Below are 119,750 nucleotides of genomic sequence, written 5' to 3' on the forward strand. Positions count from 1 at the left end.
ATGTAAATTAACCTTGTTACACCCCCTGGCTTTCAATCAGACAGCTGGTCCTGCTACTTCCTCGTTTGGTTTGCTCAGTGGAGCTAAACTTAAGGAGCAGCAATTGCTCAGAGCACCTGCCTTGCAGAGACTTCTCATTGGGCTGCATTGGGAGGACTGTAATTGAACAGCCACAGAAAATCTGGGCAGCGTTAGAGGGTGACTGCTTGTGGAGGCTGCAGACAGGAGATCTGCCACCTTTACAGGGTGATTTTAGATATACCTGCAATAAAACAAAACAAAAATGCATTAAATGCATGCATGTTTTCGTTTGGGGAATATTTAGTAAACATTGTTTTTTATTCTTCTTTGTGTTTGGGCAGTGGATTGTCCCTTTAACTCCCATAAGAGAAATAAACACCTGGCAGCTTATAAAATTAACTAAAAATTTACTCTCACAGAATCATATGGGACAAAAAATACTTCAGGTTCGCCTCTAACATTAGCCCTGGGAAAATGTCTACATAGCTTAAAAAAAAAATATCTCAACTTCAATGTTATTGAAGCCAGTCTAAGCTATCTAGTGTGAGAACAATTATACCCATCAATTGTAGTTTTACTAGATGCCAAAATGTCATCAAGTTCAGTAGTAGCAAAAATTTGGTCTCAAAATATATGTTTTAAACGGAAACTATAGTGCCCCCTCCGTGGTGCTATAGGGATTAAAAACCCTACCGCTCACATACCTTGTTCCAGCGCCGATGTCCCTTGGTGCTGATTTGGGACCGTCTTCGCTTCCCCCCACAACCCCAGCTGGCAGGGAAGACCTAATGCGCATGTGCGGCAATGGCCGCACTCACATTAGTACGGCCGCACAGGAAAGCATTATACATTGCTTTACTGTGGGGCTTTAGGTGACGCTGGATGTCTTCTCGCAAAGTTACCCAAAAGATGCCCAACGACCCGGGAGTCCCTCTTGTGGCTGGTAAACATTATGCTCAAATGCAGACATTTTGTTGCCATTTTTAGTAAGCTGAATCGCTAGTAAACCTTCCAGTGTCCTTAGAAATGCCTACAAGCAAGGTATTTTGCCATTTTTTCCCCCTAGATATTTTTGTCACATCTACTATATGTGAGAAATGTTTTTTGTTTTCATACTAACATTTCATTCCCTGTGTGAACTAATCCAAGATGAAGGACATTGTATACTGTCTGAAACTTTTCATATCCCAAATATATATTTTTAGAAAGGTTAAACGAATGTAAAAAAATAAATAAATTGAAAAACCAGAGCAAATGTACATCATTATATTTTTACAGTTTGCCTGCAAAGCATTCTCCGCATAAAATAGCTGTGTTATGTGTTAGCTAAGCATCCCTTGCTTTAAATAAATGTTTTGGTAAAGTTTTCAGTCAAAAAGTGCTGGTTAGTGAAGGGGTTAATGGACAATATAAGGCTGTGAGTGACCCTGCAAGTCAGAGATTCTGATTGAACTACCACATGCGCTCTATCGCCTTGAATTGTTTTCATATCAGCTACGGACATGAGAATGTGAAAAATTGTGATCAATTCCAAGATGGCCACCTCTAAACAGGGTTATTTACTAATTTAAGTCCGAAGTAGCCAAACCAAAAGTATAGCTGTTGGAGAATTTTTCCAGTTTGGCTATTTTGGCCTTAAAATTCACTTTGAATTCTCACTATAGTGGATAACGGTGTATTAAATAATTTAGTGATCATGATAGCTAAATGTACTCTAGGCTAGTTAGGTGAAAATCTGATAAAAATGTCCAGATTATTATTATTTTAACCAATTTATTATTATTATTATTTTTTTTTTAAGAAAGAACATTTTAGTGACAGGGCCACTCTAAGCATGGAGAATGAGTTACACTGTGGTGAGATTGCATACGTGTTAAAATAAACAAATACTTTTCCAAGTGATGCCACAACTTTTGTTTATCTCTGTTTGAATTCCAATACAATAAACTGTGGACTGTTGCTATAGTGAATGGTAAAATGTGTCCCCATAACAATTATTGTGGCACACAGCAGCAACAAGAATCAAAACAATTATTGTTGAAAAATTGCTATTAATATTTTCCTCTGAAAATAATAAATGCTTGGAAGTAATTGCTATTTTAACAAAATAATGATGCTCTTCAGATGTGCATACTGACTGAAAACAGGACACATGGAGGAATATTTATTAAAATGTGAATTGTGCAGAATGTGATGTTTTAGGAAGTTCACTCAGTCATAGAGGAGTGAGATCTCTTCAAATATAACACGTTATTCCTTTGAACAGATCAGACGGCAATACATCACACATGCCTAACAGACCAACTGTAATGGCCACGCTCGTATATACATTTTAGTTGAGAATATTCAAATCATTTTTCAAACAGAGTATAGAATAGTGAAACAAAATCGTTGATAGTATTCTTGCAGTACAAAATGCAAAAATTTTTAAAAACAAACTTAACTCATACTATTAGAACACAGTTTTATTTTAAACTTAAATTACTGGGAACTTAAATCACTTAATCTCATTGAATTGATTTCTCTTGGTGACATCAGACCATTCATGGTTAAATTGTCCAGGGTCTCCAGGTGGCTACAGGCCAACCACTACTCTGCTGCTTAAATTAATTTATCACTGCTGCCCAGACGGGTAGAGTTACACCCTGCCTTAAAGGGAAACTATAGTGCCAGAAATCCAAAGTTCTTTTCCTCGCACTATAATTCGTTATAGTGCCTCACTCCTTCTGTCACTTACCTAGTTCCAGCACTGATATCCTTCAGCGCTGGCTGGGGGTCCGCCTTTGTTCCTCTCCCGCCGACGGGGAGATCTAATGCGTATATGCGTGCCAATGGCCACACTCGCATTAGAACAAGCCCAAAGGAAAGCATTATACACAACTATGCAATGCTTTCCTATGCAGTTTCGGGTGATGCTGGACATCCTCAGGCATAGTGACCCAAAAGTCCCTCTATTGGCTGTCTGGTAGACAGCAACTAGGAGCTGAAGTTAACCCATTAAGGTAATTATTTCAGGTAATTAAAACTGCAATAATTACCTCTCCAGGGTTAAGGGCCTTGGGACACTGCACCCAGATCACTTCAATGAACTGAAGTGGTCCGGGTGCCCATAGTGTCCCTTTAGTGATACCTCCGGCAGGGGTACCTTAAAATCCCTTACACTTGGAATCTCTATAAACAGTAATGTGCCATTTGTGTCCTCCTGTGAAATCCACCATGATCTTGTTATAGCTGCTTTAGTCTGCACCGTGTAGAAAGAAACATTGCCACACATATTTAAAGATTAAGTGATTTTGTTTTTGTCAGAGAGACTGCACCAGCAGAGTGGGAAGTTTTCTGTATCAGGAGTACCCTGTCTTTTGTTGAGCTGCTCAAGAACATTTTGACAGGCAAACAAAATATGGCACTCAAACACTACTCGCACCATAACCCCTAAAATGAGCTGCACTGGTTATGGAGCTTAGAGTGTCCCTCTCAGTAGAACACAGCAGCACCCTACGATGAGGTGTTTCTTCCATATGAAATGTAGACTCTGTGATCCAGTTACTCCACTAAAAGTGCAGACTGCAACGATCTAAATGTCCTACTGCTGACTTTCCTCTTTTTAAACAGATTCAAGTTTTGCCGGTGTTCATGAGGTGTGAAACACAGCATGTCGTCCAGTGTCAGCACACTTATTTGTCCAGAATTTTGAAGGTCCAAATAAACCTGATTAAATCTTCTTTCAAGTTCAGTATGCTTTAGCTTCTCCTCAATTGCAAACATCTGAAACACAATATTACATATATTAATAAGGCCCACTGGTTTTATTAACTACAGACAAGGGGAAACAAAGATTACATTCCTACTCCTTCACTAACAGGAAGTTCTAAAGGAAAATCCCATGGGAAAAAAAAAAAAAAGTGACTATACTGCCAACTTGCGTCCTGCAATCGTCAGGGAAACGCATCCAAAATGCTCCGGAGTACAGTTAGGATTCTCCCTGGATATTTGTCCATGTCACAGACATGTAATTCCTAAAATCTGCCACTAAACAGACAAATCTAGGACAATAAGGATGCAGTTTGATGCTCAATAAATTCAATACTGTATATAGGTTGCATTTTATTTTTTGCTAGCAGACCTAAAAAGCCTAAAATAAAACAAATGTGTGAATTCGGGATAATACTGGAACGGTTTTTATTGCCTTTAACTCCTTTCATTCCCAATCAACATATATACATGGGCTAGCGAAGAGACTGAAGAAGTGCCCCGTTAGAGTTCTCTAGAAGGTAATGAAAGAAGTTTAGAAGAGGTCACAAAAGTATGCACACAGGGGTGCAAGCGAGGCAAAAGCAAAACACTAAGAACAGAGTTTGTATCTAAAGAACACGTAGGAAGAGTCTCCCTAGGAGATATAGGATATAGAGGGCAGCTAAGTGGCACAAAAAGAACGGTTACTTCTGCATATACAACTATTGTAAGGGTGTCATTCTGGTGACACCCATGGGGTACAAAGAGGAAAAGGTACAACAACAAGTACAGAAGACAATAGAGACTACAAAACGGAGGTGTGTCCAGGCAGAGAAGGGTTAAAAAATTAACAGTACCCATCCTGCATATTGATGCTGTATGTAAGATGGATAGATAGCAAACAGTGTACTCACAACGTCTTCAGAGAATTCAGGCTTCCTGACAAATACAGGGCCAGTGGCAGCCACGGCCACTTCCAGAACGTGTAGAACATCTTCCAGCTCATTATTGTGTAACTTAACAAGAAGCTTTGAGGAAAAAAAAAGTGGATTTTAAGGTGTGAACCATATACAGGGATTTTGTTTGTTGGAAGATCATATTACAGATGGAAAAAGTCTGACATTTACTTTATTTGTCCATCTTTACATTGTAAAAACCTGCAATTTGATAATGGTGTGTGTACTTTTTATACTCTCAGTATGTTTATAAGCTTGTTCGAGCAGGGCCACAACTTTTTGTCTCTGTGAAAACTTGTCTCTTATTTGCCATTTTATCCCCTTTTTAAAATTGCAAAGCGCTACAGAATATATAGACACTATATAAATGCTAATACCGTAATAAATACGTCACATAGCTTTATGTTGTCATGGCAATATTATGGTAAACATACAATAAGCATAGGGATTTGATTGGTTAGTGGTGGTCGTTGGGGGCAGAGCTGCCACATAATATCTCACAATACAGTAGTTTAATTTGCAGAGTATAAAAAAAAAAAAAAAAGGATGCTGGTTTTATTTCTTAATCAAACTGTGCGCCACAAATGTCACCAAACACTTAATTTGTTATTCCTATGCTGCGTAGTGTACGAGAGGAAGCATAAGCCATAAGGAATAAAGCCTTACTATAGCGGTACATTTTTCTCATCATTATTCTAGTAATTATATAGCGCCATCAGATTCCGTAGCGCTGTACAATGGGTGGACTAACAGACATGTAATTCACATATAAACTATGAAAATATTAATACTTGGATCCAAGTGCAAGGCACTTATGCTTCACTGTACATTTTTATTTAAATGGTGGTTGACCTTAAAGTTATGCAGGTAATTGGAGCAGCACTATATTTTATTGCTACTAGTACCTGGAGAACCCTTATTACATGTCACCATGAAGGATTACATCAGAAAGGCTATAGTCACGTACCATTCAGTGCAATGCAATGTCAGTGGAATGAGAGGCAGGACAGAAGTGCCAAAGTATGAAAAATGTGCAAAATGAAAACAGTTTGCTTACATGTAGGTTTTTGCATAGTTTCCCATTAGTATTCCGGATCTGTGAATAAACAGTCTTGGCTGCTCTAAACTGCTTCTGTTGAATAAACACAATAAACAGAGTGTATTTAATGAGAATATTAGCTCCCAAAGCACATTATATGTGATCCTTCTTAACATAAGAAACATAACATTTAACCAGTTCAAATCTTTTATACAACCAACCAAACCTGATTATTTTATATATTTCCTCACTTTTCATTGTCTTTTGCTTGAACTGCCGCAATTGACTTGTTTAAGTCAGGCAGTCACAGCTAGGGTTTTTGTGTGTTTTTTGGTTTAGATCAATAAAGTATCGTTGAGGGGGCTGGGCCTGATTGCCATGCTGGGCAGACGTGTTTCACATGAGCTCCAGATTACTTTGCCCAAAATGAGAATTTTTGCCCCAAAACGCGACGAAAAACCAAACCAAGTTGGCAGATTACCCTCGGTGGCGGTACCGGAGCCCGATACAAGCGACATTACCGACCTGCAAATGGTCACAAACCCGGAGAGCAGGTTGACCGACCTGCGGCCTGGCGAACCCTGGAGAAACGGCCGATCTCATACAGGAGAGCGCCCGGAACGCGGAGGTAGTCACCACGCAGAGCCCCGTAACCCCCCCCCCTATGGACCAGGCGGAGGATATCCCGGTGTCCGGGAGGCAACCTGGCGAAGACAAGCGCAACTACCTTGCAGCCTCCCAAAGCGGGAAACACAGCGCGCCACCCAATATGGCGGACGCCACGCGCACGGCACAACCGAGACCCCAGACCTCGCTCGACAAGATCTTCGAGGAATTCTGGGCAAAACTACACCGAGCATTGCAAGAGCCCTCCTTGCTAACGCCGGGCTCTAACGCACCACATGAGAACCCTCCGAGCACTCAGCCCACCTCAACGGCTAGAGCTCCACGCCGGCGACACTGCCATGACGAAGCAAAAAAGCCTACATACAGTGAAAAGCACCGTAACACATATGTGCAGCCTGCACATACATCCAAGCACCGACCGCACAGGCAAAGGGCATCGTACACCACAATCCTGCCGAGGCTGGAGCAAAAGAAGCGCCGAGCGGCCTCACAGCAGCTGAGTAAAAGCCTACCTTCAAAGCGGATCTTAACCCGACCGCAGAAGCTAACAGCCATGGCTGCGACACAGGCCCCAAAATGGCGGCGCGTGATGCAGCGCCCATCGCCTCGGAAGCAGGCAGCTCTGGTGAGAACGCAGTGGCGCCCCGGTCATCAGTCTGACGCACCACAGGTGGTACTGGAGATCTCGACCCGTAGGAGAGACTCTGCCATCTGGCCCACCTCGATGCTGGGCGATATGCAAACCGCGTCCAAACGGGACTGTGATATGCCTCTGGAAGGTATTGGCTGACCGGGACACTCGAAACGGTGGCGGTATTAATCGTCCCATACCTCATATTGTCTTTACAAATTACAGATGAGAACCCGTTGTTTTTGTGTTACCCGTTTACTTTTATATTATTCTCTATAATCTAATACTCAGAATTATACTAACCAGCGGTCTGCTATAGCGATTGCTTCTGCAGCAAATCATAGGCTGGGCTGGTTAATTTTACGTTATATTCTGGTCTTGTCCACCAACCGTATAAGCCTAGCCTACAAACCTCACCCTAGAAATGCCCATCTAGTATGTTATACATTTTTCTTTTTATTTTCCTTTTTTTTTTATGACAAACAGCCTGACTTAACTCTTAAAGTCCTAAAATGTTAAAAAATTTGCAACTAACGGCCAGCTAATGTTAACCCCTTAAGGAAGCATGACGGAAATTTTCCGTCATGCAGTATTTTTCCAGCAGGGTCTATTACCTTGCTGGTAACTATGAGCCCCAGGTATCATTTGATTCCTGGGGCTCCCCTCTCTCACCTGGGGCCAGAATTAGTGTCCCCAGACTGACTGATGCTCGGTTTGCAGAGCTCAAAGTGAGCGCTGCAAACAAGCATTTAAATGGGGATTTAAATCCCCACTATTACAATTTTGTGTGATCAGGGTTAAATCCCTGCTAACACAAGGGAGTTCCAGGTATCAATGGAAACCTGGGGCTCCCCTCTATCAGCTGGGGACATTTTTAGTGACCCCAGCCTTTTTGATGAGTTACATGCAGTGCTGGAAGTCAGCGAGGCATGTATCTGCTTAAATAGGCATTTAAATGCCTATATCTAGATTGTGGTGTAAGCAGGGTTAAATCACTGCTCACACCAGGAAACCCAGGTATCATTAGAAACCTGGGGGCCCCCTCTGTCAGTTGGGGCCATTTTTAGTGGCCCCAGGTTTTTTGATGAGCTGCATGCAGAGCTCAAAATGAGATCGGCATGCAGCTGTTTAAATGGGGATTTAAATCCCCATAGAGCACAATGCAGTGTGAGCAGGGTTAAATCCCTGCTCACACTAGGAAACCCAGGTATCATTAGAAACCTGGGTGTCCCCTCTGTCAGCTGGGGCCATTTTTAGTGGCCCCAGGTATTTTGATGAGCTGCATGCAGAGCTCAAAGTGAGGTCGGCAAGCAGCTCTTTTAATTTGGATTTAAATCCCCATAGACAGCAATGTAGTGTGAGCAGGGTTAAATCCCTGCTCACACTAGGAAACCCAGGAATCATTAGAAACCTGGGGGTCCCCTCTGTCAGTTGGGGCCATTTTTAGTGACCCCAGACTTTTTGATGAGCTGCATGCAGTGCTGAAAGTTAGCCCTGCATGTAGCCATTTAAATCCACAAAGAACACTGCAGCTGAGCGATCAAGCTCAGCTACAGTCATTCTCTCAAGTGATCTGGTGCTTGGGAGACCCCCAGGGTCTGAACAAACCCTGGAGGATCACCCTCTATGCCCAAATGCCATTCTGATCAGTGCTGGGCATTTTTAGTTGCCCAGCACAGATCGCATTGCATTGGGAATAATGTCTTCAATGTAAGAGATGGGAGACTGCAATACTGAAAATAGCCAGTAGATGGCAGCAACATACCACTGTGTTTTAGTTTAAAATCCCTTTACTAATATCAGCACTGATATTAGTAGAGGGAAACCTTTGGGATTAAGATTAAATTAAGGATTATTATTCGGTTTAGCATAAATACTAGATTTATTATCAGGTTTATTACTGGGTTTATTATTAAGTTTATGTTTGAGATTAGGTTTATAATTAATTTTAGTATTGGGATTATGTTTCAGATTAGGATTCAGATTATGGTTCAGATTAGGATTAGGGTCAGCACGGGCATCCCTTGCTGAATATAGCAATGGAATTCCTCGGCTGACACCAGCAGGGGGAATCATGTTAACACTATTGCTAAAGGTAGGATTGAGATTAGGTTTAAGGTTATAATTAAGGTTACACGTGGGATTACGTTATGGGTTATGATTGTGGTAATGGTTTATTATTAGATTGAGGGTTAGATTTGGGATTAGGATTTGGTTTAGAATTAGGGCTTGGTTTGGGATTAGAGATTTAGATTAATATTAAGATCGCTACTTTCCAAAGATATGCATATGGGGTATATTTGTACTGAGAAGATGTTGCTGAGTACAGCTAAGATAATTTTATGACAGTGGGAAACAGGATATTTAAAAAATAATCATCAGAAATACTATGTGTATGTAAAAATTTTAAAATAAAAATGAATACCACAAACTTTGAAACAAAATGGTAACAAAATGTCACTTCAATAAAGCTTCTAATATTTTATATGAGGGTCCCCATGTTGTCCACTTTTGTAAATGATATGCATTGGTGGCGTTATTTAAATATATGAGCGACTAAAATGCCCCAAAATGAAACAATGACCATTCGTCAATTTGCCATTTAAAAAACCCTGTAATGGGCCGGGTATGATTTTAGCCCTGTATTTTTTCACAAAAACCTGGCTGAGGTGTACAAAGGGGGTAATTTTGTACTCAGGAAATATAGCTGAGAATAATTTCGTGATTTAATTTACAGTAACATATATCAAGTTTCCGAAATTAACTACTAAAATACAACATGTGTGTATAAAAATGCAAAAATAAAACAATATGATAACATTTGAAAGTAATTGGTGCTAACATAACTGTATAATAAAGCTCAAAATATACCATATGACATAGCCCGTGGTGTCTACTTTCACAAATGGTATGCATTTATGGAGTAATTTTAACTGTCAATCTGCTACAATGACCTAAAATGTGATATAGACACACCAAATCCATTTATCAAAATTCTAATTGTAAAAACTGTAATGGTCAGGACTCGTTTAAGGCACTGTAGCTTCACAGGATAGTGTCAAATACATACATTGGGGGTATTGTTTTATTCAGAAGAGTTTGCTGAGCATAATTATGGGGTTTTGATCACAGTGGCACATACCAGACTTGAAAAATGACCCCCAAAAATTTAATGTGTATGTAAAAAATGCAAAAAAAAATATTTTACCACAAAGTTTGACATAAACTGGTGAAAAAATGGCATCACGCTAAGGCACAATATATACCATATGAGATACACTGTAGTGTCTACTTTCACCAATGGTAGGTCATTGAGGGATAAATTCAACAGTTAAACTGCTACAATGCCCCAAAATGATACTTGCTCCATCAAATTCATCTATCAAAATTATCACTGTGAAAACTGAAATGGTCAGGTCTCTTTTATGGCACTATAACTTCACAGGATAGTGGCAAGGACATAGATTGGGGGTATCATTTTACTCTGTTGATATGGCTGAAAACAATATGGGGTTTTCTACAGCAGTAGTATATATCAACTTTATGAAATACACATTAAAAATCCTTGTTTTATGTGTGTATGTTAGAAATCTGAAAAAAACACAATTTTACTACACGATTTAGCAGAGATTGGCAGCGAAATGGCTACGTAAAAAGTGTCAGAATACCCTTTGGTAAATAGCCTGTGATGTGTGCTTTATATAAATATATACTTTTGTGCAGCAATTTTGCTTTCTGTGATGGCTATTAAGCTTACAAGACAAACATGCCAAATTCTAAAATTGCTCCACATTAAAAAAAGTTTTTACTCCTTGTATTTTGTGACCTGTAACTTTCAAAATAAGCTGAAATCCTAGACATATTATGTACTCTGAAAATCAGAACAACTAATTGAATATTTTTTAAATTACTTTCCTTAAGCTGCACTTATTATACACACGTTATTATTGCCTAAACTGTGAAAAAAAAATATTTCATTTTATTTCATTTTTTTGTATTTTTTTTAATAATAAATAAGAATTTATATATGTATATGTCACATCAGATTAAAGCCCTTTTTGTCCTTTAAAAAACGATATATAACATGTGTTGGTGTAATAAATAAGAAAAATGCAAACAGAGGTTGAACACAAACAGCAAAAAATGCAAAAAATGCTTGTGTCCTTAAGGGTAAGTCCAGTTTTTGAAGCTGCGTCCTTAAGGGGTTAATGTATAGCAAACATACATAATACGACTGTTAACACTCTGTTTTAAACATAACACTGGTTGACACTTGTTGATTTACACACTGCAGCGAAATGTTAAACCAACATATTTACTTGTGAATTACTTGAGAAAGCTATAAATAATCATTTACAATCGCTATTGAATCTAGATAGATTTGAATACCCTAAGAATCTATGTAATAATCTCACTTTATAATAGCAATAACAAGCATGTACCTGCTCTTGTCTTTGTAACTTTAAAAAATTGTGCACGTTTTCGCACTGCCTTACTGATTACAAACTGTGTATTTTGTCTCCTGTCACAAGCTGTTGGGGCGTGACAAGTTGTATGTAATTACCTGCACTTCAAAAATAAAGAATTTAAAAAAAAAATAAAGTATCGTTGAGATTTTTATTTTTTACCGCATGTCACACTGGACAGTGGGAGTTAGAACAGATTTGTGCCTCTTTTTTTTGTTACGGATTTATTTTATGCATTATTGACATAATTTGATTTAATTAATTCAAATAATATATTTTCACTGTGAACCATTGGAATAACAAATGGATGTTAGATGTTGCTGTTGTTAGAGAGGTGTTGCTGTGAAATAAACTGACCACGATACCAAGTCAACACTCAGCCCAACTCCATCTTCTTGTTACATATATTGCTTGCTATACAAATTAAGTAATTCAAGAAAAGAAAAACACTATCACACCTGTTTCAAAGCAAATGCAACTGCAAAGCAGGCAGCTTGTGTCGGGAGCCAACTGTCCTTCATCTCGATTTCATCTAGAAGAGTAGAGCAGATTTTACAAGAATCTGAATTATTCTATAACAAAAGAGAGAAAAATAGAATTAGCCACAGCTCTAACAATCCATGCCTACGTGGGTTTTTCTTTAAATGCTAAAAAATAAAAAAATAAAAAGGTTTGCTTTGACATGAGCTCTTGTATCTACAATTATATAGATCAATGCGACAATCCTTGGCTTACCCAAGATGCCAAAGCCACGAGATATTAATACAGGGATAATTGAAAAGCTAGTGAGCAGATGGCTTAAACTAAAATAATTTCACTTTCCTAGATTTGATTACTCATCTCTAAATTTCTGCCAAAGTACAGAACAGAAAAGGAATTAACTTACATCTCAACTGGTTAAAATAAAAACATTTATGCAAAACACATTATACATGGTTATTTATCGACAGACTGCTTGTAAGTATACGTACCCTTGCGGTAAGCCAATCACATGCTGCCCCTACCTCAACTAGGCACCACGTTAGTTTCACACCCTCAGGCACCTCTGCCAGCGTTTTTTGACACTAGATGCTGTAGCTCCGGGTCTGTTTATAACATGAAGACCTACCACCGATGTCACGACATCAATTCAAAATTACATCATTACTGACGTCCACTCATGTGTTGAGGGTGTTGCCATCAAGAGCCCCAGACCTATGAATACTTCAGTTTTCTGTTTTAGTACCCAGTTTGGTTTCCTGGTGATCCCAAAAGCATGTTCTTGATCATCTGTGATTTCTTGGTTATCCATCTTGGCTTGCCTGAATAATCTGATCCCTGAACTCCTTGATCCGGGTTGGCTTTTCGATATTGTGTTTTCTGAAATCCGTGACCTCGGCTTGTCGCCTTGGATATGACATTTCATCTGCTAAAGGCACTGCGTTAAGCCTGGCCTCGCTACGCTCCGTCAATACGCTGCATGTATGGCGTGCCTACTTACCTTGACGCTCCTGAATTAATTGTATAACTTACTCTATAGTGTAGAAGGATACGTGCTGAATATGTCACCAGTGAACTTACATGGCTATAATTTCTTGAAAGCACTTTGTTTTACAAAACAAATGAAATAGCTTTGGCACGAGCAGATAACAGACAATAAATACATTTTGACAGCATTGTGATAAAATTACATTCGCATCACAAACCGGTAATGTCCAATTTCCTCCCCGTGACTTACGAGTTTATAGCAGCTAGCAAACGCCAATATGTAGGTATCTTTGCTGAACTTTATTTTGCGGTTGCGCATTTCCAGTAACACGTCTACGGCTCCTGAAAAAAGAAAATTAACTTAAGAGCTCATCAGCTAAATAAAATGCAAAAAAAAATAAAATGTTTTTTTTATCCCTCATAAATGAAAACAAATAAAAGGAAATTGTTTCAATGTAATTAAAAATAACATTTGTAAGTATCTTTTACAGCTGTAAGAATTAGCTTGGTCAATTCTTTTTTTTTTTAAAACACGGCATATTGTGTAATATGCTTGCCAATGTCTACATATAACCATCTCTAAACTAATTAAAGCATTGATAGAATTTAAGTGACATTTGACCCATTGTTTTATGAGAAGCCTTGCGATCATTTCTTATGGTTCCAGCTGTGAGGGTTCCTCTTTTTAACTAAAAACCCAAAACAAGATATCTAAAACAATCAAGAATTAAAGCAATACAGAAAGAAAAAAAATAAACATGTAACTTGAAGAAAAAAGTCGATTTCAGAAGTCAGAGTCAAGACAGCCGTTTACTCACTTTCATACTGTCCTTTGGTAAACAGCATATCCATTAATATATTGAATGATGTACAGTCGTGGAAGAAATGGCCGAGTGACTGGAAACAAAATAGAATACAGAAGGGAAGATTTATAATTTTAGATGTTAAATTGTAAAATAAACGAAATTCAAGGAATCAGAGTTGTGTGCGCTATGCATGCATACACTATGTGTCTGCATTACACATAAACGTATAAATATAAAAAAAAAATACATAGCAAGATGGCAATTACAATATGCTGACTATATTCAAACCCCACAATGCACATGGATGATGTCGTTACTGTGGATTATTTCACACACGTTTTATAGATGACACTAAACTATGAACTTTAAAACAAACCAAAACTGGCAACAATATATTTGGGGAAAATGATGTAATTTGGGGTTCTGGAGAAACCATAAATCCATTGACCTGAAATCTTGTTCAGCTATATAGAAACCCTTGACATCATTATTTTCCCACAACACAAGGTTCACCGTTATTCTTCCATTATTCTGTACTTGTCACTCTATTCCTGATTGGGCCGTTTGCCATATCTGTGTACCGGACTAAGTTTCAATACCATTGCCCTATGATCTAAAGAGGAATTGTTATATATCGATTTTTCATAGTATTCTACAGAGCTCCAGCACCACATGTCCATTGCAAACATAAGTTGGCCATGGAACCCATAGAAGAAAATGTATTTATCTTCACAAAGTGATCTAATGGAATGATGTGAAACAATATTTTATAAAGTATTTTAGAATCTTCTAAAACTGGCTGAGCCTTTTTCAACACAAGCTGGATATAATATGACATTAACAGATTCAGTAGGTGCATGTTTGTCAATAACATTTGTTAAATGGTGTTCATTGCTGAACACATTTATTACGGTAATTACCTGGTCCTTCACAAGTTCCAATGCAGCATCTTCAAGATCAAGGTCATAACACAACCTGATAAAAATAGGTCCAAATCGAAATTCTCCAAATATCACATTTTTATTTTCTTCATGGTATCTGGAATGGGAATTTAAATCATATGTAATAGTTATAGCATATGGTGTCTGGTATTGAATCCAACTTAACCCCTTCAGGACCGGCCTGTTTTTGCGATGTTTGTACGTTAAGGACCAGAGCAGTTTTAACACTTTTGTGGTGTTTGTGTTTAGCTGTCATTTTCCGCTCTCTCATTTACGGTTCCCATACAAGTTATATATTGTTTTTTTCACGACAAGAAGGGCTTTCTTTACATACCAGTATTTATATTATGTCATATATTGTATTTAAAAAAAATAATAAAATATGGTGAGAAAAAAAAAAAAAAAACATGTTTTTGGACTTTTACTTGAAAAATCTTTTACTTATCTACAAAAGCTAATGAAAAAAACTGCTAAATAGATTCAAAATTTTGTCCCGAGTTTTAAAACACCCAGTGTTTACATGCTTTATTGCTTTTTTTTGCAAGTTATAGGCCTATAAATACAAGTAGGAAATTGCTGTTTCAATATATATATATTTTAAATGTATCAATAGTGACATTGTTACACCGTTTCTGTCATAAATCCCCGAAACACACCTAACATGTACATATTTTTTAAAGTAGACAACCCAGGGTATTTAAAATGGGGTATGTCCAGTCTTTTTTAGTAGCCACCTAGTCACAAACACTGGCCAAAGTTAGCATTTATATTTGTTTGTGTGTTAAAAATGCAAAAAAAGCTAACTTTGGCCGGTGTTTGTGACTAAGTGGCTACTAAAAAAGGCTGAACATACCCCATTTGCAATACCTTGGGTTGTCTTCTTTTGCAAATGGTATGCCATCATGGGGCTAATTCTCATTCCTTGGCTACCATACGCTCTCAAAGGCAACCTAACCAATCTGACAAATTTCAATAAAAAAAAAAAAGTAAAATCAAGCCTTATATTTGACCCTGTAACTTTCACAAACACTATAAAACCTCTACATGTGGGGTACTGTTATACTCAGGAGACTTCGCTGAACACAAATATTAGTGTATCAGAACAGTAAAATATATCTCAGCAATAATATCCTCAGTGAAAGAGCTGTTTGTGTGTGAAAAATGCAAAAAACTTCACTTTCACTGACAATATCATCGCTGTGATATGTTTTACTGTTTTGAAACACTAATATTTGTGTTCAGCGAAGTCTCCCGAGTAAAACAGTACCCCCATGTACAGGATTTAGGGTGTCATAGAAAGTTACAGGGTTAAGCACAGTGCTAGCAAATTAAATTATCTGGACTTTTGGCCTGGGTTGGCAGGCAGGTCCCTCAAATTGCAATCATTAAAATTACTTAATTAGGTAAAAATATTACATAAATATGCACGTAGAATTTTAATATATATACATATTTATATATTTGACGTCTACGTGTATATTTATGAAATTATTAATGTAATTTTGTATGTGGACATATGTATATTTCGTATTATTTTTATTTATTTATTTATACATAGATATATATATATCATTACATTCTAAGTGTATTTTGATATAAATATATATATATCAATATCAAAATACTGTTAGAATAAAATTGAATATATATATAATTTTTTTTTAATTATTAAAAATTATTTTTATTTTTTTGTTATTTATTTTTATTAACATATTATTTGTATTTTATAATAATATATATATACCATATATATAGTTATTATATATATTGTATATATTCGTGTGTAATTTAAATATAAGTGTATTTTTATATTAATATACGTATATATAAATATAAAAATACACTTAGTGTGACATTATATATATTATATATATACATATATTATATATAGGTATATATAGATATAATACATGTATATATATATCATATATATATACACATATTTATTTATTTTTTACACTGATTTCTTTTTTTTTACACTTTATTTTATGATTTTTTACTTGCAGGGAGACTGCCTGTCAGCACAGACAGTCCCCCTGCTGGCAGACGCAAAGACCCCTATTGCGGTCATGTGATCGAGTGATCACATGGCCGTGGGGTCCTGATCTGCCGAGGGGGGACTGCCCGGGCAGACAGGCAGTCCCCCTGGACCGGGAGGAGAGGTGATCGCCGCCGTGGGACCGACGGCGATCAGGTAAGTTGCCCAAAACCGTTATGACGGTTCAGGACCGTCAGCGGTCCAAACGCACGTTTTACCGCTGACGGTCCTGAACCATCAGCGGTCCTTAAGGGGTTAAGCAACCAGTAATCTCGAAATAAATAATGTAAATCATTCATTTCTTGCCCAGCAGATAAGGCACGAGTGACCTTCTGCGTTAGATAGACCTTGACCACAGACAGTCTTCTAGATTGTCATTCAGTGCTTTACCAATAACAAACCCACTTTCAAAGAAATTCACAATGTGAAAGCTAGTTAACGTGGGCTGGCCACTACTAAACTCTTCTTTAGGAAACAAACCGTATAAACAAAGTAAGGGATATTTTTTTTCAGGTCAATATATTTTATTATTAAAAGAATGACTTCAGTAGATTTTGTTTTCAATGATTATTAAAGAGATAGATCCTAAATTAATGTCAGGTAGCCTGTATTTTAGAATATGAGGGAAAGTTTGGGTAGGTGTCATTGGGTGGACATTTGTCCTAGATGCCACTAAAACAATGACGGTAAGGCATTAAAGTGAGAATTCAAAGTGAATGTCATATATAAATCCAATATAGCTGAATTGGAAACATATTCTACGTTAGCTATGCTTCCGCTCGGCTACTTTGGCCAAAATCTTTAAATTCACTTCGAAGTTACACATTAGTGAATAACCCTGTATATGTAATTTTCATAGATTCCCAAGGGTCAGTTGTCTGTTATATGTTTATTTTTATGGTAACCTGCAAATGTACAAAGCAACATGCACACCACATGTTATAAGCAACCCAGAAGCCCCTCAATGTCCCTTAAATCAGCAATAATCATATAATACAGATATGCGGTACCCTAGCAATATGAGTTAAAGGAACAATATAGGAGTTGGAACACAAACATGTATTCCTAACACTATAGTGTGCTAATACCCAATTAGTTTATTGCCCTCCCCCTTTTCTCCATCGCTGTGCTGATCTTCACCCTGCTACGCCGCTTCCATGGCCGAGATCATCAGTCTTAATGATCTGAGCCAATTCAATGCTTCCCCGCAGAGAAGCAGTGAGAGGCTATTGCCCATGTACGGCATGCATCAATCAGCATCTCCTTATAGAGATGCATTGAATCACTGCATCTTTATGGGGGGAGCATACAGGGTGTCCATGCACAGCTCCATGGAAACACTGAATACAAGTCCTGCAAAGATTACAGAACCTCTTCCAGGAAGTCCCTCTAGTGGCTGTCCAAGTGAAAGCTTCTAAATGTGGACTTTGGCAGCAGTGTAAATAGACAGGCTATAATGTTCCTTTAAAATAATCATATTACAAATGTGTTCATAAAAACTTATATATTATAACATTTAATGAACTACAAGATACAGATTAAATAAACCAACACACAATGTAGCAAATACATTAACATAATACACTGGAAAGTATTGTGACAAAATATTACCTTTTTCAAGGGGAGCTGTCACTTTTAAATATTTTTTATATTATGTTTGCATATCCTCTTTATTAAAGAAAGAATTATAAATATATATATATATAGCTTGAAAAATAAAAATAAATTTAAATTCCTCGCGTTTGTATCCTGCAAATGGGAGTTTATAAGTACTCTGAGTTATCAAAGTGTCACAGATGGTTTTGTGTCTTTTTTTGCTGTATTTTCAGCACAATCTATTAAATATATTGTCTGTTGCTCTTTAACCACCATTTTTAAATGTACACCATTTTTTTTTCTAATAATGCCATTTATTGAGGTTTCCGACACTCAGTAAAGTTTTCTGATTCACTTCTCTTTTTATTCCTCCTCTAAATGTGGCAGTCTTTTCTGAAATGGATAACTCTGTAAAAAATGTTGGAATTTAGGCAGAAAAATGCAGATACTTTTAGACCATTTTAAAAACAAGTTAATAAACAGAAATGACACACTGATAATGTTTCTATTTCCCCTCCTCGTTTGAAGTGTGTGCCTAGACTGAACTGTGACGTAATTTGCTGAATTTAATATTAAATTTTAAAGAATATGGAGTATCATAGGCAAAAAGTGTATAACAAAAGCTGCAGGTGATTTTTTATTTTTTTATGTTTTATTCAAAAGTGATAGTTACGTCTAAGCACGCAAATATCAGAACAGCTCTGGAATCTTAACTTTGTCAAAAGTGTCCCTTAAGTCCTCTGCAAATTATGAAAGAAGTAATGAAAAGAACACTTTTTACCTATAAATAACTTGTTTTGCAAATTCTACATCGGCTGGTGTTTCGCATAGATGAAGGAGCGTCTGCAATTCGCTACGAAGGATTATTCGGTTTTTCTGTAGTTTATCATTAACCGACTGGAAATACAAATCTAAAAAAAGGTAGATTATTCAGTTCAGATTTTATACAGCACAGAAGAAATCCAAAAGTAATGAAACCACACACCATATAATTAAATATGAAAGGACCTTTCCAGGCGTCACCAGCAACCATAACTCTATGAAGCTGTAACGGTGGCTGGGATCTCTTATTGCCCTCATACCTTACTGGATTAAATGGTTTTCAAAAGTTTAACCCCAAAGCCTACTTAGTCCATCTCAAGGTTTCTTCACTGATCTGGATAGGATCCCTGTGATAGAACATCAGCTGAACCTATCATACTATCAGTGATTCTCATTAACCGTTTGTACCTCTACTCACAATGGGCACACAATGCTTTCCTGAAGTTCTGTTCATTCCATTTAAAAAAAAAAATGCATTATCTATTTTTTTATTTTTTATTATTCTTTATTTTATTGTGCATGGCAAGAAAAATACAGTGGTGCAGGTAAAGCCACAACAGCAACCAGTGCCTTATCTGTCAACATATATGAACAATATCGTGGCAAGTCGGAACATAGCACATTTTGTAATTTTATGTAATGTAGTTTCCTCAAGTTATAGATCAACTTGTCAGTTATGAGTGAATATTCATTAGGTACTAGGGATCGACCGATATTGATTTTTTTTTAGAGCCGATACCTGATAAACTTTCAGGTCGATAGCCGATAACTTGCCGATATTCTGTACATTTACCATTTTGAAAAAATAAACAATTTCTAACGGTAAATGCACAAAATATACATGCCACATGTAGTGGATGAAGTGTATTTAGACAGGGGAGCTGTGTGTGTTGTGGATGCAGTGTGTATTTGTGTAGTGTGTATAGTGAATGCAGTGTGTTTGTGTAGTGTGTATAGTGAATGCAGAGTGTGTGTTTGTATAGTGCATGCAGTGTTTGTATAGTGTGTGTATAGTGAATGCAGTGTGTTTGTGTAGCGTGTGTATATAATGCAGTGTGTTTGTGTAGTGTGTGTATATAATGCAGTGTGTTTGTGTAGTGTGTGTATATAATGCAGTGTGTTTGTGTAGTGTGTATATATAGTGAATGCAGTGAGTGTGTAGTGTGTATAGTGAATGCAGAGTGTGTGTTTGTGTAGTGTGTATAGTGAATGCAGAGTGTGTGTAGTGTGTATAGTGAATGCAGAGTGTGTGTTTGTGTAGTGTGTATAGTGAATGCAGTGTGTGTGTAGTGTGTATAGTGAATGCAGAGTGTGTGTTTGTGTAGTGTGTATAGTGAATGCAGAGTGTGTGTCTGTGTAGTGTGTATAGTGAATGCAGAGTGTGTGTCTGTGTAGTGTGTATAGTGAATGCAGAGTGTGTGTCTGTGTAGTGTGTATAGTGAATGCAGAGTGTGTGTCTGTGTAGTGTGTATAGTGAATGCAGAGTGTGTGTCTGTGTAGTGTGTATAGTGAATGCAGAGTGTGTGTCTGTGTAGTGTGTATAGTGAATGCAGAGTGTGTGTCTGTGTAGTGTGTATAGTGAATGCAGAGTGTGTGTCTGTGTAGTGTGTATAGTGAATGCAGAGTGTGTGTCTGTGTAGCGTGTGTATATAATGCAGTGTGTGTCTGTGTAGCGTGTGTATATAATGCAGTGTGTGTTTGTGTAGAGTGTGTATATAATGCAGTGTGTGTGTTTGTGTAGCGTGTGTATATAATGCAGTGTGTGTGTTTGTGTAGTGTGTGTATATAATGCAGTGTGTTTGTGTAGTGTGTGTATATAATGCAGTGTGTTTGTGTAGTGTGTGTATATAATGCAGTGTGTTTGTGTAGTGTGTGTATATAATGCAGTGTGTTTGTGTAGTGTGTGTATATAATGCAGTGTGTTTGTGTAGTGTGTGTATATAATGCAGTGTGTATGTGTAGTGTGTGTATATAATGCAGTGTGTATGTGTAGTGTGTGTATATCATGCAGTATGTTTGTGTAGTGTGTGTATATATAATGCAGTCTGTTTGTGTAGTGTGAGTATGTAATGCAGTGCGTGTGTGTGTATGTATGTAATGCAGTTTGTGTAGTGTGTATGTATGTAATGCAGTTTGTGTAGTGTGTAGGTGTAGTGTGTATGTATGTAATGCAGTTTGTGTAGTGTGTATGCATGTAATGCAGTTTGTGTAGTGTGTATGTGTAGTGTGTATGTATGTAATGCAGTTTGTGTAGTGTGTATGTGTAGTGTGTATGTATGTAATGCAGTTTGTGTAGTGTGTAGGTGTAGTGTGTATGTATGTAATGCAGTTTGTGTAGTGTGTATGTACGTAATGCAGTTTGTGTAGTGTGTATGTATGTAATGCAGTTTGTGTAGTGTGTAGGTGTAGTGTGTATGTATGTAATGCAGTTTGTGTAGTGTGTAGGTGTAGTGTGTATGTTTGTAATGCAGTTTGTGTAGTGTGTATGTTTGTAATGCAGTTTGTGTGGTGTGTAGGTGTAGTGTGTATGTATGTAATGCAGTTTGTGTAGTGTGTAGGTGTAGTGTGTATGTATGTAATGCAGTTTGTGTAGTGTGTAGGTGTAGTGTGTATGTATGTAATGCAGTTTGTGTAGTGTGTAGGTGTAGTGTGTATGTTTGTAATGCAGTTTGTGTAGTGTGTATGTATGTAATGCAGTTTGTGTAGTGTGTAGGTGTAGTGTGTATGTATGTAATGCAGTTTGTGTAGTGTGTAGGTGTAGTGTGTATGTATGTAATGCAGTTTGTGTAGTGTGTAGGTGTAGTGTGTATGTATGTAATGCAGTTTGTGTAGTGTGTATGTATGTAATGCAGTTTGTGTAGTGTGTATGTATGTAATGCAGTTTGTGTAGTGTGTATGTATGTAATGCAGTTTGTGTAGTGTGTATGTATGTAATGCAGTTTGTGTAGTGTGTATGTTTGTAATGCAGTTTGTGTAGTGTGTATGTTTGTAATGCAGTTTGTGTAGTGTGTATGTTTGTAATGCAGTTTGTGTAGTGTGTATGTTTGTAATGCAGTTTGTGTAGTGTGTATGTGTGTAATGCAGTGTGTGTGTGTGTTTGTGTAGTGATGTAATTTGTGTAAAATGGGGGGGATTTTTTATGTTAATTATTTTTATTTTAATATTTAAATGGTGTTTTTTTTGTTTCTTTTAGTCCCCCCTTCCTGCTTCTTACCAGGGAGGGGGGATATAGTATTCCCTGGTGGTCCGGTGGCTTGTTAAGTCCTGAGGGGTCCACCAGCAAGCGCTGGCTTACCTTGCCAGCAGCTCCTTCAGCTCCCCAGTGTAAATCTCGCGGCCCTTAGTGCCGCGCGGAGCGTTGCAATGGTAACCCGTGGCAACGCTCTGCGGCCGCGGGTCTCGCGAGATTTAGACATGGAGCTGCAGGCAAGGTAAGCCAGCGCTTGCTGCCGGACCCCCCAGGACCGCCAGGCTTGTAATGAACCTGGCGGTCCTAGGAGGTATTATCGGCAATATCGGTAACTCTATTGGCCGATACCGATATTGCCGAAAATACCGAATATCGGCCGATAATATCGGTAAAACCGATACTCGGTCGATCCCTATTAGGTACACACTGTGATTGTCTGACTGACTATGGGATTACATTTGTAAGTTACAAGCTTGTTAGAGTAGGTTTGAGTTTCCACCAGGCATAGCGCGCCATCGTCATCTTAATGCAAGAAATCAGCACCAAAGTGGCGTTAATCTTTAACATCAGCTTAAACATTAAAATTAGCTTTAATATTAGCTTCAACATTAGCTTTAACTGTAGTTCTATCAGAGAGGGTGCGTGCGTGTCGATGTCTACCACCACCGCGACACCAGGTGGGGTTAGCTAAGGTGTATGTAAACTGTGTGTGCCTTAATAATGTCATAGCCTCACAGGCCGGGGTCACTGCCAGCTCCGGCCATTACCCAGACAATGAAAAGTTAGCTTTTCCCCATGCGTGGGGATAGTCCCTGTGCACTACCTAAGATGGCTACAGAGTCCCAAACTCCCGCTGCTGGATGCATCAATTGAGGTCTGCTCCCATTATTTCTCCTGGTTGTTGGGGGAGTATGGGTATGGTACCTGTTGTGCCTCCGTACCAGGGTGCGATCTGCCGCGTTGTGGAGTTGGGGTATAGTGGTGGTGTTACTGGGTGTCCTCCAGGTACAGGTCCTTGGTGCAGGCTTCAAGTTAGTTGGTGGGTCATACTCGGCTGGAGTGCGTCTTGCGCCTGTTTCCTGGGAGTGCCACAGCTGTGCGGGTATGCGTGAATATGCAGGCTTTTGTGGTGCTTGTGTGTCTTGGGGTCTCTACCAAGGGTGATTAGTGTGGAGGTCGAGAGCCTTTGTGGGATCCCCCACCGTGGCGGCTGGGTGAGTCTTACACACCACCTTGTTCTCTGGAACTGCCGCACTGCCGTCGGCCATCTTAGTGTGGCCGCGTGGGAGCTGTCTGCCTTTGGTGCGCAGCTGCACAAGAGAGCTGTAGGCTGTTAAAGTGCAGGCCTGCCTGGTGGGGACCGGGATAACCCCCACCGGTCCCAAGGGGGGGTGGGTAACGGGGCTTTAGCAGGCTTCAGCACGAGTCCAGGACCCTCTAGATTGGGAGAGCGGCCGTCCCTCCTGCTCCACGGGTCGACTAGGCCGCACCGTCCCCTCCGGTTCTTTCTGCCTCAAACTCGGCCCCCAGCCGCTGCCACACGAGCCTGCCACGTCGTAGCTCCAGTATGTATTCACTGGGAGGCGAAATGTGGCCAGAATCCATGCTAGATCGTCTGATCGCCATGAGTGTCAGGCCCCGCCCCCCCACATTATCTACTTTATGCATTAAAAATAATGTGCCATTTTTTACCATTGTATCATTTTAAGAAAAACAATTAAATAAAAAAATTCAAATAATATTTATTAGGGATGCACCGAAATTTTGGCTGCCAAAATTTTCAGCCTGAAAATGAGTCTATCCCGTTTCGGCCAAAAAACGGCTCAAATTTGCTGAAATTAAAAAAAATATATAATTTTTTAAAAATATTTTTTATTTTTGTAGTGCATAGTTTAACAGACATGCTTGTATTAACAATTCAGATGATTATATATCACAAAGATTGTAATGATAACATGAAAAGTCAAGAATACTGCACTTGACGTGTGGGGGGAGAACACTATGGGACAGAGGAGGGGGGGATAAAAGAACACTATGAGACAGGGGAGGTAGGGGAAGAACACTATGGGAGATGGGATGGGGGAAAGAACACTATGGGACAGGGGAGTGGAAGAACACTATGGGAGATGGGATGGGGGAAAGAACACTATGGGACAGGGGAGGGAGGGGAAGAACACTATGGGAGATGGGATGGGGGAAAGAACACTATGGGACAGGGGAGTGGAAGAACACTATGGGAGATGGGATGGGGGAAAGAACACTATGGGACAGGGGAGGGAGGGGAAGAACACTATGGGACTGGGGAAAGGGGGAAATGAACACTATGGGACAGGGGAGGGAGGGGAAGAACACTATGGGAGATGGGATGGGGGGCAACACTATGGGACTGGGGTGGAGGGGGGAAAGAACACTATGGGACCGGGAAGGAGGGGGGAAAGAACACTATGGGACCGGGAAGGAGGGGGGAAAGAACACTATGGGACCGGGAAGGAGGGGGGAAAGAACACTATGGGACCGGGAAGGAGGGGGGAAAGAACACTATGGGCCCGGGAAGGAGGGGGGAAAGAACACTATGGGCCCGGGAAGGAGGGGGGAAAGAACACTATGGGACCGGGAAGGAGGGGGGAAAGAACACTATGGGACCGGGAAGGAGGGGGGAAAGAACACTATGGGACCGGGGAGGAGGGGGGAAAGAACACTATGGGACCGGGGAGGAGGGGGGAAAGAACACTATGGGACCGGGGAGGAGGGGGGAAAGAACACTATGGAACCGGGGAGGAGGGGGGAAAGAACACTATGGGACCGGGGAGGAGGGGGGAAAGAACACTATGGGACCGGGGAGGAGGGGGGAAAGAACACTATGGGACCGGGGAGGAGGGGGGAAAGAACACTATGGGACCGGGGAGGAGGGGGGAAAGAACACTATGGGACCGGGGAGGAGGGGGGAAAGAACACTATGGGACCGGGGAGGAGGGGGGAAAGAACACTATGGGACCGGGGAGGAGGGGGGAAAGAACACTATGGGACCGGGGAGGAGGGGGGGAAAGAACACTATGGGACCGGGGAGGAGGGGGGGAAAGAACACTATGGGACCGGGGAGGAGGGGGGAAAGAACACTATGGGACCGGGGAGGAGGGGGGAAAGAACACTATGGGACCGGGGAGGAGGGGGGAAAGAACACTATGGGACCGGGGAGGAGGGGGGAAAGAACACTATGGGACCGGGGAGGAGGGGGGAAAGAACACTATGGGACTGGGGAGGAGGGGGGAAAGAACACTATGGGACCGGGGAGGAGGGGAAAAAGAACACTATGGGACCGGGGAGGAGGGGGAAAAAGAACACTATGGGACCGGGGAGGAGGGGGAAAAAGAACACTATGGGACCGGGGAGGAGGGGGAAAAAGAACACTATGGGACTGGGGAGGAGGGGGGAAAAGAACACTATGGGACTGGGGAGGAGGGGGGAAAAGAACACTATGGGACTGGGGAGGAGGGGGGAAAAGAACACTATGGGACTGGGGAGGAGGGGGGAAAAGAACACTATGGGACTGGGGAGGAGGGGGGGAAAGCACACTATGGGACTGGGGAGGATGGGGGAAAAGCACACTATGGGACTGGGGAGGAGGGGGAAAAAGAACACTATGGGACTGGGGAGGAGGGGGGAAATGAACACTATGGGACTGGGGAGGAGGGGGGAAAGAACACTAAAAAAGAGGGAGGGGAACACTAGAGAGGGGAGATAGGAACATTAAACAGGGGGGGCACTAAAAGAGAAGGGAAGTTTTTCATATTAGATTAATTAAATTCATTAAAAAGTCTGATATTAATAAACTTATAGGGAAAAAAAACACTTTTTTTAAATCATTTGGGGAAAAAAAATAAAGTCCTTTTTTAGTTTTCGGCCAAAGGCATCCTGAATTTTTGTTTTCGGTCCAGAATTTTCATTTTGGTGGATCCCTAATACTCATATCTTCTTAGCATATTTGTCTGGCTCCCAAATGTAACACTTCAAGGATCATATCCAGCTATGCATTACGCATGGATTATGGAACAATAATTTTTCTGTCATGTAAGTTTGGTGACAACATGAACTTTCTAGAGCTTTTACTCGTGTCTTTTCATGAGAGAAGTTTTTTGTGGAATATTCACAACTATCCCATTAAAAAAAAACAAAAAAAAAACACAAACAGACGAACAATAAAACAACAACAACAAAAAATCTGACACATCAGTGTCTCAGAAAAGCTGCAGATTTGTAGCAAATGAGGAAATCCAGAGTGCATTATCTTTTCAATCAGAATAATTTTAAAGGAGAAATGCCATTAGTTTCCCAATTTGTTTTACAGTTTAGAGTAGTCATTTTTTTTCCCCAAACCCAGAGTGTTCCTTTAATTCTGACAGATTCATTTCAAGAACACAAAAGTGTGTTACAAATCAACAAAGTAAGGTTTCATAATAGATTATGGTTACCTTTTTTCCCGTAGACATGATATACCGTAGCTAGTTTCTTCTTCTGAAAATCACGGAGTTTAAGAATTTCTTCGGTTAACAGGTATCTTTTTGCTAAACAGATAAAAATAAGGTTAGTATATATCAAATTCCATTTCTATTATGTATAGACTATGAATTTGTGTATAAAGAAAAAAAATGCATCTGGGACTATGTAATAAAAATGCAGTGAGTATGCATGTCCACAGGGCACAGTTTACCTCAGCGTACCTTGCTCTGTGTGCGTGCACATCCAAATGTATATGCACATGTCCGAGCACAGCTACCTCCTGTAGACTGTAAGTTTGTTTGAGCAGGGTCCTCATCTACCCATTGTTTCTGCGTCATTGTGTAATTGTCTCATTTATTGTAAATCTTCCCCCCTTTCATAATATTGCAAAGCGCTGCGGAGTGATTTAAAAAATTATAATAATTCCACAGAATGTTCCTTTAATGATGGAGAGTTGCAATGCATATTTAGATTTCAAGCCTTCCCTGTTCTTAAAGTAAATCAGCTACTCCCCTGATCCAGCAATACAACGGTCTTCTCACCACAGCTCCACTCTGCCCAACAGAGAAGCACTGAAATTCTACAGGGCATTCAAACAGAATGCAGTTTACGAAGCATTACCTTCCGATTTGAGCAATCGTTCAAAGCAAGTAAAGAAGCGCACCTTTCCAAATGATTTATTTTTAAATCGGCACTTGTATAATGTAGGGCAAAGGACACATTCATGTTGTGCTTTATGGGTTTGGAATGCTCCTTAAAAACCAACTAAGAATACAGGATCATTTTGTAAAATGGGAACAGTCAGGTGACTTTTTTGACTTCCGGGAAAATTACACTTCAAAGAATTAAAAACTGAATAGCAAAATGCAGGCTAAACAGCCAGGAAGGGACTATAACAGAGTCAGCTATTCTTTCAGTATGGTTATTCTAGCCTTTTGGGGACTTTGCCAAATTTGCTAATTCTTCTGACAGTGACGTCGTCACTGGTGGTCCGGTGGCAAGGAAGTGATGGGGTGCAGGTTGAGGTGAGGTTACTTATCTAAACCTGTCCCTCGCAGGCGTCGCCATCTTGGTCGGTAGCCAATTACAATTGATTCTTAGATTCCGTCTTGTGTCAAAGAAAGTCAGGCGTAGGAGTTCGTACTTTGTCTCCGCTTATCTCTCGACAGGGTTGGAATTTCAGAGAAAAATTATGAAATACTAGTTTTTCAGGGGGTTTGACTGTGCCACTTCAACTTTTATTTGAATTTTCCCTTTAGTAAATAACCCTATGAGATATTCAATACCCTGTGTGAATGAAAGCTTTCCCCAATTCCATTTTTGCAAAGTGGTTATTTTGATCAAAATGATTCCTCTGTCAATTCTCAAGAAATCTTAGTTTGGTGAATACACATCAGGAATTCCTACATGATATTTACTGCACAAATGTCACATCTCTGGAAGTGACAGCTACCTGTTCCCTCAACAAATTAAATGCTATTGAATATTGCACCGGCTTCCGTATTCATGACTTAACAACTCCATAATGCCTATATGATTGGGACTTGGGTGCCTACAGAGAAACGCTGTACTGGCATCTGTGTGCACACGCATTCTCCAAGTAGTGCTATATGCAGGTACAAGCTGTGCGTGATACTGCAGGTGTTCATTTGTCCGTGGTGCCTGATGTGCCCTGTAGAGCTTGTAAAATGAAAATATATATATTTTTTAAATTAGTAACGACACAACCAATAGTTATTAGTTAGCTGTTCTGCAAAATTCTCACGTGTGACAGCTCCACTTTGAACGTTATGGTGGCAAATATGCAACACTTGGCCATATGACTGACATGTAGTTATTCTAACCTCAGCAATAAAATGATTTAAAATGATTACTGTAATCCAAACTGCAAAAGGTAGGCAAACCATAGAAACATCTGTAAATTGTCTAGCGGTTTTAGATGATCATTTTTTTTGCCTTAATATTGTCATTTGGATTTCAATCCTTTACAATTCATGGTTTAATGAATACAATATAATGTGTCAACGGGCATACATTTTAGGCCCCGGACTTGATTGGAAAACTTGCCAAGTCTGCTATCTTTTCACCTTGACTACTGTGACCCCAATATGTCAAATTCAATTCAAATTCCCAAGAATTCAAACTTAAAAAAAAAAAAAAAAAAATGTATTCCCAAAATGTAGAATAGCAGCAAATTGAAATCTTGGGGTTTGTTTTTTTCTTTGCTTGGTGGCATATGGGGGGGGGGGGGGGGGGGTGTTACCTTGGTGGAACACTGTCTGGGGGGGTTACCTTGGTGGCACACTGGGGGGGGGTGTTACCTTGGTGGCACACTGGGGGGGGGGGGGTGTTACCTTGGTGGCACACTGGGGGGGGGGGGGTGTTACCTTGGTGGCACACTGGGTGGGGGGGTGTTACCTTGGTGGCACACTGTCTGGGGGGGTTACCTTGGTGGCACACTGGGGGGGGTGTTACCTTGGTGGCACACTGGGGGGGGGTGTTACCTTGGTGGCACACTGGGGGGGGTGTTACCTTGGTGGCACACTGGGGGGGGGGGGTTACCTTGGTGGCACACTGGGGGGGGTTACCTTGGTGGCACACTGGGGGGGTTACCTTGGTGGCACACTGGGGGGGTTACCTTGGTGGCACACTGGGGGGGGGTTACCTTGGTGGCACACTGGGGGGGGGGTTACCTTGGTGGCACACTGGGGGGGTTACCTTGGTGGCACACTGCCGGTGGTGGGCTCACAGCCCTGAGCACCCAGCGCCCTGCTCCCAGCACCGCCATTCTGTCCCCGGACCGCACCAAGTCCGGCCGAGTAGCAGCAGCCTGTCTCCGGGCATAGGCCCCCCCTCCGCTCCTCGTGCTGTCAGGGACCTGACCCGGGGGGAAGGTGTCAGAGCAGCCTGGATGGTGGTTGGTCAAACCCTCCTCCTCGCCTTCTCGCTCCCCCTCCCCACAGAGCGGCTTGGTATATTCCAAGATGGCGGCCTCCATGGGATGTCGGTATGCGCTGTATGCCAGGTGCCGCACACCTTCACTAGGGGTCGCATTCACAGGTATGGGGGGGATTAACGGACTATCAGCTCGATATCGGCCCGGGGGGGGGGGGGGGGATTTATCGCCATGACATGCAGACTAAGCCTGTGTCTGGGGCTGCAGGAATGACATGACTGGCACTATGGCTTTACCTCTTATCCTTCATTTTATTTTATTCTCATTTCTACTGATATCCCCATTAATAACATTCCTTATTCATATAATGAAAGTTATCCATTAGAGCTGACAGGTCCAAGGGGGGTTACTGGGTGTCTAGTTATCATTGTAGTAAGTGACATTCAGATATTGAGCTAGACCAATTTCCTGTAGCAATTTATGGAGAAGGATGCGTGCACTTTGGATAACTTCAGCATTGCTTTGCAGCATTTTGATATTTCCCCCTTCCCCAATATTGTAAAGTGCTGTGGAATAAGCTAGCTCTATATGAATAGCAATAATAATGATAATAGTAAGCTTGGAGCTAGTGATACCGGAGAAACTGACGGAAGCCAAGCACAGAGAGATGGACACAGGTTTCTTCAGGAAGGAAGAGATTCTTTATTGGATCACCGATCGGGACTCAGAGGGACTAGCGTCACCAAAATACAGCAAAGTCTGAGTACTGAATACATAGAGTACATTCCTTATATAGCACTGTAGCTCCTCCCACAATTAACTACACCCACACATACCCTTAACCTATTTAATAAATAGAGTCTAAACTCATCCATCCGGTCTAACCACGTGGCTCATCTGATACAAAGGAGAGGGACGCGTAATTCCAGTTCTTACATTCCTGCACCTGGTCAGTACAGTGATAACAGTATCTTAGCTACGTGTAATTAACTAACTGATACTACAAACACATATACATACATATGCCTTGTGGCAATCTTAGCCTGCTAAACTTGTATTTTACTGGAATTACATCACATTCCCCCCTTTGATGCCTCTGATATTTCACAATTACTTGAGGCATCACTTAACCTTGGTTTGCATATACCTCAGGTTACCATGAACCAGACCAGACTTATCTTATGATGTGAATCTTTTAACACTCATCTTCCTGCATTGGTTCTCCTTGATCTAGAGCCTTATACTTATATATCGCCATTATCTGTGCAGCAGCCTTCCTCTCTGCTATACTTCCTATCAGGCTTTGCACAGACCTAACTACTAAGGGTATAAGACACGGTAGGAGTAGACACAACAGTAAAATCAGTAGGACTCCACCTACCACTGCCTTAAGCCCTCCAAACCACTCATACCAGCTACCAAACCAACTACTTGGATTGTACCCTTTCCATACCTGAGTAGGCACATGCACTAGTTTAACCATATGGCTAGTAAGCTCAGCTATTGCTTGCCCTTCGTCATCTATTTGAAGACAGCAATTGCTCAGGTTAAACTTCCCACATACACCTCCCTCTACTGCCAAAAGGTAATCCAAGGCTAATCTATTTTGGTACACTGCTGTCCTCATCCTGGTATTATGCTTCGCTAGAAGATTGAGTGCTTGTGAGGTCTCATTAGTAATAATCTCAACCACCGCCTGTAATCTTATAATACGGTTGAGCATATAAATTGGGGTTCTATAACCAAAGGTACCATCTTCTGCCCACGTGGCTGGCCCATAATAATCTATGATACGCTGGGGAGGCCATTCATTATCTTCCCAGGTGCCTATCTCTAAGGGTCCCCTTTTCTTCCTATGATTCACATCATACACTTTAACACCTAAAGTCTCACCTGTTTCAATCGGTAACAAGAAGAAGGATGGTTTGAGCATACCCAACACACATGCCCCTTCCCAGTCCTGTGGCAACTCCGAATAGGCTTTCTTACCACAGATCCAGTACAAATTTGCTGGGGCTCTCCAGGTAGATGTGATGGATAAATCAAACCACACATCCTTTAAACTGGCATATCTAGCAAACGGGTTAGATGGTTCTGAGACATTTGAAGCCGACCACCAAGTTGTATTTTTAGTATCATCATCATAAGCTTTTTGCCCTAGACAAGTTAATTCTCCTACAGAAGTATTATACATTATTCCTTTCCTTGCTATGCAAACATAACCTATGATGGAGGTCTTTAATCTCCACTCAGATTTACCTCTAACACTCAAATGATAATCGGCTTGTGTAGATATTAGTTGGTCAACTGCCTCAGAACCGGACATTACCTCCTTTGCTTCCCAAGGCCATTGGTCTCCCATGTTAGTACCTCCACACACATAGCAGTTGGTAACATTAAGACTACCGGCAATACTTTCAGCTAGGTCAATGAACAGGTTTTTAGCGTTATGGGGGATCTTATTATCTATACTCATCTCTTCATAAAAGGAATGGTATACTTGATGAGTCTGGGAGGATACCGTATCAGTCTCTATTCCTATAAACAATAATGTCCCAGGATCTAAACCCGTCCCGTATATCTGAAACCCAAATAAATTTCCATACTTATCTAGGAACTTGTCGGGGTTATTAATAAGTATATGGACTGGGTTGCATTCCATAGACTTACAATAAGGGCTAGTCGGCAACTTAGTCACTATCATGTCTTTATCTACTGTCTGTCCCCAAGTCGCCCACCCCACACAAGACCAATATGGACAAAAGTTATAGTCTTTATTTGGGCATCTAGGACTCACATATTTATTTTTACTACTGGGACAAATATATTTATCATTAGACCCATACGTCCTCTCCCATCTAAGATCCCCACATACATTCCACGGTTTTCTACCACTTGATATCGCCTTACATGCATCAAATAGCAGAACACCCGAAGAATGTACGGATTCTAACACCGTCTTATTAATTAGGGTCCCCTGAGGATCTCCATTCCTGAGAGTCAACCAAATTGTACGAGGTTGATACTCTGGACTGAAGCACTTAGGTTCTCCTACTCCTAAATGGCACACACTATAGTCTATATTTAGGTATCTACATCTTGATACCTCTCCTTTACATTCGTATTGTGAATGCCAAATTAGGGTTTGGGAAATATGGTTACCTGTTCTCGTAGTCTTAATGCATACCTCACAGCTAGGAGTGTCGGTACCTCTACCTTCCTGAATATAAAAACACATATAAATAAACACAATCAAAAGCACATCTTTCGCCGTCATCCTCAGTCTTCGTCCGTGCGATGGAACCTCAGCTTCCAGGATGTGAGGGCTGCAGGGAATGGAGTTCTGCTCGTCTTCACAGGTGTCCCTTCGAGACTTTCCTGGCTTATACACTATGTGTTGGTAAGCGGACAGGCTTTATTATGGCCTTCTCACTCACACCTGTAACAATAAAATTTGTAATCCACAATAATTCCTCGTTACTCCGACTGAGTAGTGCGTTTCAACCGGATCTTGCAGGGATTCTCTGGATCTGCTGTAATTTGCCAAGAATCGACTGCTGCTGGTTTAACCCTGGAGTGATGTATCCACGGAGTTACTTCGGCTACTTTTATCGCTGTAGGGGTAGACAAAAGAACAACATAAGGACCTCTCCACTTGGGCCCTAACGGTACATTATTCCACTCTTTAATCCACACTTGGTCTCCTGGATGATAACTATGAACAGGGGGATAAATATTCACAGGTAATCTATCTTGTACCCATTTCTGTACCTCCTCCATAGTCTTACCCAACTCTACAACCTGCTGCCGGGTAATTCCTTCTCCCAACTGACTCAAGTCCCCCCTTAAGTTACCAAGTACGGGAGGTGGTCGCCCATACATGATTTCAAAAGGAGAGAGGCCCATCCTTCTGGTAGGGGTACTGCGGATTCGCAATAAAGCTATGGGTAAGAGAACGTTCCACTTAAGTTGGGTTTCCTGACACATTTTAGCCAACTGGTTCTTTATAGTTCTATTCATTCTCTCTACCTTACCAGAACTCTGGGGTCTATATGCAGTATGAAGCCTCCACTTTATACCAAGCATATGAGTCAGTTGTTGTAGGCACTGATGAACAAAAGCTGGACCATTGTCCGATCCTATAGAACAGGGTAGTCCATATCGGGGTATTATTTCTCGTAGCAGGAATCTTACAACTTCTCCTGCTTTCTCTGTACGAGTAGGACATGCTTCTACCCAGCCTGAATAGGTGCACACAATTACCAACAGGTAACGATGTCCACCCGATTTAGGCATTACTGTAAAGTCTATTTGTAGATCGGACATGGGGAGTCCCCCCATAAACTGGACTCCTGGTGGCTTTACTGGTCCTTGTCTTGCATTATTCTTAGCACACGTTACACATCTGCGTACAATGGCCTGAGTCAAGTTGGACAATCTTGGTATGTAGAAATGTTTCCTGAGAGATTCTTCAGTACTGTCTCTCCCAGAATGTGTCCCGTTGTGATAATTTTGGACAATTTCTACCGCTAGTGATGCTGGTATGACTATTCTTCCATCTTCTAGCTGATACCACTTGTTCTCCAAATACTTTCCCGGTTCAGTCTTTAACCACTCCTCTTCTTGAGCTGTATAAACTGGAGTCCATTGGGACAGTGGAGTTGGTATAAGAGCAGCTATATGCCCCACATACTCCTGTCTTCCTGATTCAGCAGCACGCTTAGCTGCACTATCTGCCATCCGATTTCCCTTGGTTACATCACCATCTCCTCTCAGATGCGCTCGACAATGTATGATACCGACTTCTTTCGGCTCCCACACTGCTTCCAATAGTTGTAGGATTTCAGCTGCGTACTTGATTTCTTTGCCTTCTGAATTCAGTAGTCCTCTTTCTTTATACAAAGCTCCGTGGGCATGAGTGGTTAAAAACGCATACTTAGAGTCCGTATAGATATTTACTCTTAAACCTTCAGCCAATTGTAACGCTCGTGTTAGTGCTATTAATTCTGCCTTTTGTGCTGATGTTCCTTTCGCCAGTGGCCGAGCTTCTATCACCTTGTCTATTGTTGTCACTGCATATCCTGCATAGCGGATCCCTTCTTTCACATAACTACTGCCGTCGGTGTAATATTGAACATCGGGGTTCTGGATGGGAAAATCACGAAGATCTGGTCTACTTGAAAATACTTCATCCATTACTTCCAAACAATCATGTTGACTTTCAGTAGGTTGCGGCAAAAGGGTAGCTGGATTTAAGGTGTTTACAGTCTCTAAATGCACTCTTGGGTTTTCACACAACATTGCTTGATACTTGGTCATACGGCTGTTACTAAACCAATGATTTCCTTTGTAATCCAACAACGTCTGTACTGCATGTGGGACTCGTACATAAAGTTCTTGACCCAGAGTGAGTTTATCGGCTTCAGCTACTAGCAGGGCGGCTGCAGCTACGGCTCTTAGACAAGGTGGAAGTCCGCTGGCCACTGCATCCAGTTGCTTAGACATGTAGGCAACAGGTCTTTGCCATGATCCCAAGTACTGTGTCAATACTCCCACAGCCATTCTTCTTTGCTCGTGTACATATAAGTAGAATGGTCGTGTGTGATCAGGTAGACCTAATGCTGGGGCACTCATCAAAGCCTTCTTCACATCTTCAAATGCCGTTTGCTGTTCTTGGGTCCATAAGAAGGGGTCGTGCTCTGTACCTTTGATGGCTGCGTACAGAGGTTTTGCCAGTATCGCATAGCTGGGAATCCATATCCTACAGAAGCCTGCTGCCCCCAAGAATTCTCGCACTTGTCTTCTATTCTTGGGTATTGGTATTTGGCAGACAGCTTCTTTTCTCTCTGGCCCCATAATCCTTTGACCTTCAGAGATATGGAATCCCAGATACTTGACAGTTGGCAAACACAACTGAGCCTTCTTCCTGGACACCTTGTATCCTGCCTTCCAGAGAATATGTAGTAGATCGTGCGTTGCTTGCTGACATTTTTCTTTTGTAACTGCTGCTATCAACAAGTCATCTACATATTGTAACAATACACATTCTCCTGGGATAGACTCGAAATCCAGTAGATCTTGACTTAGAGCTGAACCAAATAGGGTAGGTGAATTTTTAAACCCTTGGGGCAGTCTTGTCCAAGTCATTTGGCGTTTTGAGCCCGTTACAGCGTTCTCCCATTGGAAAGCGAAAATACATTGGCTTTCTGCGGCAATTCGGAGGCAAAAGAAGGCATCTTTGAGATCTAAGACTGTGAAGTAAGTAGCCCCGCCCGGAATTAAAGCAAGCAGGTTATATGGATTGGGTACAACTGGATGTATGCTAACAACCGCATCATTGACTGCTCTTAAGTCCTGTACAGGTCGATACTCATCTGTACCGGGCTTTTGAACAGGCAGCAATGGGGTGTTCCAGGGGGAAGTACAGAATTTTAGGATACCATACCGTATGAACTTATCCAGATAGGATTGGATGTTCTTCTTAGCCTTCTGCGGAATGTGATATTGTCTTAGGCTCACTGGATAAACCCCATGTTTCAGTTCAATTTTTATTGGTGGAATATTGCGGGCCAGTCCTGGTGGGTTGTTCTCTGCCCAAACTCCTGGTATGTTAAACAATGTCTCATCACTCCTAGGGTTTTGGCTAGTCAACACTGTATAAAGTCGCCACTCTTCTTCCTTTGGTACGGATAAAGTCATAATACCTGAAGGTCCATTAAACTTTAAGGATGTTGTTCCATTTGGTAGGAACGTAATCTGCGCTTGTAATTTTGATAGCATATCACGTCCCAGCAATTGGACTGGACATTCAGGCATATAAAGGAATTGGTGTTTTACTACGTGGCCTCCCAATGTACAGAGTCGACTTTTAAGAACCGGTTTTTCAGCACTTCTTCCAGTTGCTCCTATCACAGTAATAGTCCTTCCAGATGGAGGAGCAACTAGATTAGTCACCACTGAATGTTCAGCACCAGTGTCGATCATGAACGCACTCCTTTTCCCCCCTATTGATACATCGACCATAGGCTCCGCTCGACCAAGGGGGATGGAGCCCGGTCGGTATCAATAGTCCTCCATGACAGTGTCAGCCAATCCTACAAAGTCCCTACCTTCTCTATCGCGGGACCTTTGCGCTGCTGGAATATACCTGTCTTCCCTAACACTTCCTCTGTTCCCATTACTCCCTCTATAACCATTACTCCCTCCGGGGCCTCCTCTACCTCTCGCTCTACCTCTAAAGTTTCCGTAGCCTGCCCTGGGTTGGTCTCTCTCGTACTGCTCTCTTTGCGGACATTCGTTCCTCCAATGCCCTTCTTCCTTGCAATACGCGCATTGATCCCTACTCAAAGGCTCCCTACTCCATCTATTATTGCCTCTATCTGGGCCCCGTTTATCTACGCCTGCGATCGCTACCGCTAGCATATCAGCCTTTTTACGCATCTTGCGCTCTTCCTCTTTCTTACTTTCTGTATCCCTGTTCATATAGACCTTATTTGCTACCTCCATTAGTTGGGTGATGGACATACCTGCAAACCCTTCTAACTTTTGTAGCTTGCGCTTAATATCTCCGTATGCTTGGCTGACAAAGGCGGAGTTAACCATTCGGGAATTGTCTGCGTCTTCCGGATTAAAGGGGGTATACAAGCGGTATGCCTCCAATAATCGGTCATAAAAGACACTGGGCGCTTCATCGCTTTTCTGGATCACCTCAACTGTCTTCGACATGTTAATGGCTTTCTTTCCTCCGGCTTTCATGCCAGCAATTATAGCGTCTCTATAGGCTCTGAGTTGAACCATATCAGCACCATTTACGTTCCAATCGGGATCGGTGTTGGGATAGTGTGTCGCGGCCCATGCTGCTGGATTGGCTTGGTTCAAAGCACGGGCTCTATCCTCTAATGCTTTAATGGCTGCTTGATTTATTCTTGTCCTTTCCTCATTGTTAAATAAAGTCATTAGTAACTGCTGGCAATCAGCCCATGTCGGATTATGCGTCTGTACTATTGAGGTGAACAGATCAGTCATAGCTTGTGGTTTCTCAGTATACGAGGAATTATGGGTCTTCCAGTTTAAAAGATCGGTTGTGGTAAATGGGACATATACGAAGACTGGGTCAGCGTGTGCCATTTGACCTGCGGCATCGATATAAGCTGACCCGGGATTCAGACGAAGAGGCATCTGATAGTGCTTTAATTGTTGGGCACCAGTCAACTGTCGGGTTTGGATGGGGCTACGTAGAGAGGCGTCAGTCATGGGTTCCGGTCGGGGAGAGATAGGGTATGGGGATGTGGGAGGTCGGTTTTGGGAAAAGGTCGTAAATAAAACACTTCGAGCCGAGCTAGATGAAGCTTGACCGGAAGTCTGAAGTGGCGCCAAATCAGGATATTCGTTTCTAATGGGGGTGGATTCTGGTTCCGGAAGGGGAGATTTAGTACGAGGGGGGGTGGATCCTGTACTGGAGGAGGAAGCGGAAGTGGATGAGGGTAATGAGGGGAGGGGTGCAGGACTTCCTGCGTTTGCGTCACTTCTTCTTAACGGAAAGTAAGGGGGCGGCAAAGGGATCTCGGACTCAGGGGGCGTGTCCAAAATGGGCCTAACACCAGTCCTAGTGGACGAGCAAGTCCTAGCTACCATGAGGCGACACTGCTCCTCGTGGCATGTCTGGAGCCATTTTGGCGAGTCATTTACGGCCTGTCTCCAACAGTCAATATAAGGAAACTGGCCGTAAAGTTCAGGCCTACCCGATACAGCCACGTGTAAGCGCTGTACCAGAGTTGGATCCAAACTGCCACGTGGCGGCCATGCCGCAACCAAAGTAGGCCACTCCCTAGTACACAAAGTGACCAAACGTACAGGAGACATCTTTACCCCAAAATCACAAACTTTGAATCCCTTTTTAAAATTCTTAACCATACATCCTAAGGGATCCGGAATCGTTGACTGCGACGCACCCATACTTAACAATGGAACGTCGTCGACAACGAATACTATACACGCGTACTATTCAACAGTCACACCCGTTTCCTCTGGCAACAGCACCACGTGGTACGGTTACCAAGTGAAACGTACACAATAACAATAAACACTCAGGGAATTCCCGTACACACACAGCTGTTACACCAGTCACTATATAATCAATATTATGCCCTTTGGCGTAACTATACAGTCACCCACGCTATAATTCTCTATATACGAATTACCCGTCTATAACACACCCCAGTAACATCGTCTTTTACAAATAGCGGTTACAGTACGGTTAGCATAGGTCAAAGCACAAGTTAAGGTCACAATACAATTATTAGTGGTTATGGTGTTAAACATGCAATGGACGACAATGATTAGTACTTATTATATAATGTCAGTAAATATACAGGGTTATGGTACCGTGCACTATAATACAGCAACACACTATTAACACTCTCGCTAGACGGCTGAGCTCGCGCTATCTAACAAGATATACACTTTACTAAAACAATCGTTAACACATTTACAATTCCCAACTAAACTATTGGCCAGTACCTTGAATGGACTACCTAAAACTATATACACCCGTTTTGGTTAGCCACACTGCCCAATCACCACATATATAGCGAGCTAGAGAACCGAATTTACACAGGCGCCTCTTAGTCGCACTATCAAAAGTCTAGTGGGTTCCAAATTTACACGCCTTCCCACTTAGCCCAGATAGGATGAGAACTAGCGAACCGAATTTACACAGGCGCCGCTTAGTCTCCCGGTCCCTCCGACCTAGCGAACGTAATATACACCCTAGAACGCTAGTCTAGACAAGACACCGGTGTCCGGCTAGGGCTATTTACACCAGGACCCCGCCTGACTAACCAAATCAAACGGTCTGACTAAAGAGCGTTCGATCGAGCGGTGCGCCTTCGCTCCTTCCCTCCGACAGAGGGGGCAGATACACAGATTCAAAACCCCTTTGGGCCTACCGCACAATCGGTATACCCCTAGTGGGTCCTGCCGTCTAAAACAGCAGTTGTCTTACCTCCTCGTTCCTGAACCTGAGTTCACACTCATCGACGGGGACACCCCAGCACTTCTCACGTAGAGGCCGATGATCTCCTGGACAACAGACCAGTGGCGCCGAGACGAAGGGAGGTCCACGCAGAAGTTCAGGGGTGCAGCCGTAGAGAACGTGGGCAAAGATAGACCGTCTCACGCCTCTGCCTCTCAGCTACCGTTGAACGATGAGCTTCCCGGCCAATGCACCAAATGATACCGGAGAAACTGACGGAAGCCAAGCACAGAGAGATGGACACAGGTTTCTTCAGGAAGGAAGAGATTCTTTATTGGATCACCGATCGGGACTCAGAGGGACTAGCGTCACCAAAATACAGCAAAGTCTGAGTACTGAATACATAGAGTACATTCCTTATATAGCACTGTAGCTCCTCCCACAATTAACTACACCCACACATACCCTTAACCTATTTAATAAATAGAGTCTAAACTCATCCATCCGGTCTAACCACGTGGCTCATCTGATACAAAGGAGAGGGACGCGTAATTCCAGTTCTTACATTCCTGCACCTGGTCAGTACAGTGATAACAGTATCTTAGCTACGTGTAATTAACTAACTGATACTACAAACACATATACATACATATGCCTTGTGGCAATCTTAGCCTGCTAAACTTGTATTTTACTGGAATTACATCACACTAGGAGGCGATCAATAAGCAAGATAGCCACTCCATCTTGCTATAGTGAATATTTTGCCACAAATATCCTGGCACCATCTCCTAGTTAATGTCAATCTATTAGGAATAGTTAGTCACTCCGCCAATAAATTCAGTTCAAAGCTGAAAAAAATTGCTAACCGGTAACTTCCACTTTACCAATGTCTGTAAGGAGGGGCCTGAATTCTTGTAGTGGCAAGTAACATTGAGAATAATCTCATTAAATATTTATTTTATAGGAAAACGTTTTATCCTGTCATCTTCATATGTCAACAGTGAGAGATGGGAGAAATTGGAACGAGAACCTCACAGCCTTGGTAAGAAGCGGCAGCTATTATGTCATCATGTAGCTACAGAGACACAATACAAATTATTTTTGTTATTAGGACTTGTTTTTGTTAGACTACTTTATCAAAGTCCAAAGATCCACTGTAATTGAGACTGACATTTTAATAGTTGCCTATTATTTAGAGATTTATTCAGTGCTGTGATCTGAAAAAGCAACGCAATGTCTAAACTTAGAATTTATATCAATGGATTGTGGAAGGACTCTGGACTAGAGCAGGGGATCTGGATGGGGTGTGCCGACATTGGGGGGTAATTCTCCACTGCTGTGGATGATGCAATGAGGCAGTGCCTTGAGGGTCCCTCGACCTTGGTAGGCATACATCAAGGTGAGTATGCTTGGGAGAGACCGTATCGCCCCCCGGGAAGCTCTTTCTGCTCCAGAAACTTGATTTCTGCAATAGCTTTTCTTACATAGAAACATAGAAACATAGAATGTGACGGCAGATAAGAACCATTCGGCCCATCTAGTCTGCCCAGTTTTCTAAATACTTTCATTAGTCCCTGGCCTTATCTTATAGTTAGGATAGCCTTATGCCTATCCCACGCATGCTTAAACTCCTTTACTGTGTTAACCTCTACCACTTCAGCTGGAAGGCTATTCCATGCATCCACTACCCTCTCAGTAAAGTAATACTTCCTGATATTATTTTTAAACCTTTGTCCCTCTAATTTAAGACTATGTCCTCTTGTTGTGGTAGTTTTTCTTCTTTTAAATATAGTCTCCTCCTTTACTGTGTTGATTCCCTTTATGTATTTAAATGTTTCTATCATATCCCCCCTGTCTCGTCTTTCCTCCAAGCTATACATGTTAAGATCCTTTAACCTTTCCTGGTAAGTTTTATCCTGCAATCCATGAACCAGTTTAGTAGCCCTTCTTTGAACTCTCTCTAAGGTATCAATATCCTTCTGAAGATAGGGTCTCCAGTACTGTGTACAGTACTCCAAGTGAGGTCTCACCAGTGTTCTGTACAATGGCATGAGCACTTCCCTCTTTCTACTGCTAATACCTCTCCCTATACAACCAAGCATTCTGCTAGCATTTCCTGCTGCTCTATTACATTGTCTGCCTACCTTTAAGTCATCAGAAATAATCACCCCTAAATCCCTTTCCTCAGATGTTGAGGTTAGGACTCTATCAAATATTCTGTACTCTGCCCTTGGGTTTTTACGTCCAAGATGCATTATCTTGCACTTATCCACATTAAATGTCAGTTGCCACAACTCTGACCATTTTTCTAGTTTACCTAAATCATTTTCCATTTGGCTTATCCCTCCTGGAACATCAACCCTGTTACATATCTTAGTATCATCCGCAAAAAGACACACCTTACCATCAAGACCTTCTGCAATATCACTAATAAAAATATTAAAGAGAATGGGTCCAAGTACAGATCCCTGAGGTACCCCACTGGTGACAAGCCCAAGCTTTGAATATACTCCATTGACTACAACCCTCTGTTGCCTGTCACTCAGCCACTGCCTTACCCATTCAACAATATTGGAATCCAAACTCAAAGATTGTAGTTTATTGATAAGCCTTCTATGTGCAACAGTGTCAAAAGCCTTACTGAAATCTAGGTAAGCAATGTCTACTGCACCACCCTGATCTATAGTTTTAGTTACCCAATCCAAAAAATCAATAAGTTTAGTTTGGCATGATCTCCCTGAAGTAAACCCATGTTGTCTCTGGTCTTGAAATCCATGTGTTTTTAGATGTTCAACAATCCTATCCTTTAACATGGTTTCCATCACTTTCCCCACTACTGAAGTAAGGCTTACTGGCCTATAGTTGCCCGACTCCTCCCTATTACCTTTCTTGTGAATGGGCACAACATTTGCTAACTTCCAATCTTCTGGGACTACTCCTGTTATCAATGATTGGTTAAATAAATCTGTTAATGGTTTTGCTAGTACACCACTAAGCTCTTTTAATAGCTTTGGGTGTATTCCATCAGGTCCCATTGACTTATTTGTCTTTACTTTTGACAGTTGAAATAGAACCTCTTCCTCTGTAAACTCACGTGTAATAAATGACTCATTTATCCTTTTTCTTAACTGAGGTCCCTTTCCTTCATTTTCATCTGTAAATACCGAACAAAAATATTCATTGAGGCAGTCAGCTAGACCTTTATCCTCATCTACATACCTTCCTTCTTTTGTTTTTAATCTAACTAATCCTTGTTTTACTTTTCTTTTCTCATTTATGTATCTAAAAAAAGTTTTGTCCCCCTTTTTTACTGACTGTGCTATTTTCTCTTCTGTGTGGGATTTGGAAGCTCTTATAACTTGCTTAGCCTCTTTCTGCCTAATCTTATAGGTCATTCTGTCTTCCTCACTCTGGGTTTTTTTATAATTACTAAATGCTAACTTTTTGTTTTTTACTATTTTGGCCACATCTGCGGAGTACCACAGTGGTTTCTTGAATTTTTTGCTTTTACTGACAAGCCTAATGCAATTTTCTGTTGCCTTCAGTAGTGCAACTTTTAAATAATCCCATTTCTTTTGGACTCCATATAAATTGCTCCAGTCTGATAATGACTCCTTTACACATATTCTAATTTTAGAAAAGTCTGTTTTTCTAAAGTCTAAAACTTTTGTTTTTGTGTGGTGTGACTCAGTCACTGTTCTTATATTAAACCACACTGACTGATGATCACTGGATCCTAAACTTTCACCTACAGTAATATCTGATACCAAATCTCCATTTGTTAACACTAAATCTAGTATGGCCTCTTTACGAGTTGGCTCCTCAACGACTTGTTTTAGAGACAATCCCAGTAGGGAGTTTAGAATATGTGTGCTCCTGGCACAAGTAGCTATTTTTGTTTTCCAATTCACATCAGGAAGATTAAAGTCACCCATGATGATAACTTCCCCCTTCATTGTCATTTTAGCTATTTCTTCAACTAGTAGATTATCTAACTCTTCAATTTGTCCTGGGGGCCTATAAATCACACCTACACGAGTTACTGTGTGATTACCAAATTCTAACGTAACCCAAACGGACTCTATGTTCGCCTCACTAACCTTTATTAGGCTAGATTTTATGCTATCCTTTACATACAGGGCCACCCCTCCCCCTTTCTTGCCTTCCCTGTCTTTTCTATATAAAGAGTACCCTGGTATTGCTATGTCCCAGTCATTTTTCTCATTATACCATGTCTCAGTAACAGCGACTAAATCTACACTATCAGTTGCCATTATTGCCACAAGTTCATGGATCTTATTCCCTAAACTGCGAGCATTTGTAGACATGACTCTAAGCTTATCATTTTTTAACACACTTGCTACAGGCACCTTCTGTCCTTGTTTTGGGGGACAATTGGATTGATGTTTTATCACCCTTTTGCCCCCCCCTCCTAGTTTAAAAACATCCTAGCAAAACCTCTGAACTGCTCACTGAGAACATTTGTTCCCTTTTGAGAAAGATGCAAACCATCTTTTTTGTACAGTTTATTTCCATTCCAAACAGAGCTACCATGAGCAATAAAGCCAAATCCTTGCTCCCGACACCATTCACCAAGCCACAAGTTAAAGTCCCTAATACGCATCCGCCTGTCGTTCTGAGTGTTATGCACAGGCAGAACTTCAGAGAATGACAGTGTGGAAGCAACCTGCCGTATATCATTGGCAAAAACACTAAAAACTTCCTTAACCTCTGAAACCTCATTGCAAGCCAAGTCATTTGTCCCTAAATGGACAAGTACATCCAATTCCCCTTCCTGCTTTGCTTGCTTAACAATATTACAGATACGTCTCCTGTCTCTGTGAGCAGTAGCTCCGGGAAGACACCTCACAAGACCACCATTGTCCATCTCCACACCTCTTATGATGGAATCCCCCAACAACAACTGCTTTCTATTAGGCCTCACCATAGTCTTCAAGCCTCTCTGCACAACACCACTAGCCTCAGTGCCTCTCTGCACAACACCTCTAGCCTCAGTGCCTCTCTGCACAACACCACTAGCCTCAGTGCCTCTCTGCACAACACCTCTAGCCTCAGTGCCTCTCTGCACAAAACCTCTAGCCTCAGTGCCTCTCTGCACAACACCACTAGCCTCAGTGCCTCTCTGCACAACACCACTAGCCTCAGTGCCTCTCTGCACAACACCACTAGCCTCAGTGCCTCTCTGCACAACACCACTAGCCTCAGTGCCTCTCTGCACAACACCACTAGCCTCAGTGCCTCTCTGCACAACACCACTAGCCTCAGTGCCTCTCTGCACAACACCACTAGCCTCAGTGCCTCTCTGCACAACACCACTAGCCTCAGTGCCTCTCTGCACAACACCACTAGCCTCAGTGCCTCTCTGCACAACACCACTAGCCTCAGTGCCTCTCTGCACAACACCACTAGCCTCAGTGCCTCTCTGCACAACACCACTAGCCTCAGTGCCTCTCTGCACAACACCACTAGCCTCAGTGCCTCTCTGCACAACACCACTAGCCTCAGTGCCTCTCTGCACAACACCACTAGCCTCAGTGCCTCTCTGCACAACACCACTAGCCTCAGTGCCTCTCTGCACAACACCACTAGCCTCAGTGCCTCTCTGCACAACACCACTAGCCTCAGTGCCTATCTCCAGGACACCACTACACTCTGAAAGTGCAGAAAATGAATTATGTAGAACAACAGACTGTGCAATATGCCTTTTATCCACAACTCCAAGTCTACCAGATCCTACCTCCTACCAGATTCTTCCTCCTGCTATTGTAGTTTGTGCACGAGCGTGAAGCCTTTCCCAGAAGCTCCTAAAGATTGTGTCAAGCTTTTCTGTATTACATTATAGTGAGCCGCAGTGAGGCTTTTGAGGTGGGCTCAGGCCCTGTTCTTTAGGTGGAAGGGTTGTTTCCATTTTGTATGCACAGCGTGGTCAGAGTGCAGTCAGTTAGCGACCTGTAACTCAAGGTAAGTGCAGGGTGAGTTGCACAGGATAGTTCAGTGTGGATCGGGATAACCCCCACCGGTCCAGAGGTGAGGGTATGATAGCGGTTAGACTATATCAGGGACTTGAGTGTAGGGAGATCGACTGTCTCTCCTCAGCTCTGTCCCCAGAAGGTTGCAGTAGAGATTTTCGGATCTCCAACAGGTTGTAGACTTGTGCGATGCCTCCAAATGTGTCACTGTGACCCCCAGGCTCAGATGGTGGCTTAAAATAAAGGAGCTCAGAATCTGCATGTCTCCTCTGCGCTGAAGCTAGGCTGCGCTTCCAAGAAACAATATATTAAACTGTAGGGGTTCTGGTGGCTATAGTGTCCCTTTAACCCCTTAAGGACACATGACATGTGTGACATGTCATGATTCCCTTTTATTCCAGAAGTTTGGTCCTTAAGGGGTTAAAGGTTCTCTCCAGTCATCTGCTGTAAATCCCCAAGTTAAAATTAGGTATGAATTTTCTGCTGAGCTGATGCCAAATACAGTGCTTTATGGGAGCTCGATGACAGACATGTAGAGATAAACTTACTTAATTTCTGTTTGTCTGTGTCCTCCCCTTGTAATGCTGGCATAAGGAACACCTCTGCCAAACTACCTTCCATCCAGTACTGTTCACACCTCACCGATTTTTCAATCTCTACATTGTCTTTCTGTTCTTGTCCTTACTCGCAAAGCATAATTGTTCCTCTCCCCACTCATTAGCAGATGTGCTCCAGCATAGCCTCTTCGCCTTGCCTACAACCTGTCACTGTCCTGTTCTCACACCTGCACCCCAGACTCTCGAATGCAGGACTTCTCAATGGTTTCTCCTCCTTATCAGTCATCCCACTCGCATTGTCTCTGCAGTAACACTTTTGTAGAGAACCCTACCAGCTCTCCCCATAACGCTTAATCCTCTAACCAGGGTTAGGTAGCCTTTGTCACTTTAGATGCTGTGGACTACATTTCCCATGATGCCATGCTTGCATTATGACTGTAAGGGCATTATGGGGGATGTAGTCCACAACATCTGGAGTGCTAGATGGTTGTCTACCCCTGCCTTACAAACTTCCTTTGCTTTCTCCCTCACTTGTTTGTGCATTTGTCCCTAATCCCTTCTGATTGTAAGTTCGTGCAAGCAGGGCCCTCTTCACCAACTGTTCCCATGTGTCATACATGTTTTCTATTACATGTTTTCTTACAATTAAATATGTCTTGTTTACCTATTGTATAGCACTGCAGAATATGTTGGCTCTATATAAACATTCCTCCCAACATTTCAAATGGGCACAGCGTTCACTTTAATTTTACGGGTGTGAGTGGGGTGTATCCAGGGGAGGAGCTGTTTTGAGTAATTTTAGGTGACTTTCAAATAACAAATTATTCAACTAAATTGTAATCTTGGGAGGTGTATATATAAACAACTGTAATTGTACAATATTGCATGTTGGTTTTCCATTAAAATAATGTTTTAAAGTCTTCCAGCCAGTAGATGGCACTCTTACCTCAGCAATCAGCATAGGCCATGCAGCCTATATTTAGTCTATATCTCGGTATATCATGCTAAAAATAAGATCCTGAAATGTTAAGCTTGCCATTGCTGCTTAGTCTATAGATTATTTTAGCCAATAATTACATTCTTGTGCACTTTCATGAAATTAAGCACTAAATGTATCACTGTCGGATGTATAAGTCTGATTCCTTGAGGTTTCAATCTCACATCTTAAAGGGAAACTGTCACTTTTCTAGAAATCATTCTCTTGAATAAAACATTCAGAAACATCTTCAACAGGTGTAATATCCTAATGTTAAATAATTTAGGACTTTTATTTATAGAAAAGTTATAGCATTTATTAGTCACTGTAGATGTGAGAATATATTTAAAGGTACACCATAGAAACCAAAACCACATTCGCTTAGAGGACCACTATAGGCACCCAGACCACTTCAGCTCAATGAAGTGGTCTGGATGCCACGTCCATCTAGGGTTAACCCTGCAGCTGTAAACACTTCTATGTTTACACTAGGGTTAATCCAGCCTCACTGTGATTTTCACAGTGAGAAGACACTGCCGTCCTGTCAGACCACGATTCACTTGGCCAAGGTACATGCAGTGACTAGCAAGAGGAGGAGTGCTGTGCGCTCTTCCCTGGCCGTTCACCCGGCGACTGCATTTGGCCACACCGGCCCTGAAGTTATGCTGGTCCACTGGTCCAGCCCTGGCTGCCATGTCGACCCCTTGGTCCACTGGTCCAGGGGTTGACAGGGCAGCCAGGCCCTTAGAGTGATGGACCCGGTCACAGCTGTAACACCTGTGACCATGGTGGCTATCCCACTGCTGTGGGGTTTACAGAATTACTAACCGGCATGATCTCCCGGTACAGACAGAGCACTGCTCTCTTGTTTCATACTGAATGGTTAATTAACCTCTTTATGACACAGCTAATCAATCTAGATTGTGAGTGGTGTTCTACAGATACAGTGTTGTCTTTTTAAACTAATTATGGCTTCATTACCTCTTTTTCTTTTTTTTAGAAAGGAGCAGATGGGCTTGATATGTGAATTATGGAAGGCATTGTGACTTCCTGCTTTTTTCCCATCTGTCACATGCTTGCCTCAGCCTTCCATAACAGGGGCATCTTCCTGGCTTCCCCATAACCCGGCCAATTCTTATATTAACCTCCTCAATACCTGGTGTTAAGGACTGTGCCACAAAGGGACACATACTCTCCGCTTATTGTAGGTTGAGGCTTATTAAAGATAGAGGCTGAATATACGTAAATCTAAAAAATATATATTGATACTTTAGCTGCTCCCCTCTTGCAACAATAATACCCAATAGAATATACTCCACGTATGAAAAACCAAAGAGGGGGTGGTGATCAATCATAATTTTTCAATATTTAATTACAAATATACATAACATAAAAATACAATATCATAGAGAGATCACTGGAGATTAATAAAAACAAACCAGCAATGAATTGCAAAATAGTTACTTTAAAAATGTCCCTCACAAGATCAATGAGCAGCTGAAGATCCCAACACAAGTCCCAGTTTGGAACCTACACCCGATGGCCAGGTACCCGTAACAGACACCACGAGGCCGCAATGATAAAGTGCACCCATAGTGTGTAAGCAGACTCACAATGAAGGGACTATTTTGCCCCAGATGCAAAATAATAATATTTTGATTGTCTCCCAACCTACTTAGAATTTAAGGACATTATTTTCAGCATTATACTGTAATGTATGAAAGGACCAGGTGAAACGCACAAAAAGATGGTTATTATATATTTCAGGAGTGTAAATTAAAGCTTTAAGACCCTCTGTAGTGGTTATTAATGCCAGAAGTGCCCTGATGCAGTTTCATGGTAAGTAGCCACACAGTTTTCAGAATGGTTTAGGAGCTTACCCCCTTAAGGACCAAACTTCTGGAATAAAAGGGAATCATGACATGACACACGTCATGTGTCCTTAAGGGGTTACCTAGCATTTACCTAACGCCGAATGCAACCTCCTCTGAAACCCAAGCCTCCTGCAAGGTGATTCTGTTGGCTCTACTGAGCTAATGCTTGCCATGCAGGGCACGTACATTGGCTTCAAGCTTCTCTTGAGGGCAAACACCTCTTTGCACGATCGGTCTTGGCTCCGTGCAGGAGCTTCGCGCTGCAGAGGAGGTGACAACATGTGCCTGGCGGAGCCCAGGTATGTTTTTAGTTGGTTCTCAAATAGCTGTAGCAGTCCTTTAATTTATTTGCATTTTTATATTAATGATTTGCAGGAATTATAAAATTAGGCTAACTGGATAAGTAACAATAATAGGTGTGCCATGGATTTTATTTTATTTATGTGTATCATTCAAATGAGCCTAGAGTAGGTTGAAAACCACTGTCCCACTGCTGAGGGCATTTGACATTCGTGTGCGCTTTCATTGACTATCTTGTAAAATACACCAGTCTCAGATTGTATTTAACTAGAAACCACCAGGCCCTGGTGTGAAAACTGCTCTGGAGACCATCCATGTGTCTCGTTCTCCCCTCACAGCCCCTCCACGTGTCTCGTTCTCCCCTCTCAGCCCCTCCACGTGTCTCGTTCTCCCCTCTCAGCCCCTCCACGTGTCTCGTTCTCCCCTCTCAGCCCCTCCACGTGTCTCGTTCTCCCCTCTCAGCCCCTCCACGTGTCTCGTTCTCCCCTCTCAGCCCCTCCACGTGTCTCGTTCTCCCCTCTCAGCCCCTCCACGTGTCTCGTTCTCCCCTCTCAGCCCCTCCACGTGTCTCGTTCTCCCCTCTCAGCCCCTCCACGTGTCTCGTTCTCCCCTCTCAGCCCCTCCACGTGTCTCGTTCTCCCCTCTCAGCCCCTCCACGTGTCTCGTTCTCCCCTCTCAGCCCCTCCACGTGTCTCGTTCTCCCCTCTCAGCCCCTCCACGTGTCTCGTTCTCCCCTCTCAGCCCCTCCACGTGTCTCGTTCTCCCCTCTCAGCCCCTCCACGTGTCTCGTTCTCCCCTCTCAGCCCCTCCACGTGTCTCGTTCTCCCCTCTCAGCCCCTCCACGTGTCTCGTTCTCCCCTCTCAGCCCCTCCACGTGTCTCGTTCTCCCCTCTCAGCCCCTCCACGTGTCTCGTTCTCCCCTCTCAGCCCCTCCACGTGTCTCGTTCTCCCCTCTCAGCCCCTCCACGTGTCTCGTTCTCCCCTCTCAGCCCCTCCACGTGTCTCGTTCTCCCCTCTCAGCCCCTCCACGTGTCTCGTTCTCCCCTCTCAGCCCCTCCACGTGTCTCGTTCTCCCCTCTCAGCCCCTCCACGTGTCTCGTTCTCCCCTCTCAGCCCCTCCACGTGTCTCGTTCTCCCCTCTCAGCCCCTCCACGTGTCTCGTTCTCCCCTCTCAGCCCCTCCACGTGTCTCGTTCTCCCCTCTCAGCCCCTCCACGTGTCTCGTTCTCCCCTCTCAGCCCCTCCACGTGTCTCGTTCTCCCCTCTCAGCCCCTCCACGTGTCTCGTTCTCCCCTCTCAGCCCCTCCACGTGTCTCGTTCTCCCCTCTCAGCCCCTCCACGTGTCTCGTTCTCCCCTCTCAGCCCCTCCACGTGTCTCGTTCTCCCCTCTCAGCCCCTCCACGTGTCTCGTTCTCCCCTCTCAGCCCCTCCACGTGTCTCGTTCTCCCCTCTCAGCCCCTCCACGTGTCTCGTTCTCCCCTCTCAGCCCCTCCACGTGTCTCGTTCTCCCCTCTCAGCCCCTCCACGTGTCTCGTTCTCCCCTCTCAGCCCCTCCACGTGTCTCGTTCTCCCCTCTCAGCCCCTCCACGTGTCTCGTTCTCCCCTCTCAGCCCCTCCACGTGTCTCGTTCTCCCCTCTCAGCCCCTCCACGTGTCTCGTTCTCCCCTCTCAGCCCCTCCACGTGTCTCGTTCTCCCCTCTCAGCCCCTCCACGTGTCTCGTTCTCCCCTCTCAGCCCCTCCACGTGTCTCGTTCTCCCCTCTCAGCCCCTCCACGTGTCTCGTTCTCCCCTCTCAGCCCCTCCACGTGTCTCGTTCTCCCCTCTCAGCCCCTCCACGTGTCTCGTTCTCCCCTCTCAGCCCCTCCACGTGTCTCGTTCTCCCCTCTCAGCCCCTCCACGTGTCTCGTTCTCCCCTCTCAGCCCCTCCACGTGTCTCGTTCTCCCCTCTCAGCCCCTCCACGTGTCTCGTTCTCCCCTCTCAGCCCCTCCACGTGTCTCGTTCTCCCCTCTCAGCCCCTCCACGTGTCTCGTTCTCCCCTCTCAGCCCCTCCACGTGTCTCGTTCTCCCCTCACAGCCCCTCCACGTGTCTCGTTCTCCCCTCACAGCCCCTCCACGTGTCTCGTTCTCCCCTCACAGCCCCTCCACGTGTCTCGTTCTCCCCTCACAGCCCCTCCACGTGTCTCGTTCTCCCCTCACAGCCCCTCCACGTGTCTCGTTCTCCCCTCACAGCCCCTCCACGTGTCTCGTTCTCCCCTCACAGCCCCTCTGTGTGCACCTTCCAAACCCTGTGTGTTTCTTTCACCCGCAGCCCATTCATTTGTCTTTCCCCCTGTACTTGTTCACCTCCATGGCCGAACAGTATATGGTGCCTGATCTGACAGGAAGTACTCCTGTCAGGCCGTGGTCCTCTCGGCCATGCTACAAGTAGTGACTGGCAGGAGAGAATCTCTGTGCTGTGTGCTCCCCTCCTGCCAGCCACTGCGCACCTCGGGACGGTGCAGCTGTGCACAAGCCCTCAAATTATGCCCACCTGCGCTCACGGAGGTGAGAGGGCGGCCAGACCCCCAGTAGTGACGGGCCCAGTTGCAGCTGTGTTCCCTGCGACCAGTTTGAAACTGTGGTGTAACTACCACAATGTATGTCTTTTAAAAAAAAAATAATAATAATAATATATAAGGTATATATTTATATATTATCAGGTCATGAGAATATAATTATAACAGATTATGTGACACATAACTTGAATTGTCAGCAAAGTGAAGACCAAGACCTTTTTTTCAAATGTTAAAATGAGCACATTCTCAACACTAAGCATTCCCCTAATATACAGATAATATAACTATAATGAAAACCTATGGAGACTCCCCATGATTATCACTGAGATAACCTCTATCATATTGCGATTACTGCTTATTAGAAATAAATAACCTCAGTGTTGCATTAAGATGTTATGGTCATTCGAGTTACTATTAACTGTCTATACCGAGAAAACGTTTTCACATTGTGAATTTGGTTTTGCTTTGACAGTGTCTCTAGCAAATCTAATGGACAGGACCTATGAGAAGAAACTTCCTGTGAGCTCATTGACAATTTCACGGGTATGGAATCAAATTTCATTTTTATTGGACTTGACATTTATGCAAAAACATGGGTTGGCACGTGTTTCTAGAATCTAGGAGTGGGCAAGTGTGTTTTAGAAGCCACATTTTCATTGCTATTTACATGGAGTTTTATATAAAGTCACCAGAACATTGCAGAACATGTAGTAACATTTAGTAATTGTAAGTCACTAGCTTACATTGAGTAGTTTGAATCCATCTTCATCCACTGACCGGTATTCTTGTTATGTCATACCGGTTTTGAACATCCACTTTCTCTAAATTTTGCAATGTATCACTACTTAAAGGACCACTATAGTGCCAGGAAAACATACTCCTTTCCTGGCACTAAAGTGCCCTAAGGGTGCCCCCATCCTCAGGGACCCCCTCCCGCCGGACTCTGGAGAGAGGAAGGGGTTAAAATCTTACCTTTCTCCAGCGCCGGGCGGGGAGCTTTCCTCCTCCTCTCCTCCTTTCTCGCGACGTCATCGGCTGAATGCGCATGCACGGCAGGAGCCACGCGTGCATTCAGACGGTCTCATAGGAAAGCATTTACAATGCTTTCCTATGGACGCTGGCGTCTTCTTACTGTGATTTTCACAGTGAGAAGCACGAAAGCGCCTCTAGCGGCTGTCAATGAGACAGCCACTGGAGGCTGGATTAACCCTCAGTATAAACATAGCAGTTTCTCTGAAACTGCTATGTTTATTAAAAAAAAAGGGTTAACCCTAGCTGGACCAGGCACCCAGACCACTTCATTAAGCTGAAGTGGTCTGGGTGCCTATAGTGGTCATTTAACAGCCATTGGCCTCCTTAAAGGGACACTACAGACTCCAAGACAACTTTAGCTTAATTACTCAGTTTTGGTGTATAGATCATGCCCCTTGCAGTCTCACTGCTAAATTATGTGCCGTTTAGAAGTTAAATCACCTTGTTTCTGTTTATGCAGTCCTAGCCACTCGTCCTCTGGTTGCGACTAAGAGCCTGCTTGGAGAAATAAAAGTTTAATTTTAAATCAGATTTTAACTTACTTTAGAAACTTGTATCTCCTGCTCTGAACTTTAATCACACACAGGAGGCTTGTGCACGGTCTAGCAAGCTATTAACAGAGCAGGAGATAAGACATTCTAAATTAAACAGAATTTGCAATAAAGTTAGTGTAAACATTGGATAACTCTTTACAGGACGTGTTTAGGAATGCTCTGTAAGTCACAAAGTCACATGCAGGGAGGTGTGACAACACTGCATAAACACAATTTTAATGGAATCTTGGGTTACTGGCAGTCTAGGTTTTAATGCATGAAACCTTATAAGAGTGTTACATAAATATGCTTGGAACACTAATGTATCTTCCCCCCCCTCCATTTCCTTTTTTCAGTTTGTGGATAATATTACCTGCCGGGAAGAGGTAGACCAAGCGGAATATTACCTTTACAAGTATGTGCCACTCTTATTTTATTTACAGTGTGCTTTCACAACCAGACTTGTTACATCTCAGACAGGAAAACACAGTACCCCCTCATCAGTATGGCAACTGCCTTAGTCCTATTACCAGTGAAAACCAATCTGTGGGCAGCCAGGACCCCTTATTTAGTACTCAAGAACTCAAAATATAGTTTACAACTAAATGGAGAGACAGCCCCAAAGGACTCTAGGCACTATAACCACTTCAAGGAGATTAAATGTATATAGTACCTACATTGTTCCTTTAATTGTTAAGGCTACATTTTGTAATTTATTTTTAGCAACGTTTGTGTCCATCTATTCATTTTTTTTTTTTTTTTTATTTTTTATTTTTGTTATGCATGTTATTACAAAGCATCGACATACGCCACAACAGCGTGTTCAAGGTTGTACTCAGGTTATACAGTGGCACGAGGAATTGCACAATTTTGTATAATTATAACATTAACAAGCTTGGCTACGCAGTGAAGTAGTTGGAACAAGGTGAAATCGTCAACGCTTAACAGTGCTAGATTGGTTGTACTAGTTATGCTGACATAGTTGTAGTGTGGTCTTATGATTTACAGTGTGACAGTAGCTGGCATGTGTGTGCTAGCTGCGCTGCTCTTGTGTAAGCTGTTGTGCAGTGAGAGGCAAATAACAGTGCAGTATTCGGCCTACAGAGTGGGGTAACTCCGCTACACATTCTGAACATTAATACGAACTGTTTTATCATGAGTAATTTGTGTTAATGCTATAGCACTCATATTGTGTTGTTACATTCTAGTCACATCTAGTGAAATCACTTTATAAAGGTTGTCACCCCCGTGGGTCGGGGCGACCCAAGCTGCCCCAGTAGGATTGTGTCTTCGTCCTGGTGGCCCCAAGGCTACACCGACAGGGGGGGTCCCAGTATTGTCCGGTACCTGCTCAGCTGTTTCCGTGCAGCAGGGGGTGAGTGTCCGGCAGAGCAGGCTCCGCAGGCAGTGGGTTTCTCGTTGGGTTCTCCTGGACTCTGACCATGTTGTGTGGGTCTTGCCTCTGTCATTTCTCTGAAGGTTGGTAGCAGCCTTGGTGGTGAGCTTGATGATGCCCATATGAGTTTGCCGCTTTTTGGAACATCTTGGTTTAGGCTGAGTGGGGAGTGAGTGCCTAGTGGGTGCTCCCGCTCGAGTGTCCAGCTTTGCTTCATGCTCGGAGTTCCCTGGCGGGAGTGGGTGTTGTGTGGTGCTGCCGCTGTTCTCTCCTCATGTGGGTTAATTGGGCCGCTTGATTTTAGCTCCGATGGCCCCGGGGGCCGGTGAGTGTTTCTCCGCCTCACTTTATTGAAGGGTTGGGAGGCAGGAGTCGCTTTGCGAGTCGTGATCGCGGGGAGGTAGCGGGTCTCTCCCCTGCCTCCTGCGCACATGGTGCCCGCTATTTTAGGTACAGCGCCTGGGTCCCCCTTGCCCCAGTTGGGCTTTCTCGGTTCCGGCCCACAGGGGGGGGAGCAGGGCCGGGTCCGCTCGGGATTGTGCCTCGGGTTGGGGTCCGTGGTGCAGGATAGCGGCACCATCTATCCATTTTTATGTGGCCCTCCCTCACTCCGGCCTTCCCTCCCTCCCTCCCACTTACCCTCCCTTCCTCTCCCCCTCCCTCTCCACCTCCCCCTCTCTTTCTTGCTATCCCTCTATCTCTCTACCTCTCTCTCATCATATCATGCATGTATGATTCTCAAAGCTCACACTCTGAATTGGTTTCATATTCCATCTTAAGTGAATGGCTGCAACCAAGGATGGAGTGTGTATTGTCAATATCCAGTGTCTGTAAATCACACTTTCTAAGCAGGTGTGGAATCCACAGTTTATCTCTCTAAAGAATACATTTAATCTTCAGTGCAGCTTATACCTAACGTCGCTCACAGTAGCAAAGCTCAATTTTACTGTCCATTTATCTTATAATCTGCTGTTCCGCAGTCTAATTAGTGTGTTCTGTTTATTTTGAATGGAAAGCCAAGTGAAAAGATTTTGTTTGAAATACAAAAGAGTCTTTTTACTTAAACATTCAGTTTTATCTTGTTCTGTAAGTTGACCAAGAATTTCAGGGGCACCCATTACATTATGTAATTCTTCACAGGAAACTAATTTCAAAAAGGCAAATTTTCAGAAAAGCTAATTTTCTTTAAACTCTGTAGCAATGGTACAGCATGGGAGCCAGACGAGAACAAAGCAGGCTGCTGGTATTACACAGCAGCCCGGCACAAAAAAATGCTTTTACCAGCCGAGGAACAAGAGCGCAGCATAAAGACCCTGGAACAAAAAGACTGGACCCCTCACAGTGCAGCCTCTGTATTGAAATACTGAATCTCTTATTGCAACCTTACTGAACGGAAAGCAATGTTTATTTGAACTGACAGAGAACAATTTCACTGAGCTGTGAGTGGCTGTCAGACGAATGGATAATGTGAAACCCAGAAAGCAGTAATTTACTGGGGTAAAAAGGGAGCAAAGAGAGAGTCCAAGGCAAACAATCCTGAAGGTGCAAGGTCAGACAGTCCAAAGATCAGATATCCAGAGAGCAAGGTTCAGTAGCGTAGAGACAGGTCAGGGGTCAATACTAAGAAATCAGGAACAGAATTGTAGCCAAGTATCCACCGCAAATAGCACAGAACGCTGTGCAATGAAAGCCTAGCGGTTCTGGGTTTAAATAGGACGCCTTAACATAGGCACGGCCCCTCTGCCAAGTCTCTGTCTCTTTATTGTGTTCGTGTTTGGAGCTGCCATGGGGACTCATGGTTATCCCTTTAAACTTGACCAATACCATGGATTGGTCCTACAGCTTACTAAGAGTACCTACGTCTCCCTGGAACCTTAGGTTGCCTAGGAGACCTGACGTGGCTTGTGTCGACGGTTGCTAACCACCTCTGGCAGGTATGTGGTACATGTCAGGGATGAAAGAGGGGAGGCGGTGAGCCACAGCTTAGTTTTGATTGTGACTGTTTAGTAATGGCTCTTGTGGACTATATTTCCCTTGATTTTCAGCCAGTCTAATTTAAAATGGTTGGATATAAAGTCCATTTTAAGTTCGCACAGGTCCCTGTCCTTATCTTTGCTGCCTCTGCAATCACCTGGTTCCCATTCTACCTTTTTGATCATTCCAATATAGTTTCTTTCAACGTTTTTTGCTTTCCACACTGCCTTCTTGCAACCTGTGTACTGCAAAACTCAGTTTTCCCATTCTGGTATTCACCTTCCATACAGCTACTCTGTTTGACTTGATTTCTAGTTATAACTTTACTGTCCATTTCTTTGCAGACAATATACAAATCATCTTCTCCTTCCCTTCCTTCACCCTTCACCTCTCTTCCAAATATCTTTCTCCATCTCTGAAATCGCCAACTGAACATTACCATATCTTCTGTTAAAACTGAAGTCCCTTTCTTCACTGTTCCATCTCCATCTCAACCCCTTCTGCAATTCCGACCATCTCCCTTTTGCCCATCCTTGACTCTCTACTAGGCTTCAATAAACATATATTACTGTTAATTTTGTTACTTCACCCAATCCTACATTTTCAAGGTTAGACTATTGCATCTCTGTCCTCCAGGACCGTCTGCAACATTTCATCATTCACCTTCTCAAAATCTGAAAAAAAGTAATTTTTATTCTTCTGCATATGTCATCCCTTTTTCAGAAACTCTTTTGGCTTTTGATTTTTCAGCAAGCCATTTTGAAATATCTTGTCCTCTTACATTTCCGTACACTACCTCACGTCTCCCTTTGTCTACTCATTCATCTCCATCTACCTGCCATCTCCATTCCATACCTTTCCCCGTATCAATCTGTTCCTTAAATAATCAGCATTTAGCGAAAACAAGAGGGAGCTTAAGACCGACCTCTTTACAAAAACATTTGTTGAAATGTTATAAGTTCGTTTCCTTACTGGTCCCCTTCTGGTCCACCTCACCTGACCATACACTGTCCCATTTTGACCCAATCCACCCATGTAAAATCATCACCCTATCTCCCAACTCCTATCTTACTGCTGGCCTAGCCACTTTCCAGTTGATCATTAGTTTTTTGTTTCTATTGTTTGTACCTGTCATATTTTTGCAAAAATTCCGAGGGTGGCAGCAGTGAGGAAGTGATGTGGATGAGGTAGGAGCAGTTGCTGATTTCAGTTTTTTTGCTTGTTTTTTGTTTTTTGCAGTGCACCGAAAAACATTTAAAATATATCAGTCATTTCCAGGAGATGTTTACAGTGTTACAGTCAGGGTTAGAACATTGAACAGGGTTTGCATGTCTATCAGTTTTCATTCCTAATCTATATCCACATATTCATAGTGCCTTACAAGCGCACCAAAAAAACCTAATTTTTAAATTAATTTTCTAGTTTAGGAAATTGTTTTCTAACAAAAAAGATTTGCTTTATTTGTTTTCAGTTTCCCCAATATGTGTTAAAATATATAGACTGCTTCTTGAATAGATGCCCGAGAGTCTTGGAACATTTTGTTTAGCATAATCTGACCATTCTTCTAAAGCAAAAAGAGCGCATTTGGGTCCATTCCAGCAAATCTTTGCTGTAGAGTAATGGTGACTATTTGCTTTAAAAGGGGCACTCTATGCACCATAACCACTACAACCCACTATTATTGCTATGATGTCATGAGACTCCTGGCAATGTGCCACGCTGTTTCTAATCTTCACATTCTGGCTAAAGGGAAAGTTTTCATTTTTAGCTATGTCAATTTTGTTCAGCTTTTAACAGCATTGACATGGAATACCAGCAGGCTGTAATGATCATACTTGGAGTGTTCCTTTAAGCGTTTTTATGTTTTTTGTTTTTTTTTTTAGTTTGTGTGTGTGTGTGTATATATATATATATATATATATATATATATATATATACACACACACACACACACGCCCGCGCGTGTGTGTGTGTATATGTGTATATATATATATATATATATATATATATATACACACACTCTCTCACACGAACAAAATACAAACTGTGTGTGTGTGTATATACATATTATGTATATACACACACACACACACACATATATAGTTTGTATTTTGTTTGTGTGTGTGTGTGTGTGTATATATATATACACACATACACGCCCGCGCGTGTGTGTGTATATATATATATATATATATATATATATATATATATATATATATACATACACACACACACACACACACACACAAACAAAATACAAACTATATATATGTGTGTGTGTGTGTATATACATATTATGTATATAACACACACATATATAGTTTGTATTTTGTTAGTGTGAGAGTGTGTGTGTGTGTGTGTGTGTGTATATATATATACACATATACACACACACACACACTCTCACACAAACAAAATACAAACTATCTATATATATATATATATATATATATATATATATATATATATATATATATATATATATATATATATATATACTAAGAAATCAGGAACAGAATTGTAGCCAAGTATCCACTGCAAATAGCACAGAACGCTGTGCAATGAAAGACTAGCGGTTCTGGGTTTAAATAGGACGCCTTAACATAGGCACGGCCCCTCTGCCAAGTCTCTGTCTCTTTATTGTGTTCGTGTTTGGAGCTGCCACGGGGACTCATGGCTATCCCTTTAAACTTGACCAATATATATAGTTTGTATTTTGTTCGTGTGAGAGTGTGTGCGCGTGTGTGTGTGTGTGTGTGTGTGTAAATATACATATTTATTTATATATATATATATATATATATATATAAACACACACGCATGTGTGTGTGTGTATATACATACATACATACATACACAATAAATATAGTGTAAATTGCATTAACCGTATTAGTCCAGTAGACATATATTTTATATATATATATATATATATATATATCTTTTTTTTTTTTTTTTTTAAATCTCAGGGCTCGACAAATCCCAGGTCGCCATGGCGACTCAATATTTTGTCCTGGCACCTGGGATTGGTCAGCCCAGTCCCTCCTCCTCCCTCGATCCTAGTGCAGCGCTGTGTAAATAACTGTAATTACTTCCTCCCGGTGCAGAGGGAGCGCAGGGGAATGGCAAGCTAACCTGGCAGGACTCCAGGTAAAGCAAAGCAAACCCTTGCTGCAAAAGCCAACCCTGCTCACCTCCCGCCGACATGCTGCAGAGCCGATCCTGCTTCCTGCCCACCTCCCGCCCCCATGCCACAGAGCCGGCCAGCCGCCCTTTACCCTGCGTGACCGCAGTTCCGGGAGGAAAATTATTACAGTTCCCTCTTCCTCTCGGCGCACACGGGACTGAAGAGACAGAAGGAGGCGGAAGCAGGGAGTCTGGAACAGCGGCTGCCTACTCCCATTAACCGCAGCCAGCCCCACTAACCAAATGGCTCCTAACTATTTTAGCTGGCTCCTAGATTGAAAGCAAATTTGTCACGCCCTGATATATATATATATATATATATATATATATATATATATATATATATTTATATATTTATATACATATACATATACATATACATACACACACACACACACACACACACACACACACACACACACACACTGAGCTGTTAGGCGAAGCCCGTAGTTGTGGGAGGAGTTACGGCCTATAAATACACAGACCTCCCCTTCCTCTCGGCTGAGACTGTCTGGTTCAGTACAGATCGATCTACTTCCGGCTCAAAGGTCATCAACAAACCAGCGTAAACTCCATACAAGCCGGTCTGACCTAGTGTGGCCTATGCAAGAATTCATTTTACTTCACTTGAGTAAAAAACAACCGCCTCGTTCGATTTATCATATGCAATTCATTTAGTCACCCTGCATTTTAATGTTTAATGTGATGCTATATATTTCGTTTTTCATATTTCCAGATTATTATTGTCGGCCCATATGGCCTTGGTTATACTTGTCAGCTTTGAACAGATCAGCATTTGTTACTTATGTTCACCCGGACTCTTCCAACCTCAGTACCTATATGTATTCTATATGTCTGCCATCTGGGTATTCAGGCACTCATTGGGCCTACATTGTTTAATTATTATATGGCTAGGTGTTGCTACTGACTGTCTAAATTTATGTCAGGCCCAAACTTGGGCCTATATATGTGGTTAGCATTTATGGTACTGCCTGTTAATAATCTTATTTCACTGTCCCTCTCTACTTACTTTGCTTAAGCCCTTTCTGGGCTCCTCACAGGCCCGGTCAAGTGTACCGTAACATAATGTTGGTCATAATTATGTCTGTTCTATGGTTATACGGCCATATTCACGGCCCTCATCTAAATATGTTATTTTTACTCTTCAAATCAAGACATGCCATGAACTAGGTCCGCCACTTGGGTGTCACCAATAACATACTACATGGCAACCGGACTACTCAAATATTGTCAACATTCAATAAACCCCATTGAATTGTATCATTATACACCTGTAACTTGTCATTAGGCCCTCATTTGGTCACCCTGCATCTAGGTATAGTTATGTTGGGCCCTCATTTTGCCTTCACTATCATAGGAAAGTGAAGGGTGTGCTAAACCGGTTGAAAACAATATGTATACCTATCAATAGAATGGTAACTGCATACATGTAGAGAATAAAAAAAAGCTAAACTTTAAAAAAAAAAAAAAAAAGTGAAATGAAGTCCCCATGAGCGATGCAGGACATCACACATATACATTTATATTAGGCCCTCAATTGGCATTCCACTACATATGCTTCATATGGCCCTCAGTGTGCAACCTACTACGATCAGTGCCATGTTACGCAAGTGTCTCATCATTATCATCTCTAACAGTCCTACTTTTCGGGCCTCTCACGGGTCAAGTTGGTTATATACACATTATGATATGGAGCAGGTCTGCCATTTTGCATCACTATGTAAATTGCAACTGCTCAGCAACCATTAACCAACCCACATCATATCCCTTCATACACCCGCTAATTCTCATACTGCCCTTAAATGGCTACCCCGCTACTCATGAATCAGAATGAGCTCTTTTGGCCTTCTATTCCTATACCTTGACACACAGATCTCACTAGGCCTTCACTTACATAAGCTTCATACAGTCCCAGGTGGGCTTACAGCTACAACCTAAGTCGCTCGGGGGTTATATATTGCCCTATTATACTGTGTTTAAGTACAATAAATAATTAAAACCAGATCGAATACCAGAGCATCACTACTGTCCATATGCAATTCACAGTTCATTTATACAACTTTGGTAAAATTAACCCACATTTGTTCATGCCATAATCATTACTTCACATAGACCCTATTATACATCCGGCCGCTCGAGACTTACATTTGGTATTATTGACTTCCGCTGCAATACCTCTACATATGGCCCTCACTAGGCATTCACTCCATATATTACATATGGCCCTCTGAGGGCAATCCAGTACAACACAATTTCTGCCACACATTTGGGAAATGACATACATTTCCAGCTTTAAAAGGGTCAACTACGACCTTGTCATACTACGGTACACTATTCCTCTCAGCCTTGTTATCTCCACGTAGTTCCTTCCTTTACGACCCTCTCTCTGCAGTCCTGAGAACCAAGAACCTCTCATTACACATTTAACCATATTCATACCTCCTCGTCTGTCACTCTGGGAGGAGTTACCCGGCCTATAAATACACAGACCTCCCCTTCCTCTGGGCTGAGACTGCCTGGTTCAGCTCATCCACCACTCCCTTTATTAAGCCATTCATCTTGGTGGGCACTCTTTTTCAGGCCTATCTGAACGTCGGTTTCGGCACACCACAACCGACTTACTCCACCATTACTATAACTCGGCTTATTGTATACGACCACAAATATATATATAGAAACCACTTTTGATAAAGGCCATCCGTCCGAAAGAGTCAAGTGGAGGTGGACTATCATATGCCCAGGCTTGTAAGAGTTTTATTTTGTTTTAACTGTTTGTTCTCAATAAAGCCAGTGGTGCTTTTATATGCCCATATCCAGTTGTTTAGAGTTCCATGCTGGTGCCATACTGGGAAAGAGGGAAATCACTGTACCAGAACATCCAGATACTTACAAGGGTGCCACCGTTACTTCTATACTGAGCTTTTAGTCTGAGCCAGCTTGTGGAGTGGCTCAGAACCATGTGAGTGGATCCATTATTGATTTTTGGCATTATACACTTTTAAATATATTACCCTATGTTTATATCTCCTTTTGTTTTTAGCTATACCAACTGTATGTGCCAAGTGTGGTAACTTGTTTAGTGTGCTCTCACCATTTTTATTGTATTTTGCACAAATATATATAGTTCCATATAATTTAGTGTTCCAAATTCAAATTACATATGAAAAAGACCCGAATTGGGTTGAAACGTTGATTCCTTGCACAGCATTTATGAATATGTAATTTGAATTTGGAACACTAAAGTTTGCTTTTTGAAGTCCTGTGAGTGCAGACTATTTTTTCATTTCATATTATATTATTAACGTGGCATTTGCACCCAGCCCATTTATTATGGTTTGTATTCTGGATGGTGGAGTGCCGAGCTTATTTGGAATGTTTGCTAAATTTTGAACGTTTGCCCAACGACAAAGAAACGATCAGTCTATAATTTTAATGGTAGGTGTATTTTGACAGTGAGAGACAGAACAACAACAAAAAAATACAATCTTGATGATCTCAGTCAATCCAATGCTTTCCCATAAAAAGCATTGGGACACCAATGCGCATGCGTGGTAAAACACCGAGCGGGCCTTTCAGCATCTCCTCATAGAGATGCATTGAGTTAATCCCTCTCTACAGGGAATGTTCAGCATCTCCATGCAGAGCGTACTGTGCAGCACTGAGATAGGAAGCACCTCTAGTGGCTGTGTGAGTGATTTCCACTAGAGGTGTTACTTAGGCAACAATGTAAACAATGCCTTTTCTATAGAAAGGCAGTGTTCACAGTGCTCAGCGTGGAGGGGCAGGCTGTAGACGACAGAACTACCTTAGTAAGATGTAGTGGTTCTGGTGACTATAGTGTCCCTTTAAGTACATATCTTTACGTTAAGAAATATTTATTTAGAATACGGTTTTCTTGTCTGTAACTTTAATAATTTGTAATGATTTTTTTTTTTCCTGTCCAACTACAACTTTTTGTTCTGTTTGCATCCATGCTATCCATGCATACTGAAATTACAATAAATATTACTTTCCAGGACACCATAAATACTTAGACTCTGGTGGTGGGTTTCTTTTTGTTGCACATTACTCGGTATTGGGGTAGTAGGGGTTAAGCAGCACAAAATGAAGCAGAGATGTTTTTTTGTCGGCTTTTATCTGGGTAAATGGTATATTAGATTCCCCATACAGCTTTCATTTATTATTATATCTATTATTTATTTTTGTCAAGCAGGGATCACAGAGTTCAGACACTCAGGGAGCAATGGATTCCTTTTTTATTTATGATGGATGGCACGCCTTGGGCTTCCCCATATATTTGATCCCTGATCAGCGGTTATTCTTTTCCAATTAGTGTCCAAACCAGGGGCAAAAATCTGGCTCCTGCAGGTCATGAATTCTTCTAAGATAATTTTACAGCTGTATATCAGCATAATGTCTAATTTACCTGCATTGTGGCGATCCTGCCAAAATAAATGCCACAAAGCAGCAGTTTGTCCAAGCAGAGAAGCAGTGCTAATATAATTAATGCCTGTGCAGGGTGTAAATTAGACTTTTATTATGTCTGCCCTGCGACTCTGGAAGGAACCAGACAAAATCTTTCTACAGCGTAACTATAGCAACAGCTCACCCCACCAGTCTCTTCATTTGGCACAGCCTATCGCAGGTCCTGCCGTCAGACTGTCGTTTGTACAGTATTTATATTCACATGCGCCTCATTAATATACCAGCGCCAGGTACCTTGGGGAAAAAAATGAGATCATATGTCTTTTATTAAAAAAAAAATTATTGCAAGAATTTCTCGTGGAGAAAGCTTCTCATTCTTCTCTCTAAGAAGCAGATACGGTGAAAATCAACTTGAGTTTTGGGTTGTGCTTTTTTTTTTATTTAATTTTTTTTCATTTTTCCTAGATAGAGGATTAGAAGAAAATCCTTTATGGAACAAAGCTGCCTGTTTGTGGAAATGTTTAATCATCTGTATTCCTTTTTCAGCAGCTGCTGTGCTGTGTAATTTCATGGCTTTAGATAATTTTATTTTTTATTTTTTTTAAGTTAAACCTATTCTTTTTCTATTGTCACTGAATTAGAAACCAGAACATCGCCACATGTCATATCAATAAACTAAACTGCCTGTCATTGTTACATCAATAAGCTAAACTACCTGTCATAATAACTGATCCAGCACCTGACAACTGTTCAATGCACTAAAACAGAGTAACTTTATTATGACATTTTAAGGATTGAGTCTAATCACTCTGTAGGTTGTAGTAACAACATTATTCTCTCTGCAATCATACATTACATAGTTTTTCTTCTTAAAGGAACACAGGAACCACTCACTGCCACAATTTCATTTCAAGTTGTTACGGGCGTTGGTGTCACTGATCACGGTCTAACCTAAAGTTAGTCCCCAAGGCACGTGATCTCTCTACCACCTATAGACCTTCTCTGTTTGTCGTCCCTTCCAGGACCCTTTCAGCATGTCACAGCCAAGGCGAACCTTCCTGGGGTGGATTGTGGTCAGGGGAAGGATAGAAGAGGCAGAGCTGTCAGGCACTGGGGGTCTCCAAATTTGAGGTTCGACCGTTCAAAAGTGGTTTAACTTGTTGAAGATAAGATGGTGCCCAGGCACTCCTGCCACAGAGATGAATTTATCGGGTGGGAGTGTTCCTTTATGTAATATGTTACTGCATCTCGAATCTTAAACTGTACCTACGTTTCTCAGATTTTCATTGTTTAAATTTAGATGACAATGTGAAATTTGACATCATCTTAGCGCTCTTCTCTCTTTTTTTTATTTTTATATTTTCTTTCTTCTTCTCATACTGCTTGCAAGCAAAAGTCAGAGCGATAGCACCTAAACAAGGAGCTGTAGAGGTCAGGGCTTAGAATGTCACTCAGATTTGCACTGCAAACAAACCGAGAAAAAACCTCACAGGCAACAAGTGTTTATTTTTCTTTCACATTCAATGCAGGTTGTCTCGCTTCAGATAACATTTGAGAACTATCCTGGTTGTCTATTAGTGTGTGTTGTGTGGGCGAAGGACAATGTTATGGTGTTTTATATGAGATATAACCTCAGAGGAAAGCTGTGGCAGCCATTAGGATAACCCTGGGTTGACCTTTATCTAGCACCCGGTTTATAACTCGCCTACATTCAGTGCTTTCTCCTCTTGCACTAGTTTGCAACTGAACTCCTGTCTCATATCTTCTGCTACTTTACAACCAACTCCGGCCTCCTCTTATAATTTACATCCTGCAACCAATACCAGCCTCCTCCGTCTTATAATAAACCAACACCAGTCTCCTCCGTCTCATAAATGCAACCAATAAATGCCTCCTCCGTCTTATAATAAACCAACACCAGCCTCCTCCGTCTCATAAATGCAACCAATACCGGCCTCCTCTGTCTCAGAATTTACATCCTGCAACCAATACCGGCCTCCTCTGTCTCAGAATTTACATCCTGCAACCAATACCGGCCTCCTCTGTCTCAGAATTTACATCCTGCGGCTGCAACCAATACCGGCCTCCTCTGTCTCATAATTTACATTCTGCAACCAATACCGACCTCCTCTGTCTTATAATTTACATCCTGCAACCAATGCCGGCCTCCTCTGTCTCAGAATTTACATCCTGCAACCAATGTCGGCCTCCTCTGTCTCAGAATTTACATTCTGCAACCAATACCGGCCTCCTCTGTCTCATAATTTACATTCTGCAACCAATGCTGGCCTCCTCTGTCTCATAATTTACATTCTGCAACCAATGCTGGCCTCCTCTGTCTCATAATTTACATTCTGCAACCAATGCTGGCCTTATCTCCTGTCCCAATTCCCAGCCTTTACCCAATACATGCTCTAGTTTCACGTTCTGTTGTCTATGGTGAACCATGGCTATCTGCTGACCGATATGCTTTCCATTTCACATGATGCTCAGTCAGCCTGAGTCTCTATAATACAGCTTAGCGGTAAGATCTGCCTCTCTATAATACAGCTTAGCGGTAAGATCTGCCTCTCTATAATACAGCTTAGCGGTAAGATCTGCCTCTCTATAATACAGCTTAGCGGTAAGATCTGCCTCTCTATAGTAAAGCTGAGCTGTGCGACAAACCTTGCTATGTGTTACATTACTGAGGTGTATAAATGCTTTTCTTGCTAGGTCTTTTTTCTGTAAGGTGCAGTATGTATGAGGTGGGTGTTAAATGCTCAAAGAGCGCAGCGTATGAATAAAACAAAAGGCATGTTAAAATGATCAGCTGAGAGGCAGAGTGAAGGCGGTTGTTCTTTTGTAACTGTGATAAATGCCAGTGCTACATGGACACGGTTTACTCTAATAAAGTCCTTACGGCAGTGCCGGCTCGCTATGCACAATACACAGCACAAGAGTCAATTCAGTTTGTATTAAATTAGTGTATTCTGCTGTGCTAGGCAACGATCGGCATAGCAACGATGGCATTATAGGAGGGTAGTATTTTATAATAAAGTGTCCAACGTTTACCTTCACTCTACTCTTCTCACCGGCAACCAATAATGATTATACTAGTCTTTTCTGATATACTAAATACAGATTAAGGAACAGCGCGCACACAAAAATGTAGTTTTCAATTTTACAAGGGTGCTTTAAAATCCCCTACCTTTAGAGGCAAACGCAGGAAGTATAAAATTGAGGAGGTTTTGGATAGTAATGGCACTTTAAGATTTTTTATTTGATATAGAGCCAATATATGATATGCAATGTGAATATATACACAAAAACGCTTTCACTTTAAGTATTTAGTTATGGCACTGTTTTTTTTTTTAAGTCAAACATGTCGAAGTATATCATAGGGATAACATTCAGACATAGAAAAAATGCAAGACAGGTAGAATATTATGGAAATGTAAACATGCAACTAACATACTAGGCAAAACAATTATAGCAATACCCCACTGGAGAAGGAATAGGAAGGGTCGCACATTGTAATGGGAGATGGAATAGAATAGGTCACACGGTGTAATGGGAAGTGGAATAGGAAGAATCGCACGGTGTAATGGGAAGTGGAATGGGAAGGGTCGCACGGTGTATTGGGAGATGGAATGGGAAGGGTCGCACGGTGTATTGGGAGATGGAATGGGAAGGGTCGCACGGTGTAATGGGAGATGGAATAGGAAGGGTTGCACGGTGTAATGGGAGATGGAATAGGAAGGGTCGCATGGTGTAATGGGAGATGGAATAGGAAGGGTCGCACAGTGTATTGGGAGATGGAATAGGAAGGGTCGCACAGTGTATTGGGAGATGGAATAGGAAGGGGCGCACGGTGTAATGGGAGATAGATTAGGAAGGGTCGCACGGTGTAATGGGAGATGGAATAGGAAGGGGCGCACGGTGTAATGGGAGATGGAATAGGAAGGGGCGCACGGTGTAATGGGAGATGGAATAGGAAGGGGCGCACGGTGTAATGGGAGATGGAATAGGAAGGGTCGCATGGTGTAATGGGAGATGGAATAGGAAGGGTCGCACATTGTAATGGGAGATGGAATAGGAAGGGTCGCACATTGTAATGGGAGATGGAATAGGAAGGGTCGCACATTGTAATGGGAGATGGAATAGGAAGGGTCGCACGGTGTATTGGGAGATGGAATAGGAAGGGTCGCACGGTGTATTGGGAGATGGAATAGGAAGGGTCGCACAGTGTATTGGGAGATGGAGGAGTAGAAAGGGTCGCATGGTGTAATGGGAGATGGAATAGGAAGGGTCGCACGGTGTATTGGGAGATGGAATAGGAAGGGTCGCACGGTGTATTGGGAGATGGAATAGGAAGGGTCGCACAGTGTATTGGGAGATGGAGGAGTAGAAAGGGTCGCACGGTGTAATAGGAGATGGAATAGGAAGGGTCGCGCGGCGTATTGGGAGATGGAATAGGAAGGGTCGCACAGTGTAATGGGAGATGGAGGAGTAGGAAGGGCCGACCGGCCGCACTGTGTAGTGGCTGATTGAAAAGGGAGAATCTTTTTTTTCCCAATGTGAAAGCTTTAAGCAGAATCTGGAGAGAAGCACATTTGTTCTGGCTATTAAATCCAGACATGCAATTGCCCCAGGATGATTTATCTGTGATTATGTTTGCATAACCTTGTCCTTGCACCTGTTAACGAGTGGCTTTAGAGGCAGCCATGTCAGTCATTATGACTCCCCGTGGAGCTATTGAGAGGTCTTTTATCATTGAGGCTTGTTAGGCAGAGTGCATCCCTCCTATAATTTACAAAAGAGGAGGAGATAATTGCCCAAATCAATTTTAGGGTGAAGGGGGAGGAAGTGTTTCCCTTTCCAGATGTTTTGTTTCTATCCAATGCTGTGATCTTCTCATACATTTACTATCCAGGGCTGAAAGACTGATACATTTTTATTTATTTTTTTTGCAGTGAGTTAAAGCTTTTGAAAAATCACTGGATACATACTAAAATATCTAGTAGGAGTTGAGGATGGCAGTGCCTAAAGGGTTACAGTAGTAACCCATCTCACAATATTTCTTTTTATAATTTTTTTTTTTTTTTTTTTTTACTTTTAAATGCCCTATTGGGCACTGTTAAACTTGTCCTGACGCCTTTTTTTTAATAAAAAAAAAAAAAATGTGTAATGGGTTTAAACTTCCGTTGAGTCCAGTTCTCTTCGGTTGTTCCCTCTACTTGGTAAGACTCGTGCCACGTCATTTTGAGGTCCAATTAGTTGCTTCTCACAGATACTCTATATCCAGGCTCAGAGCGTAAGAAATATTGCTTGATTAGTTTTCCTTGTTTTGCTCGATAGATTAAAAAATAATTCGTAATTTAAAAAAAAAAAAAAAATTTTTTTCTTTTTTCTCCAATGATTGATTACATGATTCTGTCCATGATTAAACATGTGGCTGGCAGAGTCTCGGAGTGTAAGCGTAATCCATACATCAAGCAATTATAATAATCGGTTATTTGTAATGAACATTTCTCATTTTAAGGTGAGTAATTGCTCTTTTTGTGAGTGACTTCAGATTTCACAGTCAATAGTGGATTAATAGATACTGCTATTCCGAAGCCTAATGGAACTGTCACAAAATAACTCACAATATATTAAGGTCAACAAAGTTTAAACTACTATGCGTAAAAGTGGGAATTGTATTGAATTCAAAGTAAATTTTAAATGTAATACTAAAATAACCAATCTGGAAAAATGCTTCTACAAAGTTATATGTACTTCCAATTTGGCTGCTTTTGGCCTTAAAGGAACACTATGGTGTTATACATTTTAACTTGGAAAAATGCATTTCAGGGAGGTGGCTCTTCACCATCTACAGTGCCGTTCCTCTTTCCCCACCCCACCCCATCTACCCCATGCGCACGCACCTCCCCCCCCCCACACACCACAGACACACACAGCCCGCAAACATGTATGACCACCTTGACACACAGATACTCGCGTACACACACTGACACACAGATACATGCACTCGCGCACACACACACACTGGCACATGCATTCAAATACACACACTGACACAAACGCTCAGATACACACACACTGGCACATACGCTCAGATACACACTGACACATACACTCAGATACACACTGACACACAGATACACACACTGACACAAACACTCAGGTACACACTGACACACACTGTCACATACACACACACTGATACAAACTCTCAGATCAACACTGACACACATACTTTATATATTTTCAACCACCCTCATGTTACCTTACCTTTGTGTCCTGGAGCTCTGGCTGAGGCTGATGAGAGTGAGCATGCAGTAGCAGCTCACTCCAGCCTCTCCTCTGCCCCCAGGCTGCCTGTACAGCTGCTGACTCCATGCTGCCTCCAGTCCTCCAGTGTGGCTCTTTGTGAAGCAGGGAGGAAATGTCAGACTGTCATCACTTCCACTCTGCTGGCTGATTCTGTGGTCGGCTCTTAAAGTGCCAGCATCCCACCGGGCTCTGCTTATTGAGTATGAGAAAGGGGGGCACAAATCTTGTATAATATGCTGGAAAACCAAAACACACAATTTGGAATATTATACATATTCTGCGGGTGTCAGGGAGCCGCATGCAAAATGAGGGAGTCTCCCGGAACTAGCGGGAGAATTGAGATGTCTGGTTTCAGGAATACAAAACTGTATTCAGAATTTCCCAATACTACAGTGTCCCTCTGCCTCTGGGCTTCGGCAACAAGGGTGACTTTAATGTGATTTTGCATATCTTTTCATATACTTCTTCTGGTTACTTAATAAAGCTAAAATAAAGTGTATTCTCGTTTCTTGTTAAAGCACTATCACAGCTTTGCGTTAGTGCAGATAGTACCTTCACTCACACAGCTCTGAGAAGCCTATAACCCATTCCATCCAAGCTGTCAGTCTGGTTGCCTGATATCAATTCTGTCCATGTTGTTTGGTGTGCTGCGTTTTTTTTTTATTTTCCTTACCACACAGCCCAATTCACTAAACAGTGCGCCATTTGTGAGAGCAGCTGTGGTATGGCTGCTATCCCTTTACACAGCAGTTCTACCCGTCCTGTGTGATGACATAACTGCTCCTGGGGATATAAACAAACAAAATGGGGTGTGGCGGAACCATTATCGCCACTGTGCACTGGAGGAGCCTGGTTGCTCGCCTGCTCCCTTTAGACTATGCCCCGGCAGTTAAAACCTTTTATTTTCCCTGCTGAAAGACTTATTTGTGCCTTTCTGGCGGGGTGTTCGGTAGATTCAATCTACCGAACAAAGTACCGATCGATGGACCACCTGGGAACTGGAGTGTGCCGTCAACTGACCGCCCAGAAGCTGCGGTTAACCGCAGCTTAATTGACGAACGCTGGGTGGCCTTTGTTCGTTTCCCGAACACGTGGCAGCGGCCATTTTAACTCACGAACGGCCAGCGGTGTTCAGCGCCCAAACTATGGAACTGAAAACGGACACTTAATTGCGCGAACAACGCTGAGCCACCAGCATCCTTACCTCTGCATTCGGTAGTGGAACCGACTGACTGTTCATTCGTTAGTTTAAGCGTATGAACAGCATCACCCCAGATAGCCATGCCATGGAGCCTATTCGTGTAACGAAAGACTATGGAAAAGACTTTGGCTCCATGGCGATTGAACTGTATGTATGTGATCTGAGCGCCATTCGGTAATAATGTGCGCTCAGATCTAAGCTATCTGGGGATATGTAGAATGTGTATGTTTTATGTAATAAATTTAACCGTATGTAATTTTTACTGAAAATGTGTGTAATGGAGTTTTGCCTCTGTCCTTGGAGATAATTGGATTACTTCCCAATTATCTCCAGGGCAGAGAGGAGGGATTGTGATGCATTGTGGGATTGTTGATATTTGTAAGTCTGTGATTGGTCCTTTTACCCTTTGTGTCCCAGTCTCCCATCTGGTCCCCTAGGGGAGTGTCCACCAGGTGGGAGACCTGCATAAAAGCCGGGCAGGTAGCCCCAGTAAACCAGATTCTGCTTGACATTCAAAACAAAGTGTTGTCTCGTTATTGGGGGAATTGGATTGTATGCTGACTGCCAGGAGTGTAAACTTTTTGTATGGTTTTTCCTGTTTGGCTGTTTCCAGTGTTCATGTGTTTTCTGTTTGGGAGTTTGAGGATTCGTGTAGTTTGCAGTTCGGGAGATTGGTGCTCGCAGTAGCTGCCTGGGCATCTGAAAGGGGAATATCGCCTAAACGGTTTTTAAGCTCTTGTGTTCAAAACGGTCCGTTACATGGAGTTTATGGGATAAAAATAGACGTTATAGACCAGAATGGCAGAGGGGCCTATCTGTAGCTACAGGAAGACAACACTAAACAGGGAACCTGCATGGAATCTTTTTATTTTACAAATGTTTGCAACAGGGGTGTGACATTTCTGGATGTCAGGCTGGCAGGGAAGGTTTTTGTTTTTTCCCCCCATTTAGCCCTGTCATGTGAAAGCAGCTATGGTGGCACAGGGCCGAGCCAGGGAATGTGTGGTTTGTAGTTTCGACAGGTGCAAACCACAGTAATCTCTCCCTCGCAGTCCTGCGCTCAGTAATGAGAGCTGGACCATGAGTGATTACTGTTGTTTTAATCTCTGCTATATCACCAGGGATCATAGCCCCCCACTAAACTACCAGGTATAGTAGCCCCAAAAAGGTAAGCAGGAGGTGGGGCAAAACACAGAGCACTCTTTCAGACACCACACCCCTCACATTACACACAGTCATCAGCCCCACACACATTGCCGACAGACATCCCCCTTCCTTCCCCCCAAACATTTCACACAGCCAACAAACCCCACACACATTATACAAACACATACCGCATGCACGCACACAACAGACGCACTTCACACAGACAACACACTTTGATGGAGGATAGAGGGAGAGATTGACTATCTGGGGGCCCCAGTCTTTCTACCACATTAGTCCAGTAGACAAGTAGATTTTTATTTTAAATTTCAACACCCCTGATTAAAATAGTAAGTCATTCATTCTCCCTTAGTGTCACTTTTATGCTCACAGAAATTGTTTCTGAAAGTTCATTCTTGAGATATTCTAATCGAGTGGTTAGACTGTCTGTGATTTTTCAGATTGCCAACTGTGATTTTTCAGTGCTCGGTAGAGGAAATAAGTGGGGCTCTAGGTGGACTGAAATGCGGTATAAATATCATGTATTCATTCCTGATGTAGGGTTTGGATTGGAAACAATGTTCGTCCCAGTCACAGCAACCACTAGCCTAAAGCCATACTGTCCAATAGATGAGAAGATGTGGGGTAAATTAGAGGACGACTGGTGGCTGTAATAATCTGGTAAATGTTCTGAAAACTGAGTTCAGTCAGATGAAAGAATCCTCCCTGCAAGGAAACCCTGATAGATAATTGCTCCAGGCTGCCAGCATCTGCGCATCCTTATTGTTTCCCTGTCTCCTCCGTGTTCTATGGAGAGAATTACAGATGAAACTTTCAGCACCGCTATGTTCACGATAACAGTTCTTCTCCATGAATGAACACAGTCATTTGCCGTTCCTACAGGGAAAAAGGCCGCCGTTAAAGCTCTAAGATAGGAACAGTCGTTTAAATAAATGTGAATGCACCAGATGAAATTAAGATTGAAAATGTGCTGCCGTTTGCATACATTTCTTTCCCTTGGCAAACATGACAGCCACACATCATGACGCTAATTTGGGACACCTTTAGAATTGCTAGCTTGGTAATAGACAATGAAGAATGGTGTGTGCGCTTGAGTGAATCATTCACCAATCAAGACAAATAATTCAATGTAACTTGCACTGTCCATACAAGGGTATATTGGAAACTACCCAGGATCCTCCAGTACTTTTTTATGAGACATTGCAAAGTGCTGTCTTAAAGGGCCCTTGCTGCCTTTGGCTCTCTGTCATCAGTATAGAATGTATGCTGACAACAGATGCCAAGTAGCACAGAATTGACATTAGCCAGCCCGGAACTCTTGTTCCAGGCTGGCTAATGACTCTGTCAGAGGTGGAGTTACTTTTACCCACTCTATATGCAGTGTTTCGTGCACCGTCACCACTTCAAATCATTGCCATGGCCCTTGGAGTAACCCTTCAATAGTCAGAATGCTGCAAAACATTTCCTGTTTTGCAAAATACAAAAAATAAATGTTTGACATATACAACAGGTGAATATGACATAAGCTATAAAAAATTGTGGTGTCTTTTCTAAGCTATTTTCATTGCTTTGATATAGGCTTTAGACTGGTTTAGTTATAATTAATTATGTAGGGGACAAAGCTTTAGTAGATTGAAGCCGAAAAAGTCAGATAATGCCTATCCCTATTTATCAGCTAAAGTTTATACATTCTAACCAACAAGACATATAGCCACGGGTCCCACAATCAGAAGAACACTATTCACTATACAGAAACAAAGCTTTTATTTATAGAATAATCCTGCAGTTAAAACCTGCTTTATCTATAAGATAACACAGTGCTGCCACTCGGTGGTTTGGGTACACACAGCACCTGGCTGCTTTGTTAGGTGCCCCTATTCAGGGGCCAGGAAAGCTGCGAGGTGTGAATATGTAGCCACGATAAATCTGGGTCACTGCACACACAAATGTGCAACCTGTCACCCTGCCAGCGTGAATGTGATTCCCTATCTGATTTATTATTCATGGATTGCTAATAGGATTACAGTATTGCAAGGTTTCGAATTTCCTCCCATATTTGAGTGCAAGTCACGTCTGAATCCCCCCCTCTGTTCTCCAGCACGGTGTGTCTTCTATTGCTTTCTGACTCAGTGCTTTGCAGGGCATATTCACCAGTCACTCCCATTAGCTGAATGAACATACAAACAAGTATTACAAATTGTTCAAATGCTTGATGTTAAATATTAACGTTCTTCATATTTTGTGTTTCCTGCTTTGCCAGTCGCCAAGCATGCAGTTCTAATTGTTCGCAAGAACAGTTCTCTCGTCATTTCTTATTAGAACATTTTCAGTTGCTCCGAATACATTTTATTCATGTACTTTTAAAGTGTCCATTCTTGCATGGTTGCCATGCCAATACAAAGGTGCTCAAATGGAAATCACACCGGGTTATTCAATAAAGTGAGAATTTAAGATGAATTCAACATAAATTTCAAAGTTAAGGCCAGATTAGCCAAACTGAAAGCACAAAACACTTTTTTTTTAAAAAAAATATATATTTTTAAAAAAAATTTGCAGTGCATATAGACGGTACGAACAGGCCTGAAGTGCCCCAAAAGCAGTCCCCACACATTTTCTCGCTTAACATGCGGGACATAAAGTTATCATGCACAGTTTTTATAGTATAGAATAAATGTATGTAGTAAACAGGCTTAAGCAGTACAGTGCTAGTCTATGCTTGATTCGGGTAATGCTGGTTTGCAATGCTAGTTACTTAGGCAGGCTAGTGTTATTATAACTTAAAATGACATTCAAGCTATGCACTTTTTTGTAGATATAACTGTAGGTTAGGACTATAATATTGAACAGGATATTAAATTTGCTCACATTTATCGTGCAGGTATGTTTAGGCTTCATATTCTGTTCTTTGCATGCTATGACACAGGACTATTGTTAAACATGTTTATAACAGTAGATGAGTGATCAGCAATGGCTATGTATACTCGCTGCAGAGAATCAGGATTGTAAGGTAATGATTACTCCTGTTGGTGGAGTGTCACATAGAGAAAGCTAACTGTAACCTTGAACACATTTGTGGCATTTAGCTCGCCCCTAATCTAGTATGCTTAAGGGTTTAACTGATTGAGGCAATATTATACTGGGGGAAGTTTACCCAAAGAGTATATGAGGCAGTCCACTAAGATTGGCCTGGGTTCGGTACCATGGTAGATTGTGCCAGATATTTGTCCACGTTTAGCCAATGCCCACGTGTGGGAAGTTCACGGTGGTTGCCGGGTGGTCCCTGGGTGCTGTCTGGTTGCGAATTCTTTGTGCGTTGTTCTGCTGCCCGCGGCTGGTGCTGTATGGTGTAGGGCTTGGACAAGCAGTGGCGGCTCAGCGAGAGCGAGGTGAGTCCTCCCTCCAGCCCCAGGCCGGTAAGAAGGCCGACATCTTCTGTCCACGGACCCGGTGTTCATGTGGGGCCGGGTCCCTCTCCCTATGGGAGTGGCGGGCGGTCCCGGTAGTCGGCTGCGGCGGTGGGCCCTCCGGCCGCGTGGGCGATGTCCCAGGGTCGCGCCCATAGTGGCCTTCGGCCTGGGTAGGCCTGTAGTAGGAGAGACGGGCGTTTGCGGTGCTGCTTGGCCCGAGGGGGTCTCCCACACCTTCCGGCTCTCTCCCCTCCAATCCTCCACCCCCGGTCGTGCTAGTAAGATTATGCGGCGGTTCAGCAGTGTTTCCCAGAATCGCTGGAAGTGCATGTCTATTCTCTGCATGAGGTGGTCTGCTGGGTTAGAGATCAGTGCCGATTGCTCATTGACAGTCTCGTTGGGCCAGGGCGCCGTCGCCATTTTGTTGAGGGCGACCAGGTCCCGGTTTTGCTTAGTTGCTTTGTGCTCTGGCAGTCGATTAGATTAGTCCTGTGTGGACCGGGATAAACCCTGCCGTTCGGGGGGGAGGGTGATTTGCGTGGGTCTCAGTGCCAGCTCGTGAGCCCGAGGATCGGCCGTTTCCTCGTGGCTCAGCCGCGTGTAGGCCTCGAGCCTCCAGTGGAGTAATCCTGCGTCGTGTTCTTTCGAGAAAGGTACCAACTGGTGCAGCTTCCTTTCCTCGTTGTTTGTTGTGAGGTCACCGGTCTGTGTGCATAATTTGGTAGCTAGGGCCACCGGTTTTGGTCACCAGACGTGGGAGCTTGTGTCAAACACGTCTGTGCTGCTAGGCTCCGCCCCTCCACCCCCACAAAAGACTTTTGACTGAGAATATTTCCGCCTTGTTTTGCACATTCAGTGCTGCAAATTTGTAAATCAATAGGGTTAATGTAGATGCCAGTGTTATACACGTTGGTAGTCTAAGCCAGACTTCCCCAAACTCCGGCCCTCCAGATGTTGCTGAACTACAACTCCCATGAATCTATGAATGCAGTAGGCTGATAATCATGGGAGTTTAGTTAAGCAACATCTGGAAGGCCGGAGTTTGGGGAAGCCTGGGGAAGCCTGGTCTAAGCCTTTAATTTTTCGCCCTATGGATATTTGCAAATTACCTTTACCTTGATGCTTTTCCCACCTAAATGTTGTCCTCAAACTTAAAGGGGCCCTAACCAAAATGCAATAAATATAAAAATCACTTTTTAGTAGATATATTCCCCATGAAAACATGTATGCATTTAACTATGCATACTTTCATTATTGCTATATATCAAAACAGCTAGTAAAAGCTGCAGATCTGTCTTCAGCCTTTGCAAGTCCTCCCCTTCTAACCCCGCCCAGACTTTCTGTGGCTGTCCAATCACATACTTCCCAATGCAGCTCAATGACAAGTCTTTGCAAGGCAGGCACTCTGAGCAATTGCTGCCTCTTGAGTTTAGCTTATCTGAAATAACCAAACCAGAAAGTAACAGAACCAGCTGTCTGACAGCCACGAGGTATAACACCATTCATATAGAAAAGTTAAAATTTTTCAAAATATGGGGGGGGGGGGAGGACACACCCTTTTTATATATGTGTCAAATTCAATTAAAATCTGCACTTTTTCCAAAACAAATAAATAGGACACACTCCTCACACATAAAGCTAAAGTGCTTTAGGGGGTCTGAAGTGTCCTGTGGGGATATTTATGGGATAATAATAGTAAACAGTTGAGAATTGCCCACTATTTCAATTCTCAGATGCCAAAGATTGTTATCGTGTAAGTGAAATGTATTCCATATAAATAAAATCACAATTTGTTATAAAAATAGATACAATTTATTGTGACAATTTAAATAATAATATGTAACATGCGTGATAATAATCAATGAATATTCAGTATAACATAGTATGCAATACAATATGGTAATGTAAAAACATCTCCCAATGGCTAACACAGTCTTAATTGTCAAGACAATATTTATGACGGTCTTCACAGAGAAACGAAAGTGAAACTTACACACAGACATAGAGCTTGCAGCTTAAGGCCATAAAACTTTAGCTGACAGTTAGAATAACCCTTTCAATGCTGGTTAGACCTCCTAGGTAATTAAGATCTATTCTCATGTGATTTTAAATAAAATAACATTTATATCAGCTCATTAGTCATTTCCTGGAACCATCCAATAAGAGTAATCTACCATGTTCTATAAGCAGCATCTTAACTTGCCTAAACAGATATTTTATCTTATTTTAGAGCAAATCAATACACCTGGATAAATATCACGATATGCTAACATGTGATGTAATAGAATGCTTAATTATATATTCTTTAGTAACTAAGATTTCTAAATATCGAAATCTGATCGTGATTTATCCAGTCATATATCATGCTATTAGAAAATTTTAATTAATTTAGATTAATTAAATTAAACCAGTATAATTACCAGTTAAAGAGATGTTCTCATCAGATGTTCTCAGGTATTCTCAGGAATTTGAATGTCATGGGTCTCTTTCTCTGTCTCCTGACTTAGCCTGCTTCCTCTGCATTCCTCCCTGCATCTCTCTCTCTTCCCTTTGTCTTAAGTTTTTAAGGGAAAATTCACTAGGTGATAGACCAATAGAAAAACTGGAGGTGTGGTTACCTTCCAGATAGCAATTTAAGTATTTGTTCTATAGAGGGCAGTCTTGTCACACTAAACATTCCTATCCAGGAAAGAGTTAACTTTTCCTGGTGGCTATTTTGACGTAATTTACCTTATCTTTATGGTTATTTATCATTTAAGTTTTCTGTCAGTTCAAGGAGATTCTTTGGGCTTTCTTCAGACTATGTGTCTGGCAAATTCTGCTATAATTTCTAATATCACAGTTATAACTAAGTATGACCCCTAAACTTACAATGGGACGTTATACAATATCGAAAGTAAAATTTAATTATTTAATCTTCTCTGTCACAAATGTCTGGGTTTAGAATTAATTATATTCCATTAGCATTTAGACAGTCTGTTCATACCCCGTTCTCATCAATTTGGTTTGTATATACTAAGCATTCCTTAGCTTCTGGCAAAGTGGTTAGTTTTACAGAAGGGATAGAAATCTTGTGTCTTTTGTTAGCTTGAAGATAACAAAATGGAGTCTGCTCTGTTCAGAATGATTTAGGCAATATACACTTTAATTTCTATCATAGCACAATATGTCTGCCGATATAAATACCCTGACAGTCCCTTTAAGAACCAAGGTTTGTTGTCACTGGTGTATGCTGTCCTTTGAGATACTTAGGTTTTTTGGTTTTATTGTTTGATTTAATTAAATGCATGTCTTATCCTTCATATATAATTCAAAATGGAATATTTTCTTTTTTAATTCTCTCATAAAGGTTCCGTCATAGCCCAAACAACTGGTATTTAAGAAACTGGACAATACATGGCTGGATTCGGCAGTGTCTTAAATATAATGCTCACGACAAAGCCCTGTACACACTGAAGAATAAGGTGAGACTAATTTAGACTAATTTATATGGTGCAGATGCTTTGACATGCATTTTATTTAATTTATTCCATTAAATTGACTTTCTTGAATGGGGCACTCTGTTCCAAAGGGTGCAGTTTGTATTTTCCAAATGCCAAGTCCTATTCCTTTATATTCGGTTGATTGCACTTCCTGTTAAATCAAACCCCTTTTCCTCTGCCAGTCTAGATGTGATCTCAGCCCAATTCTCAAGTCAGGTTATTTTGAACAACTAGTGGAGCCATGTAATCTCTCTGACCTTCATTCTCTCAACTCTTCATATAAAAGTATAGATGATAAGTAAAGTTGTCTTCAGTCAAATGCTCAAACCTTTATAAACCGTGCCAAGCAAACATTTGTTATCTCAATGTAATGCTAAGATTTTCCTTTGTTTTGTCAGGAATGAGAACATCCTCGAAAATGAATTGATATGAATGAATTGATTTAGAATGCACATATGGAACTTGTCCTGTTCTTAATGTTTTTAGGCTACGTGATGGTCTATGTTGTGATGCAGTGCAGGGCTTTAATGACCAGTGACTGCATAGACTGGCATGCAGTAAAAAGTTCAAGTAGGGCTTAAATCCCTGCTTAAACCAAGGAACACCAGATATTGTCAATACCTGAGTATCCCCTCTATCAACTGGGACCTGAATTAGTGGCCCCAGACTGAACTATGCTTTGTTTTCAGAGTTTAAAGTGAGTGCTGCAACCTGGGATTTAAAATCCTCATTGTTACAATGCGGTGTGAGCAGGTTGAAATCTCTGCTCACACCAGGAAACACTGGATACCTGGGGATCCCCTCTGCCCCAGCAATTTTTAGTGGCCCCAGACTGAGAGGTGAGCTTAAGCATTGCTCAAAGTGAGATCGCCCTGCTGCTATTTCAATGGGGCTTTAAATCGACCAATAGATACCTGGAGCTCCCCTCTGTCAGCTCACACTGACAGATGAGATTGGCAATCAACCAATCCCCATAAACGGCAATGTAGTGTGAGTAGGGTTAACTTCCTGCTCACATTAGGAAACCCATGTATCAGTAGATACCTGGGGCTCCCCTCTGTCAGCTGGTGCCAGTTTTAACTGTCCCAGACTTTTTGATTAAACTGCATGCAGTGCTCATATAGCCCTTTAAATCTATAATGAACTTCTGCTAAGCGATCAGCTCAGCCAGGGTGATTTTCTCACTGGATCTGGTGATTTGGAGACCCCCCCCAGTGTCTCCCTTCATGCCCCAATGGCATTTTGATTAGTACTGGGCTTTGTAATTTTTCCAACTCCAACTGCAATATAGTGGACCTGCTATATTCAATGAAAAAGATATAAAACGGTCATACTGAAAATAGCCAGTAGAAGGCAGCAATATTAGAATAAATATTAGGTTAAGTATTCAGTCTATAATTAGGTTTGTATTGAAAATTGGTTTAGAATTACGGTAATTTTAGAATTGGGATTAGGTTTCAGATTATGGCTTGCATTAGGATTAGCTGTAATCTGTAAGTGAATTCCTTTGCTGACATCAGCAGAGGAAAATCAAACTCTATTTATAGGGTTTGGATTGAGATTGAGATTAAGGTTAAAATTAGGGTTAGGCATTACAAAATTAGGGTTAGGCATAACTGCTTGATTCAAGGATAAATCTGACTGCCATTCTGGGGTCAAGAAGGAATTTTTTGTCCTAGCTTGTTGCAAAATTGTGCTTCAAACTGGGTTTTTTTCTTTTTTTTTTTTTTCTTTTCTTTTGGATCAACAGCAAAAAACAGGTGTGAGGAAGGCTGAACTTGATGGACGCAAGTCTCTTTTCAGCTATCTAACTATGTAACTATGTAACTATGTAACATTACGGCGTGAGTTAAGATTAAGGTTAGGCTTATTTGATTTAGGGTTAGATTTAGGATGTAGTTTAGGATTAATACATTTTAGTGATTTTTTTTTCAATTATTTTTTTATAATGAGAATTTGTATATGTCACATCAAAGTAACGCCATTTTTGTCCTTTAAAAATATAGAAATTAGGGTTGAACACAGAGTAAAAATGCAAAAAATACTTTGGTTTAAGTGAAAAACAAACAAATTAAGCTAGATCCTTAAGGGGTTCATTTAGAAAATGCTAAACTTGTATCTGTTCCTATTTTTTTGTTTTCAACACAGGTTCAGTATGGAGTTTTCCCAGATTGCTTTACAGTTAACTTATTACTTGATGCCTTCTTAAAGACTGAGAATTATGCAGGTATGCGTACTTTCCTGTTTTTTATGTGTTCTGTGATTTTTATTTTTTGAATTATGATTGTCACTCTTTATGCCCTGAAAAAAAGTCTTGGTTTAGGAATCCTAATGTCTCTCATTCACAAAAGTATATGATAATCTAGATATGCAAGTGGTATTCAATTGAAGAATTTCTTCATTTACGTGACCTGCTAAATTGTCCTATGGATATACTAATGCAGTTAAATTTTTCATGTTAGTTGACCTATTTCGTGATTCATATTGACTATCCCACACTCTACTGTGTAATCACCCCTTAGTTCCCTTACTCAGTCTATCCAGGAGATGCCACCTACAGCTGAACCATGAGTCCTAGGAGATTTCCAATATTACTCCTGCACTTGCTGTGTTTGTTGTATTGATAGAACCTGAATGAATGCTAGACAGATTCTATGTTACTTTTATTGTTGGTAACCAAAAACCCAACCAGTTCTTAGGGGATGCTTAGCCATTCCATTTATTACTGGGCTACCATCACCTCTTAAATAATATATATTATTTCATGATGGTAGTAAATTTAAAGGGAAAAAAATATAAACACACAAGCTTTTTCATTAAATAATGAAAAAATCCTATCTGTGCATGCATATTGATACGCATGCTGATATATACACTCTGCCATAAATAAACTGTTCCTATATGTTTTTTTTATTCATTTTTTATGTTGGGGGGGGGGGGGGGTGGGGGGGGGGGAGATTAAAAAACCCCTTCCACCTGAAGTCTGTGGATAGTCAGTATATTGTTAAACAAAAAATCTGCACTACCGCAAAGGATTCTGGGTGGGCATATGCAAATTAGTTTAACAAAGAATCACATTTTTTATTTATATAATCTGTTTTTTTTTTTTATATTTTGAAGATAAATTATTTTAAAAGTTTATCCAAAATTAGTAAATCATTTGAAAAGCTTAAATTTGGGGCCAAGTGAGATACATGATCTATTCTACGCCGTCTCTCTCGATATGCACAAAGAGCATGAGGAGAAAGGAGGTCACAACTCTCTGTATTGATGGATGCATGTGGAGAAGGCAGGGTGCATTCTGTGATTTCAAGGCACAATTAAAGAGCAAGAGCGATTGGTGGCATTTATAGGTCAAGTCGAGAGGATAAAGAAATTATGCTGTAAAATTTACAAATTTGGTGTGAGATAATTTGACTACAGACGGATGGGATTACATATGTCAGAATACAAAAGCTTCTAGAATCTCCCTTCAACCTCCTCCATGTTATCCCTGCATTGATGAGCACAGTCACATTCTTCAAAACTATTATACACTGCTCAAAAAAATAAAGGGAACACAAAAATAACACATCCTAGATCTGAATGAATTAAATATTCTTCTGAAATACTTTGTTCTTTACATAGTTGCTGACAACAAAATCACACAAAAATAAAAAAATGGAAATCAAATTTTTCAACCCATGGAGGTCTGGATTTGGAGTCACACTCAAAATTAAAGTGGAAAAACACACTACAGGCTGATCCAACTTTGATGTAATGTCCTTAAAACAAGTCAAAATGAGGCTCAGTAGTGTGTGTGGCCTCCACGTGCCTTTATGACCTCCCTACAACGCCTGTGCATTCTCCTGATGAGGTGGCGGATGGTCTCCTGAGGGATCTCCTCCCAGACCTGGACTAAAGCATCTGCCAACTCATGGACAGTCTGTGGTGCAACGTAACGTATGTGGATGGAGCGAGACATGATGTCCCAGATGTGCTCAATTGGATTCAGGTCTGAGGAACGGGCGGGCCAGTCCATAGCATCAATGCCTTCGTCTTGCAGGAAATGCTGACACACTCCAGCTACATGAGGTCTAGCATTGTCTTGCATTAGGAGGAACCCAGGAGCAACCGCACCAGCATATGGTCTCACAAGGGGTCTGAGAATCTCATCTTGGTACCTAATGGCAGTCAGGCTACCTCTGGCGAGCACATGGAGGGCTGTGCAGCCCCACAATGAAATGCCACCCCACACCATTACTGACCCACTGCCAAACCGGTCATGCTAGAGGATGCTGCAGGCAGCAGAACGTTCTCCACGGAGTCTCCAGACTGTCACGTCTGTCACATGTGCTCAGTGTGAACCTGCTTTCATCTGTGAAGAGCACAGGGCGCCAGTTGTGAATTTGCCAATCTTGGTGTTCTCTGGCAAATGCCAAACATCCTGCACAGTGTTGGGCTGTAAGCACAACCTCCACCTGTGGTTGTCGGGCCCTCATACCACCCTCATGGAGTCTGTTTCTGACCATTTGAGCAGACACTTGCACATTTTGCAGGGCTCTGACGGTGCTCCTCCCGTTCCTCCTTGCACAAAGGTGGAGGTAGCGGTCTTGCTGCTGGGTTGTTGCCCTCCTACGGCCTCCTCCACGTCTCCTGGTAGAGCCTCCATGCTCTGGACACTACGCTGACAGACACAGCAAACCTTCTTGCCACAGCTCGCATTGATGTGCCATCCTGGATGAGCTGCACTACCTGAGCCACTTGTGTGGGTTGTAGACTCCGTCTCATGCTACCACTAGAGTGAAAGCACCGCCAGCATTCAAAAGTGACCAAAACATCAGCCAGGAAGCATAGAAACTGAGAAGTGGTCTCTGGTCACCACCTGCAGAACCACTCCTTTATTGGGGGTATCTTGCTTATTGCCTATAATTTCCACATGTTGTCTATCCCATTTGCACAACAGCATGTGAAATTGTTTGTCACTCAGTGTTGCTTCCTAAGTGGACAGTTTGATTTCACAGAAGTGTGATTGACTTGGAGTTACATTGTGTTGTTTAAATGTTCCCTTTATTTTCTTGAGCAGTGTATATAAGAATATTAATGGTGCAGCCAACAACCCAAGTGTCAATTAAAAAAAAAATAGTTATGCAAAGAACAACTCCGTGTTAAATCCACTTTGTCTTCAAGTCGGTAGATTCACCTCTAGGAAGCCTCTCCTGGCTGAAATGGCAAAAATGACTATTCCTTGGCCACTGTAATCCACGGTAGTGGACACTTACAGATGTAAAAACTAGTAAACTTTCGTCTTGGAGAACTTGGGCCCGCTCTGCTCTTGGTTTCTATTCCTTTTCATTATACCCAGACCATTAGGTATATTTGCTGGGTTGATTCATTATTTACATGTGCACAATGAAATGGTGGATTCAGTGGTCTCATTGTCCATCTAATTGAAGACAAACCATTCTTATCTCGGTTTTATTCCCTTTCCTGCCAGTAATAGGTGTTTTAACCTTTTCTGTTTTATTCCAATGGCAATTCATAAATTTATTAAAGGGAAAATAAATATATACATTACAAAAATGATTAAAGAAAAACTACCGTATATATAATCAAGAAATTGATTAAAGAAAATGGCTGAAATACAAATTACATGAGGAATGGCAATTTATACCAAGCATACCTGAACAGATATTTAGATTTGCATCAAGTGATCACGTCACGTATGCAGCCACTAGACACAGATTGATGGGGAGACCCGTAGGGAGCAGGGAATCTGGATGTGGATATATAGGGTGAGTTTACGAGAATCTGTTAAGTGTCAGTGTTATTCACTGTGTCTGTGGAAATGTGAAAATGAATAATAATTAATTGACAGCTAAAGCAGAACTGTCATTTATGCTGGTCTTTGCATTTTTGCCAAACCCTCTTCTCCCCGTGAATGTGATATATTCGTTTGCATGTTGGTCACCCGAGAGAGAAGAGGGCGGCAGATATGTTCACCCAAATCTCTGTGACTATCCCAAGTGCCAGGCTTTGGCACATTTTTTCCAAATATCAACCTTCCCCGAGACAAAATCCCTGCTTTGTTTAATGCATTCCTTCTGATTGCATTAGAAGTTCATTAAAATCGGAGTCGATATGATTGCTTATACAGATTCTGGATTTCTGGATAAATGCAAAAGTGACACTGCCATTTTAAAGGACCACTCTAGGCACCCAGACCACTTCAGCTTAATGAAGTGGTCTGGGTGCCAGGTCCAGCTAGCTTTTACCCTTTTTTTTATAAACATAGCAGTTTCAGAGAAACTGCTATGTTTATTCTGAGGGTTAAGCCAGCCTCCAGAGCCTCTAGTGGCTGTCTCACTGACAGCCGCTAGAGGCGCTTGCGTGCTTCTCACTGTGAAAATCACAGTGAGAGCACGCAAGCGTCCATAGGAAAGCATTATGAATGCTTTCCTATGCGACCGGCTGAATGCGAGCGCGGCTCCTGACGCGCATGCGCATTCAGCCGATGACGTTGCGAGGAAGAAGAGGAGGAGGAGTAGAGCTCCCCGCCCGGCGCTGGAGAAAGAGGTAAGTTTAACCCCTTCCTCCCCCCAGAGCCCGGCGGGAGTGGGTCCCTGAGGGTGGGGGCACCCTCAGGGCACTCTAGTGCCAGGAAAACGAGTATGTTTTCCTGGCACTAGAGTGGTCCTTTAATTCATACTCTTTGTATTTAACTTATTTTTCATTTTTTCAAATCAAAAACACAAAAAATAAAATGGTTAAAAATTGAGTGTTGATTCATAGAATTGTTCACACAAAAAAATAATCGATAGTGAATTAAAAACTAATTTTGTTAGGTTCACCATTATTTACTCATAAGATTGTGGAGAATCGACATGAGAATTGCAAGTTGTAGGCAAAAAAAATTCTGAATTGGGGTGCTATTTCCAAGTCTTTTGTTGAGGTTTAAGATTGGCAATTTAATTCTTTTGGATCCGCTTTTTAGTATTCTTTTCCAAAACGTTTCAATGTTTTGTTTAGAACTCCCCACTTGCCCACTGTATCTCCAATTCTGACATAATTCCGCTTACCAGATTCACAGTTATTTCTCCCAGACACACATCACTTATAGATATTTTAACAACACCTAAAAAGTGATGCCCTCTAGTATGCAAAATTAAAATGCTGCGATTGGCAAATCAGTGATCCGTTTGGAACGCTGCTGCGTATAACTTCTACATACTGTAAGGCAACATTTTTCATGTGCTGCCCCTCAGTGTGAAGAAATTGTGTGTTCTGAAAAACATAGGAACAACACACTGTTGCTTAATGACGTTGCAACTCTTTCCTTGCAAAATATGTTTTATCAGGATTTTGTGTGTGTAATTTTAAATCTCACGTTCTTTAACAGATGCAGCATCCGTTGTGATTGAGATAATGCTACAGGAGAGTTTTGATGAAGTTTCTACACAGCTTCTCTCACTTTATGCCTTACACAAGTATCTTTCAGGAAATCCAGAATTAAGGGTGAGCTAGATATGCATCGAATTAACAAATGTACTGTTCATGTTTTTTGGTTGTGTTCCCACCCTGATATATTTGTGGGGGGGGGCTTACATTATTCATCCTGAATGCTATGTGTTAATTTATGTACTTATTACAGTTTTGGTGCATGTGTAGAATGTAAAATTCCTATGGGATCTTCTTCTGTTTTTAATTAATCAGTGGGAACAAGAGAGAAACGTAGGTGCGTCACTTCTACTGGCCGGCTTACAGCAGGGGAACACAGTGGGATACAGTTCACAACTCTATGGCTTGGCTCTGCTTGGTAAGTGTTACTCAAATCGTGCTTTGAAAAAGATAGCATTTTGGTTACTTTTCTTTTGTTGTTTTTACACGTTGGCAAAATGATTGGCAATCCGACACCACACTAGCTCTTTTAAATGTACATATTTCTATTTACTATGTATTCAAGTGCAGATTGTTTTCAATCTTGCTAGATTGGCAAATCATAAATACATATACCGTAGTTGACTACACAAGCTTTGTATTGTGCTATAATGCCAAAACGCATCATTTCATTCTAATGACCTCCACGTAGTCATCAGGCTTGAAAAAGCTCCGTATTTTGGTTGAAATTTGGCTTTGCAATGTTAAACCACCATAAAGCAAGCATTGTTTGTTTGAGCGGTGTACCAATATTTTCTTTTTCTGTTTACATGACATAGCATACACGTGTAAACATGTTAGGATTTTTGATACTTATAAACCTGTAAAATCACTGTTTCGAAATGTATATTTATTTGATAAAATGCGTACTAGTTTCAAAATTATGTGAAATGTTTTTCTCTGTGTACTTAAGTACTCACACTAGCATTGCTGTGCATTAGTTTCAATAGGGTCAAATTTGCAAGGTTACTTAAAAGCATACATAGAGCATATCGAATTGTCGAAGTGCTTTGTGTCTGGTATTTGTCACATTTGTGACTGTTTATAAAATTGTAATTTTATAATTGGGGCAGAATAACTTAGATAGAAAGTGACAGAAGCACTGGCCTAGTGCCACCCAACCTTCCCTTCTCAATGAGCTTATTGGGGAGCATTGGAAAGCAGTGATCTTGCGTGAGTTTGCAACTCCGTAGTAGCCTCTGTTTGGAGTATTTCTTGGAACTGAAAGTCTGTGTTTGGGATAAAGGGGAGGGCGTGTAAAGGTTGCAGACAAAAGATCTGCAGCTTTTGCAGGCTGTTTTTAAATGTATACACCACTGTATGCCCACATCCCCCCCCCCCCCCCCCCAAAACCCAGAAATAAATGCATGTATGTTTCTATTGATTTACATATGCTAAATAGTATTTTTTATTTATTTTTTTAAATGGAGTGTACCTTTAAAGCATGTTGATGAATGATTACATATAGTGCACAATAAATATACTTGGCTTCTGAGCGCTTTTCCCGATTTATAAAATTAGATTTTAAATACTGTTAAAGTGAGTAACATGTTTCCTTTGAATTATGTGCGTCAACAGCACTCCAATGTCAGGTGACATCTGTTCTGATCCATAAATCCAGGGAATTGGGGCACATGTGCAAGAATATAAATGGGGGGCCTCCCAAGATGTAAGCCTGACTCGAAATGATAAGCAGTGCTATCTGGAGAATGCACACATGAAGGACAATACCTGTATGTCACTGCAGGCCTCTGCTGACTGCTGCAACTTGAGCAGTTCTTATCCTGAATAGTATATTGTATCACCTGATTGATTGGCGTTAAAACATTCCTAAATAACATATTCCATCTGTCAGTGCAGAGATCAACACAGTGTGTCACCTCTGGCTTCAAAATGGTTAAAGGGACACTATAGTCACAAGAACAACTACAGCTTATTGGATTTGGTCTGGTGAGTAGAATCATTACCTTCAGGCTTTTTGCTGTAAACCCTGTCTTTTCAGAGAAAATGCAGTGTTTACATTACAGCCTAGGGATAACTCCACTGGCCATTCCTCAGATGGTTGCTAGAGGTGCTTCCGGGGCAGTGCTGCAGCGTAAGCAGCACTGCCATTCAGTGTCTCCACCCTCTGCATGCAGACACTGAACTTTCCTCATAGAGATACATTGATTTATTTAGTCTCTGTGAGGAGATGCTGATTGGCCAGGGCTGTGTTTGGCTTGTGCTGACTCTGCCCCTGATCAGCCTCCTTAACAATCTCAGCCAATCTTATGGGAAAGCACTGTGATTGGCACAGACCACCACTTCTGATGTCAGCAGACAGGCAGTTTCAGAGGCAGACAGGTGCAGAGCCAGCAGCTACTGACTTGAATACAAGTAAGATTTTACTATATTTAGGAAGGCAAGAGGGGATCAGGGGGGCTAGATGGTGGTTTTAACACTGTAGGGTTAGGAATAGTGCCAAATTGACAAATTTGGCACTCACACATGCAAGGTGTGATGTCTAGGTTAGGTTACAGTTAATTATGTTCCCAAAACTCTTGCTGTCCCCCTAATGCCCTGCTTATCAGATAAAGTTATATGAGCATGACTGGCTGAACACCCAACGTAACTCCTGGCAGCGCATTATAGAAGTATCAAATGGGATATTCCAGCCAAAGCAGGAACTTTAAATGTGCGTCTTTGTTTATTATACTTTGTGCAAAAACAGGTGAACTACAGTCTGAAGCATCTGTATTGGTTAAAATAGCTAGAAGCAGTCCAGGTCTGAATCACGCTTTCCAGTCTTGTAAAGACCTAACATCTGTGAGAAGAGTTGGGGAGATAAAGTCTAGTCTAGTTTGCATCTACAAAAACATGACCTGAACACATCTTGACATTCCCATCTCTTCAGGGCTTCACTATTTGTTACATCTTCAGGTTGGCATAATCCACAGAACTGTTAAAAACAATGAATATAACGCACAGTAGATTTGTGGCAAATGATTTAGGTAAACTAGAAAAATGGTCAGAGTTGTGGCAACTGACATTTAATGTGGATAAGTGCAAGATAATGCATCTTGGACGTTAAAAACCCAAGGGCAGAGTACAGAATATTTGATAGAGTCCTAACCTCAACATCTGAGGAAAGGGATTTAGGGGTGATTATTTCTGATAAATTAAAGGTAGGCAGACAATGTAATAGAGCAGCAGGAAATGCTAGCAGAATGCTTGGTTGTATAGGGAGAGGTATTAGCAGTAGAAAGAGGGAAGTGCTCATGCCATTGTACAGAACACTGGTGAGACCTCACTTGGAGTATTGTACGCAGAAGGATATTGATACCTTAGAGAGAGTTCAGAGAAGGGCTACTAAACTGGTTCATGGATTGCAGGATACAACTTACCAGGAAAGGTTAAAGGATCTTAACATGTATAGCTTGGAGTAAAGACGAGATGGGGGATATGATAGAAACATTTAAATACATAAAGGGAATCAACACAGTAAAGGAGGAGACTATATTTAAACGAAGAAAAACTACCACAACAAGAGGACATAGTCTTAAATTAGAGGGGCAAAGGTTTAAAAATAATATCAGGAAGTATTGCTTTACTGAGAGGGTAGTGGATGCATGGAATAGGCTTCCAGCTGAAGTGGTAGAGGTTAACACAGTGAAGGAGTTTAAGCATGCGTGGGATATGCATAAGGCTATCCTAGCTATAAGATAAGGCCAGGGACTAATGAAAGTATTTAGAAAATTGGGCAGACTAGGTGGGTCGAACGGTTCTTATCTGCAGTCACATTCTATGTTTTTAGATTTTTGTCTTTGTTTTACATTCCCATCACATTGAGGTATACTCTCTTTGCAGTGAAGATACTGATATCTCCGCATAGATATTCGTGTTTGTGTAATAAATGGACAGATCTTTCACGTCTTTGGAGTGCTGTGTCTCACCTGTGTTGATTCAGTAAGCGAGTTTGGCAGAGTCTGTTGGTTTTATATGTTAACGTGTATTGCCATTCTAGTGCAGTGCCTGCAGAGTAATATTAGATTTTTTTTTTACTGTCATGATATTTTGCTTCGATTTTAAAAAGCAAATAGCTAATCTTGTGGGATCCTGCAACAGCTGACAGGTTGATAGCGTCTTAATACTGGTGGTGCGTTAAAAACAAGGAGAAGCGTTCTTTGTTCTTTGAACGTAGCAATGTGCGCAGCCATCGTGCAGTGATCATGATACGGTTTAACTACCAGAGTGTAAGAAACAGTCATTCCAAAGAAGCGGATGTTAGAGTTCTCTCAGAGGCGATAAAGGAAAATGCCGAAATGGTTTTGGAAAATCTATTGCTACATCAATAATGCTGTTGGTTCAGCATCTGCAGTGTCAGAACGATTGGCTGGGAAACATTGATACAGGGAAAAGGGGATTTGCATCTGATGCGTTCACATCCTATTACATTGACAGTCCCCGAGTACTTTGCTTTTTATTGCCATGTCATGCTCTCTGCATCTTGCCAAGTCTAATTGAATAGACCTCTCTAGTTGAAGCCTGTGGGCATAGTCTGCCACGGATGGCTAAATATAGGAGTGCGGCTGTGCTCTGTCTATGAACTTTGTAACTGATGTTAGCCGCAACCACTAAAGCTATTCAGAAATTAGCATGTAATATATATCATTGTTCTGTTTGGATTTTTGTTTTTAGTTTTGTGGGATATTTTTTCTTTCTTGATAATAGGCTTATAAATAAAGCCCAATATAGGGACAACATTCTAAAAGTAGAGCAATCGCCGTAGAAACCATTAGAATGTTGCTGCTGATTGCCTGACTATTACAATGTTACCCCTAAATTACACTTTATACATCACTCCGATTTTAAATTCAGCAGTCTGGGAAAGTCTCGCTTTGTGGAACATGGAATTGTGCTTTACTCCAGGGACTTGTTCCTCTGGCAGCCAGGCTACGAGCACAGTAACAGCTGCTTCTTCTGAAGACGAGATTATCTCCTGCAAGATGTATGTTTATTCAGCAGTAATACTAACATCCAGAGTTCAGGTTTGGTTCTGCCTATGAAACGTGCCGTTTGTCCTGGCTTTGTGTTTGTCTTCAAGTGGCTCACAATATCCTATATGTTATGAAAGTTACTAAAATAGAAAATGCAATTATATTAAAAATGTCAGTGTTTTGTTTGTAAGGCAAATGCTAACCCCAGATAAAGGTTTTCTAAATATTGAGGGCTATGACTGATATACAGTGAAAAGATACCATTCTGATTTTTATAAAAAAAAAAAACAGATTTCATTTTTTCACTATAGGGTCACAAACACAAACATGTATTCCTGACCCTATAGTGTTAAAACAACAATCTTGCCCCGCTAAATTTAGTAAAAGTAACTTTTATTTAAGTCTGCAGCTGCTGCTTCTGCCTCTGATCTGCCTGATTGACTGACATAATCAGAAGTAGTGTCCTGAGCCAATCACAATTCTTTCCCATAGGATTGGCCGATATTGTCAAGGGGGCAGATCAGGGACAAAGCCAACACAAGTCAAACACAGCCCTGGCCAATCCGGATCTCCTCATAGAGATGCATTTAAACAATGAATCTCTATGTGGAAAGTTTAGTGTCTCAATGCAGAGGAAGGAGACACTGTGCAGCACTGCCCCAGGTAGCACTTCTAGTAGCCATATGAGGAGTGGCCAGTGGAGGTATCCTTAGGCTGTAATGTAAACACTGTGTTTTCTCTGAAAAGACCGTGTTTACTGCAAAAAGTGAAGGGAATGATTATACTCACCAGAACAAATATATTCTGGTGACTATAGTGTCCCTTTAATTTTTGTTTAAGGAACACTCCTTTGATTTTTTTTTTTTTGTTTGTTTGTTTTGTTTTGTTTTACTTTTCCACTGTTTGATATATATTATAAGAGAACATACATTCATTTTGTACTGCATGTTTTCTTTAAGAGTGTATGCAAAACAGCTCTCAATAGCAAAATACTGTCCCTGACTGCAGCCTTTCCAAGCCCTCTGCTTTATCCCTGGCCCAGACAGGGTTATTTACTAACGTGCAGCATAGCTGACTTGGTGAGTTGTTACAGTTTTCCTATAATTTAAAAATCACTTTAAATTCACCTTGAATTCTCCCTTTAGTGAATAACCCTGAAAGCAGAGGAAATAACCAATAAGGGCGTCTCATTGAAAAGCTACTGTGTCAGAGACGCAGGCACTCATTAGATTGTGGCTTTCTAATAGGTCTCTCAGTAAAGCTCATTGAGAGGGGAGAAGGCAGGCACACTCTAGCCAAGCTGTATGTCACTCCATTAATTCTGTGGATATAATGGAAGAGGATAGAACAGGGCCGGATTAAGAGCCCAGTGGGCCTGGTGCTGATAATTATGATGGGCCTAATTACAAAATCTTATTGACCAAAAACACTAAAACAGTCCTACCTCCTAAGCATCATGTATCTGATGGAGATGATGCTGTAGGGAAACTCATAGGATGCAACTATGAGAAAACACATACCCTTTGCTAATCTCATGCTTTCATCTTTCAAGTAAACCCATACCCCCTAACAGCAGTGTCCAGTAAAGCAGGAAGTCTATGGATGCGGTAAAAGGGTGGGCTACTGACACAAATCACATAACCAGAACGGCCGAAAGGGCGAACATACACAAAAAGGGGGAATGTCTGTGTCCCTATGTCTTCCAGTCCCTTAGTGTTTGTGTCCTCATGTCTCCCAGTGTCCCCATGTCACTAGGGGACATTGAGAGACATTGGGACACTGGGAGACATGGGGACACAGATACTAGGGAACACTGGGAGACCTGGGAAATCTGAGACTCTTGGGGACACTGGGTGACAGACACGAGGGGACACAGGGAGACATGGGGCACTGAGACACTGTTATATATAGGGGACACTGGAGACTTGATAAAAACCTGGGTACAGGTCAAAATGTTGCAGTGTCCAATAAACCTGCTTAAAGCTATCACAGTGAGTGCCTGAGATTTTTTTCTTTTATACTACGGGCACAGAGACACTACGGGCACAGAGACACTACGGGCACAGAGACACTACGGGCACAGAGAGACATGGGGTGTCCAATAAACCTGCCTAAATCTATCACAGTGAGTGCCTGAGATTTTTTCTTTTATACTAGGGGACACTGAGACACTAGGAGACATGGGGACACAGAGACATTGGGAGACTAGGGGACTTTGGGAGTCTAGGGAACACTGAGACACTAGGGACACTGGCACACTACAGACACTGAGAGACACCAGGGACACATGGGGATACTGAGATACTAGGGACACTGGCTGGGAGACATGGGGACACTGCCATGTCTCCTATGTCTCAAAGTCGCCCAGTGTCCCCATGTCTCCCTGTGTCTCCATGCCTTTCAGTGTCCCCATGTCGCCCAGTGTCCCCTAGTGTTTGTATCCCCATGTCTCCCAGTGTCCCTTAGAGTCTGTGTCCTCATGTCTCCCAGTGTCCTGATGTCACTAGGACACTAGGGGACACTTAGAGACATGGGGACACTGGGAGACATGGGGCCACTGAGCCACTAGGGACAGTGGCTGGGAGACATGGGGACACAGACTAGGGGCCACTGGGAGACATGGGGCCACTGTGTCCCTAGTGTCTCAGGGTCATGGGCATCCGAATGGGGGATAAAGGGGGGTACTTGCCCCCCCCCCACGATTTTTCAGCTTGTGCTGCTATTTTTCGTTTTAGTGTGAGAATACAGTGCAATACCAGCACTGGCCAGTAGGTGGCGCTGTGAATGGAGAAAGGCAGGAAGCTACAGCTTATCCCTGCCTCTCTCTCATGACTGAAACTGCAGGGGAGCAGCAAAGAGGCAGCCTACAGAGCAGGAAGGTGAGGGATGGGGGGTGGGGGAGACCGCATAGAGGAAGGTAAAGTAGAAGGAGCAGAAAGGTTCTGCAAGGGGCAGGAGGGGTCAGCAAGGAATAGAAAAGGGCAGCAAGAAGCAGGAAGGGGTCGAAAGGTTTTCAAGGAGCAGGAGGGTAAAGTAGAAGGAGCAGCAAGAAGCAGGAGGGGTCAGCAAGGAGTAGAAAGGGTCTGCAAGAGGCAGGAGGGTTCAGCAAGGAATAGGAAGGGGCAGCAGGAAGGGGTAGGGACGGTCTGCAAGGAGCGGGAGGGGACACCAAGAAGTAGGAAGGGTCTGCAAGGAGCAAAAGGGGTCAGCAAGGAGTAGGAAGAGGCAGCAAGGAGTAGGAAGAGGCAGCAAGGAGCAGGAAGGGGCAGCAAGGAGCAGGAAGGGGCAGCAAGGAGCAGGAAGGGGCAGCAAGGAGCAGGAAGGGGCAGCAAGGGGTAGGAAGGGGCAGCAAGGAGTAGGAAGAGGCAGCAAGGAGTAGGAAGAGGGAGCAGGAAGGGTCTGCAAGGTGCAGGAAGGGTCTGCAAGGAGCAGGAAGGGGCAGCATGGAGTAGGAAGGGGCAGCATGGAGTAGGAAGAGGCAGCAAGGAGCAGGCGGAGTCAGCAAGGAGTAGAAAGGGTCTGCAAGGGGCAGGAGGGGTCAGCAAGGAGTAGTAAGGGTCTGCTAGGAGTAGGAAGGGGCAGCAAGGATAAAGAAGGGGCAGAAAGGAGTAGGAAGGGTCTGCAAAAAGCAGGAAGAGTCTGCATGGAGCAGGAAGGGTCTGCAAGGAGCAGGAAGGGTCTGCAAGGAGCAGGAAGGGGCAGGAAGAATCAGAAGGAACAGAAAGGACCAGCAAGGGGCTGCAAGAAGCTGGAAGGGGCATAAAGAAGCAGGAAGGGCAGTAAGAAGCAGGAAGGGTCTGCAAGAAGCAGGAAGGGCCATCAAGGAGCAGGAAGAGCCATCAAGGAGCAGGAAGAGCCATCAAGGAGCAGAAAGGGATCAGAAAGAGAAAGGAGCAGAATGGCGCAAAATAAGCAGAAAGTAGCAGAAAGGTAAAGGAGCAGAAGGAGCCTCAGAAGACAAAGAAGACTGTGTCAAATGAAGGAGAAGAAAATGAGATTGGAGCACTTCATTCTGGACACCACATCATAAGGCGTTGGTACCTGGGCCTGGCAGGGAAACTTTGGACCTTCTCATCTCCCCAGGTAAAAACAAACAATATCAGTGTTAATGTGTTCACTTTTATTTACTGAGTGTCAGGAAACACAGAGGGCCGCTGGGTAGGGGTGCCGCTGATTGGCTAGATGGGTCAGCTAGCACTCTAAGCCAATCAGTAGCTCCCCATTCATAAAAATGTAAAACATTTTTATGAATCGGGAACTAGTGATTGGCTTAGAGTGTCAGCTGACCACTCTAGCCAATCAACGGCACCCATGCCCAACGTCAATCTGCACTTCCTGACACTCTGTTTCAGAAGTCGAATACCACTGACCAACCTGGAGATCTGGAGCTGAAGGAAGCCTTTGGGGGTAAACCATTTGAGAGAGGTTTCACCCCTTCAAAGAAAGAGCACCCATGGGGCCTCCTTGCATCACAGCATTTTCATTTAGATAAAGTTGTTATGGTGACCAGAATGTTCCTGTAATTTGATGAAAGGAACACTATAGTGTCAGGAATACAAACATATATTCCTGACACCATAGTTGTGAAAACGCTATTCATCCTTGCTTTATGTGAAAATGACTATGCTCCTTCCCTTTCATGACACTGTCAAAAAGGGGCCAAGCATGGATGTCATTACAATTATGCCCCCCCACGGAAAAATTCCTGCGGACGTCCATGCTCAGGGTCCCCATGTTCCCCAGTGTCCCAATGTCTCAGCGTCCCCATGTCTCGGAGCTGCTGTCTGGACTCTCTGTGCAGAGCTGCTCCCCCGTGGATCAGTGAGTAGAGAGAGGCAGGGAGGGAGATGCCGTAACTTCTCATCACTGCCTCTCTCCACACAAACAGCGACCCCTACTGGCCGGCGCTGGTATTGCAGAATAATCTATGTTTATACTGAGACAGACATTTGTATTGCTGATATTACTGCAATACCGGCACCGGCTAAGCAGCCTCAAATACCTGAATACCTGAGAAATACTTCTGAGAAATACCTGGCAACCATAAGAAATACATGAGAAATACCTGGCAACCCTAAGAGTAGCGTGTTAAAAAAAAAAAATGTAAAAAATTTTTTTTTTTTTTTTTTTTTAAAACCAATGGGCCTATTCCATGGGCCTGGGCCTGGAGCTGCAGCTCCATCAGCCCCTATGTTAATCCGGCCCTGGGATAGAACCTCCCCAGCTTTTTAAATGACAGCCATGGAGGTGTTCTGAAAGTGCTGATTTATATTGGGGGGGGGGGGCAATGTTTGTATGGCATTGCCTGACTATACCTTTAAAGGACACTATAGTCACCAGAACAAATACAGCTTAATGTAGTTGTTCTGGTGACTATAATCATTTCCATGCAAACACTGTCATTTCAGAGAAGCGGCAGTGTTAACATTGCCCCCTAGGGACACCTCCAGTGGCCACTCCTCAGATGGCCACTGGAGGTGCTTATTGGGGCAGTGCTGCACAGTAGGCAGCACTGCCATTCAGCGTCTCCACGCTCTGCATTAAGACGCTGAATTTTCCTCATAGAGATGCATTGATTCAATGCATCTCTATAAGGAGGTGCTGATTTGGCCAAAACGGTGTTTGCCTCACCCCCATCCCGCCTGCTTGCCAATTTCAGCCAATCCAATGCTTTCCTTATGGGAAAGCATTGGATTGGTAAATTCTGATGATGTAACCAAGGAGGCGGATTGGGGGCGGGGTCTGCGTTAGTGGACCCGCGCAACACTGGAAAAGAGGTGAGTTCTAGCCTCTTCTAAGGAGGGCAAGTCAACTAAACTGTGGTTTTAACACTGTAGGGTCAGGAACACATGTCAGCAACACAGAATAAACTTTCTCATATCCAGAATTTACGTACATGTCAAATAACCAAAACCTTTAAATATATTTATATAAGGTTCCATGAGCATATTCAACACCAAAAAAAATCCCCCCTTACTTGATGATCTATACAAGCCACATTAACCAACAATGTTAATCCATTTTAGATTCCTTAAAGCAGAGATAGGCTCTCTAATATATAACTGTAACATTATAAATTGATGTGTGCACAATACCTAAAATTTCAATTTATAGGAACCTTTAACCCCTTAAGGACACATGACATGTGTGACATGTCATGATTCTATTTTATTCCAGAAGTTTGGTCCTTAAGGGGTTAAAGAAACATGCACATACTGCATTTCCATAGACTGCAGTGAGAAACGTCTGCTAGTATAGTCGATGGAGAAGACCTCTTGTTGATTATATTGTTACATGAATAAAAATTTACAATGTTGTGCATCTTGTTTGCCCTTATTTTATGTGTCTTTTCGATTGTAAGCTCATGGGCTATCTAAACAGGCACTTGGTATAAAAGAGCTTCAATGGCTAGATCTCCGCTCACGGGCAGGGTTATCTTTGCTACAGTGTTTGGTCTGTGTATATTGTATTGGCCCCCCCATCCCCCCAACTGTACAGCTCTGCAGAATATGTTGGCGCTTTATAAATGCCAGGGATAAAAACATAACACGTTCATGAGACACCAGTCACCTATTAACATCAATCATTTTGCTGTCTGTAACAGTCACCCTGTGATTTAATTGAAAAGCTTGCAAATGCATTTATTTATTTATGTTGTTAACCTTGTGATATCGACCTATTGAGCTGTCTCATCACTGTCAAGAAATGACTTTAGCAGAATCCCTTATACATGTTTCATGTTGGACTGGTTAAAGAATAAAAATTCTAAAAGAATGCCAGAAATGTCAATGTATTTTTGTTGTAATTTGATACAGGAAAAGTTGAATTGTGTCACGGTTTGCGAGCTGTTTACAATCAGATGCCCCTATTGTGGACCCCCGGTTATTTCAGAAGAGCGTTGGATGTGATGGAGAATGTGTCTCAAATGTCTGGAGATATCAAGTTAAGCAGGGATGCTGTAAGTTTATTTGTATTTCTTTAAGCTACAATGTTATAATGTTCATAAATTCCAAATGTTAAAGGGGCAGTCTAAACACCATAAAATCATAGTGTCTTTCCTAGTGGTTATGGTACTATTAGGATACTGGCCATGTCCTCTTCATCAGAATAAAACCATATTTGAGGGCTTTGAACAATAACTAGGGGCTTCCTGAGGCACACCCTAACCCTTTTGCCTATATCTAAAGTGGAAAGTCACCTTCTGTTTTAGCAGTATCCGTTTCATGAGGACCCCCTCATGAGAACCCCCTCATTTTTGTCAACCTGTTAAAAAAATAAATAAAAAATAAATAAAATAAAAAAACAGCTTGGGGACATTGCTGGTAACCTCATTGTACCATATCCACTTTATTGGCGAATAGTTATGATGCATAGACTGTCCCTTTAAATATTATTCATTGCTAAAGTAATCGTAATATATACATACTATATATAAGGATTATAGAGAGCAGATGAATGACTTTGGAGAAAGTACAAAACTGCTATTAATAAAATGTAGTAATTTTTCATCATTAGTCTTTCATGTCAAAGGGGTAAACATTTCAAAGGAAAGAATATTCTAAACCGTACAGCTCTCTCTGGTTGAATTTCTCCAATTAATGACTGTTAACCGTTCGTAAGCAGGTCTAGTTCTAGAGCATTTACAAAGGCCTCAATAATCTTTCACTTGAGTATTGGTGCAGATTTTTTACCAGGCGCTGACTCATGGAGTCAGCTCATCGTTTTTGTTATTAAGATTATGACATGCTTATATTACTGTACCAAATGTTGGGAACTGGTTTTGAAAGACAAAAACAGACTAGGAAATGTAATGTAATAGGTGTCAGTACACATGCAGAGGTCTATATTCAGTGTTGAAGAAGTGGATGCTGTGCACCATAATGATAAATTCTCTTTCTATGTTACCTCAATCAAAACGTGTAGTTGTTATGATGATTGCATGTCTTTTTTTTGATAAGCTGGTCAAAAAGTTTAAGGAATCTGCTGCAATGTATTCTTAACGACCAAATTAAAGAGCTTTTTATCACCTTGTTAAAACATTGAATGGAAAATATAGTCACAGAACTACAGCTTATTGAATTTTTTCTGGTGAGTAGAATCATTACCTTAAAATTTTTTTGCAGTAAACACTTACTTTTCAAAGAAAATGCAGTGTTTACATTACAGCCTAGTGATAACTTCACTGGCCGCTCCTCAGATGGCTGCTAGAGGTGCTTCCTGGAGCAGTGCTGCACAGTGTGGCTGACATTCAGTGTCTCTCTCCACTCTCTGCATGGAGACACTTAACTTTCCTCATAGTGATGCATTGATTCTGATTGGCCAGGGTGGCATTTAGCCCCCCCCCCCCCCCCCCCCTCTCCTTCCCGCCCAAGTCTGTTTCCTTGCCAATCTCAGACAATCCAATGCTTTCTTATATAAAACCATTGTGATTGGCTGAGATCATTACTTCTGATGATGCCAGCCAAGGTGGCGGATCGGGAGTGGAGCCAGCAGCGGCAGACTGGAATAAAGGTAAGATTTTACCATATTTAGGGGGGCAAGAGGTGACCAAGGGGGCTAGATAGTGTGTATCACTATAGGGTCAGGCATACACGTTTGTGCTTCTGACCCTATATTGTTCCTTTACTATATTTCCATTTTGTTGAAAGGAACATTCTAAGCTCCAAAACTACTTGATGGGTGCCAGGATAAGTCTTGGTTTTTATCATCTCTCAGAAACAGAGGGGCCCAAAGATTATTTGCTCCATAACTACTACAGTTATTGATTATTGAAATGATTATATTAGTCATAACAGAACTATTTCCTAAATGTTATTCCTTTGTTCTATTGCTACATTATTGATCTAGTTTAAATATATATGGAGCATGGCTATATACATGCAGAATAACTTAAGGGGGTTGACTACTTTAGGAAGGCAATGCCAGTGGTGATATCTGTGTAAAAGATTTAGAATCTTGGGGGTTTATTATTACCCAGGGGGTCCGTTCTTGCATAATACTTTCTGACATTTACCTAGACTGTTTTCCATAAAATCTATACGATGTCTTGTAGTGTGGCCATGCCAGACTAAGGTTTTTTTTATTTCTGCTATTTGTGACTGACTCACTAGAATCCTACAAAGTAAGCGCCCGTGACAGCAATGAAGCCGTAATGTATGCCAGGAAAGAGATCTTCTCTTAGCTGAATCTTCCAAGCACTCTCTTTTCTTCTCATTTCCTTTCCTAAAGCTAATCGGTCCCAATGGAAATTACGCTTGGGTCAGACAGACGCACTGTGCAATCTGATTAGGTTTATTTGTACTGTACCAATTAACTGCTTAAGTGCTGGAGGATTTGTGGGTTTTTGCTTCTGAGTTTTTTGTTTTTGTTTTGTTTTTTAATACACAAAGCAAACCAGTCACGCCAGTTTCTATTTAATAGATTGAATCGCACTAAGCAATTAATATATTGGTTGTCATAAATATAAAATATCTGTATATTGTTTAATAATAAAATGTTTTTAGTATTACTTGACCCTTTTTTTGCATTGAAATAATTAGCCCATCTCCAGCGCTGTCACAGTTGTGTTATTCCAGATTTTGTGCTTGTCTCGGGGCCCTTTACTGGAAACCACAGCAGCGCTCCCCAAAGCAAGGCACATCTTCCCCAATGGTGCTAACTTGCTAGTTTGATTGGCGATGTATTGACATGTTAGCGGAATTATGTCTGATTTCTCTCCATTCTTAGAATCCTCCAGCAATGCTGGAGAGCATTTACCTTTCAATAAAGTGACCCACTAATTATTTTTTTAAAGAACATTTTCTAAAAGTATGAAGCCAGGGCTCTGAAAATACTGAAGAAAGAAAGTTGGCCATATGGGCGGGGACGGTCTCTTGGACTGGGGCGGGGACGGTCTCTGTGCTGCAGATTGTGGAAAGGTTTCCACACCTTTTTTGGTTCTTTTGAAAATGTAAATAAAATTATTTAAAACAAAATAATACTGTTATAAATGATCTATAAATCATTGCCATAGATTCGTGAACACTTAACATTCTGATCTCCTACATAAGAGTGGGCTGAATGTGTAGGATAAAAAGGCTGGGACCTGAATGAAAACACTTGGGAGGTATGAAGTATAGCTCATATTTGCCGTTTTCATTGCTGTGATAAAAGATAAGCTGCAGAACCATATCCGATCTCTGGTTCCCCTTCATTCCGAATTAGCCATGTCCCTGTTAAATTGCTTTATCAGCTGAGAGCCTCAGGGTAGGAATATGATTAAATTGTATAACCGTCTATAGCCCAAACCTTTATTTGCTGCTTATTTTCTCCTGTAACAAACACAAAAAGCCTGATTGTTCACCTACTATTCTTGTTCTTATTCAGACCTTCGTTCCATTTTGTCCGGGTGCCATTTGTTTGAATTACAAACAAAAGATGATGTATTTTATCAGGAGGTTACATTGCAGCAGTTATATACTATCAATATTGTTAATGTTCATAGAAATGGAATATGTGGCCTCCTTATATCATTTTACACTATATTTAAAGTGACTCTGCAGTGCCAGGAAAGTGCCCCCCTCCCTCCCATGTTGCTGAGAGGGTTAAAACTCCTTCGCTCCTCGCCGACGTTAGCCGGCGGGGGGAGACCTGCTGCGCGCGCAATAGACCTCCCCATTTTTCAATGCTTTCCTATGGGGATTCCGGCGACGCTGGTGGTCCTCATGCATAGCATGAGGACATCCATGTAGTTTAAAACATTTTAAGAACCCGGAAGTCCCTCTAGTGGCTGACTGATAGACAGCCACTAGAGGAGGACTTAACCCTGCAAGGTAATTATTGCAGTTTATAAAAACTGTAATAATTACACTTGCAGGGTTAAGGGTGATTGGAGTTGTCACCAAGACCACTCCAATGGTCAGAAGTGGTCTGGGTGCCTGGAGTGAGACTTTAATGAAGGCATTAATGCACTCACAGCAGGCAATCTTAGAACGTTGTAAGGTAGTTATTAGTTGGCCTTCAGATGTCAACTTGTAATGAATGGCATTAAAGCTGAACTGTCAAATTTAGTTTGTTTAACCCCTTAAGGACCAAACTTCTGGAATAAAAGGGAATCATGACATGTCACACACGTCATGTGTCCTTAAGGGGTTAAATAAACATTAATGGCATTTTGGAATATCTACCATAATGTTCTTAGTTAGTGGCTGGTCTGCATTAAATAAATTGAAATTGTTTCCAATCCAGCATGCATCTGAACAAAATTGGACCTTTCATGGATAAAATGTGAGGATGACAGATCACTTTAAAGGAACACTGTAGGGTCAGAAACACAAAATATTCCTGACCCTATAGTGTTAAAACCACCAAGTGGCCTCCTCTTCCCAAACTAAATATAGAAAAATCTTACTTGTATTCAAGTCTTCAGCTGCTGCCCCTGCCCCTGATTTGCCTGCTTACAGTTGACATCATCAGAAGTGATTCTGTAAACCAATCACAATGCTTTCCCGTAGGATTGGCTGAGACTGTTAAGGAGGCAGATCAGGGGTAGAGCCACCACAAGCCAAACACAGCTCTGGCCAATCCACATCTCCTCAAAGAGATGCATTTAATCAATGCATCTCTATGAGGAAAGTTCAGTGTCTGCATGCAGAGGGTGGAGACACTGAATGTTAGTCACAATTGTGCAGCACTGCCCCATAGGAAGGACCTGTAGTAGCTATCTGAGACGTGGCCAGTGGAGGTATCCCTAGCCCGTAATGTAAACACTGCATTTTTTCAGTGTTTACTGCAATGATTCTGCTCACCAAAACAAATACAATAAGCTGTTCTGGTGACTATAGTGTCCCTTTAATGTATTTAGACATTTGCTTGTACCCTATATCGTAAATGTTTAAAGACATATTCACCTCCAAATTTCCTCCGCTACTCCATCATTTAATCCCCTATATGATGCATTAACATACTATAACTGTTAGCATTTGGCTGCCTACTAGGAATTGTGATATACGCCATATTTGTAGGCTGTTAAAACAAAAAATAAAGTAGCCATCTCATTCAAAACTATATATTTGTTACACGTCTTTTTGTGCCACTGGCATTGTCTCATCCTTGTCATTTGTTAATTTTAATTACTTTGTATCAACGTCTGCTTCCTTAGAAGTAAAAAAGGAGTTTCGGGGAGTTAGTGTCACCCCCAAACACCACAAAATCCTAAAACAATTGACCGTCCTGCTTTTATTGTTAATACAACTAATAATCATAATAATAATCTGATTCAATGTTCACCTATTCATGAGATGTTTTTAAAATGTTTTATAAATTTGGAATATAGTAGTTGTGAGGTTGACATCTTATATCATGATGTGAACATTGAAATATATTTTTCCTCCGTCCCCTGACCTCTATCCTGTATATATCTCATACTTATATGAACATATTTTCTTAAGATGACATTTTAATTAAAACCTCTTAGTTGCAAAATATATATATATATATATATGTGTGTGTGTGTGTGTATATATATTCTCTCTCTCTTTCTCTCCCCCCCTCCTTTAAAGGACCACTATAGTGCCCTGAGGGTGCCCCCACTCTCAGGGCTCCCCTCCCGTCGGGCTCTATTTGGTGGAAGGGGTTAAATTTACCTCTTTCTCCAGCGCCGGGCCGGGAACTCTCCTCCTCCTCGGCTGAATTCGCATGAGCCGTGTACGCATTCAGCCAGTCCATAGGAAAGCATTCACAATGCTTTCCTATGGATGCTGGCGTCTTCTCACTGTGAAAATCACAGTGGGAAGCGCCTCCAGCGGCTGTCAATGAGACAGCCACTAGAGGCTGGATTAACCCTATTATAAACATAGCAGTTTCTCTGAAACTGCTATGTTTATAGAATAAAGGGTTAATCATAGCTGGACCTGGCACCCAGACCACCTCATTAAGCTGAAGTGGTCTGGGTGCCTATAGTGGTCCTTTTATATCGCCTACCATAAATATGTTAACGCAACTGTTATTTACAATGAATATTTAAGCAAGTGAAGAATTGCACCCGTTCCATTTAAACGTCAGTGATAACTCATCACATGGAGTCAAACATGCAGTAATTACATGCAGAACATATATTTACATTACAGTTAGCTTACTGTACCTAGGGGCACTCACTTTAACTGGAATGGAGTCACAAGTGTTTTAAAAGATTGCTAAAGTATTTAAGAGAGATACCAACAAAAACAATGCAAATCCACTGTAAATCAGCTCACAAAGTCAAGGGTGAGCAATATAAAGAGGAGTTTGTTGGGTTGTAAATATTTAAGGGTAATGGAGAGAGCTCTGGGGGGGAACATACTATCATAACAAGCATGCATACATCAGCTGTTTAACCAGTTCCTTTGTACATGAAAAGCTGCTGTAAGGAGGAACTCGGTTGTTGAATATTTGATTAAGTTTCATATTTGCCCTCTTTGGCACAGGAGTTCCCATTAGAGCATTAATGGCCCAAACCCGTCCATTAAACCCACTCAATCCTTCACTACCAGTGTAATATAAGAAACCTCACCTCTAAACCTTGTATAGTACATCCTCCCTTCATACGAGCCTGTGGGAGAGGGGTTTAATATACATATTTAGTTTGATGCTTCAGAGGAGGGGTATGTCTAGTGATTGACTGGCAGATGTTTTTGGATTGGCCTGTCACTGATGTAAAAAGGCTCTCAAAAAGTAAACTAAAAATAAAGCTGCAAAACTAGTTCCAATAATAACCAACGCACAGCAGGGGAGCATTTTAAACGATAAATCTGATACTTATTGGAAGATTGAGGATCTCAACGATAAGTGGAAACACATGTTAAAGAAAAATATAATATGCCATATAGTGCAAATCATATGTGATAACTTTGGTGTAAAACCGCAAAATACTTGTGCTAACTATATTTTGTATCAATAAGTGTAAAGAATCTAATTATATAATGTGGCTGTGGCATGGTATTCTATTTTAGGGGTACTTACCCATCAATGAAATCGCATGAGTTGAGCCATTTAGCATTTTCAAATACTTACTTTGATGCCCATCTAGATTCCTCATAATCTGATATCTCTGTTTTATGTACTTTTTGTTCATTATTGGTCATTTTAATTGATTTGAATCCGTTATATTTTAATATTTAACTGTGTTGGGTAGTTGTAAGTCATTTTCTACATTGATTTATATGGAGTTATCCCCACCATTGATCCCCCAACCTGACACACATTCTCTGGCCTCTTCTGTTGTTTTAAGTAATTCTGGTTGCCTCTTCAGTGTCACTATAGCGAACATAGTTCCTACAAAGTTTCAAAACATTGTTAGGAGTTGTCGAACACATTGTAACTAGCGGCGGTTCCCAGTTTACCAGGGACCTCACTGGATGGAGTTTAACTGTAGAAAGTATGTTTCTTTGACTTATTACACAGCCGGTCACATTACCTCCACCATGAATAAATATTGGAATGTGGCAGAGTCTACCCTGGCACAAAATATCTGGTGATTGCGTGCTAGTGCCACAATTGCAGATTTTTATTTATTTATTTATTATTATTTGCATTAACTTTCATGATATCAATTGGCAATACTGCAATCAATTAGATTAGGAACTAAAAGAACTCTATGCTCGTCTACACAATACAGCATGAACTGGTATTCAACACAAAATGAAACGTTGAAATCTAGCTGATTCTTTGTCCAACACGAATGCTTCACATCTCCCTGTACTCGCAATCTCACAAGAAGAGTCACATTTTTATTTTATTTTAATTTTTTGCCAATGAATTTGAAATGTTGAATGTTGCCGTCCTTTGCAATGACTCTTAAGTTTAATGGCTTTGGACACAAAGTGCATTGAGTTTTTACATTCGTTTTATTGATTTGTCTCTAGCTTTCCGTTATGAAATTTGTTGAGTAATTGCATTACATAATGTTATTGAGTACAGTAGCCTTTATGCATGTATGTAGGCCATTAATCCATTTATTGTTAACCCACACAATGCATCCCCTTCCAACAGTACATACAAAGCAAGCTATACTTAGGATTGATGGTTTTCCCTTTGTGAGATTTTATATTCTTAAAGAAAAACAAACATTACGGTTTCATTATCAAAAATGTTAATTATTTCTCCTGGTTAAGTTATACATTATGAGACAATAAGAAAGGCTTAAAACATTGGAAACCTAAGAGAGAAAATCCCATAATGTAAATTATGAATACTTTAACAATGGGCACATAACAAACACATCTGAAAGAAAAAAAAAAAAAAAGACAAATACAAAATGTGTCAAAAGACCTAAAAAAAAACAAAAAAAAAACAAGCCATCGCAATTAGACTTAAGGGAATGCCGTAGTCCAAACATCTAGCAGTGATGTAACGATGGTTGTTTGGGGGTTTTTTTGGGTGGGGGGAGGAAAATTGCTAAAAGTCAATAAAATGATAAGATAAGGTTAATCCAGGGTTCATCTTAACAATATTGCACCTGGGTTCAAGGACAAAATGGCCCCTGTTAATTACCCAAATGCCATATTGCCCGAATTCATTCCACTTTCCCCAACTCCCATCTCCATTTTCCCTAGTCCCCACACATCCCCACCAAACTCCCACCCACACTATTGCTGTATTTACAAGTCTTGTCCTCATTGCCATTTTTACATAAGACGACTTCTTATGCCATCTTCCCATCTCTATGCCATTGACGGTAAACTTGTGGCACCAGTAGTCCAGACATACCATTCAGATAATAAATAAAAGCCTCTTAATGTCAGAACCTGCAAGCAAACTATTCTTCAGGTTATGCCACTGCTGCTGTTTGTACGCAATCACTACCATTCCATCACATTTTTTCCTTCCTATTGCCCTTGAAAGAGAAAGCCGTCATATTGCTTCTTATCTCCCACCTGTCTTAGAGCCATTGCAATCTGATTGGATTTGGAATGCCTGGAGGTGCCCTCATTCATAGTTCTTCTCTGTGTGGCGACTTCCCATTTACACAATATGTGGTCCATGCCTGATTTCGTTGGCTAATTACACAAACCATTTTTTTTATTTATTTTTTTTATTTTTTTACAATCCTCCCCTTTTCAGCTAAATACATAAATACTCTTCGCTGTCATGTCACTTTTTTTTTTGTAAAGAAAATAACCTTTCCATCATCCAGATTGTAGTTATTGTTTTTCTTCTGTATGCTCCTCCTTTTTATATTTACTATGCTTTGAATTTTCAGATTGACAAGCTAAAGGAATGCTTGGATGATGCACTATCTAAACAATCAGAAAACACTGCGTCTGAAAGCGCTGAGGTGTCAGAAACCAAAAGTGAAGATTCAGGGAAGACAGAGATGACTTTGCTCTCAGAATACCTTACGAGATTTCAGGTGAGATAGTTGCCCTAGTTCAACTTCCAGCTCAGGGTATTTAACATTCAAATGAGCAGTTTTAATTCTTTGCCTGTTGCCATTTCAGTCTTCCCTGCTTTCATATTTCAAGTAACACATACAAATTGTATGTATATTGAATTCCAAAAGCAAACCGCTAGGATCTCTGCATTCAAGGTCACAAACCTTAGCGATTATCAGGAATCACCCCTCCCTTACCTGTGCCTTACGAAGGTTTGAAAACCTTGTGAAAACGAGTTTAAACGGATACAGAGTATATCATAGAAATATCATTGTATTCATCTTACACGTAAATAAATCTGATTTGTATAAGTATAACATAAATTCATTTTAAACACAAATGCGATCTGCTGTAGTACCTTTCTATGTCCGGCATCTCAATTTCCAGTCCCCTAGATTTTCCAAAGGTACAAATCCCATTAATCTCTGTCGTTCTATTGCATTCAAAGAATTCTGGGTGTGGGGGGCGGGGCCTAGCAGCCAAGATGGCTGGACTCGTGCTCTAGGAGCTCCGGCACCGAAAAACGCTGAAACGCTCATTCTAACCGGACAAACGAAGCTCATAGCACACAAGGCCCAGGAAATGAAAGGGCACTACATACAGAACAAAATGATACCAGTCCCGAGCCGGAGCTCCATGGAGTTACCTGTACCGGCCATGCGGCCTGAACTGAAGTGGGGCCTGAAACCAGGGAGAGGCGGCCGACCTCCCGGAACGGAGCCCGCTCATAAGCGTGGGAATATCAAGACCCTGCTGCCCCCCCCTCTGGACCGGCGGGGGATATCCCGGTCCACGCTGGGGACGACCACCCCAGCAACACTGCCTGACCAACCAACGAAATCTACAGCTAGACGTGACTCGCGAGACCCAAACAAAATGGCGGTACAATTAAGACCAGCGACAAGGCTCACACTGCTCAAGCCTCCCAACAGCACTATAGAGTTCTTTGAAACACTCTGCACTCACCTCTGGACGAAGCTCCAAAATCGAGGACAGTCATTCCTGCAGGCGAGAAGAGAAGCAGTGGCCTGGATCCGACCGGCAGCCAAAAGACAAATGGGTAGACTCTCCCCACGAACCTCCAGAAAGGGACCCCAGGGGCAACGCCGGGAACCAATATGGCGGGAAATGACACCAGGCTCCCCGGGGGCCAGCATATGCACCAACACACGTCAGGACGAGACCCATAAGTATGCCCGACCTGAGCATCACCCGGCGGTTCCAGGAACTCTGGACCAGCGGAGAACAACCTCACATTCCCGGGCACAAACAGCTGACAGCGACGCTCACCAAGCTGCAGCACGGACTCCCACTGGGGAGAGAAGCGGGAGAAGAGCCCCTCCGCGATCCACTGGAGAGAGAAGCTCACTGGGGCAACGAACCGGCCTACAATCACACGGGACATTACACCGATCTGCCCTGAGCTTTCCGACCTTGGGAATAGGCTGACCGATTATTTGCATGGCAGGGCAGAATCACCTTGTGCACCATGGACTTACCGGCCTGCAGCTGCAGACGCCCGATCCTGTGTAAATTACATCACTAAAGAGTATTTTGTCCTGCCACGTATGTTTAAACAAAGTTTATTTTGCTTTTGTTTTTCACCTCTTTTATCTCTAGCACAGCCATGTGTAACCCTGAAACGCCTGCCACACTGCCTCGCATGAGTACTTTTAGCAGAAGCACCTGTTTTTGCTGTCTGCACAGCATGAAACCCGCTGCCCCTAGCATACCCCATATAGGGATACATTTACTCAAGCACACAGCACAGGGCATTCCATAGTCACCACTATATATATACTGTGCCACTAGCTCAGCCCAGTTATTGTAGACATATAGTGGGCAAATTGTTCATATGTAATTTCCCTCAGCCGGCAGCCTTCGGTGCAACCTAGAGTCCGAAGGTTGTTTTCACATGCCGAACTTGTCACCAAAAGCCTGATTATACTTTACTTTATAAATAGAGGGGCAGGTGAAACGTCCGCCGATACTTTATTTTATTTTGTGCTCTACTTTGCTAAACGCCTCCTATGGGCATTACAGACGGCACGACCCCGCGGGTCATTACAATAATCCTGCTTTCCCAGCACGTAATCAACTGAAAAGTACACACTTAAGCAGTCCTGATATGATTGATGTTTTACCTCTTTTCTGATTTACTCACGTTATGTCTAGATTATTCAGTGATGCTATCCTGACTCTTGGGCAAGATATAGCAATGTTTTTTAGTCATGTTCTGAGAACCATGCCTCCACATAGAGCATCATAAGCCTGACGTCTAACCCTACCCCCAATGTCTTAGTTATGTACCTAAGCTTGATAAACTCGCGACTCCTATATCTACCTACCTAGCATATTGACAATGACCTTAACTTATGTCTGAACGTCAAAACCAGCTCATTATTTTGTTTTCAACGTATACCTAGCTCAAATGCCGATTTAGCCATGTTGAACGACAGTTATCTTGTTGCATTTTATTTAATTTCACGCTGACGACACTACTGTTTAACCACGCTAGTTAAAATCATAAAAAATTTGTGCAGACTCTCATGCCACTGTTATGCCAATGTATATCTTGAAATACGCTGTTGTGGCGTCTGTGGATTCCTTGTACCCTCCTGCACAGCAAAAATAAAGAATTAAAAAAAAAAAAAAAGAATTCTGGGTGTTATAGACAATAAACATCTTGGGGGCAGAGTTTGATGTCCCTTCTTGGTGTTTGGGTACTTCTTGTGGTAGCAGTCCATCTGTGTTAGTGAGGGGCTCCCAGCAAACACCAAACACAACATTGTACAGTAGGAGCTGGATATACAATTTCTTCTGTACTTACGGATTGCAGGTATTTTATATGTTTCGTTAACATCTATTTTACAGTTTTACATAAATAATTCCAGACAGGTCTATTCAGTCACTTGAGAAATACCACGTATTATGCCAAAAAAGCAAAAAAACTATAAAATAACTTATTTGAAGAATTCCAGTTCAGTTTTGACTTTAAATAAAAGAAAAAAATGGAATTTCAACAATTCCCAGGTAAGTGAATAATCATGTGAACATTATTGTACACAACATATTAAGGTGTTGTATTTTTGTTACCCTAAACATACATTCCTATTTCTCTAGTGCTTTAAAGGAACACTATAGGATCTGGAACACAAATCTGTATTCCTGATCTTATAGTGTTAAAACACTATCTAGCCACCTGCCTCCCCTAAATATAGTAAAATCATACCTTTATTCCAGTCTGCTTGGCTCTGCCCCTGATCTGCCTCCTTGGCTGACATAATCAGAAGTGATGATCTCAGTCAATTGCAATGCTTTCCCATAGTAAAGCATTGGATAGGCTTAGATTATAAATTCTGATGATCTCAGCCAAAGAGGTGGGCTGGGGGCAGAGCCAAACACAGCCCTGGCCAATCAGCATCTCCTCATAGAGATGCATTGAATCAATGCATCTCTATGAGGAAAGTTCAGTGTCTCCATGCAGAGGGTGGAGACACTGAATGCACTGTCACAGGAAGCACCTCTATTAGCTATCCGAGAAGTGGCCCGTAAAGGTATCCATAGGCTGTAATGTAAACACAGAATTTTCTCTGAAAATAGTGTTGTTTACTGCAAAACGCATGAAGGGAATGATTATACTCACCAGGACAAATACAATAAGCTGTAGTTGTGTTGGTGACTATAGTGTCCCTTTAAATACAGCAGCACCATCAGGAAGTATATATTTGATTATTTCTAATGAAAGCACCACTTAAATTAGACATTTTATTCCGTTGGCACAGAAAGTGCGTGCTTGACTGCAAAAAAATAATATATCGAGTACTGATTCCTACAAAAATCTGCAAGTGGTAGATTAGAAAACTGGAAAATCTCTTATTCCCCATCTCTCAGATGTTTCTTCCTCGTAGTAAAACTTAGTTGACAGTCTCTTTGATTACAGTATCTGAGCATTGCAAATCCCAGACAGTGTTTGTCAACTTAAAGTCCCAAGGCTATTAGCTGGATTAGCAAATTCCATGTGCAATACCGCTTACAGGGTACAATTTTAATTATTTTTTGTAACGGAAAATATTTTTTAAGAAACCATTGTTTGACCCTTCCCTTTGCCTGTGAATTATTTGCACAGCTAGCTCCTCTCAATGTCATTATGGGCTCTTTTGGAAGGACGGAATGAGACAGCAGGGAATGATATTGACTGACAGGCACTTGGCAAATTAGGGGATCGTTACAGTGGCAGCTTTTAACTATTTCCTAGATAATGATAGCAGCTAATCTTGTGCTGTTGGGATTGATAATGTTCTTTCTTAGTGAAATATTAACGATTTATTTTTATACCAAACTTAGACTCTTCTTTTAGAATTAATTAAATTAATGAATTTAGACATTTTTATGTTTATTTTAGGTACTACTTGGGAAAAAATGTGTATTTTAATGAAGTGCAGCATAGAATAAAGTGGAATTATATTAATACAGGGAAGATGTGTCAGATTGCTCATGGAGGTGGGGGATAACCCCTATAGGTAAGTAAAGATAAAAGAGGAGGACTAGAGAACCAAGGGGACCTCCGTGTCTCCCCCTGGTTCTCTATTCCTCCTATTTTATCTATAGAATAAAGTGGTTTAGGTTTTACAGATATACAGGTTTTTTTTTTGTTTGTTTTTTATATTTCACTCTTACTTTGTACTTATTAAGTTAAAATGTGATCCCCTTAATTTCTTCTTGATTTTACATTTTATGGTTTCATTTACAAATTCGGAGCCGGTGTCTGTAAAAAGGATCACGTCACCAAGAAATGTTGCTGCTTAGACCCAGGCTTTCCGATCTTAAAGTGCACCTGTCTTTAAAAAAGAAAAACTATGTGACACTGTGCTGAAAATAGAATTCCCTCTATATGTTGTTATCCTGGTTGCTAGCAAATGTATAGATTTTATTTTATTCTACTTTATTTCCTGTATGTAATTCATCCTTAACATTTTACTATACACATAGGATGTAATGGCAAGATATATACAATCTATGGGCAGTAGTATGCACAGCAACCCCATCTCTATGTGACCAAAGAGGTATTCCACTGTTACTGTGGTTCATTTTGCATATTAAGCATTTTAAGAAAGCCGCACGTGTCATTTTTGGGGGCTTGGCATTTGTCCTTGCAACCATCCTTTTCATTTAACGTTGTCCTGGAGGTGGAAGAAGCAATCTTCAGATAAGTATATTGTTACAGTGTCGGTATATTCAGGGCTGTACAGCCGGTATAGGATACAAAAAATTTTCACGAACAGGAGGTGGTGAGGGCTCTGTTCAAACTGGTGAACCTCAATGTATAAACAAAAATAATGATTTTTTTCAAAAAAATACTGTTATATAAAAAAACAGAACAAAAAACTATTTTTTTCATTGAGAATTTTAACGTAAGTTCACGTAGGATTAAAAAAACAAGTGCTTTGTGCGAGATGTGAATGCTGAAACACATTTTCTGTAACACACCCCGTGCTTCAAATCTCTAATGCTAACTATGTACTAATTGTGTCTGATCGGCTGCCTGTTAGATGCTTTATCTTTGTAGCCTGTGGGGCTAGTAGTTATTATCGTATATAATTGTTTCCAATTTTTCTCTTTCTCTGTATCGTTCCATCAGGAGCTGAATGCAAAGCTTGCATCTCTTGGCATGATTGAAGCCGACAGCCTGCTGAGCCTGACCACCCAACATGTGCAAGAAAAGCTGCCAGAGTGTGAAAAGGAAGATATTGAAAAATACGAGGAGCAGCTCAAAGACTGGCAACGGGAACGAACCGAGCTTAATGCGAGAGAAAAAGAAATGAAAGAAAAGGCTAGACAAGAGTTTGAGGCCAGGCAGGCAGCCAAAGAAGCCGCAGAACAGCAACATCTTGCTACTGTATAATTATCTCTAATTTACCCATGAAATTATAAAAACATACAAAAAGAAATTAAAATGAACTCGTCCCATTTTCTATTTCGATGTTTTATAGTGTATTTGTCCCAGTAAACACTATTTAAATATGAACAGAAATCTGTATTAAATTACATTTCTGCAGGGGAAAAAATGATGTGTAATGAATGCTGCCATCTTGAATAAATTTAGATTATCTCACTCAGTATGAAGAACTACTTTAACCCCTTAAGGACCAAACTTCTGGAATAAAAGGGAATCATGACATGTCACATATATCATGTGTCCTTAAGGAGTTAAACATGGTTACTGTTGTGCCCAAAACAGTGTCCCACTGAAGAGCAAATCCTCACTGAAATTATTCAGAAGTGTGCTCAAAAACTGAACTTGAGATGAATTCACGATTATTCAGTAATCATTGTCACTGCATGAGTTTATTCAGGATATCCAGAGTGAAAAAGGAATCTTGGGAATTGTAAGTTAATTAGCATTACAGGCACATTATATACCATGTAATCATATTAAAGTGGTCTGTGTGCACTGCCTCGGTACTCAGCCCAGTTTTAGAAAAACAGCAACGTTTACATGTCAGGGAAGACTGCGTCTAGTGGCTGTCTACCAGAGTTAACTCCATGAAATGAAACAGGATGGCCTCGTTCTGCGCATGATGAGATCCAGCATCTTGCCCCATCGGAAACCATTGATCTAATGCTTTCCCACGGGAAAGTCCTAACGCACATACCTTGGTCGCTACGCAAACACAGGTTCCCCTCATCAGTTGAAGGAGCCCAACCCAGCACCGAGTGGCTTCTACTCTAGACGTGTTTAACCCCTTAAGGACACATGATGGAAATATTCCGTCATGATTCCATGTTATTCCAGAAGTTGTGTCCTTAAGGACATTAAAGGGTTATTTAACCATCGGGGGGTATTTTTAGGTAATCGTTATCACATCAGAGTAAAATTATTTAGATAAATATAAATTTTAAAAACAAAAACCAGAACAACTGTAAAACACAATTTCATTCTTTCATGTGCTGGATTTGAATGTACACTTATTAAAACATTCCGATTTATACATTAAACCTGTGATTATGGAGAAATAACAATGGCGTTGTAATTAGTAGGCCAGCGTTGTCAAAATGTGTCTCTTTTCAACTTTGTTAATTTGGCCAAAAACCTGCGGTTCTTTTTCATTTACTTCTCTTAATCTGGTTAGCATCTATTTTCAATTTTGTAAATGTTTGATTTATTATGGAACATGATATTAATATGTTCTTGGTTTATTTTTGCTTTGTTTTTTTTTTTATCTTTTTGTTGGTGTATGAATAAAGCATTTTGCCCTAGGGATGAACTGTTTTTCATGATAAAAAGCAAAGTCTTTGTAGGAGCTTAATTACAGAAATCCCACTGAAAAGATCTGAAGGGTCTAATATCATAATAGCTTGTAATTCCACTTTGGGCTTTTTACTATTTCATATCACATTAACAGTATAATTGTGGAAGACTGATAACGCAGTTGAACAATTTTAATTCATTTAAATATTTAGTTTAAGCGTGTATGTTTTGATAAATTTTAAAGTGATCCAGTCACTCCAAAATAACATGCTGAGGCTATGGATCAATATAGCATGGGCCGTTTTTTGTGTCAAAGATTGCAGCTTGTAGATCTGTTGCCCAAATAGAGAGATTGACTATAGCGTGCAGCGCGCACAGTGCTAAAATGATTTCTGTAATAATCAGAATGTATACAGCAAGGAATATCACTCAACTACAACTGCCCTCTTAAACGTTTGCAATGACATCCAAACTGGAATGTAACAAGGAGACCTAACTGGAGCTATTTTCCTTGATTTTGCCAAAATCTTTGACACGGTTGTCCACGGTGTTCTATTGCCAACTTTTCCTCAACACTGACAAAATTGTCACAATGATCTTTGGAACAGTACCTACATTTCAACATTCCCATTTCTGCATCAGAACAAAATCAAATGGCACACTGACCGCAGTACGTTCCTTTAAATGTCTAGGCATGTTGCTAGACCCCAATCTATCTTTTGGCCTCCACATTGAAGAATCTGCAGTTGCTAAGGCCAGTAAGGTTTTGTCATGTATAAATAGGGGCATAAATTCTCGGGATGAAAATATAATTTTGCCTCTTTATAAATCGCTGGTAAGACCACACCTTGAATATGCTGTGCAATATTGGGCACCTGTTTTAAAGAAGGATATCATGGCGCTAGAAAAAAGTGCAGAGACGAGCTACAAAATTGCTAAAAGGAATGAAGCATTTTAGTTGCTTAGAAAGGTTAAACATTTTTAATCTCTTTAGTTTGGAAAAAAACACGCCTCAGAGGGGATATGATAACATTAAACAAATATAATCGGGGCCAGTGCAATCCATTATCTGGAAATCTATTCATAAACAGGGCTCTACATAGGACACGAGGTCACACATTTAGGCTGGAAGAAAGGAGATTTCATCTAAGGCAAAGAAAAGGTTTTTATACAGTAAGCGCAATAAGGATATGGAATTCTCTGCCTGAAGAGGTGGTTTTATCAGAGTCCATACAGATGTTTAAACTGAAATTGGATAAATACTTGCAAAAACATAACATACAGGGATATAATTTCTAATTAGTGGGGTAATAGGTGCTTGATCCAAGGAGACATCTGACTGCTATTTTGGGGACAAGAAGGAATTTGTTCCTAGTTTGTTGCAAAATTGCAAGCGCTTCAGACTGGGTTTTTTGCCTTATTTTGGATCAACAGCAAAAACATATGTGAGGAAGGCTGAACTTGATGGAAGGAAGTCTCTTTTCAGCTATGCAACTCTCATTGAAACTTTATCCAAAACTATGCGCTCTGTACAAAAACAAATCTTGCTTTAGTCCCCTATTAAAGAAACAGATTGTACAACAAATGCTGCGCTGCAAACCCACCTTCATAAACTTACTACATTGTATAACTTGTTCTGCCTATTTGTGCTGCAATGTAATTACATGACCCACCATTGCGATATGTTAAAAGAGCTAAACTGGCAACTGTTTGAATCCAGATGCACCCATCATATTTTCAGCCTTTTCTGGTAAGCTTCCATCCTACCAGACTAGAATGCTCTCCCCAGCTGTTCCCACCTCTTAAAGCCTCCGATCCAGTACCAGCACGATATTTAGCATACCACAATACAAAAATACAGTGTCTCGATCCTCGTTTTCCTATAGAGCACCGCAATTATGGAATAACCACCCAGCCGCAATGATATCTCCCAGCTTAAAATTCTTTAAGAGATCTCTGTCAACATATCTCAATACAGAATGCACCTGCAGTCATGGTTAATTCAATTTCTTACCTGTTCTGTGTTAAATTTATATATTTTAATATTATACCCTCTTGTAACAATGAAATGTTTGTGGGCCCAGGACATATTTGAGTATTGTTGGAGAGAGGGATTAAGATAAATGTGTGAAGGGGAGAGAGAAAAATTGTAGGCTGATTAAGGAGAGTAAAGGAACAGCTGATTCTATTGGCCATCGATATACACTCGATTCAGGTCCTGTAATTTTGAATCGAGTCAGTGGGAGCCATGTGGTGTGAAATTCGTCAGCCCTATTTTGTAGGGAAACCTTTAAAGCCTTCATTTACTATATGTACATAAAGCTAGCAATCCACTGTTAGAGCATCGGCACCCCTTTCTGACGCCAGAGGACAGGGATTAAAGATTTAGCTGCATTGAGCAGGTGTTTGATTAAAGATTTTTTTATACTGGGATGCTGACATCGAAGTGTGATGAAGCAGCATCTCTGCTGGCAGAAGGGCTGCTACATCCCCCAAGATTTGTTTCATGGTTGTGTGCATGTATTTCCCTCAGATGTGGAACAGGGAGCCCACTTCCACCTTGCACCACCAACACAAATCCAAAATCTCATTGTTGAATCTATGTAATAGTTTAAAATGATGACTTTTGCAACAAACAACATCTATATCGGGATGTCTGTCCATAGGTTGTTGTTATTTTAATGTATTAGAGGTCATTGGCTTGAAGCTGAGTATGTCGTAAAAATACTTATGAACCCCACATCAATATTTCAATTATTTTAAAAGAATAGGATAGTTGAAATAGATGTCAAACAGGCCAACTTTACTAGACACATTTTGTATTGCCTCCAGAAGAACGTCAAAGAAATTGTTAAGCTAAAATAGAATGGCACCTCATACTACAAGCAACGAGGACTGGTTGTGGTTGATGCTTTCTTTAAAATTTAATAAAATGCAGTTAAAATTCAACATGGACCTTGGTCACTGGAGTGAACATGAAGAAAGGTCATCTCAGCTTTAGATACCCCACCAATTGAGAAGGTTCTTTAGATTTAGGCCAAGACTAATTCCATGTCAATTTACTGCTCATAGACCACCTCACAAACCAATATTCCAGCAATAAGACCAATTCACCCCCCCCCCCCCACACCCACCCATCTCAATGAACGACACAAGAAGAAGCTATTACTACATTTGTATTTTATTGTGGAATCAGATTTGTTTCCGTTACATCAAATATTCTCAGTGGAAGTGGGGTATTGCACACAAATATCATAAAAGCACTACATATTACTCCACTGTCAACTAATGTTCTACATTAGATATGAATTGATAGAATAGAGGTGATGCGGGATTATAAGACTATACCATACACAGCTGCAGACTGACACAAACACCATTCAGAACGAGAGTGTGAAGAGCTTCTCAGCCACAAGACTGTCTCCCTCCAGCGTCTGGAAGATAAATGGCTGCATGCATACGTGTTTAAGCATAAGATAGTTCATTGATGCAATTGTTTTCTATTGATAACAGCCCAGTCTTGAGTGAATGTTACTTGCAGCTCTTAAGCGTTGAAGCCCGGAGCTATATTAGTGCAGAGAAGCTTTAATAATTTCCTTTTCATTGGTTTGTATTCTGGATTCCTTTCAATT

At 41.6% G+C, this 119,750-nt stretch overlaps 2 protein-coding genes across 2 annotated transcripts; one reads left to right on the forward strand and one right to left on the reverse strand.

Moving 5' to 3' along the window:
• Positions 1 to 2,468: 2,468 nt before the first annotated feature.
• On the reverse strand, positions 2,469 to 29,762 carry PTCD2 (pentatricopeptide repeat domain 2). Its single transcript, XM_063453755.1, has 10 exons — positions 29,548 to 29,762; positions 26,802 to 26,894; positions 19,102 to 19,231; positions 14,666 to 14,783; positions 13,758 to 13,836; positions 13,190 to 13,281; positions 11,931 to 12,044; positions 5,767 to 5,841; positions 4,668 to 4,781; positions 2,469 to 3,786 (listed from the first exon to the last, which is right to left on the reverse strand). Exons 1-10 carry the CDS (start codon positions 29,615 to 29,617, stop codon positions 3,565 to 3,567), a joined length of 1,107 nt encoding a protein of 368 aa, XP_063309825.1. The 5' UTR covers positions 29,618 to 29,762; the 3' UTR covers positions 2,469 to 3,564.
• A 19-nt stretch (positions 29,763 to 29,781) lies between these two features.
• MRPS27 (mitochondrial ribosomal protein S27) lies at positions 29,782 to 114,981 on the forward strand. Its single transcript, XM_063453754.1, has 11 exons — positions 29,782 to 29,889; positions 40,663 to 40,740; positions 52,423 to 52,493; positions 53,872 to 53,930; positions 79,954 to 80,068; positions 82,235 to 82,313; positions 87,465 to 87,580; positions 87,779 to 87,881; positions 99,294 to 99,436; positions 108,695 to 108,844; positions 114,508 to 114,981. The coding sequence occupies exons 1-11, from the start codon at positions 29,814 to 29,816 to the stop codon at positions 114,769 to 114,771; spliced, it is 1,254 nt and encodes a 417-aa protein (XP_063309824.1). The 5' UTR covers positions 29,782 to 29,813; the 3' UTR covers positions 114,772 to 114,981.
• The last annotated feature ends 4,769 nt before the right edge of the window (positions 114,982 to 119,750 follow it).

Source organism: Pelobates fuscus, chromosome 5 (genome assembly GCF_036172605.1).
Source record: "Pelobates fuscus isolate aPelFus1 chromosome 5, aPelFus1.pri, whole genome shotgun sequence".
Taxonomy (NCBI): Eukaryota; Metazoa; Chordata; class Amphibia; order Anura; family Pelobatidae; genus Pelobates; species Pelobates fuscus.

Bases quoted from the DNA above. Each gene is read 5' to 3' on its own strand.
- PTCD2 (XM_063453755.1), bottom strand. From the start codon at position 29,617: ATGGCGGTGCTGGGAGCAGGGCGCTGGGTGCTCAGGGCTGTGAGCCCA. The intron at 14,784-19,101 runs GTAAAAAGTGTT...TTCCCATTCCAG, and splicing joins GCAAAACAAGTTATTTATAG to ATACCATGAAGAAAATAAAA. The intron at 3,787-4,667 runs GTGAGTACACTG...ATTGTGTTTCAG, and splicing joins CTGAATTCTCTGAAGACGTT to ATGTTTGCAATTGAGGAGAA.
- MRPS27 (XM_063453754.1), top strand. From the start codon at position 29,814: ATGGCGGCCTCCATGGGATGTCGGTATGCGCTGTATGCCAGGTGCCGC. The intron at 53,931-79,953 runs GTATGTGCCACT...TCTCTCATAAAG, and splicing joins GCGGAATATTACCTTTACAA to GTTCCGTCATAGCCCAAACA. The intron at 82,314-87,464 runs GTATGCGTACTT...GTTCTTTAACAG, and splicing joins AAAGACTGAGAATTATGCAG to ATGCAGCATCCGTTGTGATT.